The sequence below is a fragment of the Mus caroli genome, unplaced genomic scaffold (assembly GCF_978045245.1).
Source record: "Mus caroli unplaced genomic scaffold, Mus_caroli_1 scaffold_17, whole genome shotgun sequence".
NCBI classification, from domain to species: Eukaryota; Metazoa; Chordata; class Mammalia; order Rodentia; family Muridae; genus Mus; species Mus caroli.
In genome coordinates this window covers 72,787,869-72,932,047 of record NW_028227272.1, presented here as the reverse complement: position 1 = coordinate 72,932,047, position 144,179 = coordinate 72,787,869, and the positions used below count along the sequence as shown (strand labels likewise).

Genomic DNA, 144,179 nt, shown 5'->3' with positions numbered 1-144,179 from the left:
TTAAAAAAAGAAAAAACAAGAAAAATAATTAGAGAAACAATGAAAGTAGTAATGATATCTACCCATAAGGCAGCTATCACTACCATCCTATTCTTTATTTCTTCTTGAGAATTGCATAGCCCAACTCTATAAAATGACAAGACAATGTAACCAGTGTTTTTAAAAAAAGTGTGGAACTACCAAAACAGTTAGAATCAAATAGGATGACATCGCCAGTATCTTCTAAACAGAAATGACAAATAATCACCCCGGGTATGATACAGAGAAAAGATCCTGGAATTCTGTCTCCTGTCATTTCCTGAATCCTTTGCCTGTAGGAAAGTAGTATTCTGTGACAGCTACATATTGGAACATTCTGGACTGCCAAGGCTATGCATGAGTGTAGAGTCACTCCTAAACATGGGGCAAAGTTATCACAAGCCAAATCCATAATGATTCTGCTATTGCATATATGGATCAGCCTATTTTAGCTAGTCAAGATATATTCTGTATGTAAATAATACCTGCCCATTTCTAACATAAACACTAGCTGCAATTTTATCCAAGAGTCTAGATGACTTAGGCACAGGCAGTGTGCTTTAAGAGAATGGGTCATAGGTGAGTGGTATGGTGCACTGAGTCTGACTGTGGTAGGATTTTGGATGTCACAAGGAGAAAGATTCCTTTCTTCTACCATGAAAAGTCAATAAGTTATACCTGAAATTCAAAGAAATGTGATAATAGCACTGTGTTGAGTGCCGAGTCTTCCTTCAGACATGTACATGACAGATACCTCCACCATGACAACAACTATGCAAATCAACCAACTGAGAACCTTTATTTGGTTTTACTTCTGAAATTATGTCATGAAAGTTCAGGACAATGATCGTAGAAGCAATGGTCACATGTGAGTGTATTTGTTACTGGTGGATTGGTTAAGACCTGAAGGGGAAAATATTCCAGCCCTCAAGATTCCTTAGGAAATGGGCACACAGGTGGGTAACAATTGGGGATGCTCAAATTTCTCATTTCCTAGTCCTGGGTATCTACCTTTTTATATATAATCTAAAGTTCTTCAACTATTGTGCTATAATAAAAGTGTGATTTTCAATTCTACCACAAAAAGGCAGATTGATTCTTTCATTTTCAACTAAAAGTTATTATACACATAGTTACTTGACCAGTATTTCCTTCCATGTAATACTGAAGATCTCTGGCTATAGCACAGGTCTTAGAATGGGTCTCTGTGCCTTCTTGAAAGAAAAACCAAACAAAAAAAGAAAGAAGGAGAAAGAAAGAAAAAGGGAAGAAAAGTATATCCTGGGAGCAACATAGAACTACCAAACAATTTGCATCAAATAGGGCGACATCATCAGTGTCTTGTTCGTTACAGTGGGTCAGGTCCATAAAGCAAGCGCATGGTTGAAGTGGTTGAGAATGGCATGAAGGAAAAGCATTACCTTTTAACATTTATTTTTTAGTAGAAGAAATTATCTCTCAAATCCTTTTGCTGACAGTGTCAAGTTTATAGCATCACGCTCTCCACAGCCAGGAGGAAAGTCAAACACATTATACTACCAAGAAGACATTAGCTAATAAAGAAAAATGATTAATCGATATCTGTGAGCAGCACACAGAAGCAAATAGAGAAAGTCTACATTAGCTCCACAGTGCAAACCACTTTTGTAGAGAGAGAGTGAGAGAGAGAGAGAGCACTTCTAAATCCACTCTGTCATTCTTTATTTAGCAAATGTGAGCTTTTCTTCTTCCTCAGCTAACAGCCAAAAATAATTAACACAGAGTTTACATGTACAAGCAAAGTGCTGTGTTGAGAAAAAGCAGAAATTGTACAGACCCTGTGGCCAGGCAGTTTGCTGCCAGAAATAGAACTGTGAACATCAGTCTGATTGGAAATGCTGCTGTGTGGGGTAAAGGTGGCTGAGGTTAGGAAATCAGCTCAACATTCTCCATATTCACACCCCATGAAAGGGTCTCAGAGTGTGGCATCAAGATAGCTGAACACTAAGGAATTCATTAAAGGAAAAGGGAGTTGAAGTCTTTCCCCTGATGGTGCCCTTCCTAACATAATATTGAAGTGCCATATTTTAATGTTGGTATAGCTCTTTGTCTGTCTGAATGTAAAGAATGCACCATGCAATGTAGCTCCGCATCCTTGCTTTAAATGGTAGATGGAAAGGATCTCCCAGAAAGGTTATGTGGTTACTCCTATGTCAGCAACCAGCGAGGAGCACATGAAAGTGACAAAGCCAAGCCTTCTGGTTCCTAATTAATGGTCCTTTCGCCAAACTTGGCTTCCGATAGTCTTGAGAGTCGCAGTAAGATGCTGGAATGATGTCACACATGAGAAGGCAGGTGGTCTCATGGGAACATCAACTTCCCATTTTGGAGAAGACAATTTTTCTTCTTCAAAGAAAGAAAAGTATTCGAAAAGCACAAATCTGTGCACTTCGAACAATTGCTTTGCTTAAGCAGTCAGAAGTAATGTCATAAGTAAAATCAATTAATTTCATGTTCGTTTTTTATCACCCAGAATGTAAATATGTTTATCATTCTTGGAAAAAAAAAACAGGTTTCTTGTCAGCACAGCTGAACTGCAGCTTTTTTTTAAATCAATATTCTCATTATTTATAGCAAACACCCTTTTGAACTGGTGCTGCTATACAGAGAAAAGCAGGTTTGGGAGGATTGGGGCAGTCATGCTGAGAAGCTGGGAGGGAAAAGTGACCTCATGACAGGATTCCCATAAGTGATGGGGACATAGTTTGCTAGGTGGGTAAGGTGTTGTGAAAGGGTATAATTGTTTCTATAATTATGATCTTGGTTTTGGTTTTACAAAATGGACAAGCCTTTTAGCTTCACACAAACGATTAAGTGATAACATGCATCTTTTCCTCTCTGAAATAAATAACATGACACCACATTACCATGGAAAATATTTCTCCATTTGTAGGTGTCCCTTGTCTCAAAACACAATCTGGCTCATCAGTTTGCCTTTCCTTATGTACATCTCAGAAATGGATGCAAGATACTAGATGACCCAGTCAGTCACAAAGGGGCTAGGTTTTGCAGGAACTCGCCTTTAAAGGAGCCTTGACCTTTAGAAACCAAAACCATGATTTGTGTACCACTGGGGCAGTTCAAAATCTCAGAGAAAATGTAATAATAATAATAATAATAAAGAATAGGCAGAGTGTTTCAAAGTCAACAATTACTTAGTTAGACAGCCAAACCAATAGATAAGCACAAGATCCACATTAAACCATTGACTCCTTATGATCCATAACTGGTTACAGGAAATGTCTTCCTAAATTAATATCACACCAATATCAGTCTTTCACAAGACATTTTAAAATGTAAAGTTGCACAGCACTTTATATGCCTTTGCCTTGCTCTTTTAAATTAGACGTTTGCTAGTACTGGGGAGAAAAAGAAGCAAACGATATCTATTTAAGTCAAGAAACTTTAATTTAATTCGGGGAAAATGTCTTCCTAACCTTGATTGTAATGTGCTCACGCGTGGCCATTTTTACCATCCTCTTTCTCATCCATCGCTTCTTCTCTTCTCATCCATCCTTCTTCTCTTCTCATCCATCCTTCTTCTCTTCTCATCCATCCTTCTTCTCTTCTCATCCATCCTTCTTCTCTTCTCATCCATCCTTCTTCTCTTCTCATCCATCCTTCCTTCTTCTCATGATGACAAGGCACCCACAACTGCGTCATAATAATTAGGTTATGAGCTACCGGTGAAGAACCTGAAAATCATTTTTGTAGAACTTGTGGCATAAATAAAACCTGGTTGCTATCAAGGGATGGAAATGTTCATGATTAATATGTAATGGCTTTGGCAGAGTGTGTGTGTCTTTAAATCTCAGCTGATACCTATTGAGGAGAGCTATTTAGAAGGTTGGGTCAAGGGGTTGGAGAGACGTCTCAGGTGGTAAGTGTGCTTGCTGCTTTTACAGAAGACTCCTGTTCAGGTCCCAGCATCCAGGTAGGGTGAGCATCCAGGTAGGGTGAGCACCAGGTAGGGTGAGCATCCAGGTAGGGTGAGCATCCAGGTAGGGTGAGCATCCAGGTAGGGTGAGCATCCAGGTAGGGTGAGCATCCAGGTAGGGTGAGCATCCAGGTAGGGTGGCCTGTAACAATGACCTGTAACTCCAGCTCCAGGCAACCTGACACTCTCTTCTGGCTGCTATGGGCACTGCACTTGGATGCATATAGCCTACCCTACAGTTTTAAAAGTTAGGTAAAATCAAGACCAAACTTAAGTTTAGTTTTGATACAACAAAGCTATAATTAGATTTCTTAAAGGGGACAAACGATGCAATAATTATGAATTAGATGTATCTAGTAATTTAAAGGTATTATAGGAGATGTGTTAGATTGAAAAGAAATATAAATACTTGGATACTTCCTTTATGCGAAGGAGTACCCTGTTGCTCCTTCCTGAATGAGTGTTGGTCCCCTGACTGCCTTGACGGAACAAATATAGCTCAAGTGTCTCTGGGTTAATTTCAGGATGGGTTTCCCCAAGAAGCTATCCACATATGATTCTGTTTCCTAGAACTCTCATTTTAAGCCTAGGGTCTCCTGCCTACCTGGGTAGAGCTTGGTGAACAGGGTCAACTCTCTAGCCATCCATTCCCACCACCAAGATCACACACATGAGGGGAGCCGTGGGGCCATCCTTCAACTAGCTCCTCTTTCAGCTGATTACCACAATGTTGTGTGTAATCTTCCAGCTGGTGAGCTAAGTTGTGAAAGCTGGGGAATGAAGCAGATGTGTCCCTTTGATCTCTGTCTATAGATCTGATGTAAATAATTGGGCATTATCATTAAAATGTCTTTTAATGCTACACATATGAGATGAACATCAAAAGGTGTAATATGTGAGGTTCTTGCATGACTACAATTTAATTCTCGCAATGTCCTAATCATATAGGTAATATGATTTTGTTCATGCTAGACACAAAGCTGAAGAAACTGAGGGTCAACACAACAAAGTGTGTTCCCCTCTGTCCCAGCACTGGTGAAGGGTGAAGCAAAGGTTTAAGTGCAGGGAATCTGATGCCAGGAACCTCAGACTAAGGCCGGACAATTTTCACAATAAATTCTGAAAATTTTAAATAAAATTACGAATCAATAACTGTAGGACCATGAACAATAGCTTGGTTCTTGGGAATCATGCAAAGTGCCTACCGTGCCTTCAGGGTCATGAGGACTTCTAGCCTTAGCTCAACCAGGAACTCCCAGGATCCAGGCTACCATTCATGGACCCGCAAATAACTCTTCATGAAGCGCTTGCAATACTGTAAAATGCAGATTTAAGGAAGTAGAAGATGCATGAGCTCATATATTAGTATAACAGGGCATCCAATAAAACAGGACATTTCCCTAACTGTCAGGAGCCATAATGTCAGAAGCTAATAATGAGCAGGTATCATCCTGAAATGGCTTGCTTTGGATTATTATATAATCTGCAACAGGTGCGACCTTATTAACCAAGGCTGTAAGGGATTTTAGGAAAGATTCCTGCCATTAATATGCTTTTCCTGTTGTTATTAAACACATATAATAATCACTAAGTAATAGCACAACCCTTTGGAGCAGATCTCTGTAGATCCACAAAGATGTACTGTCTTATAGTGATGCTATATAGATAAATAATGACGTAAGTCTTTATGATGATCCTATAAGAATTCCTAAAATTATATCAGTGGTTATTAAGCTCATTTATAGTGAGACTGCTATTGGGTCCTTTTCTGGTAGTCAAAACTGGGATGAGAACTCTGCCAGTCTACCAAGTGTCACCAGTTAATTGCTCTTAGATAATAACCAGGCTTTCTCCTACTTACATTCCAAGAGGTTGTAAAACAATTAACCAAAGGTAATAAAAAGGGAACTAACTGTGGGACTTTAAAGTCATTCTGTTTTCTGGTCAAGTGAGGCTTACTCCAGAGTCCCAGTAGAAACAACAATATGAACTAACCAGTACCCCCGCTCCCCAGAGCTCTTGACTCTAGCTGCATATGTATCAGAAGATGGCCTAGTTGGCCATCAGTGGAAAGAGAGGCCCATTGGTCTTGCAAACTTTATATGCCTCAGTACAGGGGAACGGCAGGGCCAAGAAGTGGGAGTGGGTGGGTAGGGGAGGGGGGGGGTAAGGGCATGGGGGACTTTTGGGATAGCATTGGAAATGTAAATGAAGAAAATACCTAATTTTTAAAAGTGAAAATAATAAAAAGAAAAGAAAATTCTACAAGGGACAGAACAGTGAGCTACGCCCCCAGAAATAAATGCCTGACACCATGAGTCCTCAACTTCATCATTTTGTGGCCATCAGTCATGTAGGCTGTCCAGACTCCACCCACACAGTTACCTAGCAATAGCCAGGTATGCTCCACTCCACAGTTACCCTGCAACAGCAACTTAGCCCAGCCCACTATAAAAGGGGATGTTTAGCTCCTCCTCTCTCTCTTGCCTCTCTTGCTTCTCTTGCTTTCTTTCTAGCCCTCTTGCTCCCTCTTTCCCCCTCCCTTCTGCCCTCTCTCTATGGCTGCCTCTGTCTCTTTACTCGTCTCTATCTGTTTTTATAGAATAAAGCTCTAAAACCATGGACAGTCTCTTCTCATCATGATCTGCCAGGCTAGAACAATGGAGCTGGTTTCCCTCTAATGAGCCTCTCTTCCAACCTCCAGTTGGGAGGCTTTCCTACGCTTTAGCCATGGCTGCCAGCCAACCCAAGCTGCCCACTGAGCTAGCAGCCTGAGCTAACCAGACTCTCTTGTTCCCACAGTAACCTGTTAGAGCCCCACCTTCTCCTTCGGCCACCAGGCCAGAGTCCAACCAAGGGTCTGTTCTCAGCTCTTCTGTGACATACACTGGTCTGGGATGTCCAAGAGCGAGAACCTGTCATCCCTGGCCCTGTGCAGCCCAGAAACCCCAAAACCAGCTCTTCCGTGGTACCCAGTGGTCTGTGGTGCCCGAAAGTCGGAGCCTAGACTGTGACTTCTCCATCCCCCAGAGCAGGGTCCTGCAGCCTGTGAGGCTGACGCCTATCCCACAGCCATTCCGTGGGGTCCCGCAGCAGACTCCCCGAGTTCTGGTGGGATGCCGGTCTCTCCCACCCCTTTATTTCCTCATGATCAGCATCCTGCCACTAACAATTTATTTTAGGTGCTAAGACAGAAGATAAGACAGACAGATATTGACTGGGCTTATCAATACAAAACTTCACTAATAACTTAGTTATGGTTTTAAACCTTCAGTGAACCTGTGGAGCTATGACAGGTGATGAATGCTTAGCCAGATAATTATTCCTAATGGATATGCATGTAAACATTCTCTGTTGTAAACTTCTATTTCAATTTATGATTTGATTTTCTGTGTGAACTTTTGATGAACTTTTTAACGTGTGATCATGTATTCTGAAAGATGTTTAAGGGCTGAGGACAAAGAGGAGTGTCAGAACTGGGGGACTGAGGTGAGAGGAACAGAGGTGAGAACTGAGCTGAGAGAGGAACTGAGCTGAGGAAAAGTTTTTAGAACACATTTTTAGATTAGAAGGAGAATGCAGAGTGGAATAAGGTAGAAACTATAGGTAACATAAAATACTAAGAGCAATGTGCAGAATGCAGAGGGAAAGAGGAAAAAGGAAGATGCTGCAGAGAGCAGAAGGAGCAGGCAGGCTTCTCCTTACCATGGGACAGAACAGGTCCCATGGTAAGGACAAGGCAGGCTTAGTCTTATTAAAAGGAACAAAGATTTTATCTTACAAACATGGGTTTAATTCATTTAGCGTTAAAAGGGTAGATGCCTTCTCTTTCTCTATGTAATAAAGTTTGGAGCTCATTTTTCATCCAGAATGAGTGAGTTCTTTCTGCACCGGTGCTTGGTTTTTTGCTCCATATGCATATGTAAGTATAGATATGTGTAAGTATGTAATTGTCAGAATGTACGCATGTGTGTGTGTGTGTAAGTATGTAGCTGTGAGAATGCACGTAAGCTGGACCCAACTGGGTTTGAATGGAAATGTATAAATGAATAAATGAGCATGTATGAATCTGCATATGAACGTATGTGAGACTGTGCATATTTGCTTATGTAAGAGATTTCCCTTCTGTGAATGTTATTCTCTTCTCCTAGTTCAATAGAAGTTCATTGCTCCAAACTTCTCCCTAGCCTGACAAGCAAGAGGCCTCTGGACAATAGGGAAAAGGCTCTAGCAATTAATCCTTTACTTAATACCCTGCTGTTTTAGGATGAGGTGCTAAGTGTCTGAGACTGAAGTGTCTGGCCTCAGAGGAACACAGAAGGCAGGTCAGCTACAATAGCATAGTAATTTAGACTTAGGTAAATAAACTTTTTATTATACAGCAAAGTCTTACCCTCCACCTATGCTCTTCCCTCCTTTGCTGCCTCAAGAAGAACAGACAAAAAAGAAGAACCCCACACTGGGGCTGCCCCACCCCCAGTACCTAACTGCCCAAAAACTTCAATGGCCTTCATTAAACCTCACCGCTTCCTTTCTAGTGAGCACTTCTTTAGTCCGAGTTTTACTATTACAACAGTAACTCCACTGGAAATTCTTATGTTGTTCACTTTTTATTTAGCTGCTTATTGCCTTGCTCACCATTCTGAAAGTAAACTACATAGAGTTAGTGTGGTATAGTATGGACAGCCTTGTATGCTTACCTTCATTTTATTGTTAAAATATTTTTAGCTCAATGAGCTGACTTTTCTTCTCTTCCTTTGTTGTTTTTTTTTTTTAGCCAGAAAATGCTAAAGGCATTGCAGCTGATATATTTAAATATTGGGGGGAGGGTGGACCACAGAAGGGTCTCCTGGGTCATTTCTTCTCTTTCAAGGAAAGTTATACTATTTTAGATAGGCCAAGTGTCCTTAGTGTAAGCTTAATATGTGGTCTTGACTTTATCAAATTTTAGCCATAATATATGTCTAGAATTTTCAGCTTTTATCTTGAGGATACATGACTTGTATTACGTTATCAAAATCATCAATTAAGATAGTACAGTTTTCCCCTTATTGATTGATTGATTGATTGATTGATTGATTGATTTACAAGATGCTGGGAATTGAATCCAAGGCCTTAACTATGCTAGGCTAGTGTTCTTTCATTGAACTATATTCCTCTCAAAGTTAATTTTATAAATATGGTTTCTTAACCACTTTTTAAATGCTAACCAATAAAAATGTCTTTTCAGATGACTCTACTAGGTAAGTTCTAAAATATTCAGTGATTAAAAAAATTCATAAAATATTTCTTCTCATTTCATAGAGCCCTCTGACAGTTGTTTTATTTTACTTTATATTTTAAATATTTGAACCATATAATTTACCTCACATTACCATAAGGAGATACACTGATATAGAAGCAGCTGAGAATCTCTTCCTCCATTTTCGATATGGCATTAGTATCCGTTGAGAGAAGCAGGTGTAAAATCAAAATGCACAGCAGACACATAATAGGGAAGATGTTGTCTTGTGACTGACTGATCCAGTAGCCCTGTTGATCAGCTGATTGCCAACCACATCTAAGTCCCACTTGCAGCAAATGTAAAGAAACATGACACCAGGTGGGGCTCAGTATATATATATATATATATATATATATATATATATATATATATGCACATCTGTCTGTGTACCCTGGGACTTCAGTGGGAACAGAGTGAACAGGGTGAGGAGTACTGTTGTTTGATCTTTTACAAAGGAAGTTCTTTGAGAGCGTGTATCCTGTGGTGCACCTACATGTTACCTGCAGAACTGTATGCAGCATCCTGCAGGTTCGCTGAATGGAGAGCAAACGAATGCAAGCAAAGATCACTGCACTCCTAATCAAAAGAAGTGTCTTGTACTCATAGTTCCCTGACTTGATCCACTCACACAAACTCTCTGACTTTCAAATCCTTACCTTGAAAATGATAAAAATCAATCCTGTCTGCCTAAAGGGCGAGGGAGAAGAACAAAAGAAGCAATGGCCAGAGGGACATAGTGACTTTGCTGTCCTATTTAGATAGAGCTCCTTCGTTGAGAACCTCAAATAATCCTCGTTCAGTTAATAAATGTATTTTTCATACTGACTGAGTATTATAATGGTTTATAGAATTATAATTTAAATAATATGTAATATATTATATAATATATAATATATAAATATTATGTAAATGTATATTTATATAAATATCTAAATTTATATAAATATAATTTATATAATATACATAATGAATAATAATTATTTAATATAATATATTATAATGGTTTATAGAATTGTAATGGTTATTATCATTCTCATTTTAGGGATTATACTTGCAGACTACCATTTCTTTTCTTATAGCCATCCATGCTGTCTCCTCAGGAGAGAAAGGATTTTAATTCCTTCAAATCTTACTAGTTACCAGCAGCACCTTGGGATGGTAGCAAATGAAGTCACTTAATGAGGTGGAATGAAAGCAGTGAAGAAAAGAATTAATGGAACAGGAAGCTTTGGTGTGGGGGGCGGATAGCTGGACTTTGGAGACAAAACAGCCATCGTTTAAACAGCAGAAACTCCATTTACTAGCTGCCTTATCGGCTGAATATTTCCCTCAAACTCATTTGTTGAATTCTTCACCTATAATACTTCAGAATGTAGCTTTATCTAGAATTAGGGCCTGTAAATAAAACAGTAAAATAAGTGCAGCTGGATGCAGCCGGATGGGGAAGCAAAAATGGGAACACAGGTAAGGTAGGAAGAGCATGGATGGGTCAGAGAAAGCATCCATCTATAAACTGTACTATGATCCCTTATATTTAGCCTGTAGAGCTGTAAGAGTACATTTTTGTTACTTGGGGCAGGGGGACTTATTCTGTATTACCTTATTATAATAGCTCAGGGAACTGCTAATTATATAACTGCAAATTATAAATTATCATCTGAGTTACATTTGATGAGATATATATTTAAATTATGGTAGACACCTTTTCCCCCTCATAGCTGAAGGAAGAAAAGTTTTGTTACAAATCTCTAGGAAGACAAAGTAGTTTCAGATTTGTAGAAATATGATATATCTTACTGTTCTAAAGGAAAGGTAGCCTTTTAGGGCTAGGCTGAAATCACATTGAAACCAGGTTTGAAAACCTGTCTCATTTCTGCGTTTGGTAAGCATATACTTTTGAATACAGAAGAATCTGTGGTTGCAAAGGAACAGTAAAAGTGAACTATAGCAATTTCATAAATGTTCATGTAGTTACAAAATAGAGACCGAAACTGTGTCGCCAGACAGTAGCCTAGAAATACCTAAAAACTTTGACAATAGGCAATATCTCCCTGTGATCTTTGGGCCTAATTTGAACCAATAAGAATTCTTCCTCCCCGGTGAAAGACAAAGAGGACTCTATACAGAAACTAAGCACTGTACTTTATATGGAATGAAGGGAAAGTGAAACTCTATCTTCCATAGAATGAGAGACCTCCCGTTTGTTCAGTTATATAGTACACATCTGAGTGAATATTGAAATGTATATACCCTTCACATACATTCATTAATAGCTATGATATTTGTATGGAGATCTTTTTAAAATGACCTTCATAGTTTTTTTTTAATCTTCCAAGTGTTCTAAATTATCGTATATTGAAACCTGTCCGATTAATAAGACATTAAATTGAAGGGGGAGGTATACATTCTAATCATATTCCTTTGGTCAACCAACAAAGCTGTGAGTTACTAGAAATACATTAATAATTGTTCACCATTGATAATTTGAGAAGGATAGGTAATTTTCAAAAACTCCTTCCTTTCCTTTTGTGTGAGTGATGGACTCTTTCAGAGAGCACAGAGAAAGCCTTGGGGCAGCATATTATTTTTTTCTCACTGGCTAGGCCGATTACTGCCACATGCTATCCTGTTATACGTGTCTCCTTCAAATCTCCTTTTGATGCATGACTGCAGATGAGCCTCTGAGGTCACGTGACTCTCGCCCCAAAGACAATGTGTTCACAGCCATCAGTGCATTCCTTTAAATCTTCTCTTGCTATGTCAAGGAATTGCTATTCAATTCCTTGAAATTTCAACTTGATTGGGCATTATTTTGTCTTATAATCACAAAGCATGTTTTTTTCTCTTTTTTTAACCTCGTAGATTTAGATAATGTGATAAGCAGAGGCAGATGGTGGTATGATAAATGGGCAGTGCGTCTCCTCCTACAAAAGTACTTCTGTAAGTTTTATAATGGCCTATGCTCAACTTTAGGTATGAAGGTATTTTAAGGTTTGAAATCAACATAAAATACCCATAAAATTTACTTTATGTATCTTACAACAAAACAAAACCATGGTTAAGGCTTTAAGTTATCTGCATCATATTCTAAAATAACTACAACAGACAGGGATGTCACAGCATTATTCTTTTTAAAAAAATCCTGATCTTTTAAATCAGATATATATCTTTCCTGGGGAGGGTAGGTTTCCAGCTGTCTTATGAAAGTCTGGAGCAGCAGAAAGAAGCAACCACCATACATACTGGGTTTTTTTTTTTCTTTTACAGACACATGATAAATACTTACAAGTTGCATAAAGTAGGATGAGAAGTAATTACTAATAAAGCAAAGCGCATAATCTGCCTTAACAAATGTCAGGTGGATACGGTTCCTCTGAAGCACCATACTTTACCACATTCATCCTTGCAAGGATTCAGTACCTACAGACTGCTATACGAGGTGAATAATGAGGCACTCAGAACAATGTGCAACCTCAAACTCACCAATTGCTGTGTCTGGATTTTCCACTTGATATTTTAGAAACAATAGGATTAAGTATTGTCAACTAAAACCACGGAAAGCAAAGCCGTGAGTATATTGTCTGCATTCACGTTTAGTCAACACTTCTTTTTCCTAGGTAATCCTACTAATTATTCCATTTATTCAAGAACTCTTTACTTTTTTCATATGTCACATACGTGATTGTTCCTCTACCTTTGATGGATTCTGTTACTAAGACTCTTATTCAGTAAGGAAAGAGACATTTTTAAAAATGATAACAGAAATAAATGTAACAGAAACCAGCCAGTAGGTTACATCGATCTCTACATTTTCTTTTTTTTTTTAATTTTTAATATTTTTATTACATATTTTCCTCAGTTACATTTCCAATGCTATCCCAAAAGTCCCCCATAGCGCCCCCCACTTCCCTACCCACCCATTCCCATTCTTTTGGCCCTGGCATTCCCCTATATTGGGGCATATAAAGTTTGCAAGTCCAATGGGCCTCTCTTTCCAGTGATGGCCGACTAGGCCATCTTTCGATACATATGCAGCTAGAGACAAGAGCTCCGGGGTTCTGGTTAGTACATCATGTTGTTCCAACAATAGGGTTGCAGATCCCTTTAGCTCCTTGGGTACTTTCTCTAGCTTCTCCATTGGGAGCCCTGTGATACATCCAATAGCTGACTGTGAACATCCACTCCTGTGTTTGCTAGGCCCCGGCATCGTCTCACAAGAGACAGCTATATTTGGGTCCTTTCAGCAAAATCTTGCTAGTGTATGCAATGGTGTCAGCGTTTAGAAGCTGCTTATGGGATGGATCCCTGGATACGGCAGTCTCTAAATGGTCCATCCTTTCATCACAGCTACGAACTTTGTCTCTATAACTCCTTCCCTGGGTGTTTTGCCATTCTCATGGCTGGCTTATTGCATGAAGACAGCGACCAAAGCTAGAAGATGACTCTAACTGTGGGCCAAGCACACCATAAGACTTGTTTACAAGAGGTAGGATCAATAGCAATGATGGTAAGTGTGAAGTGGATCCTTAGCCCAATCTCAAAAGGAATTAAGAAAAAATCAAGCAACAGGCTCATGCCATGTGTTAATGAGACAGCAAATATCAAATGCATACAAGTGTTTGATGTATATAGCGTTATTATAAACATGAAACAAGAACACTTTAAAATTATTTGAAACCCTTGCCTATGGCATTAAAAACAGTTTAGGTATAGATCATTCCCCCAAAGTTCCTAGAGCAGGCGCTGGAAATTCAACATGGGTCTGTAGCAAAGCCTTAAACGGTAAAGCTAATCAATCAACAAGAGGGAATTCATCAAGTTTTACAGTCTTTGTGCAGAACAGAAAGCTGTCAACTCAGTGAAGAGACTGCCCACGACATGGAAGAAAATACAGGTATACATTTGACAGAAAATTAGGCCCTAAGTTATCTAAAGAACTCAGAAATTAAAGATCAATAAAACAAGCCAGTTAATAAACATGAGCTATAGGTCTGGAGAACTGGGTCAGCAGGTGAGAGAAAGGGCCACTTTACGAGAGGACCTGAGTTTGAGTCACAGCACCCTCACACCTATCTATAACTACAGCTCCAAGGGATCTAACTTCTTGCATGCGTGTGGTGCATACACATTCATCCAGAAAAACACCCATAGAGCAAAAATAAAATATTTGTAAATTGACATATGGAACAGAACAGAACAAAAAGTTCTCAAGTTATCAAAAAAGAAACACAAATGACCAAGCAATATCTTTCAAAGCATATATCATCTTTCACCATCATGAAAATTCAAATTAAAACTATTTTAAAGTTTCTTCTTATCTCAGTCAGACTAGCTAAGGCCAAGACAATTAATTGGTTATCCAATACCATATGGTCAGTTGTGAAAATGTATACATAAAACTAACATTATTTGACTGAGCAGGTTGTATTTATACATTTAGGGGGAAATATATATGCATACATTTGCAGTGTGTGTGTGTGAGTGTGTGTGTGTGTGTGTGTGTGTGTAATAACAAAGAAAAAAAAGGCCATACATGTGAAAGAGAGATGGTAGGTATATGGGAGCAGTTTGGAAGGGGAAAGGGAATGAAAAAATTATGTAATTGTATTTTAATCAAACTTTTTAAAATTATATGTTAAAGAAAGAAAACAAATGACAAGAAATGCTGGTCTGCATGTAGGGAAAGAGGAAGACTTATTCACTGTTGGTGGGAGTGAAAATGCATACAGCCACTATAGAGATCAGTATGGGGAATCCTCAAAAAAGATTAGTAGAGGGCTATGATATATCTCAGCTATACCCTGCTGGGCATACATGTAAAGAACTGGATGTCCTACTTCAGAGAGACTTGCTCGCCCATTTTCCTTGCTACTGTATTCAGAGTATCTAGGAAGTTAAAACAACCTGGGGAACCATCAACTGATGAACGAGTAATTAAACCATGGTAATAACATAGTGGCGATTTATTCATCTGTATAGATAAGGGAAATTTGCAGGTAACTGGATGAAACTGGCAAAACTGTACTGAGTGAGGTAATGCAGAGCCAGAGAGACAAACGTCACACAGTTTCTCTCCGATGCAGCTTCTAGCTTTGACTCTTCAATGTGTCTGTTTAATTTGAGGCACCTGTAGAAACCAGGAACCTGCAAAGGGCCACTGGAGGAGGGGTTTTAAGGGAAGGTGACAGTAGAACACAGTGGGCATAAACTTGGAAAATGGAGTCATGGGAGGGAAAGTTTTAAGTAGTAGGAGGGAAGGTTTAGAGGAGAAATAACTAACACCAAGGATGTTTGAAGAGCAATACAGAAATTGGCTATTTTATTTTATTTTATTTCTTAATGAAATGTTCTTTAAAAAAAAAAAGATTTATTTTATTTATATGAGTACACTTCAGATACACCAGAAGAGGGCACTGGATTCCATTACAGATGACTGTGAGCCACCATGTGGTTGCTGAGAATTGAACTCAGGACCTCTGGAAGAGCAGTCAGTGCTCTTAACTGCTGAGCCATCTCTCCATCCCAAAATTTGCTATTTCATACGCTAACTAAAAATATATGTGATACTAATTTACTCTTTGAATGGAGGTATCCTGTACAGGGGAGAATGCTCATTCTGTAAGCCAAAAATCACTGAAGATGATTCAACAGTCTTAACCAGCTATGAACCCCAGGAAGTAAGGGTTCCCCCTGGTAAGACAGGCCTATTGGTAGGTACAATGGCAGCCTAAATGTTACTGAAGTAACCCATTACTTTCTGCTCCACAGGACAGAACTCATGCTTGGTACTACAAACATGGCCAAGAAACCACAGCTAGGAAAGCCTTAGGCCTAGGAGGACAATCAACTAGTTCATATTGCTAAATAGACACAGTATCCATCCCTTCTAACAGCGCATCTTTACACCTGTAGATTACTGATGCTCTCATCCTTCATCAAGGAAGATTCTTTCTTCCATGGAGAGCAGTTGATACAGAGATCCTCAACTGGACAAACGACAGAGAATAAATGGTTGGAGTCTGTAACCCTAATTGGAACATCCATATCATTACCATGTGACTGCAAAGCTCAGAGAACATCACAGGAACTGCGGCCGAAGCGCTGTGAGTACCAGAGCCTAGGAGGCCTGATGCCAGGGCAGTGTCTTTTGAAGATCAGCTAGCCAATGCACCCATGAACACACTGTAGCTGCAGTTACCTGCACAAGATTGGGCAGAGTGCATGCACAAGTGGAAAGAGTTCATGAGATTGCACCCCTAACTCAAGGGCTATGGATAATTAATCCTAGCTGAGAGGACTGGAGTCCTTTTCTTCCGGATGGTAACCACTGACTAACTGCCCATGCTCTGGTAAATGACCCAACGAGTGTTCAGGAAACCTTATTTAAGTGAGTCAGATCACACATAGATAAGGGCATGAACGTAGGAAGAGAACTTGAAGATGGAGCTTGAGATGGGGCAAGAGGGGATGAGAGGAACTAGAATTCACTGTATAGATGCATTTAATTGTCTACAAATAAAACAGGAGTGTTTTTAAAGAGGTGGACCTAGTGGGAATGAATAGAATTTAGAGGAGTTATCCTTAGAAGGAACCAATACTCATTTAAAAGACCTGCAATAGTCAGCTGTTATAAAGTACGTCGAGCCACACAATGTGCTTAGTCCTGTCTACAAGAAGTGCAATCCTCTCAAGTTTTGTGTCACGCTGCAATTCAGCCAAGGGACATCCCCTCCCCCTTAGACTATTTTGGTGTGAATCCCCAGCCTTTATGACAGCAACATAGCTTTCCTTGTCCTGTAAGTGAAGGGCAGGTCACTTGGAGTCCTTGAAAATGTTGTAGTTTTCCTTCTATCTTTTTCTTTTTCTTTTTTGTAATAAATGCTTTGCCACATTCTATAAGGATCTTCCAAAATAAGAAACCTGTGAATGCGTTCTGCAGACCCACCCAAAAAATGGCAGAGTAAACAAACCTGAAAGTTTTCAATAAAAACTCACCTTCCAGAAAGCAATTCACAGTGTCTACAGAGGGGGTACATTCATTATGATTCCCACAAACTTGACTGTGGAAATTTTGGTGACCTAACTCCTTACATTACAGTTTGAGATAATCCTGAGAAAAAGAAATGTAGTTTATTACATGACAAATATTTGACCTTTTGTGAGGGAGCCATTTTCTCAACATGACTGCCGGAATGACAAGTGAGGCTGAAGGTCAGAGATGCCAAGGAGTGCTATTTGCATCTTGTAGAAATGAAGGCAGATTGCAGGAGCACTGAGAGGGAAGCTGAAACGTGGATCCTTCATGGACAATATATCGTCACCTCCTCACCAGGGGCTTTTGGTTGTTTTCTCAAGCAAAACGAACGCTGAAGGAGTCATTCACCTCCTGTCAACCTTGTTTCAGAGGCTTTGTTTGTAAGCAACGAAGGAAGCACGGGAGCTTCAGGTGATCCAGACTCCAGTCAGGACAGGGGGGCAGGCTTTTCACCACATCTAGCCAGCAGAACTACAAACACAGCGTTGACCCTGACCAGAGAGGACCTAGAAGTCATTTATAGACCTATAATGGGCTCGTGGAATTACTCATCTATATGCCTGGTACTCACAGATTCATACTTAAAGTTTCTGCAACAATTAATTGGTTCTCATTTGCAATATGCTCCTATGGAAAATCCCGGGGGTAGTTCAATAGTGCAGTATCATCATAATAACTTCTGTCTACTTATTGGGTTCTGTGTTCTGCAAACACATCGTCACCCTTGAGAGCTCTTAAACAGTTAGGTAGGTTTATTCTTTGAAAGTGCTGCACATGTCTAAAAGGTATCTCGGTCTCATCTACTCCTCAGGCCCCACTTTCCAGTGTCCTCTAGTCCCTATATACATTCCTCCAAACGTCATACCCTCCATTCCTTATTTTAACTCATACGTCTAATTACTACTGCCCAGATACATTTGAGAGGAGGTATATGCACTGCGGAATGGGAAATCTATCACCTACCAGAGGCCTCCAACAACCAACCGACTGACAGTTTTCCATTAGGGGTAAACCCTCAGAATCTCCTCCCAAACCCATGTCTGGATTCTGCTTAGCTTGATTTTTAAATGTATTTTGGGAATGCATTTACTACTCTTGAGTTCATATGTGCAACAGCCATGTGAGTCAAAGGGCAGTATTTCACAATATTCTTCCCCATCTAGTGGCTCTTAAATTCTTGCTGTCCTGTCTTCTGTGATGTTCCCTGATCTCTGCAGGGGAGAGTTGACAGAGATGTCCCTTCTACTACTGAACATTCACAGTCACATAATCTCATCATTTTGAACTGCAATTTATTTCTGCATTGATCATTTCCAACAGCAATAAAAAGCCTATCTTACCAAGTTTTGGAGCAACACAAATTTATGGACAGAAATAGGAATATTTAGAAGACAGTTTCACAATATTACCATTTAGAAAAGCACCCATACGTTCATCTTTATGATTTCTCTAATAATGTTGGTTTTTTTTTTTTTTTACTAAGTTTATGGCATTAGGCATGAATTACCTCCCGTAGAGCAGGCCTCAGTCCAATCAAATCTAATTGTTGGTTAACAATCTTGCAAATACAGACCCAGGAATTCATTTATATCATGAAGCATCCAGGACTTGTAAGACCATTGATGTCTTTTCACCCACAGAAGTCTACATAGCACCTTCCAGTACTATGAAAATTAGCCAGCAAGGAGATTTTCCTGTTAAGTTCGAAATGGATCTCTCTGTGTCCTGCAACCAAAGAGTGTGCTCTGTTCATCAGTAGAGTCTTACAATGTGGTTATAGTGGGGAAACTATGGGCAATGGGAATAGCCTGTGTTCCTTTGAGTGTCAGTGCAGCCTCTTTGGCTGAAAATGTGTGGATAGGTAACAAGTGCCTGAAGTTGAGATTTTTATTTAATAACCCATGCCATCTGAATACAGAGATGTTCAATAACACTAGCTACTTCTGTTCAAATTCCATTAAAGTTTTCATTTTTAACTAGCTTACAATGTACTTGGGTTCTGGAAGACTTTTTCATATATCCTTACTTTGCATTAATCTGCACTTTATCCCTTTTCTCTGTCACCCGAATTACTTAATCCTGAATGGACTTATAGCTGTAAGTATTTTCCCATTGCACTTTCATATAGCATGTGTTCTACTATCCCCTTTTGTATTTTAATTTGGGCTGCAAAATATAGGTCCCCAAGTAGTTTCGTCATGTTCACTTCATTTTGTTTCCCTTGACCCTTCATCTCCACATTTCCATAGCTCCACTACCTGCCTGAACCCTCTTGCACCTTGTATTTCTCCTCTCATGTCACTTCACTCCATTTTCCTACGTCCCTCATAAATACATATCCTCAACAATGTCCTGATTCTGTTTTCTGAGCATCTACATGTAATCCATGTAGACAAACAAGAACATTGGAGCTAGAATGCTCACATGAGAGCATGAAACACATCTTTGGCTACCTAAGTTACCTCAGTCAGGATAATTATTTTTCAGTTCCATCCAATTACCTGCAGATTTCGTGGTTTTGTTTTCCTTTACTTCAGTGTGATATTCCTTTGCATATATGTAACACATTTACATTATCCACTCATCAGTTAATAACCATCTAGCTCCTAGATCTTTGTGAAAAGGATGAAAATAATGAACGAGGCTATGCAAGAAGCTCTGCAGGAAGACATAAAAGTGGTACAGTTGTATCACATGCAGATGCATTTCTCATATTTCCTTCTTCTTTTTTGAAACCTATGTATTGACTTCCAAAGCAGCTACACTCATTTACTCACACACCAAGAAGGAAAGAGGATTTAACTCCCCTGAGTTCAGTCCAGTCCAGTCATTTTTGTTCCTAAGGATGGTCATTCTGACTGGGATGAGATGGATTTTAGCGTAGTTTACTCTGCATTTCTTTGATATATAGGGATACGGAGCACATCTTTAAGGGTTAACTAGTCATTTTGTTTCTTCATGTGGGACTTTCCTTTAAGTTCCACAGTTCATTTTTAATTGAGTCATTTTCATGGAATTTGGGTTGTAAATATATGAATCTATGTATGATATATATGACATCTCTGAGCTAGTAGATTTGATCCACTAACTAGTAAAGTAGCAACTTCCTAATCACAGCAGAAGAGGGCTATATCTAAGATACCTAGAGTACTGGTAGCTATCAGCTCTCCCAAGAATGCAAGTATTAGGCAAATCTACACCCCTTCCCCCAACCTCGAAATAGTGCCAAGATTCCTAGTGGTGGTGCAAGAGAATCTTAGCCCTCATGCCACCTTCTACAATAATAAAAAGAAAACCCTAAGAATTTAAATGGAGATGCAGAGGCAATATTCTCTTTGGGTCAATGGCCTCCTCAGAATAATATTTATTTGTAGGTAAAATCAAATGCCCCTCAATCACAATATGTTATATCCATGTGCTTCATCTGAAGCACACAGTAACTTGTTTCTATCCGCTTTGCGCATCACCTGGAGAGCCCTTGCAGCCATGTCTGTGCTTAATTGAACTCGATCCATTTAAAGAAGGATTGCTATGCTCATTTGGCTTCTGCCTTTCATCAATTCAATACAACATCTGCTAGCATGCATATGATATTTCAGGTGCAAAAGGTAGGCATGTTGAGAACCGACAGCAGCTCCCCTCTTCTTCCCAAGGTGTTGGGTCTTGGCCATGGGAGACAGTGGCAATAAGCCAGAAGTAAAAGCCAGAACATCAGAGGGAAGAGAAATCCCTGGATTAGACTAATGTTTGAAAAGTACACATATAACTCATTCAAAGGTACATGCTACCACTAAAGTCATAGATTAGTTACATTTCAATTCTAAAATATCCTTATAGGATCATCACAAGCTAAAACACAGGACAGCAAACAGTTTAACTGTACTTCCAGAAAATATCTGCATTTTATGTTTTGACTCAAATGAAACAGCCCATATTTAAAAGTAATAATTATGCCTCCTGAGGTTAATCGTGTGCTTCTTTTTCATCAAAAAGTCTGTGACACTTAACACTAACAAAAGGTACTGGAAACACAACAGCATAAAGTAGCCCAGTATGCAGCGACCAAGCTACAAGTCACAGTGCCATGTCGTTCCCAAGGCTGCAGTACCTACAGTCCTATAAAAGTGAGTCAGCCCCACATGCCTCTTTCGAAGAGCTAACTCTATAGCTCTGGTTCTTGACATCTATGAAGAAGGGTTTAAGCAGAAACATTTATCTAGTATTTTATGTATCTATAAATGTGTATACATAACTTGTGTTCTCCAGGGCACCATGTGTTACCAGATGTCCTCAGAGGTCAGGGGTCATCTCAACCTCTATAAGTGGAGTAGCTATGAGCTGCCTATGGTGGGGGCTGGGAACCAAACCCAGGCAGGTCCTCTGCAAGAACAGAAAGTTCTCTTAAACCTTAGCCATTTCTCTAGCCCCATGATGATGGTTTCTTATAGCAGGCATTAATCTTGTTATTACAAACACAAATCATACATACATACATACTGTGAATATTAGCTTTTTTAATAAAAGGCACCCACATAATGCCCTACTTTTATCTTTTACTTGACCAATACTAAGGTCCTCCATCAATTTGGTTATCCACATAATGCCCTACTTTTATCTTTTACTTGACCAATACTAAGGTCCTCCATCAATTTTGTTATTAAAATTGCATTGGCACCAGTGGCAACAGCATCTCTGATACCCACAGCCATTTGCTTCACTCTCTGTATTTCTTCCCTTGTCAGTTTTGTGTCTCGCAATCATCCCATGTATTCTCAACATTGCCATTGATCTGTACTGGAATTAAAGTACCAAAATGAAACAAATTGATAGAGTCATAACTAAGCTATTCTTGATCCAATTTGTGCTTGGGACTAGATGTTGAAGAATTTCAATGAAGCAACATGGCTGCTTTGGCAAGGGATCACATCCAAAGACACACAGCTTTAATCGCCCTGGCTGTAATACAGGCAGGAGAATTACATCAGGAGAATAAAAGTTACCTTTGCACTAGCGGCCAAAGGAGTCATGTGCCATCCCAGACCCTGGGTGCCCACATGATTAGCTTAGGCTATGTGTTTCAATGCTCTAGACTGCTTCCCAAATTGATCCTCCATTCTTCATTGCAAAATGGATCTAAAAATTCTTTTATGGCTACTACATGAGGCTGTGAAATCAAATGTCAGTGTGTATATGAAATTGTTTTATAATCTGTAAAGTGGTGTAAAATACTGAATTCGTTCTGTCCTCAAAGGGGCAACTCTTCCCTCGAAGAGCTGAAATGACAGCACGAGGTGATTAGTTTGAAGTGTAAAGATAAAAGCTATAAAATTGTTTGTAGGAACTAAATCAAAATTATGATAACATCAGCAATAAGAATGTTTAATGTGATTCTATTTACACTGCTGCTGAAGTAAGACAGTGCCTGGGTAGCATTTGAATTTTGAACCACTGTCAATATACTGTTGATTTAATGCCTAAAGTTTGTTTGCCTAACAAATATCACAGATGCTAAGCTAATTTTGAGAAACCATAATGCCACCTTCCTGTGACCCCCAATCTCGTCCCGATGCTTTACATTTCGTTTTATATTCATTATGCATTGCCTTCAAGGTTACAAGAAAGGGACTAGAAAGGATGAGTCAATAATGAATATTCCTGCCAGAAAAACAAATACTGAATGTGATGATTGTTCATAAGTATCACACGTAAAAACAAGTGAGGTAATTTTTCTGCCCTACTTGGCATTTTAAAAGTGTTCTGCATTCTTTGGGGTTTCTTTGTTAAAGTACATCAAGAAGATAGAAGAGAATCACAGCCAAATTAAAAAGTTAAGTAAATAAAAAAGGGGGGGGTTGTAAGAATGGGGCAATCTTACCTACAAGGAAAACAAAATAACTAGCATGCTAAAAGGTCAAGGGAAGACAGAAGATTTAGAGTCAGCTTATACCTGAAGCAAAGGACAAAAAAAACCAAACCAAAACAAAACAAAACATGCATTAATGATCTTACTAACAGGATTTATTGTTAGAAAGGCAAATACGCTGGGGCATGTCAATTATCCAATTTTATTTGAGTGTGAAAAAGTCCCATCTTGAAGACCTAACTTGAGAATTATAGCTATGATAATCTTCAATGCCATCTTGCTTGATACACATGCCCAAGTCACCTCTATCCTTTATACCCCCCACTGCTATAAATGACAGAAATAGACACAAATGCCCTGGATGACATCCCTTAACACTCACAGAATGCTAAAGTATAAACAAACAGTGTAAGAGAAAGTTGTACTTCAAAGAACACACAAGTTTTATTTTATTACTAAATTTTTCTAAACCTCAAAGAAAAATAAGCCTGATGGTATTATAAACAGCAACACCCAAAAGCAGGACTGCCAGGAGACAGCTTAATGATATTTCATCAAGAATATCATGACTTCCATGTTTCTACACAGTGGGTAATTTATTTTCATTTTGGACACCTTGCAGGAAGTGTTCATTCCTGCCAAAGAAGATGTAAAGTTCCCCTTCTCTCCCTGGAGCTGAGGAGGCCGCTGCTACCACAGAAAAATGTTGCCAAGTAGAGCACAGATCCAGATGGAAGATTGGAACCTGAGATGAGCGAGCGCCACAGCATCACATGGACACAGAAGGCATTTGGTGAGATTTTGAGGAAAATCAAGACATCACAAGGAAATCGTTTAAGAAAGTTTCAGTATACAGGAGGACTCTGGTGAAAGATGTAAGCATAAAATAAAAAGGAACAGCAAAATAACAATGAGTGGTAGACACTGTGCTGGGGCAAATAAACTACATGACTCATAGGAAGAGACGTTAGTCCAAGGGTGTTTTCTCAGGAGATGGAAGATTATTTCTAGTTCTCAGAGATATGGCAGATATTTCTAGATCATTTTAACACAGGAATACAGGTAGAGTTCACACATGTAATGTAGTACTAGAGATCCTAAATGCATTTAACACAGACATATATGTAGATCAGACGAGGGAAACACAAAACTAAGAGAGTCACCAACAAAATCTACAAGACATTGACTGAATGTCTCCAAGAGTCCGGAACATTTAGCTTACGTTACTGTTATGGGAAAAACTTCACTTAGTGACTAGACTTCAGAGAAGAAGCAAACAAGGTACTATCACTTTCAGATCATGTAACTTTTATGGGTTTTTGAAAAAATAAAATAATTTTCAACCAGTAAATAAGTTACATAAAGTGACTCTCTGAGATAAAATATATAATTGAAAAGGAAAATGCACAGGGGCATATCAATTGTTCATTAACTCTTTGAAAGCAATCAGTACTTTTTGATTACTCAAAAACTATAAGAATGTTGTAAAGATTCAATTTACATGAACAAAAACGGTAGTGTGAAATTAGCAAGAAAAAACAATCAAAACTCTTTAATAAGAGCCTACATTGCATTGCAAATGGATTCACTGTTTTCCCAACTACGAAGACGTAACTCCATTCATACAAAGTCCATTTCCAGCTTTAGATAAATGCAATGGGACTCCAAACAGAAGCTTGACGTGGCTTCATTTTTGTTTTGTAAAATAGACAGGGAGACACAAAAGCTAAGAAAATATTGAAAAAGAATGACAAGAAGCTATATGGCCTGACAGATACTTAAATGGATTTCTGTGTCGTTGTGGAATAACATCTAGAATAAATACAAGAAGAGACAAGTAAGTCAGTGGACCACAATTAAGTTCAGGAATAATACAAGTATTTATCAGGACCTATAAATGATAAATCTGACATTCCAGATTAGTAGGAAATACATATTTTACTCAATACATAGAATTTAAAAATTAGTCATTATATGAAAAGAATAGTTGGATTTCTTTATCAGTCTATACAATACTCAATGGCACAATGCAATAAAAGTTTAGAAATATTAGAAAGAAAAATAAGAGAGAAAATATATAATAGAAGCAATGCAGGTCAGCATAATCACAAAGCACTCTTCAGATGCCAGTTTGCAAAAAACAAAAAACAAACAAAAAACAAACAAACAAACAAAAAACCCTCATATGCTCCTATATTTCTGGTGGAAGCACAAAGTAATATTAAATGTGCATACATTATAATCTAGTATTTTTATTTCTGAGATTCTATGTTATGAATATTTAATAAAACTATAATTTAAGATTATAACCCTAGAAACAAAAATCTGCCAGGAGTAATTTAATTACAGAGATACAGAATGGAACACCATGTAGCCATTTAAAAGAATGAGAAAATTGCCTCCAGATATGTCCTCAATATATTGCTAAAAGCCAAATGCAAGAGCTGGAGAGGTGCTTCATCAGTTAAGAGCATTAGATGCTCTCCTAGAGGACCAGGGTTCAATTCCCAGAACCCTAATAACAACTCACAAAAGTCTGGAGGTTCAGTCCCACCAGATCTGATGCCCTCTTCCGTTCTTTATGGGCACCAGGCATGCACAGAACAGATAGATACACACACAGGCAATCATCCACATATATAGACAAAATAAAATTAAAAACAAAAGAGCTAAGAGAGACCTTGCCATGTTGTCCAGGCTGCTTCTGGGGGGCAATATTAGTTCATACTGCAGGGAGAGCAACAGGACTAGCTGATGTTGCACTCTCCAACCACTGGTGATGCACAGTTGACAGTAGTGTTTGTCTTCAGAGATGAACATCATCTAGGACAAAGCAGCCTGGGTGTGGTTCAGATGATGATGGTGATGGAAGATGGACAGATTTTTACAGTTAGAAGCAGCACTGAGCCAGTAAATCCTTCCCTTTACTAACGGAAAACAAAGGGCTTCTACAGCCTTGACAGACACTACCCTTCCCAGGAGGGCAACTTCTCAGTTTATCAGAAATTCTCTGATCCTACAAAAGAGATGAATGAAAACCAGGCTGGAGAGAAAAAAGCAAAGAGAATAAAAAGCAACAAGAACAGATATCAGTTATTAAGCAACAAGAAAAGATATTTGAAATGAAATGTAATTATACTCAGGATGATTCAGGTTGATGTTTCTTCTAAGTATGGATTGGTTATAGAAAAACACAGGGCCAATTTTATAAAACAAAATAAAATCAAAGCAAATCTTCATTGAACGAAAGTCTCAAAGAATTCAGCAAATATTATTTAAAACAAAAGAAAACCACTGTAACATATGACACCAGAGTGAAAGCAAACATAAGCACACATAAACATATTGAAAGAAGTCATAGAAAGGTTTCCCCAGAATATACCACAAATACATTGACTAAAGAGGGAAAAGAAGCAGAGACAGGAACCATGTCCAAAGGTCACAATCCTTGTACTAGTGTTCTAAGATGACACAGGTACAAAGAATTAAAATGCCCTGAAAATGTTCAGGAGTTCATAATTACAAAGTAATTTTCCCAGTGTGTACAATGAGGAATAGTTTAAAGGAAATTATATTTTGGTGACCTAAATGATACTATAAGTGCTTTAAATTTTCCAAACATGGAATGGAAAAAAAAATCAATGACATATACTTTGTACCTTCTATGTGGCTTCTAGACTGTAGCACAGCACAGTGAACAAGATGACATTTAGCTATATATAAAGTCTTCATATGAATAAAGTAGATTAAATTGGTTACTAAAATGAGAGTTTTTTTTTATTTGAGCGTGAACAGACATCTGTCACTATAAGCAAGAATATTAAGGTTATGAGAGAAGCACAATATTGAAAACAAGAAAAGAAAAAGCAAATAGAACCTCTGTGGAGGAATATACACTCAGTGTCTAGCAAGCATGCTCAGGGGAGGTATACACCATAACACGCTGGAATAAGCTACCACTGAGACCAATGTGTGTGGTAGAATTACCACACACTGAGCATGGCATGGCTGCCTGAAGTTTCGACTGTTTACGTTGTTCCTGGTTTAAGAGACAGTGTCTGCAGTCTTTTTTGCCGCATCCCCAGTCCAGAATAAAGAGTTCTTAGGGCTGAATTGAAAGAGCCCTGGAAAACAATCTGAAGCTTAGATGAGGACAGAGTTTTATTTTCCTCTTCAATAAATACAGCAGAGCATCAATAGATACAAGGCTACATCAAGTGGTAGCATGAGAAACACAGGGTGCTATTTGGATTATTTCCCTGAACTAATTGATTGTTAGATAAGGACATTTTTCCATAAAATTCTAAGTTCAGACTCTCACTTTATTAACTTAAAAATATACCTGCAAGTTCTTTGATATTTCTTCCATCATGCTTCAGGGTAGAAGTCCAAATTCCTCTACCTTGAGAACACAGTAAGTCTTTCAATGAACAAAACTGCATGGGTTTTAGTCTGGGCCAGAAAAAGGAAGAACAAAAAAGAAAGAGAGGGGGAGGGAGGGAGGGAGGGAGGGAGGAAGGAAGGAAGGAAGGAAGGAAGGAAGGAAGGAAGGAAGGAAGGAAGGAAGAAACATGGCCAGCTCTGTGTTGTGACACATGTAGCTTGGAACTCTGAGCTAACATGTAAGAGTTTCAAAGATCCTCTGGCCATCTGAGTTCTTTGCTCTTTAATCTTCCCAGATCAACAACAATGTAGGGATGAGCAGGATATCAAGTGTCTCAAAGCAAAACTACCTTGTCACCATAGACTTACGAGACCCTAGCTCAATATATTCACAGATCCATGAGGGTTATAAGAAAATATGTGTTTAGAGATAGATTGTTATATATCAATAAATAATCAGAATACTGGGATATTAGTTATATTCCACAGAACTATTAGTTATATTGTACAGAACACCTGAAAAAGCAGCCTAAATAAGGAGTTCATGTTGGCCCTCAGTTTGAGGGTGGAGTCTACTGCTGGGGAAGCCCATGGTGGCAAGGGCACCAACTATGGCAGCCAGTTGGTCCCATCCTGTGCACACACTCAAGAAACAGAGAATAACAAACACGAGGTCACTTTTTAGTCAGTTCTGGACATAAACCACACTTCCAGGGTTAATCTTTTTATCTCAACTAAAATTTGCTAAACTATCCTCATAGACATGTCCATATGTTTGTCTTCCAGGAGATTTTGAATCCTACCATGTTGGAATCAGAGAGATGGCTCATCACCTAAGAGTACTTGTTACTGAACCTAAGTCTGAACCCTCAGGCCTGCCATGTAGCTTTCCAACCAAAATAAATGAATACATATTTTCTAACAATCTTGTCAAGATTAACAATCACAACTAGAATTCAGAAGTAATTTACAAATAAAGCAACACAAAAAAATCACCTGGTATACAAAACCATCAGTAGAAATTCATTGTATTTGTTATTGAAGCATCTTAATATTTATCAGATTGGGGGCTGGAGAGATGGCTCAGCGGTTAAGAGCACTGTCTGCTCTTCCAGAAGTCCTGAGTTCAAATCCCAACAACCACATGGTGACTTACAACCATCTGTAATGAGATTTGATGTCCTCTTCTGGTGTGTCTGAAGACAGCTACAGTGTACTCACATAAAAATAAATAAATACATCTTTAAAATATTTTTTGAGATTATAATATAGCCTAAGTTAATTCAGAAACAAATGTCAGTAATTAATAAATGTATAAACATATAATGAAGTGCTTCTTAGAATATGTTCCTGATACTTACATATAATACAATATTTGGAGAAATACAGAGGGTAGAAAGAACTTCAGTCTCTATGCCTTTGGATTGGGCTTGAAAGACCCACAACGTGAGGACTCCCTCACGTTCTGACTCAGGAGAGGCGACACCCCAAAATCACCCACAAGAAACGATCTTGCTGCAACTGCAAGAGGATTTTTATTCGAGAGCGTTCTCGGGCCCATGGTCATACACCACGCAGGGGTAGAGGACTATGGCGCACCGAGTAGCTGAGTAAGGGGATATTTAAAGGAAGAAACCACAATTCATGGAGGTGGGGAGGGCGTTGTTGGAAAATACCAAAAATACCAGTTAAGAGTCACAAGGAAGTATAAAGTCACAAGTGTCAGGTTATCTCTCAAGGCAGTTTCTAAGAGCCCCTAACAATCTAAGAGCCCCTAAAGGTAGCACATTTGCATTGCAGGTTCCAGTAATGGTCAGGGTGCCATTCTTTGAATTGAACCCAGGAAGCGGGTAGGTGGAGGAATGTCGCTATCTGTTTTATGACCAGTACCTGGAGCACTAAGCCACAAAGGCTACACTCCCAAGCCTGGGCCCAAAAGCCTTGAATTTTGTTTTTACTTTGCTATACTTTTTTAATACTTCTTCAGGCTCAGGTCTGGGTTGCCCCCACTAGCTTTATGGCACTGAGCACATCCCTGGTCTGTGCTACTTGTACCATATTCAATAAATACAATGTGAGAATAGTAACCAAATCACCTCCATAATGGCAAATTTCGAAGAACAGATGTAGTAGAAAAAGGAAGTGCCCTAAGACATTACATTACCCATAAATCTATCATGGTAGAGGAAAGCTGGCATAACGTGCAGAAAATCAGAGTAAGCTTTATCATAAGCATACAAATTTAAGCCAAAATTTAGGTTAATTTTTAAGGATAACTAAAATGCATTAGTATGTGCCCATATCATCTCTCACAACATATTAGAAATATTTTAATCTTCCTCTCATATTAATTTCAGTAGTATGCTCCAAATGTCAGAATCTTTGATTTATGATATCAGTTTCTTAAAAATAGACTTTGTTCTTAAAAAGAAGTTTAGATTCACAGAAAAAATATGACAGTGCAAGAGTTCTGATGTGTCTCCTGCTCAGTAACCCAAGTGTTAAAATCACATATGTTACAATCAGGAAACCAACACAGACACATTGTTAATGACCAAAGTCCCTAATTTGCTCCCATTTCCTACTTTTTTGCTAAAAATGTGTTTTTATATTTCAATATAGGCCATTTCCAAGATGCCATATTACATTTAGATGTTGTACCTGTCACCTTTCACCCATGCTCCTTGTGACAAGCTCTTAGACCTGATTTTTATTTGATGACATAGACAGCTTTGTGGAGAGCTGGCCAGGAGTTTTATAAGCTGTTCCTGTAACTAAATCCATGGTGTGCTTTCTTTATGATTGTACTGGACTTGTTGGGTTTGGGGAGTGGAGATATCACAGACAAGATGTGCCATGCTTACTGGAGTATGTCATAATGCATACCACCAATATGATCTATGGCTGTTGATGTGATTTTGATAACTGTTACTACGCTAGCTGTCACAAGGCATGATCTCTATAAAGCATTCTTCTCCTTTCTTGTACTGTATATTTTAGAAAGAAGTTATCATCATGCTTTTGGAAAAAAGTGCAGGTCACACTTTAGTGAGCGTTTATGCTTTCGTTGCTTTGAGGAATTATCTATATAAACTTTTCAAAACTCTATATGGGAGACATATCCCTTCTAATTGAATGATTGATTGACTTTATAATTTATCATGCTAGTGATACTACTAGTACTAGCTAATACTGCCTTATATTATTTCTCAAATGAATCCTGCTATTCCAGTTGCTTCTTGTGTGGTGTCAGCCATAGACATCAATATTGATTTTACCTACTCTCTGACACTGTAGTGTTCTTGAGGCTGATTTTGTATATTTCCTGCCAAAATCTAGAATTAATCATTTCACTAAGGAGTCCTAATTATCTTGAAGTTGTGTTTTCATGAAAACATGTAATACATTTGAGCATCCTGGTTGCACAATTTAACACAGACCAAAACAAACATTTTAAATTTTCTTACGATTTATTGCAGAAGGAACACTGGTGAGGATCCAGCCACTGGAAAGCTAAATCAATTCACATCAAAGAAACTAAATGATGGTACAGAAAGAGTTTATTACAGGGCTTTACTGATACCCCTCATTACAGATTAAACATGTGTGCCCAACAGGCTCAGAAAGGTTGACTCCATCACTGGTCTCTCTTCCGGGAGACTATAGATCCTTTAGGAGTTGAGAACTACCTGATTGAAGTAGTTGTCTTGGGACAGGCCTCTGATAGGTATAAGCCACATTCTGGTATGATCCTCCCTCTATGATCCCTAGGTTACTGTGATATGAATAATTTGGCCATACTCGCCCACCACAATGATATGAACAAGTCTGCCATGTCTTCCCAGCTACTAGGAACTTAAACCATCTGAAAATATGAGAGAAAAATCAATCTTTCATTAGTTTGTTACTGTTAGGTGTCTTAGTCAGAGATGGGCAAACAGACACTGAAAATGAGAAGTTGGATCATGATTGTAAATAAACTTGACCATATGGTACTTGGGCTTGTGGGACAGGTTTTCAGGAGGAATACAGATAAATCTAGTAATGGAATGGGTCAAAACTGTTCAGCAGGCAGCCCACTTGGTGTTTGTTGGCCATGCACACTACTGATTTTACAGGTATGCAGAATTATAGACTTATGATGGCTTCTGTGATCTTTCTTTCTCTCTTTCCTTTTTCTCTCTTTCTTTCTTTTTTCTCTTTCTTTCTTTCTTTCTTTCTTCTCTTTCTTTCTTTCCTTTCTCTCTTTCTTTTCTTATTTTCTCTTCTTCTTCTTCTTCCTCCTCCCCCCCCCTCCTCCTCCTCCTCCTCCTCCTCCTCCTCCTCCTCCTCCTCCTCCTCCTTCTTCTTCTTCTTCTTCTTCTTCTTCTTCTTCTTCTTCTTCTTCTTCTTCTTCTTCTGGAAAGTCAAGCAATCTGTAATAGAAATGGATTCCCCATGAGGAGTCCTTGACAGGGAGGTACATGAAGCTTTGTGAGTGTGTAGATTAAGGTAATTGGAGAGCCCAAGATCTTTTTTGACACCAGGAACATGGACATTTTGAAAAAGAAAGCTGCAGGACCTAAGTGCCCCTATCAAGGGAGAGAGGCTAGATACACTACAGCGGTCAGTAGTGGAAGAGTGCAGCATCTTATTCCCTAATAGAGCCTACAGGACACCTAATTCCTTGGATCCTGACCATGGAGATATAGAATTGAGGGTTTTTCCTGTTGGGTTTGAATATCATTGTATCCAAATATTTCCTTGCTGTCCTTCAGTTCTTCCCATTGAGAATAGGAATCTTTATTATACAATACAATAGGTATTCTTGTATTATACAAGAAGCATGCAATTTTACTTTTGAGTTTATAAGTGCTCACAGGTTAAGAATTTGTCGTGTGTCTCAGAAACAAAATAAAGCCTGAATGCTGGAATTCTGAACTGTATTGAAAAAGGTAAGACTTTGGGGACTCTAAAAGTTGAATAACATGCATTTTGAATTACAAGACAGCCATCAGCATTAAGGGTCCATGTCAGAAGTTCTAGTTTGGATCTGAGACATGCCCTGAAGTCTTATGTTTTGATTCTTATTACTAGAAACTGGCATGTGGTGAGAGCTATAGGAGCTTCAGTGGAGGTTTGCTATGGATTGAATATGAAATATTTTAGCACAGGCTCAGTTATTTAAGCATTTGTTCACCAGCAGGTGATGCACCAGAAGTGTGAAGCATCTTTCTCATATTTGACCAATAACTTGTGGAGGAAAGGCTTTATTTGGCTTACAGGGTCACATCACTGTCTTTCATCAGAGGAAGTCACAAAAGGAACTCAAACAGGGCAGAAGTCTGAAGGCAGGAGCTGAGCCAAGGCCATGGAAAGGTGCTCCTTACTGGCTTGCACGTCATGGCTTCTTCAGTCTGCTTTTTTATGGAATCCAGGACCACCAGCCTAGGGAGAACATCACCTACAATTGGCTGGGCCCTCTTCCATCAATCACCAATTAAGAAAATGCCTTACAGCCAGATCTTATGGAGGCATTTTTATTTTCAATTGAGGTTCCCTCCTTTCAGATAACTTCAGCTTGTGTCAAGTTGACATAAAACTAGCCATTATGGCTTGCCATGCTGGCAGAAATGGGTCCAAACTGAAGGCCTAAAAGGCCTGTACATTCTTGGCCTGCACATCTGCTTGCTAATCTGCTAAGATGGTAAGAAATTGTCTTACAACTTTACTGCCACGTGTTCCTCACATAAGGGCCTGAAACTGTAGCCAAGTGAAAGTTTCCTTCTATAACTTGCATTTGTCAGGAACTTTATAACATAGGTGACAAAAAAAAGAAAAAAAAAAACCAAAAACGGAATATTGTCTTAGCTGTAAACAGGTCACCAGAGTGAGTCTTTGACTACAAACAAGCTTCAAAGTCTAAAACGCTAAATAAAATGTTACTAATTAAATGGGGGAAAAACAGAAATAAAGGAAAGAAAGAAAAAAGAAAATAAGAAGGAAGAAGCAAAAGAAAAGAAAGGAGCTCAAGCCTCTTCCAGTCAGAAAAGCACCAGGGCAGCTGGGGCGCAGGGTCGGCTGACACTCGCCAGCTACCCACAACACCCGCCATAGGATCTTAAGACTTCTGGTGAGTGGAGCACAGCTTCTGCTCCAATCCAATTGCGCGCGGCACCTGAGACTGCATTAGTTAGGGAAGCAGAAACCGGCCTGAGTAGGGCCACAGGCCTCATCCAGCCAGATCAGCGCCGGGGTAGCTGGAGCGCAGGGTTGCCTGACACCCGCCAGCTACCCACGACCCCCGCCGCAGGATTTTGGGACTGCTGGTGAGTGGAACACAGCTTCTGCTCCAGTCCAATCACGCGGGACCTGAGACTGCTCTGGTTGGGGAGAGAGAAATCCGGCCTACATAGGGCCACAAGCCTCTTCCAGTCAGAAAAGCACCGGGGCAGCTGGGGCGCAGGGTCGGCTGACACTCGCCAGCTACCCACAACACCCGCCACAGGATCTTAAGACTTCTGGAGAGTGGAACACAACTTCTGCTCCAATCCAATTGCGCGCGGGACCTGAGACTGCATTAGTTAGGGAAGCAGAAACCAGCCTGAGTAGGACCACAGGCCTCTTCCGGCTGGACCAGCACCGGGGTACCATCAGCTACCCACGACCCCCGCCGCAGGATTTTGAGACTGCTGGTGAGTGGAACACAGCTTCTGCTCCAATCTTTAAACAGTGACAACGATAACAACTAACCCCAGAGATTACCAGATGGCGAAAGGTAAACGTAAGAATCTTACTAACAGAAACCAAGACCACTCACCATCATCAGAACCCAGCACCCCCACTTCGCCCAGTCCAGGGCACCCCAACACACCGGAAAAGCTAGACACGGATCTAAAAGCATATCTCCTGATGATGGTAGAGGACTTCAAGAAGGACTTTAATAACACACTTAAAGAAATACAGGAGAACAATGCTAAACAGGCAGAAGACACTAAAGAGGAAGCACAAAAATCCCTTAAAGAATTGCAGGAGAACACTGCTAAAGAGTTACAAATCCTTAAAGAAAAACAGGATAACTTAATCAAACAGGTAGAAGTCCTTAATGAAAAACAGGAAAACACATCCAAACAGATGATGGAAATGAACAAAACCATACTAGACCTAAAAAGGGAAGTAGACACAATAAAGAAAACCCAAAATGAGGCAACACTGGAGATAGAAACCCTAGGAAAGAAATCTGGAACCATAGATACGAGCATCAGCAACAGAATACAAGAGATGGAAGAGAGAATCTCAGGTGCAGAAGATTCCATAGAGAACATCGGCACAACAATCAAGGAAAATGTAAGATGCAAAAAGATCCTAACTCAAAACATCCAAGAAATACAGGACACAATGAGAAGACCAAACCTACGGATAATAGGAGTGGATGAGAATGAAGATTTTCAACTCAAAGGACCAGCAAACATCTTCAACAAAATTATAGAAGAAAACTTCCCAAATCTAAAGAAAGAGATGCCCATGAACATACAAGAAGCCTACAGAACTCCAAATAGACTGGACCAGAAAAGAAATACCTCCCTGTAAGGAGCCGCCTTCACATTCGCCATTACAAGATGGCGCTGATGGCACTGACACCCGTGTTCTAAGTAGTAAACAAGCAAGCTGCGCATGTGCCGGGGTAGCTTTCCACACCATGTGCTCTGCCTTTCCCGTGACGACAACTCTGGCTGATGGGCTGCAGCCAATCAGGGAGTGACACGTCCGAGGCGGAGGACAGTCCTCCATAAAAGGGAGGGGGCTCCGCCATCTCTCGCTCTCTCTGGCTCTCTCTCTGGCTCTCTTCTCCACTGGCTCCTGATGGGGTAAGCAATAAAGTTTGTGCTGCAGAAGATTCCGGTTGCCCTGAGCGTGTTCTTACCAGGGGACAAAAAAGCGGCGCGCAATAAATGGTGCCAGAACCCGCGAGCTACTACATCACGGAGAAGGAGCGGTTAATGAAGTGTTCCCGGAAACAGACTGTTGAGAAGGATCCGGTGTGGGTTCAGAACTCTACAGCTGGGGAACTGTGGTAATGAAGTGTTCCCGGAAACAGACTGTTGAGAAGGATCCGACGTAGATTCAGAACTCTTCAGCTGGGGAACGGATGCGCGTTCGTTACAGCTTTACAAGGTATGTCTGGTCTTGAACTTTCTCTAGTGTTAAAAGCCCTTTTATTTCTTTTCATATGTCAACAAGCAGTTAAGACAGGGTGGAGAATTCTGGACAAAGTTCAAGACAGTCTATCAGAAGTAAAGCAGGAAAAAAGAGAAAGCATGGCGCGCCAAATAAGTATACAGGCCTTTCCACGGGTCTTGAATCCAAGGAAAAGTTAATGTCAGGGAAGAATACCTGGGGAGAGACTAGAAGGAAAGAGGAGAAAAAACAAAGGAAAAAAGAAAAGTTAATGTCAGGGAAAAATACCTGGGGAGAGATTAGAAGGAAAGAGGAGAAAAGAGATGAGTTTAAAGAGCCAGTTCTTAGTAGCTGTGAATCAGATGAAAAAATTAGCCCTTCTGAGAAAACAGACTTGGAGGAGGGAGCAGCTCGTTATGAGAGAGAAATTCGAGCTTTTAAGTCAAGAAAAAAGCCAAAAGCGGCTGGCAAAGGCCAGCTTGCTGCTTGGCCTCAGGGCAGTCGGCTTCAAGGTCATAGTGCACCTCTGCCCTATGTGGAGCCCCGGCCCTGCGTAGTACATCAGCCCTGCGCAGAGAGGCAGTGCACAGACTCGTTCATTCCAAGAGAGGAACAAAGGAAGATGCAACAGGCATTTCCGGTCTTTGAAGGAGCCAAGGGTGGGTGTGTTCATGCTCAGGTAGAGTACAGGCTTGCCGGCATGGCACTAACTCCTGCCGACTGGCAAATGATTGCAAAAGCCGCTCTCCCCAATATGGGCAAATATACGGAATGGAGAGCTCTATGGCAAGAGGCTGCACAAACGCAGGCCCGAGCAAACGCTGCTGCTTTGACTCCAGAGCAGAGAGATTGGACTTTTGACAGGTTCAAACCTTGGCAGCCACATCTAATGATTGGGCAGTTTTAGTTACCTCCTTTTCAGGACAAATAGATAACCATTATCCAAAACATCCAATTTTACAGTTTGCCCAAAATCAATCTGTTGTGTTTCCACAAATAACAGTAAGAAACCCACTTAAAAATGGGGTTGTGGTATATACTGATGGATCAAAAACTGGCATAGGTGCCTATGTGGCTAGTGGTAAAGTAGTATCCAAACAATATAATGAAAATTCACCTCAAGTGGTAAAATGTTTAGTGGTTTTAGAAGTTTTAAAAACCTTTTTAGAACCCCTTAATTTTTTAGAAGTGGCTGGAGTGATTAAGGCTTCCAGTAAAGTTGCCAATATTTTTCAGCAGATACAATTAGTTTTGTTATCTAGAAGATTTCCTGTTTATATTACTCATGTTAGAGCCCATTCAGGCCTACCTGGCCCCATGGCTCTGGGGAATGATTTGGCAGATAAAGCCACTAAAGTGGTGGCTGCTGCCCTAACATCCCCGATAGAGGCTGCAAGAAATTTTCATAACAATTTTCATGTGACGGCTGAAACATTACGCCGCCGTTTCTCCTTGACGAGAAAAGAAGCCCGTGACATTGTTACTCAATGTCAAAGCTGCTGTGAGTTCTTGCCAGTTCCTCATGTGGGAATTAACCCACGCGGTATTCGACCTCTACAGGTCTGGCAAATGGATGTTACACATGTTTCTTCCTTTGGAAAACTTCAATATCTCCATGTGTCCATTGACACATGCTCTGGCATCATGTTTGCCTCTCCTTTAACCGGAGAAAAGGCCTCACATGTGATTCAACATTGCCTTAAGGCATGGAGTGCTTGGGGAAAACCCAAACTACTTAAGACTGATAATGGACCAGCTTATACATCTCAAAAATTCCAACAGTTCTGCCGTCAGATGGACGTGACCCACCTGACTGGACTTCCATACAACCCCCAAGGACAGGGTATTATTGAGCGGGCGCACCGCACCCTCAAATCTTATCTAATAAAACAGAAAGGGGGAGTCGAGGAGGCTCTACCCCGAGTACCAAGAGTGTCTGTGTCTACAGCACTTTTTACACTCAATTTTTTAAATCTTGATTCTCATGGCCATACCGCGGCTGAACGACATTGTTCAGAGCCAGATAGGCCCAAAGAGATGGTTAAATGGAAAGATGTTTTAAATAACAAATGGAAAGGCCCGGATCCTATTTTGATAAGATCCAGGGGAGCTGTTTGTGTTTTTCCACAGAATGAAGACAACCCATTTTGGATACCAGAAAGACTCACCCAAAAAATCCAGACTGACCAAGGGAATACTGATGTCCCTCATCTTGGTGATGTCCAGTGCGATAACAACAAAGGGAAAGCAGCGTTGGGAGATACAGAATTGGACGGCTAAATTTAAATAGACCCTTCAAAAATTGAGACTTGCCCCATGCACTTGGACCTGTCCCTGACCTAAGGACTATCTTTTCAACATTTTCCTTCTTTAAAGAATGGGTGGGGGTGGAATTATTTGGAGCTGTTCTTTGCTGTGGATTAGTGTTGCTTTTCTGATTGGTCTGTAAGCTTAAGGCCCAAACTAGAGGAGACATGGTGGTTATTTCCCAGGCGCTTGCAGCACTAGAACATGGTGCTTCCCCTGATATATGGTTATCTATGCTTAAGCAATAGGTCGCTGGCCACTCAGCTCTTGCACCCCACGAGGCTAGTCTCATTGCACAGGATAGAGTGAGTGTGCTTCAGCAGCCCGAGAGAGTTGCATGGCTAAGCACTGCAGTAGAAGGGCTCTGTGGCATATATGAGCCTATTCTAGGGAGACATGTCATCTTTCAAGAAGGTTGAGTGTCCAAGTGTCCTTCCCCCAGGAAAAACGACACGGGAGTGGACCAAGACCCCTTTGGGTGATGAGCCTGGGAGGAGGTTTTGTGTAAAGCCCCTATTTTACACACTGGGGATTTGACCTCTATCTCCACTCTCATTAATATGGGTGGCCTATTGCTCTTATATAAAAGAAAAGGGGGAGATGTAAGGGGCCACCTTCACATTCGCCATTACAAGATGGCGCTGATGGCACTGACACCCGTGTTCTAAGTAGTAAACAAGCAAGCTGCGCATGTGCCGGGGTAGCTTTCCACGCCATGTGCTCTGCCTTTCCCGTGACGACAACTCTGGCTAATGGGCTGCAGCCAATCAGGGAGTGACACGTCCGAGGCGGAGGACAGTCCTCCATAAAAGGGAGGGGGCTCCGCCATCTCTCTCTCTCTCTGGCTCTCTCTCTGGCTCTCTTCTCCACTGGCTCCTGATGGGGTAAGCAATAAAGTTTGTGCTGCAGAAGATTCCGGTTGCCCTGAGCGTGTTCTTACCAGGGGAACAAAAGCGCGGGCAATACCTCCCGACACATAATAATCAGAACAACAAATGCTCTAAATAAAGATAGAATACTAAAAGCAGTAAGAGAAAAAGGCCAAGTAACATATAAAGGCAAGCCTATCAGAATTACACCAGATTTTTCACCAGAGACTATGAAAGCCAGAAGATCCTGGACGGATGTTATACAGACACTAAAAGAACACAAATTCCAGCCCAGGCTACTATACCCAGCCAAACTCTCAATTAACATAGATGGAGAAACCAAAGTATTCCACGACAAAACCAAATTCACACATTATCTCTCCACGAATCCAGCCCTTCAAAGGATAATAACAGAAAAAAACCAATACAAGAACAGGAACCACGCCCTAGAAACAACAAGAAGGTAATCCCTCAACAAACCTAAAAGAAGACAGCCACAAGAACAGAATGCCAACTTTAACAACAAAAATAACAGGAAACAACAATTACTTTTCCTTAATATCTCTTAATATCAATGGACTCAACTCCCCGATAAAAAGACATAGACTAACAAACTGGCTACACAAACAAGACCCAACATTTTGCTGCTTACAGGAAACTCATCTCAGAGAAAAGGATAGACACTACCTCAGAATGAAAGGCTGGAAAACAATTTTCCAAGCAAATGGCATGAAGAAACAAGCTGGAGTAGCCATTCTAATATCTGATAAGATTGACTTCCAACCCAAAGTCATTAAAAAAGACAGGGAGGGACACTTCATACTCATCAAAGGTAAAATCCTCCAAGAGGAACTATCAATCCTGAATATCTATGCTCCAAATACAAAGGCATTAAAGAAACTTTAGTAAATCTCAAAGCACACATTGCACCTCATACAATAATAGTGGGAGACTTCAACACACCACTTTCACCAATGGACAGATCATGGAAACAGAAACTAAACAGGGACACAGAGAAACTAAGAGAAATTATGAATCAAATGGATCTGGCAGATATCTACAGAACATTCTATCCTAAAACAAAAGGATATACCTTCTTCTCAGCACCTCATGGTACCTTCTCCAAAATTGACCACATAATTGGTCACAAAACAGGCCTCAACAGATACAAAAATATTGAAATTGTCCCATGCATCCTATCAGATCACCATGGACTAAGGCTGATCTTCAATAACAAAATAAATAATAGAAAGCCAACCTTCACGTGGAAACTGAACAACACTCTTCTCAATGATACCTTGGTCAAGGAAGGAATAAAGAAAGAAATTAAGGACTTTTTAGAGTTCAATGAAAATGAAGCCACAACATACCCAAACTTATGGGACGCAATGAAAGCATTTCTAAGAGGAAAACTCATAGCTCTGAGTGCCTCCAAAAGGAAACTAGAGAGAGCACACATTAGCAGCTTGACAACACAACTAAAAGCACTAGAACAAAAGGAAGCAAATTCACCCAAGAGGAGTAGACGGCAAGAAATAATCAAACTCAGGGGTGAAATCAACCAAGTGGAAACAAGAAAAACTATTCAAAGAATCAACCAATCAAGGAGCTGGTTCTTTGAGAAAATCAACAAGATAGATAAACCCTTAGCCAGACTCACTAGAGGGCACAGGGAAAGCATCCTAATTAACAAAATCAGAAATGAAAAAGGAGACATAACAACAGATCCTGAAGACATCCAAAACACCATCAGATCCTTCTACCAAAGGCTATACTCAACAAAACTGGAGAACCTGGATGAAATGGAGAAGTTCCTAGACAGATACCAGGTACCAAAGTTGAATCAAGATCAGGTTAATGATCTAAACAGCCCTATATCCCCCAAAGAAATAGAAGCAGTCACTAATAGTCTCCCAACTAAAAAAAGCCCAGGACCAGATGGGTTTAGTGCAGAGTTCTATCAGACCTTCAAAGAAGATCTAATCCCAGTTCTTCACAAACTATTCCACAAAATAGAAACAGAAGGTACTCTACCCAACTCATTCTATGAAGCCACAATTACTCTGATACCTAAACCACAAAAAGACCCAACAAAGATAGAAAACTTCAGACCAATATCCCTTATGAATATTGATGCAAAAATCCTCAATAAAGTTCTTGCTAACCGAATCCAAGAACACATCAAAACAATCATCCATCCTGACCAAGTAGGTTTCATCCCAGGGATGCAGGGATGGTTCAATATATGGAAATCCATCAACGTAATCCAGTATATAAACAAACTCAAAGACAAAAACCACATGGTCATCTCTTTAGATGCAGAAAAAGCATTTGACAAGATCCAACACCCATTCATGATAAAAGTCTTGGAAAGATCAGGAATTCAAGGCCCATACCTAAACATGATAAAAGCAATCTACAGCAAACCAGTAGCCAACATCAAAGTCAATGGTCAGAAGCTTGAAGCAATCCCTCTAAAATCAGGGACTAGACAAGGCTGTCCACTTTCTCCATACCTATTCAACATTGTACTTGAAGTCCTAGCCAGAGCAATTCGACAACAAAAGGAGATCAAAGGGATACAAATTGGAAAAGATGAAGTCAAAATATCACTTTTTGCAGATGATATGATAGTATATATAAGTGACCCTAAAAATTCCACCAGAGAACTCCTAAGCCTGATAAACAGCTTCGGTGAAGTAGCTGGATATAAAATTAACTCAAACAAATCAATGGCCTTTCTCCACACAAAGAATAAACAGGCTGAGAAAGAAATTAGGGAAACAACACCCTTCTCAACAGTCACAAATAATATAAAATATCTTGGCGTGACTCTAACTAAGGAAGTGAAAGATCTGTATAATAAAAACTTCAAGTCTCTGAAGAAAGAAATTATAGAAGATCTCAGAAGATGGAAAGATCTCCCATGCTCATGGATTGGCAGGATCAACATTGTAAAAATGGCTATCTTGCCAAAAGCAATCTACAGATTCAATGCAATCCCCATCAAAATTCCAAATCAATTCTTCAACGAATTAGAAAGTGCAATCTGCAAATTCATCTGGAATAACAAAAAACCTAGGATAGCAAAAACTCTTCTCAAGGATAAAAGAACCTCTGGTGGAATCACCATGCCGGACCTAAAGCTCTACTACAGAGCAATTGTGATAAAAACTGCATGGTACTGGTATAGTGACAGACAAATAGACCAATGGAATAGAATTGAAGACCCAGAAATGAACCCACACACCTATGGTCACTTGATCTTCGACAAGGGAGCTAAAATCATCCAGTGGAAGAAAGACAGCATTTTCAACAAATGGTGCTGGCACAACTGGTTGTTAACATGTAGAAGAATGCGAATCTATCCATTCCTATCTCCTTGTACTAAGGTCAAGTCTAAGTGGATCAAGGAACTTCACATAAAACCAGAGACACTGAAACTTATAGAGGAGAAAGTGGGGAAAAGCCTTGAAGATATGGGCACAGGGGAAAAATTCCTGAATAGAACAGTAATGGCTTGTGCTGTAAGATCGAGAATTGACAAGTGGGACCTCATGAAACTACAAAGCTTCTGCAAGGCTAAAGACACCATCAATAAGACAAAAAACCACCAACAGATTGGGAAAGGATCTTCACCTATCCTAAATCAGATAAGGGACTAATATCCAATATATATAAAGAACTCAAGAAGGTGGACTCCAGAAAGTCAAATAACCCCATTAAAAAATGGGGCTCAGAACTGAACAAAGAATTCTCACCTGAGGAATACCGAATGGCAGAGAAGCTCCTGAAAAAATGTTCAACATCCTTAATCATCAGGGAAATGCAAATCAAAACAACCCTGAGATTCCACCTCACACCAGTCAGAATGGCTAAGATCAAAATTTCAGGTGACAGCAGATGCTGGCGAGGATGTGGAGAAAGAGGAACACTCCTCCATTTTTGGTGGGATTGCAAGCTTGTACAACCACTCTGGAAATCAGTCTGGCGGTTCCTCAGAAAATTGGACATAGTACTACCGGAGGATCCAGCAATACCTCTCCTGGGCATATATCCAGAAGATGTCCCAACCGGTAAAAAGGACACATGCTCCACTATGTTCATAGCACCCCTATTTATAATAGCCAGAAGCTGGAAAGAACCCAGATGTCCCTCAACAGAGGAATGGATACAGAAATTATGGTACATTTACACAATGGAGTACTACTCAGCTATTAAAAAGAATGAATTTATGAAATTCCTAGCCAAATGGATGGACCTGGAGGGCATCATCTTGAGTGAAGTAACACAATCACAAAAGAACTCACACAATATGTATTCACTGATAAGTGGATATTAGCCCAAAACTTAGGATACCCAAGATATAAGATACAATTTGCTAAATGCATGAAACTCAAGAAGAATGAAGACCAAAGTGTGGACACTGTGCACCTTCTTAGAATTGGGAACAAAACACCCAGGGAAGGTACAGAGACAAAGTTCGTAGCTGTGATGAAAGGATGGACCATTTAGAGACTGCCGTATCCAGGGATCCATCCCATAAGCAGCTTCTAAACGCTGACACCATTGCATACACTAGCAAGATTTTGCTGAAAGGACCCAAATATAGCTGTCTCTTGTGAGACGATGCCGGGGCCTAGCAAACACAGGAGTGGATGTTCACAGTCAGCTATTGGATGTATCACAGGGCTCCCAATGGAGAAGCTAGAGAAAGTACCCAAGGAGCTAAAGGGATCTGCAACCCTATTGTTGGAACAACATGATGTACTAACCAGAACCCCGGAGCTCTTGTCTCTAGCTGCATATGTATCGAAAGATGGCCTAGTCGGCCATCAATGGAAAGAGAGGCCCATTAGACTTGCAAACTTTATATGCCCCAATATAGGGGAATGCCAGGGCCAAAAGAATGGGAATGGGTGGGTAGGGAAATGGGGGGCGCTATGGGGGACTTTTGGGATAGCATTGGAAATGTAATTGAGGAAAATATGCAATAAAAATATTAAAAATCAAAAAAAAAAAAGAAAGAAAAGAAAGGAGGCTGGACCCTAGCCCTCCTAGGGGCTTCATTGCCAGCCATGACATGAACAACCTGCACCACACACTTCCCCCACCATAAACTGTGTCACGCTACCATATCAAATTGAAGCCCTCCAGAACTATGAGCCAAAGTGAGTCATGACTTCCTGAAATTCTTTGTGAGGACTATTAGAGTCATACTAACACAAGAGTAACTAATAAACCAGGAATCACTAGAGCAGAGGTAAAGGGCAAAAAGACCCCATCTTTGAACCCTAAGCAATGGCTTTGAATTGCAGCAGCAAAGTTAGTACTAATAAAGAATTGATTTACTCCCTAAGAGAAGAAAATTCTGTAACACATAATTCTACCCTCCTATACTGCAGACTACTGGAATTTGAAAAAATGTAAAGAACGAGGAAGCTAAGGTGGAAAAATGTCCCTTAAATACATATGAATACACGCAGGCACGCATGCACACGCGCGTGCACACACACAGAGATAGATAGAGACAGACAGACCGACAGACAGAGGCAGACAGAGACAGAGAGACAGAGATAGACAAAGAGAGAGAGAGAGAGAGAGAGAGAGAGAGAGAGAGAGAGAGAGAGAGAGAGAGAGAGAGAGAGAACAAACAAAAACCAAACCATATCTTTGGGCCACGAAGAAATAAGGAAACAATATGTTTTCAAACAACAGAATAAAAGTAGTCCTACGTGCATCAGTTCTGGAAGGTTGTTGTAATAACACCATAGATTGAGTAGTATAAGCAATATGTGTTTTGTTTTGTTTTTTTTCTCACAGGCAAAAGTCCAAGATCAAGGTGCTAGCAGGTTGTCAGCTTCTGAGGCTTCCTCTTTGGTTTGAGGTAGCCATTCTCATTATGTCTGCCATGGTCTTCCCTCTACATGTAGTTAGTGGGTCTCAATTTCTTCTTATAATATAGACAACAGTCAGATTGGATGGAAGGGCTTAGTGGTCACCCATCAGTCTCATTGTTAGTTTATTTCTTCTTCAAGAAGGTTTTTTTTCCCTAATACAGACACAATCTGATGGATAATTTGAAAAAGTTATAGACTATAAAGCACTAGAGCTTTGGTGTTCTAATTTGCAACCAATATGGTTCAGTCCACTGTGCATTCTAAACTCAGGATTTTACAAAAGAGAAAGTTCAAAGCCTTGGCGATGTAAATGTATCCATCAAGAATTATAAAAACTTGAAATCAGAAGCCAACTTCTTAACCAAGGCTAAGGTTCTTCCACCATCATACAGACTCAAGATGAAGAAGCAGCCATTGTAATATTAAAAGATATAAAGGTGCTATAGCCCAGGGCAAGAAAGTTTCCTTATAGTAATGTGAATATTCTGTTATCTTTTGTAAAAATAAATTGATAAATCAGTGGTCAGATCCAACAAAATTTAGTTTACACAAAATTCAAGCATTATCTCTTTTTGTAATAAAACTTTGTGACAGGACTGTAGAAGTGGTATCTCCGTGTGCTTCATATTTCTGTGATTGAACACCATGACCAAAAGCAGTTTGGGGAAGAAAGGAATTATTTGGCTTATAGTTTTCAATAACCATTTATCACTGAGGAAAGTCAAGGCAAAAATTTGAGGCAAGAACTGCTGCAGAACTGTAGATGAATGAATACTGGTCACAGACTTAATCCTCATGGCTGGCTTAATCTGCTTTCTTATACAACAGAGGACCACATGCCCAGGGATGCAACTAGAAGGCCCAGAGTGATTCGGGCCTTCCCATATCAATCAGTCAAAAAAATGTCCCACAAATTCGTATATTGCCAACCTGACAGAGCCATCTTCTCAATTGAGGCTCCATCTTCTCAAATTGTGTTCTCAGATTAGCCATGTTAAATTGAGTAAACAACAACCACAACAATATCAGCAACAACAAAGCTAAGCACTAGAGAGGACACTGTAGTTAAGAATGCTTATTGTTCCTGCAGAAGACCCAGGTTTAGCATCAGGGAGAAATACGACAAGTTATAAACATCTGTACCTCCAGTTCCAGGGATCCAATACTTTTTTCTGACCTCTGCATGCACACAGTACACATACACATATGTAGGCTAAGAAATAAAACGTAAGTTTTTCAACACTTATGAAATAACCCTAATACATAAATATTCAGAAGATAACATAAAATCTATCATGTCTATAATAGCTCTAAATATAATTCATATTACTTTTAAATTGAAAAGTATACATTCAAATTCCAATACCTTCTATTTAAGACTTATTTCCATGAATGTATGTATTTATTCTCACATTTTAGTATGTAAGCATATGCAGATGTACATTACTATTTGTGTGTTTTAAATTTATGTATCATGCTCTATTTTACCTTGTTTCTATACACTTGTTTCTATACACTTGTGTGTGTGTATAAATAATTTTCTATAAAAATTAAAAGGTTTGTTTCCATGGGTATCAATTTTTTCCTTTTCTGTTATGGATTATATTGAACATATTTCTTTGGTAGTATTTGTAAAAATAATCCTGTGTAATAGCATGGAAATAAAATTATCCTTTGAAGGTTATATGTTTCTTCCTTTTCCTAGACTGCCAAATTATCCTCTCAAGCATATCAGTATATCAACCCACCAGCAATATTTCAAAGTTTCTAGAAAATTATACCTTGCCAAGTCTTGTACCTGACTATTTTCATCCAGCTGATGTATGTGAAACGATATTTCAATTTGGTTTAATTTGCACTTCCCTAATTAGTAGTTAGCTTGAATAGCTAATTTTCAGTCTACTGGGCATTAAGCTCTTCTTATAAGTTCTCACTGGTGTCCTTTGCCTATGCTTTTCTTCTATAGTTTGTGAGTACTTTTTTCTTGTATTAGTATTTTATTCTTTACAGACTACAATCTGTTGATTATAAGGATTATATATTTCAAATGCTATTCATTTAAAGTATGTCACATGACTTCTTTATTTACATGCACGTGGTAAAACAGCTATTGGACTCAAGCAAATTAACATACCCCTTACCACAGAGTTATCTTTTTTTATCAAAAATAAATGAATTAATAAATAAAGAAAAATCATCTAAAATATGAAACTTTTTAGCAAGTACAGCATTGCTGAAGAAAATTCATCACTTGGAGTAGGGTTTGAAAGTTTATACTCACACCCAACTTCCACCTCATTCTCTCTCCTCCTGAATATGGATGTAGATATGACTTTTCAACTTCTACTCTAGGCATCTGCTGTCATGTCTCAACCACCATTATGAAATCGTCCTCTGGAATCATTTGTCCGGAAATAATTATGAAACTGCAGTTTACAATTAATGAACTGATTCTTTAGGCAGAGAAAATTTCAAGACAGCATAGTGTTCAGATTTGTGTCCTGATGACTATTCACTGCTAGTGTCTGGGTTATAATGAAGATGGGGCAATGGTGAACACAGATAAGAAATACAGTTTGCTGAGGACAGGAGCATGAGCAAGTTTAAACTGTAAACAAGATGGATATCAGACACAACAGCTGTAATTGTTTAAGAAATACCACAATTAAAGTGAAACCTCATCTTTGCACTGGGAAAGTAGGAAAGATTCTATGAGCACAAAATTCCACCCGTTGAAGGCACCAGCTTGTACCACATGCAAACTCATTTGAAAGAAGAGAGAACAGATTACACATGCCACTGCAGAGCTCCCATGATTAATCTAGGGAACTGCACCCTCAGGTTCAGCAATGGAGATACACACAAGCCAATTCAGCTGTGTTAGCAGGGGGACAAACTGCATCTTGAGCTAGCAAAATAATATCTCAGGATCATCCAGAGAGTTTGCTGGTTTTCAAAGTGTCAGTGAGGCTCTGCAGGTAGGATCATATTCCTTCCAAGAAAGCCTTCCATTAAATTCTGTAGATGAAGGGGAAGTTGTCATAGAGATCACAGAACATTGGCAATACAAGAAACACCAATATTCACCAAGGAAAGTTGCAGACACGGAGTTGATGTAGCCTAAGAAAGAGACCACACAGCAGAGCTGGAGAGTTTGAAATGGCTACCAAAGATTTTGGAGAAGGAGAATAGTTTATGCCACCAAGATCCCAGAGCTGGACATGGAGCTGCAGGGTGTAATGGTTTTCCTTCCAGCTTTCCTTTCTATGCATTCATTCCTCACTCTGGACAAGGAATGTTTATTCTGCTGTTGGACACTGGAGCTATGTCACTTATGGTTTTGATCTCACTTATCGGTAGCTTTGAGCCTTAGAAGAGATCCTGCATTTCTGGCTTCTGAGCAATGTTCAGTGTGCTAAGACCTAGAGGGGTTTTCAAGATAACCTAAAAGCAATTTGCATCATGTGATGTGAATGACTCTTGAGGGGCTCATGGCAGAATATTCTGAATTAAAGTGTCATGGTGTGTGCTCCACTGAAAAGGGGTCAGTGTCTAACCTTCATAGTCTGTGATTGGATTTACAATCAATGAAAAGACACAGCTCTAGTCACGTCTATGGAGCTGTCTGCAGAAAGGGTAATTAAGAAAAAATGGTATTTTTTCCCTTTGGGGCTCTCTCTCTCTCTCTCTCTCTCTCTCTCTCTCTCTCTCTCTCTCTCTTTCTCTCTTTCTCTCTCCCTTCCTACTCTCCTTCCTTTCTTTCCTTTTTTCTCCTTTTCATTCTGTCATGTGTAAGGTTGTTTGGATTTCTGAGCCTTTTGAAAACATAGGTATTATTCCTCTTAAAACAGTTTTTGTTGCACCAACCTACTTATACCTCAGTGTTTTAAATTTTCTCCTTGAATTCATTCTATGAATCATTTCTCTTCAAGAACACATTATTGACTAATCTTTACAAATTAATGATCTTCCAAGTTTCCTTCTATATTTCTAATTTCATATCATTGTGGTTGGAGAATATACTTAGTACAATTTTATCTTCTTAAATGTATTGAGCTGTTTTATGACCTAACTTATCATTTCTCTCAGAGAGTGTTGGTATGTGTTTGAGAAGCCTGTGTATTCTCCTGAAGCTGGCTGCAATATTTAGTGCCTGGGAGCTATGTCTGAATTGTTCTAAACTATTGGTAAAACCCAACATTTCCTTATTGATTTTCTGTCTGAATGAGCTATCCGCTGTCAGAGTATTAAAATCCACAATACAGACTTTTCCTTATATTTGCTTTGTATATCTATAAGATATGTTAGGGCATATGTCATTTCAATTATAATACTGTTTTGCTAAATCATCAGCAGTAACTTATGTCTCATCAGAATATTGATTTAAATCTATTTTTTCTGGTAAGTAGATCCCTCTCTTTTCAGTGGGTTATTATTTGCATTAAATATTTTTTTAAAATATTTTTATTAGGAATTTTCCTCATTTACATTTACAATGCTATCCCAAAAGTCCCCATAACCTCCCCCCCACTCCCCTACCCACCCACTCCCACTTTTTGGCCCTGGCATTCCCCTATACTGGGGCATATAAAGTTTGCAAATCCAATGGGCATCTCTTTCCAGTGATAACCGACTTGGCCATCTTTTGATACACATGGAGCTAGAGTCAAGAGCTCCGGGGTACTGGTTAGTTCATAATGTTGTTCCACCTATAGGGTTGCAGATCCCTTTAGCTTCTTGGGTACATTCTCTAGCTCCTCCACTGGGGGCCCTGTGATCCATCCAATAGCTGTCTGTGAGCATTCACTTCTGTGTTTGCTAGGCCCCGGCATAGTCTCACAAGAGACAGCTATATCAGGGTCCTTTCAGAAAAATCTTGCTAGTGTATGCAATGGTGTCAGTGTTTGGAAGCTGATTATGGGATGGGTCCCCGGATATGGCAGTCTCTAGATGGTCCATCCTTTCGTCACAGCTCCAAACTTTGTCTCTATAACTCCTTCCATGGGTGTTTCGTTCCCAATTCTAAGAAGGGGCAAAGTGTCCACACTTTGGTCTTCGTTCTTCTTGAGTTTCATGTGTTTAGCAAATTGTATCTTATATCTTGGGTATCCTAAGTTTCTGGGCTAATATCCACTTATCAGTGAGTACATATTGTGTGAGTTCCTTTGTGATTCGATTACCTCACTCAGGACGATGCCCTCCAGGTCCATCCATTTGGCTAGGAATTTCATAAATTCATTCTTTTTAATAGCTGAGTAGTACTCCATTGTGTAAATGTACCATAATTTCTGTATCCATTCCTCTGTTGAGGGACATCTGGGTTCTTTCCAGCTTCTGGCTATTATAAATAGGGTTCCTATGAACATAGTGGAGCATGTGTCCTTCTTACCGGTTGGGACATCTTCTGGATATATGCCCAGGAGAGGTATTGCTGGATCCTCAGGTAGTACTATGTTCAATTTTCTAAGTAACCGCCAGACTGATTTCCAGAGTGGTAGTACAAGCTTGTAATCCCACCAACAATGGAGGAGTGTTCCTCTTTCTCCACATTCTCGCCAGCATCTGCTGTCACCTGAATTTTTGATCTTAGCCATTCTGACTGGTGTGAGGTAGAATCTCAGGGTTGTTTTGATTTGCATTTCCCTAATGATTAAGGATGTTGAACATTTTTTCAGGTACTTCTCTGCCATTCGGTATTCCTCAGGTGAGAATTCTTTGTTCAGCTCTGAGCCCCATTTTTTAATGAGGTTATTTGATTTTCTGGAGTCCACCTTCTTGAGTTCTTTATATATATTGGATATTACTCCCCTATCTGATTTAGGACAGGTAAAGATCCTTTCCCAATCTGTTGGTGGTCTTTTTGTCTTATTGATGGTGTCTTTTGCCTTGCAGAAGCTTTGCAGTTTCATGAGGTCCCACTTGTCAATTCTCGATCTTACAGCACAAGCCATTGCTGTTCTATTCAGGAATTTTTCCCCTGTACACATATCTTCGAGGATGTTCCCTACTTTCTCCTCTATAAGTTTCAGTGTCTCTGGTTTTATGTGAAGTTCTTTAATCCACTTAGGTTTGACCTTAGTACAAGGAGATAGGAATGGATCAACTCTCATTCTTCTACATGATAACCTCCAGTTGTGCCAGCACCATTTGTTGAAAATGCTGTCTTTTTTCCACTGGATGTTTTTAGCTCCCTTGTCAAAGATAAAGTGACCATAGGTGTGTGGGTTCATCTCTGGGCCTTCAATTCTGTTCCATTGGTCTACTTGTTTGACGCTATACCAGTACCATGCAGTTTTTATCACAATTGCTCTGCAGTACAGCTTTAGGTCAACCATGGTGATTCCAACAGAAGTTCTTTAATCCTTGAGCAGAGTTTTTGCTATCCTAGGTTTTCTGTTATTCCAGATGAATCTGCTGATTGCCCTTTCTAATTTGTTGAAGAATTGAGTTGGAATTTTGATGGGGATTGCATTGAATCTGTAGATTGCTTTTGGCAAGATAGCCATTTTTACCTTATTGATCCTGCCAATCCATGAGCATGGGAGATTTTTTCATCTTCTGAGATCTTCTTTAATTTCTTTTTGCAGAGACTTGAAGTTCTTATCATACAGATCTTTCACTTCCTTAGTTAGAGTCACACCAAGGTATTTTATATTATTTGTGACTATTGAGAAGGGTGTTGTTTCCCTAATTTCTTTCTCAGCCTGTTTATCCTTTGTGTACAGAAAGGCCATTGACTTGTTTGAGATAATTTTATATCCAGCTACTTCACTGAAGCTCTTTATCAGGTTTAGGAGTTCTCTGGTGGAACTTTTAGGGTCACTTATATACACTATCATATCATCTGCAAAAAGTGATATTTTGACTTCTTCCTTTCCAATTTGTATCCCCTTGATCTCCTTTTGTTGTCTAATTGCTCTGGCTAGGACTTTAAGTACAATGTAAAATAGCTAGGGAGAGAGTGGACAGCCTTGTTTAGTCCCTGATTTTAGTGGGATTGCTTCAAGCTTCTCACCATTTACTTTGATGTTGGCTACTGGTTTGCTGTAGATTGCTTCTATCATGGTTAGGTATGGTCCTTGAATTCCTGATCTTTCCAAGACTTTTATCATGAATGGGTGTTGGATTTTGTCAAATGCTTTCTCTGCATGTATGAGATGATCATGTAGTTTTTGTGTTTGAGTTTGTTTATGTACTGGATTATGTTGATGGATTTTCATATATTGAACCATCCCTGCATCCCTGGGATGAAACCTACTTGGTCAGGATGGATGATTGTTTTGATGTGTTCTTGGATTTACTTAGCGAGAAATTTATTGAGGATTTTTGCATCGATATTCTTAAGGGAAATTGGTCTGAAGTTCTCTATCTATGTTGGGTCTTTTTGTGGTTTAGGTATCAGAGTAATTGTGGCTTCATAGCTTGAGTTGGGTAGAGTACCTTCTGTTTCTATTTTGTGGAATAGTTTGTGAAGAACTGGGATTAGATCTTCTTTGAAGGTTTAATAGAACTCTGCACTAAACCCATCTGGTCCTGGCCTTTTTTGGTTTGGAGACTATTAATGACTGCTTCATTTCTCTAGGGGATATAGGACTGTTTAGATCATTAACCTGATCTTTATTTAACTTTGGTACCTGGTATCTGTCTTTAAACATGTCCATTTATTCCAGGTTCTCCAGTTTTGTTGAGTATAGCCTTTTGTAGAAGGATCTGATGGTGTTTTGGATTTCTTCAGGATCTGTTGTTATGTCTCCCTTTTCATTTCTGATTTTGTTAATTAGGGTGCTTTCCCTGGGCCCTCTAGTGAGTCTGGCTAAGGGTTTATCTATCTTGTTGATTTTCTCAAAGAACCAGCTCCTTGATTGGTTGATTCTTTGAATAGTTCTTCTTGTTTCCACTTGGTTGATATTTTCCTGCCGTCTACTCTTCTTGGGTGAATTTGCTTCATTTTGTACTAGAGCTTTTAGGTGTGTTGTCAAGCTGCTAAGGTGTGCTTTCTCTAGTTTCTTTTTGGAGGCACTCAGAGCTATGAGTTTTCCTCTTAGAAATGCTTTCATTGTGTCCCGTAAGTTTGCATATGTTGTGGCTTCATTTTCATTAAACTCCAAAAAGTCCTTAATTTCTTTCTTTATTCCTTCCTTGACCAAGGTATCATTGAGAAGAGTGTTCTTCAGTTTCCACGTGTATGTTGGCTTTCTGTTATTTATTTTGTTGTTGAAGATCAGCCTTAGTCCATGGTGATCTTATAGGATGCATGGGACAATTTCAATATTTTTGTATATGTTGAGGTTTGTTTTATGACCAATTATGTGGTCAATTTTGGAGAAGGTACCATGAGGAGCTGAGAAGGTATATCCTTTTGTTTTAGGATAAAATGTTCTGTAGATATCTGTTAGATCCATTTGTTTCATAACTTCTGTTAGTTTCACTGTGTCCCTGTTTAGTTTCTGTTTCCATGATCTGTCCATTGGTGAAAGTGGTGTGTTGAAGTCTCCCACTATCATTGTGTGAGGTGCAATGTGTGCTTTGAGGTTTACTAAAGTTTCTTTAATGAATGTGGCTGCCCTTGTATTTGGAGCATAGATATTCAGAATTGAGAGTTCCTCTTGGAGGATTTTACCATTGATGAGTATGAAGTGCCCTTTCTTGCTTTTTTGATGACTTTGGGTTGGAAGTCGATTTTATTAGATATTTGAATGGCTACTCCAGCTTCTTTCTTCATAGCATTTGCTTGGAAAATTGTTTTCCAGCTTTTCATTCTAAGGTAGTGTCTATCTTTTTCTCTGAGATGAGTTTCCTGTAAGCAGCAAAATGTTGGGTCCTGTTTGTGTAGCCAGTCTTTTAGTCTATGTCTTTTTATTGGGGCGTTGATACCATTAATATTATGAGACATTAAGAAAAAGTAATTGTTGCTTCCTATTATTTTTTTTGCTAAAGTTGGCATTCTGTTCTTGTGGCTCTCTTCTTTTATGTTGGTTGAGGGATTACCTTCTTGCTTTTTCTAGGACGTGGTTTCCGTCCTTGGATGGTTTTATTCAATTCCATCACCTGTTTGATTGTGTTTTCCTGCAATTTTTAAGGGATTTTTGTGCTTCCTCTTTAATATCTTCTACCTGTTTAAGCAGTGTTCTCCTGTATTTCTTTAAGTGAGTTATGAAAGTCCTTCTTGATGTCCTCTACCTTCATGCTTTTAAATATGAGATATGCTTTTAAATCTTGGTCTAGCTTTTCGTGTGTGTTGGGGTGCCCTGGACTGGGTGAAGTGGGTGTGCTGGTTTCTGATTGTTATTATCCTTTGAAGGGCTGGATTCGTGGAAAGATAATGTGTGAATTTGGTTTTGTAGTGGAATACTTTGGTTTCTCCATCTATGGTAATTGAGAGTTTGGCTGGGTAGAGTAGCCTGGGCTGGCATTTGTGTTCTCTTAGTGTCTGTATAACATCTGTCTAGGCTCTTCTGGCTTTCATAGTCTCTGGTGAAAAATCTGGTGTAATTCTGATAGGCTTGCCTTCATATGTTACTTGACCCTTTTTCCTTACTGCTTTTAATATTCTATCTTTATTTAGTGCATTTGTTGTTCTAATTATTATGTGTAGGGAGGAATTTCTTTTCTGGTCCAGTCTATTTGGAGTTCTGTAGGCTTCTTTTATGTTCATGGGCATCATTTTAGGTTTGGGACGTTTTCTTCTATAATTTTGTTGAAGATATTTGAGTTGAAAGTCATTCTCATCTACTCCTATTATCTGTAGGTTTGGTCTTCTCATTGTGTCCTGGATTTCCTGGATGTTTTGAATTAGAATCTTTTTGCATTTTCCATTTTCTTTGATTGTTGTGCCAATGTTCTCTATGGAATCTTCTGCACCTGAGATTCTCTCTTCCATCTCTTGTATTCTGTTGCTGATGCTCATATCTATGGTTCCAGATTTCTTTCCTAGGGTTTCTATCTCTGGCGTTGCCTCACTTTGGGTTTTCTTTATTGTGTCTACTTCCCTTTTTAGGTCTTGGATGGTTTTATTCAATTCCATCACCTGTTTGATTGTGTTTCCCTAGAATTCTTTAAGGGATTTTTGTGCTTCCTCTTTAATGTCTTCTACCTGTTTAGCAGTGTTCTCCTGTATTTCTTTAAGTGAGTTATGAAAGTCCTTCTTGATGTCCTCTACCATCATCATGAGATATGTTTTTAAATCTGGGTCTAGTTTTCGTGTGTGTTGGGGTGCCCTGGACTGGGTGAAGTGGGCATGCTGGGTTCTGATGATGGTGAGTGGTCTTGGTTTCTGTTAGTAAGATTCTTACGGACTTCCGGTCAGAAAAGCACCGGGGCAGCTGGGGCGCAGGGTCGGCTGACACTCGCCAGCTACCCACAACACCCACCACAGGATCTTAAGACTTCTGGAGAGTGGAACACAGCTTCTGCTCCAATCCAATTGCGCGCGGGACCTGAGACTGCATTAGTTAGGGAAGCAGAAACCGGCCTGAGTAGGGCCACCGGCCTCATCCGGCCGGATCAGCGCCAGGGTAGCTGGAGCGCAGGGTTGCCTGACACCCGCCAGCTACCCACGACCCCCAGGATTTTGGGACTGCTGGTGAGTGGAACACAGCTTCTGTTCCAGTCCAATCACGCAGGACCTGAGACTGCTCTGGTTGGGGAGAGAGAAATCCGGCCTACATAGGGCCACAAGCCTCTTCCGGTCAGAAAAGCACCGGGGCAGCTGGGGCGCAGGGTCGGCTGACACTCGCCAGCTACCCACAACACCCGCCACAGGATCTTAAGACTTCTGGTGAGTGGAGCACAGCTTCTGCTCCAATCCAATTGCACGCGGGACCAGAGACTGCATTAGTTAGGGAAGCAGAAAACCGGCCTGAGTAGGACCACAGGCCTCTTCCGGCTGGACCAGCACTGGGGTATCGTCAGCTACCCACGACCCCCGACACAGGATTTTGAGACTGCTGGTGAGTGGAACACAGCTTCTGCTCCAATCTTTAAACAGTGACAACGATAACAACTAACCCCAGAGATTACCAGATGGCGAAAGGTAAACGTAAGAATCTTACTAACAGAAACCAAGACCACTCACCATCATCAGAACCCAGCACCCCCACTTCGCCCAGTCCAGGGCACCCCAACACACCGGAAAAGCTAGACACGGATCTAAAAGCATATCTCCTGATGATGGTAGAGGACTTCAAGAAGGACTTTAATAACACACTTAAAGAAATACAGGAGAACAATGCTAAACAGGCAGAAGACACTAAAGAGGAAGCACAAAAATCCCTTAAAGAATTGCAGGAGAACACTGCTAAAGAGTTACAAATCCTTAAAGAAAAACAGGATAACTTAATCAAACAGGTAGAAGTCCTTAATGAAAAACAGGAAAACACATCCAAACAGATGATGGAAATGAACAAAACCATACTAGACCTAAAAAGGGAAGTAGACACAATAAAGAAAACCCAAAATGAGGCAACACTGGAGATAGAAACCCTAGGAAAGAAATCTGGAACTATAGATACGAGCATCAGCAACAGAATACAAGAGATGGAAGAGAGAATCTCAGGTGCAGAAGATTCCATAGAGAACATCGGCACAACAATCAAGGAAAATGTAAAATGCAAAAAGATCCTAACTCAAAACATCCAAGAAATACAGGACACAATGAGAAGACCAAACCTACGGATAATAGGAGTGGATGAGAATGAAGATTTTCAACTCAAAGGACCAGCAAACATCTTCAACAAAATTATAGAAGAAAACTTCCCAAATCTAAAGAAAGAGATGCCCATGAACATACAAGAAGCCTACAGAACTCCAAATAGACTGGACCAGAAAAGAAATACCTCCCGACACATAATAATCAGAACAACAAATGCTCTAAATAAAGATAGAATACTAAAAGCAGTAAGAGAAAAAGGCCAAGTAACATATAAAGGCAAGCCTATCAGAATTACACCAGATTTTTCACCAGAGACTATGAAAGCCAGAAGATCCTGGACGGATGTTATACAGACACTAAAAGAACACAAATTCCAGCCCAGGCTACTATACCCAGCCAAACTCTCAATTAACATAGATGGAGAAACCAAAGTATTCCACGACAAAACCAAATTCACACATTATCTCTCCACGAATCCAGCCCTTCAAAGGATAATAACAGAAAAAAAACAATACAAGGACAGGAACCACGCCCTAGAAACAACAAGAAGGTAATCCCTCAACAAACCTAAAAGAAGACAGCCACAAGAACAAAATGCCAACTTTAATAACAAAAATAACAGGAAACAACAATTACTTTTCCTTAATATCTCTTAATATCAATGGACTCAACTCCCCGATAAAAAGACATAGACTAACAAACTGGCTACACAAACAAGACCCAATATTTTGCTGCTTACAGGAAACTCATCTCAGAGAAAAAGATAGACACTACCTCAGAATGAAAGGCTGGAAAACAATTTTCCAAGCAAATGGCATGAAGAAACAAGCTGGAGTAGCCATTCTAATATCTGATAAGATTGACTTCCAACCCAAAGTCATTAAAAAAGACAGGGAGGGACACTTCATACTCATCAAAGGTAAAATCCTCCAAGAGGAACTATCAATCCTGAATATCTATGCTCCAAATACAAAGGCAGCCACATTCATTAAAGAAACTTTAGTAAATCTCAAAGCACACATTGCATCTCATACAATAATAGTGGGAGACTTCAACACACCACTTTCACCAATGGACAGATCATGGAAACAGAAACTAAACAGGGACACAGTGAAACTAACAGAAATTATGAATCAAATGGATCTGGCAGATATCTACAGAACATTCTATCCTAAAACAAAAGGATATACCTTCTTCTCAGCACCTCATGGTACCTTCTCCAAAATTGACCACATAATTGGTCAGAAAACAGGCCTCAACAGATACAAAAATATTGAAATTGTCCCATGCATCCTATCAGATCACCATGGACTAAGGCTGATCTTCAATAACAAAATAAATAATAGAAAGCCAACCTTCACGTGGAAACTGAACAACACTCTTCTCAATGATACCTTGGTCAAGGAAGGAATAAAGAAAGAAATTAAGGACTTTTTAGAGTTCAATGAAAATGAAGCCACAACATACCCAAACTTATGGGACGCAATGACAGCATTTCTAAGAGGAAAACTCATAGCTCTGAGTGCCTCCAAAAGGAAACTAGAGAGAGCACACATTAGCAGCTTGACAACACACCTAAAAGCACTAGAACAAAAGGAAGCAAATTCACCCAAGAGGAGTAGACGGCAGGAAATAATCAAACTCAGGGGTGAAATCAACCAAGTGGAAACAAGAAAAACTATTCAAAGAATCAACCAATCAAGGAGCTGGTTCTTTGAGAAAATCAACAAGATAGATAAACCCTTAGCCAGACTCACTAGAGGGCACAGGGAAAGCATCCTAATTAACAAAATCAGAAATGAAAAAGGAGACATAACAACAGATCCTGAAGACATCCAAAACACCATCAGATCCTTCTACCAAAGGCTATACTCAACAAAACTGGAGAACATGGATGAAATGGAGAAGTTCCTAGACAGATACCAGGTACCAAAGTTGAATCAAGATCAGGTTAATGATCTAAACAGCCCTATATCCCCCAAAGAAATAGAAGCAGTCATTAATAGTCTCCCAACTAAAAAAAGCCCAGGACCAGATGGGTTTAGTGCAGAGTTCTATCAGACCTTCAAAGAAGATCTAATCCCAGTTCTTCACAAACTATTCCACAAAATAGAAACAGAAGGTACTCTACCCAACTCATTCTATGAAGCCACAATTACTCTGATACCTAAACCACAAAAAGACCCAACAAAGATAGAAAACTTCAGACCAATATCCCTTATGAATATTGATGCAAAAATCCTCAATAAAGTTCTTGCTAACCGAATCCAAGAACACATCAAAACAATCATCCATCCTGACCAAGTAGGTTTCATCCCAGGGATGCAGGGATGGTTCAATATACGGAAATCCATCAACGTAATCCAGTATATAAACAAACTCAAAGACAAAAACCACATGGTCATCTCGTTAGATGCGGAAAAAGCATTTGACAAGATCCAATACCCATTCATGATAAAAGCCTTGGAAAGATCAGGAATTCAAGGCCCATACCTAAACATGATAAAAGCAATCTACAGCAAACCAGTAGCCAACATCAAAGTAAATGATCAGAAGCTTGAAGCAATCCCTCTAAAATCAGGGACTAGACAAGGCTGTCCACTTTCTCCATACCTATTCAACATTGTACTTGAAGTCCTAGCCAGAGCAATTCGACAACAAAAGGAGATCAAAGGGATACAAATTGGAAAAGATGAAGTCAAAATATCACTTTTTGCAGATGATATGATAGTATATATAAGTGACCCTAAAAATTCCACCAGAGAACTCCTAAGCCTGATAAACAGCTTTGGTGAAGTAGCTGGATATAAAATTAACTCAAACAAATCAATGGCCTTTCTCTACACAAAGAATAAACAGGCTGAGAAAGAAATTAGGGAAACAACACCCTTCTCAATAGTCACAAATAATATAAAATATCTTGGCGTGACTCTAACTAAGGAAGTGAAAGATCTGTATAATAAAAACTTCAAGTCTCTGAAGAAAGAAATTATAGAAGATCTCAGAAGATGGAAAGATCTCCCATGCTCATGGATTGGCAGGATCAACATTGTAAAAATGGCTATCTTGCCAAAAGCAATCTACAGATTCAATGCAATCCCCATCAAAATTCCAAATCAATTCTTCAACGAATTAGAAAGTGCAATCTGCAAATTCATCTGGAATAACAAAAAACCTAGGATAGCAAAAACTCTTCTCAAGGATAAAAGAACCTCTGGTGGAATCACCATGCCGGACCTAAAGCTCTACTACAGAGCAATTGTGATAAAAACTGCATGGTACTGGTATAGTGACAGACAAATAGACCAATGGAATAGAATTGAAGACCCAGAAATGAACCCACACACCTATGGTCACTTGATCTTCGACAAGGGAGCTAAAAACATCCAGTGGAAGAAAGACAGCATTTTCAACAAATGGTGCTGGCACAACTGGTTGTTAACATGTAGAAGAATGCGAATCGATCCATTCCTATCTCCTTGTACTAAGGTCAAGTCTAAGTGGATCAAGGAACTTCACATAAAACCAGAGACACTGAAACTTATAGAGGAGAAAGTGTGGAAAAGCCTTGAAGATATGGGCACAGGTGAAAAATTCCTGAATAGAACAGTAATGGCTTGTGCTGTAAGATCGAGAATTGACAAGTGGGACCTCATGAAACTACAAAGCTTCTGCAAGGCTAAAGACACCATCAATAAGACAAAAAAACCACCAACAGATTGGGAAAGGATCTTCACCTATCCTAAATCAGATAAGGGACTAATATCCAATATATATAAAGAACTCAAGAAGCTGGACTCCAGAAATTCAAATAACCCCATTAGAAAATGGGGCTCAGAACTGAACAAAGAATTCTCACCTGAGGAATACCGAATGGCAGAGAAACACCTGAAAAAATGTTCAACATCCTTAATCATCAGGGAAATGCAAATCAAAACAACCCTGAGATTCCACCTCACACCAGTCAGAATGGCTAAGATCAAAAATTCAGGTGACAGCAGATGCTGGCGAGGATGTGGAGAAAGAGGAACACTCCTCCATTGTTGGTGGGATTGCAAGCTTGTACAAGCACTCTGGAAAGCAGTCTGGCGGTTCCTCAGAAAATTGGACATAGTACTACCGGAGGATCCAGCAATACCTCTCCTGGGCATATATCCAGAAGATGTCCCAACCGGTAAAAAGGACACATGCTCCACTATGTTCATAGCAGCCCTATTTATAATAGCCAGAAGCTGGAAAGAACCCAGATGTCCCTCAACAGAGGAATGGATACAGAAATTATGGTACATTTACACATTGGAGTACTACTCAGCTATTAAAAAGAATGAATTTATGAAATTCCTAGCCAAATGGATGGACCTGGAGGGCATCATCTTGAGTGAAATAACACAATCACAAAAGAACTCACACAATATGTATTCACTGATAAGTGGATATTAGCCCAAAACTTAGGATACCCAAGATATAAGATACAATTTGATAAACGCATGAAACTCAAGAAGAATGAAGACCAAAGTGTGGACACTGTGCACCTTCTTAGAATTGGGAACAAAACACCCAGGGAAGGAGTTACAGAGACAAAGTTCGTAGCTGTGATGAAAGGATGGACCATTTAGAGACTGCCGTCTCCAGGGATCCATCCCATAATCAGCTTCTAAACGCTGACACCATTGCATACACTAGCAAGTTTTTGCTGAAAGGACCCAAATATAGCTGTCTCTTGTGAGACGATGCCGGGGCCTAGCAAACACAGGAGTGGATGTTCACAGTCAGCTATTGGATGTATCACAGGGCTCCCAATGGAGAAGCTAGAGAAAGTACCCAAGGAGCTAAAGGGATCTGCAACCCTATTGTCGGAACAACATGATGTACTAACCAGAACCCCGGAGCTCTTGTCTCTAGCTGCATATGTATCCAAAGATGGCCTAGTCAGCCATCAATGGAAAGAGAGGCCCATTGGACTTGCAAACTTTATATGCCCCAATATAGGGGAATGCCAGGGCCAAAAGAATGGGAATGGGTGGGTAGGGAAGTGGGGGGCGCTATGGGGGACTTTTGGGATAGCATTGGAAATGTAATTGAGGAAAATATGTAATAAAAATAAAAAAAAAAAAGATTCTTACGTTTACCTTTTGCCATCTGGTAATCTCTGGAGTTAGTTGTTATAGTTGTCTCTGTTTAGAGATTGTTCCTCTGGTGATTCTGTTACCCTCTATCAGCAGACCTGGGAGAATATCTCTCTCCTTTGAGTTTCAGTGGTCAGTGCACTCTCTGCAGGCAAGCTCTCCTCTTACTGGGAAGGTGCACAGATATCTGGCATTTGGACCTCCCTCCTGGCGGAAGATGAAGGCCCAAAACAGGACCTTTCCCAGAAGCTGTGTTGCGTTGGCTTGTCACAGAAGCTGTTAGCTTCTGTAGTCCACACTCTCACCTGTGCAGACTACTTTCGGCGGAGTCTTAGAACCAAGATGTCTTCCACTGATGCGGAGGCAAAGCCCGCCCGGGCTGGGCAGACACCTGTCCTCTGGCCAGGAAGGTGGCAGGATGTCTGGAGCCCGAAAAAGGTGCTGCCTCAGAAGCTCTGTGGCTCCCGCCTGTCCCAGAAGCTGTTAGCTTCTGTAGTGCACACTCTCCCCTGTGCAGACTACTTTCATCAGAATCCTGGAACCAAGATGGCTCAGTCTGATGCTGAGGGAAAGCCCTCCTGGTCCGGGCAGACAGCTGTCCTCTAGCCAGGAAGGTGGCTGGATCTAAATATCTCTTTATACTACTCACTTTCAAGCTATGTATCTTTAAATTGATGTAATTTCTTGTAGGCTGCATACAGTGGAATATTTTTAATTTGCACATTCTATGTCTTCTGAGTGGAGAACTCAGCTCATCTGTGCTAATGGTAATGAAGAGTACTTTTGTTGGTAATCCATGCATATTGCATGAGACAAATAAGAAATGCTATCTAAACAGCAACCAGTTGCTCACCGGTGCATCTGATATCTTTTTTCTGTACAAGAGTTTTCAGAGCATTTTTGTTTTTGAGGTCTTGTCTTACTAGGTCCCCAAGCTGACCTCAAATGTATGATGCTCCATTATTGGCCTTCAACAGAATGGTGTGGTTGTAGGCATATGCCACCATAGCTGGCAGAGTTGGTTTAAAATGATGGAAGCACCAGAATTTAATATATTTATTGGTACTGATAGTATTGAATGTGTGGACCTTCTTGGCTATATCATAGGTATTAATTTAGAATACATATTGCCAACATTTGTACAAAGTATTACAATTTACAATCCCATCAGTAGAGTGGTAATACTTCAACCCTAATTTGACAGTTCCTTTAAATTTTATTTACTGTTAGAAAAATATGGGTGTCTCATCATTCTATGTAGCATCTATAACCCCTTAATTATCCTGAGAACATTTACAAATGTTGACCTCTCACTCTTGAAATTTCTACGTGCAATTAGATTGTAAACTTGTATCCTTTAAGACTAATCACAGCATATTTTCTAAAATGTCTATTTTTTCACATTTAGCTTCTTTAACTATGTAAAAAGTATTTTTTATACAGTGAGAGGTAAGGATCTAGATTTACATATTTCCATAGATACTTTTAAATGTCTAAGGCCACTCATTGAATAGTCTGCTCTCACTACACTAATGCAAGAATATAATGTTTTAATGACAGAAGATTTTACTACCAATCTCTCAAAACTAAAACCTTAGAAAACATTTCATCAGGGAAAAGCAAAAAGCCTGAGAAATTACTGTGCTCATTTTGAAATCCATTTGATATATATATATGGTTTCATTTCATGAATTTTCTGAAAGTTATTACATTAGTCTTTTTTATTTATATTTCCATATACTTGTTATTTTCTTATGCTTCTTACATTATTTTTATGGGTAAAACAGAATGTCATTGTAATTAATTCTTTGACATTTTCATACATAAATAGTATGGATTCTGGTCACTTCACTGCCATTACCTCCTCTTATCTTTTGGCCATCCTTGTCCATCTTCCCACTTTCATCACAATCCCAGATTTTCGTGCTCTGGATTTAGTTGTGACTCAGTGTGTCACTAGGCTGAAGCCATGTATCTGAGTCTAGTGCAGTCACGAGGGAAACGCAGCTAAGGTCAATGACCTTGCCTTCCACGGATCCTATCGGTGCCATGTAGCTTATCAGTGAAGGGTGAAGACCATTCCTCCATCCACGCCTGGGTGCTGATGCCCCCATCATTGTTTCAGCCCCACAGGGCTGGTCTCTGTCTGTCTCTGTCTCCCCCATTCTCCTCAATACAGCATACATCAGGCTAAGCATGCAATGAGGTTTGTTTGTTTGTTTGATTTCTTCTTTCTGTCTCTGCCTCTCATAGTGGGTAAGAAATTACAGACATGTGCTACTATGCTCAGCTCTATATGGTTATTGGGATTTGAAATCTGGCTTTATAGTTACATAACAAGTACTTTATCCACTGAGCCATACTGAATATTAGGTAAAGATTCTACTACAGTCCATTGAGTTAAGAGAAGTAATTGTACTGTTCTAATCTACTATAGCTAATACTTTATTTGTCTAATCCACTATTAAATGAAGGCATTTAAATTCTTAATTATGAAAACGAGGTGTGACTTAGTGTTGAAATTTTACAGTACTTCCCTAAGATGGTGAGCTAAACTACAGAAAGACATGAACAGATGTATGTGTGTGTGTGTGTGTGTGTGTGTGTATTTAGGGGGTGTTCCTCAGGATATATCTGAAGCAAAAATGAATATACATTTTCTTTATCTGTTCATTTGTTAATGTTTAATTAATACTAAACATTGTCATAATAAATTTAGGTATGGATGTATACATGGCAACGCAGTTCAATTTTTGTTGTTGTTGTTGTTTTTGGTTTTTTTTTTTGTTTTGTTTTGTTTTTTGGTTTTTCAAGAAAGGGTTTCTCTGTATAACCCTGGCGGTCCTGGAACTCACTTTGTAGACCAGGCTAGCCTCAAACTCAGAAATCTGCCTGCCTCTGCCTCCCAAGTGTTGGGATTAAAGGCGTGCGCCACCACACCGGGCATAGTTCAAATTTAAGTTTTAAAGAACTTGTCTCTTATTCTCTGCACAATTTTGTGTTAATTGCTACCAACTGCAAGGAGGAGCTTCAGTGTTGAGGGTTGAGATACTCTGACCAAAGGGTACAAGCAGTAGTAGGTCATCATACTACAGCCAATTAAATAATAACAGCACTGTGGTGGCTCTTAGGGTCTATAACCTATCTAGCCAAAGGATTTTGGCCATTTTACCAGGATGGGAGTATGAATTCCGTCTCATGGAGAGGGCCTTAGATCCAACCAGAAAGTAGTTGTGGTTCCTTCCGTAATATTTATACCAATATTCTTGGCTACTCTCCAGAACCTGATATTAAGACCTATTGCTGAAAACATCACAGGCTTGCTTCACAGAAGCAAGTTCATTGGATAGTCACACTGCCAGTTGTTCATATTTCCTGAGTTTTACTCAGCCATAAAGAATAAAGTTTTGTCTAAGAATTTCATAAATTCATTGCTTTTAATAGCTGAGTAGTCATTCATTGTGTAAACATACCACATTTTCTGTATCCATTCCTCTGTTGAGGGACATCTGGATTCTTTCCAACTTCTGACGATTATAAATAAGGATGCTATAAACATAGTGGAGCATGTGTCTTTATTACATGTTGGAGCATCTTCTGGGTATATGCCCAGGAGTGGCATTACTATGTCCAATTTTCTGAGAAACTGCCAAAATGATTTCCAGAGTGGTTGTACCAGCTTGCAATCTCACCAGCAAAGGAGGAGTATTCCTCTTTCTCCACATCCTTGCTAGCATCTGAGTGAGGTAACTCAATCACAAAAGAACACACATGATATGGACTCACTGATAAGTGGATATTAGCCCAGAAGCTCGGAATACCCAAGATACAATTCGCAAAACACATGGAACTCAAGAAGAAGGAAGAACAATGTGTGGATACTTTTTTCCTTCTTAGAAGGGGGAACAAAATACCCATGGAAGGAGTATCAGATACAAAGTGTGAAGCGAAGCAGAGACTGAAGAAATTACTATCTAGAGACTGTCCCACCTGGGGATCCATTCTATAGACAGCCACCAAACCTAGACACTATTGTGGATGTCAACAAGAGCTTGCTGACCGGAGCCTAATATAGCTGTCTCCTGAGAGGCTTTGCCAGTGCCTGACAAATACAGAAGTGGATGCTCACAGTCATCTATTGGACAGAGCATAGGGTCCCCAATGAAGGAGCTAGAGAAAGGACCCAAGGAGCTGAGAGGGTTTGTAACCCCATAGGAGGAACAACAATATGAACTGACCAGTACCTCCAGAGCTCTCTGGGAGTAAACCACCAACCAAAGAAAACACATGGGGGAACTCATGGCTCTGGCTGCATATGTAGGAGAAGATGGCCTAATCGGTCATCAATGGGAGGAGAGACCCCTTATCCTGTGAAGGTTCTATGCCCCAGTGTGGGGGAAATGCCAGGGTCAGGAAGCAGGAGTGGATGGGTTGATGAGCAGGGGAAGGGGGGAGAGGATAGGGGGTTTTCAGAAGGGAAACTACGAAAGGAGATGACATTTAAAATGTAAATAAAGAAAATATCAAATAAAAAATAGGAAAAAAAGAGTAAAGTCTTGCCATTTTGAGGGAAATGAATGGAACTAGAGATTAACCTGCTAAATGAAAAAAAAAATCTAGTGAAAAAAAAAGACATGAAAGTAAAAGTGAAATTGCTAGATAATTGAAGAGGGATGAGGGGAAAGTGGAGAAGAGGCTAGGAAAGCAGGGGGTGGGACTGTAAGCGGAGCAAACCATAAGGAACAAGCCAATCAGCAGCACTCCTTCAGTGCCTCTCGCTAAGCTACTGCCTCCAGGTTCCTGTCCTGCTCATGTTCCTGTCCTGACTTCCTTTAGTCAATTCTTACAACATGGAAGTGTAAGTCAAATACCCTTCCCTCCCCAACCTGCTTTTGGTCACTCTGTTTTATCAGAGCGATAGGAACCCTAAATAAAACACCTGACAGAAAGGCAGTTCCACAAAGACAAGCACCACACTTTCATTTGGGAAATCTAAAGGAGAAAGTAGGACAAGTATCTATACATGAAATTGTTAGACATATGAGAAAGGAGATAGAGATAATGAAGATAAGAATACCAAAATTCTGGTGGCATCTGGATCTGGATTTATCTCTCTGGTGAGTATCTTTTACTTTATCATTTGTAGAACAAATGAAACATTCCTTTTCCTGTCAGTTCCATTCTGTAGCTTTTATAAACCATATTAACTTCTTGTAGCTTTAATCTGTTGTGTGTGTGTGTGTGTGTGTGTGTGTGTGTGTGTTACAGAAAGAAACTTACTCTACAGTTCTTTTAAGTTGGTGAATTTTCTGAAAGTTCCCTACTTCCTCCCACATTTAGAAATTGCAGTGGCAGGTTTCCGTGTAACCTGGATTGTGTTTTCTAATTCAGTGTTTTTGCAAGGAATTCTGCCATAGAATTATAGGTATTCCCGCCCTATGACTAATGTTTGTAGTTTGACTGTCATTTCAGAATTAATAATGAAGTGTGTCGATGGCTGTTACTTCGTGCAGAGGTAGGGGTGTTACTTTGTACTGAAGACAATTATCATTGTCGCTTGTTTTATTTTTCACTGGGGTTCCAGGTAGAGGAAATTCCATTCCTTCTGGATCCTGAGAGATGAGCTTTCCCTCTTCTGTATACCCAATTCTCTGAGTCCTAGAACTTGAAGGGTTTCAGTACGTGTCCAAGGCCTGCCGTATCCCTTCCTGAATGAGTCTTAAGTACAAGCTTAATTGCAGAACGGAGACTCCAGAAAACTGCTCAATAGATGGATGTGCTTTAAACTCTGGGGATTGGTTGACTCTGCCTTCCTGTTACTATGGCAGACCTTTTCCTTTTAGGAACTTGTGGGCATTTCAAACTATTATATTTTGTTCAGGAGGAAAATAACTACATGTGCTAGTTTGCTTTCTTTTTTCTATCCTCATGGAATCACCTGATTTGACTTAAGTATACAGAGTTACCACATTAGAATGCACTATAACAATTCAGAAGGACTCCATGTGACAGCAAAACCCAACAACTTGAAGAAATTCTGTATTCACTAGTTTCAAATTATATAAAATTGAAAATGTTTGAAATGTTTTTGTCATAATATTACTCTTCCAATTATAGTGGTAGAAAACTATGTTATTTTTGTTCATTTAATCTATATTAATTTATTGTGTGCGACAAAAACATATAGTCACTTATTATTTCAATGTCAGATTTTCTGTTTATTTTCAAGTACATGACAGAATATGGATTTTATAATTTACTATAACATGCCATCTTTAAAAATATTTTAAATGTTTCTATTGTCAACATCATATGCAGGCTTTTCATTCTAAATCTTCATGAATCTTCTTCTTCACCCTCCCTAATTCATATATGTTTATGATTATTATCATTTCACACACACACACACACACACGTGTGCATGCAGCAGAGAAACAAAGGAAGAGAGACAGAGAGATAGAAACAGAGAGAGAGAGAGAGAGAGAGAGAGAGAGAGAGAAAGAGACAGAGACAGAGACAGAGAGACAGAGAGACAGAGAGACAGAGAGATCTTGCTGAACCCGGGTAGTGCAGATGACATGTAATTTAGGGCTGGCTCCTTGGGTATGAACAACCTGTAAGAAGTCTCACTTCTGAAGAGAACTCCTTCCTCTCCAAGCAGCTACTGATGGCCTATGGGGATGGGGCCTGTGAACCTTTTCTTCCTTGTCCATGCTAGATGTTGGCTGAAGTGGACCTCTGCAATCGTACTGCCAAAATGAGTAGCACAGCATCCCTGTCATGTCTAGAAGACACTATTTTGCAGGAGTCCTCCCAGTTTCTGCCCCTCTTCTGTGATTTATCCCAGGTCCTTGGGACTAAGAGTGATGTTATAGAGGTCCATTTAGACATGGGCACTCCATGGTGACTTATGGTTGGCACTTTGACCAATTTTTGATAATATTCTCAATCTGTTGGAAAAAAAGAAGCTCCTTTGAGGAGGATGGAGAGCTGTACTTACCTATGGGTACAAGGATAATATTTACAATGCACTTGGATACTACACCAATGAAACAGAATGATGGCAGTCAGTTCTCCTCTAATGTCCATGATCTCTCCAGCCAAAAGCTCTTGGCTAGATCTAGAGCACAGGCATGAATTCCTGTGTGTTGAACAGGCCAATCTAATACCTGCTGAATAAGCCCTAAAACACTACTGCTGCCATCTTACCATTGGGTATACCTCTCCAGGCTGGTCGTTAACGCAGTCTGCAGGATGTACTGTTGAGCAGGACTGCAGATGACTTTTGTTCTCCACCATCTTGCACAGCATCTTCAGACATTGCAGCAGATACTATGCAGGTGGATTCCAGGTTATGTACCAGTTGATTCTTTTTTTCAATTCCCATGATTGAAGCATGCATTGTCCTTAGCAATACGGTCTTACCTTCAAGTTCTGGAAGGCAAGCAAGAGCCATGGCAATCACCTGTACTATTTAGTAGAGGGTGGCTTGAACTTCCCAAGCAACAATTTGAAGGGAAGTACCATCACTTAGTACAGGGCATTTTGTTTGATAGTTTAAGGCTTCTGTAGGGAGAATTATCCCTAACAGTGGAGTAACTTAATTAAAAAAAAAAAGCTATAAAATAGTTTGTTTCCTCATGGCATTTTCAAAGTGTTATCCAATCCCCAACATGCACACACACACACCACATACACACACCACACATACACAAATACACACACACCACATATACACACACCCCACACATACACACTTGTCACATACACACACACACCACACATACATACACACACACACCACATACATACACACCACACACACCACATACATACACACCACACACACACACATACACACACACACACACACCACACATTCATACACACACACCACATACATACACACCACACACACACACACATACACATACACATACACACACACATCACACATACATACACAAACACACACCACACAGACACATACATACACATACACACCACATACATACACACACACCATACACACACACACCACATACATACACACACACCATATACACACACACCACATACACACAAACACACATCACTCATACATACACATACACACATCACACAGACACACACATACCACATACATACACATACACACCACATACATACACACACACAATACACACACACACACACCACATACACACACACCACACATACACACACTCCTTCGTTACGCTTTCAGCCTTCCCTTAACCCAATTTTTCTTAAAGAAAAAAAAAATTAACCAACAGTAAGCAATATGACATGCAAGCACACGGAATTTAAATGTTATAATATTTCAAACTATTCACATGATTTTATTCAATATGATCGGGAGAGGTGTAAACTCAAAATTCTTAAGGAGGAGAAATAATTTCTGTGGAATAGTAACTTTTTATGTGATCTTAAGACAAAGAGATTTAAGAGTGCCTCCTAAATTGGCTCTTAAATATTTTAAACGGCTGTGACTCGGCAGTGACTCCTGGGTTTAAGTGGTTTCAAGTGCCACTCACACTGCCTCTATATATATTTGTTTACATAGCCTTAGTCCATACTGTATTTTATAAGAATAGGCAGGTATTTATTTCAAAATTCCTGAATCGTGCATTGCATATAAAACTCTGGCTGTCATATGAAATGATGTAAATATGTACTTGTCTAGGTGGTAGGATTCATGGATCTGTACACAAATGTCAACCCAGTTATCTTACAGTATCTGTCTGACAAATGATTAAATGGAGTTAATTGTATGGCTGACATGCCTCGAGATAGAAAGAGAACAAAGCTAACTGTTCTAGAAGCCCTGTCTCCCGTCTCCCATCTCCCTGACCTCACTAACATTGTACTCAACCTCAAAGTATGTTCAGCTGTGACTTCCTGTAGACATTCTGGTGGACTAAAAAATTTTGCATGAATTTGATCATTCTTAGCATTGCAGCAAGAGCAAGAAGGCTCAAAATTACATTTATTCTCCACAAATAGCTGTTTGAATTAATAAGACAACTGGACAGCTATGGGTCATATATCAGCAGTCGCTAACCTTCAGCTTCCAAGGTATTGCATTGGTTCATGTGAACTGCTTATCACAACCCCACGTTTACTCTCATAAAAGCCCTTTCATGGTGTGTTTCAACAGCCAGGTAATAGTTACAAAAGGCAGACAACAAATTAAATGCAGGAAAATTAGCAATTTTATCTATGGAAGTTCATCAATACTATCAAACATTACTACCAGCAGTTGCAAAATGAAACACATGCTACTTACCTTCTTATATTTTCATATGTTCTTGGAAATCCAATAAGCAATGGGATTATTCCTCCCACATAGAGAAAGTATAAATTCATGAAGTAAGCAGAGACTTGAACCATCCAATGTCTCCAATGACTTCTATCCTGATGGAGTTGATTCTTATCCAATAATTTTCAAAGCATAATTCATATACCTTAAAGCAGCCTGAATATCTGTTCACATAAACAAGAACATATACAAACAAAGCACATGACCAAAGTTAAGAGAACAGAATTATACAAAAGCTCTAGCACAGATACATACACACGAATCACTCTGCTCTCCTCCAAAGAATAAACACAAGTGGATCTCTTGGGAAACCTTGAACAATAACAGCAAAAAAAGGAAAAAAAATCATTAAAATGGAAAAACTCTGGGACAATTACATGCAAGTAGTTGATGCTACTGGCAATTAGAGTGTGGCCCTCTCCTCACAGTCTGCAAAAAAAGACTTGAATATAGCATTACTAGACCTTTCTCCATATATATATACTAAATTTAAACATTTAAAAATCATATAATTATGCATGTTTACAAAAACATCATTGCCAACCATGGTGACACAAGCCTGTACTATTAGAATGTGGGAAACTGAAGGAGAAAATGCTGGGTTGGAGGCCAGCCTGGGCTACATAGTGAGATACTGTCAACACAACATAGAGAAAGTGTGGTGGGGGACGGGGCAGAGAGGAGCTATAGTTGCTTAGCTCTTGTTAACAGCTTTTAGTTCCTAAGCCTTTTAGTAAACAGAGAGAAAGAGTGCCAAGCTGCTTCACTGTTCCTTTACAGGGCAATGCTGCATTTATTTGATGCACACATTTTATTTAATTTAATTGTGTGGCCTTGCAGTCGTCTCACTGCTTAGGGTTTCTCAATAAAGATCTTGATCTACCTTCCATCCTAAAAGTTGATACCTGATAAACAAAGATGCAGGGTGAAGGTTAGATATTAAGAAGCAATTTTAGATGCCACACTTAAAAGAAACAGAGATTTGGTACAAAAGACTTAAGAGGAACAAGGATTCTTCATAAAAAGTAGAACAAATAACTGTGGAAATTGAAAAGGGATCTTAGGTGTGAAATAGGGTCAAGTTAAAAAGCCTTCTTTGCTATGTAACAGAGACACCTGCTGGTCACTAAACATTTCATGGCTCAAAACCCCAAATACATTTGATCCTTTGCTCTAAATGAAACACTCCCACACAAAGTCTTTATGCTCCTGGAAACTCAAACATAAATATGCAAGTAGTTGATGCTTATGGAACAGGCTCCATAAAACAGATAATAATTAAATTAATTTCATGTATGTTCGCTCATATTAAATCTTGAACAGGAAGTGAACCCTGCCAGCTAAACTATGCTTATTCCATTTTCCTGGATGTGCTCTGTATGACACAACTCTAGAAGACACACAAGAGACACGTGAGCACAGCACGCTCTGGTCCTTCAAGAAGAAGCAGGCATTTTTTTGTTTCTGAAGATGCACAGTAGCACTATGGTCAGCAAAAGATGAAACCCTGAACAGAACACACTTCTAAGTCACTTGTTTAGTATTGTGGTATTTGAAAACTAACACAAACTATGATTATCTAAAGGCACTGAAAGTTAATCTTATACTCTTTTAAGGGGATTAAACAAACTGACTTGCTTTTCTCACAATAATAGAAGACTGATGCCATGTCTCCATAGAAACTAGATCGATTCTTGCAAGGTGTCAGCCGTGAGGACTGATCAGATGTTATGATGGTACATGGGGAATCTCCCCTACCAGAATGTTTACTCATTGGTGATGCATCCTGTACCTTAAATAATGCAAACTGAAAGAAACACCATGGTTAAACACAGTTTTGGACAATGAAATATTCTTTATACTTTAGAACTCTGATGTTTCATGTTTTGTAACACAAGATCTGATTACACTTTAGAAGCCAAAATTATAGTTACAATCTAAGACAACACATAGCACTACTAAGTTAGATAATATGCGTACTAGATTCATAATGTAGGCATGAGAAGTTGCTTATTTTAATCAACTAACTCATCAATTAAAAAGAAGTTATTCACACTGTGTGCAATACTGCACTTAGCAGCATTCAGACACAGAACTATAAGAAAGTCTCTTTCCACTGAGCCCAGATTTTAATTGGATATGTCACTTATTTCACATAAATAATAATGTGCAATAAAAGTCAGAATTTAATTATCAGCTAAATTAAGTGATGATTAACCAAAGCCATGAAGAAGTTCAAACATGGGAGCTGTGTTACCCAGGGCAATGGCCCAATGGAAACGAGCACTGAGGGGCTGGTGACAGTGAGCTAGATTTGTGGAGGAGAACATCTAGAGAACTGTATTTCATGTGCTTCCCAGAACCTTAACTTCACTGCGCAACTAAAGAGAAGTTACACAAAAGAGGCCTTCATTGAACAAAAAAATGTAGACAAGGAGCTCATATTCTTTAAGCAGAGGGTGAATTGAGGGTTCTAGCAAGAAATGTTTGGCTGGAAAAGAGTGGGCCAATTGAACAAATTTTTGAAAGCCTGGCAATAAAGTTTAGATTCGATGCATTAAAGTATAAAATGCATTTTGATAAATTCAAAGAGAGTGGCTTAATAAATTCCGTCTTTAAGAGAGATTAGTCTGGCAGCCATTCGCCATAAGTGGTCTAATATGGATTGGTTCCACTTGAGTTACTTTGCTAACAATATTTGGACTCAAAATTCATCTACAAAGAAAGCATTTCATATATCTTTACATATTTTATTTTACAGGGTGGTCAAATTATTTATCTGGTGTCTACACTAATAATACGTGAGGAAGACAATGAAGCAGTAAGTTTAACCGAAAAATCCCAAACTTAGGCTCTTCTGCCCTGATTTTTCCACCTTATGATAAAACAAAAACACAAGAGTAATTAACATTCTGCTTTTACTCATCTACTGCATTTATGAAAAGTAGGGATGTTCTGAACCATATATATGTTACTGTTCTATTTTTTCAAGCACTGAACATATACCATTCACTTCATTCTTATAATACTCCTGCCAGAGAGTCAGTATGATCTCTAGTTCTGTGGCTCCAGATTCTGAACCTCACAAGAAGTGAAAGATGTCATATATTGTATATTGGGATGTGAAGCCAGGTCTTTCTGGTCAAAAAGCTTGTGGTCTCCTGCATGATCTTACTCAGACAATGATTCTTGTCCCTCCTTCATTCTCATAATGCCACATGTCAAATTGAAAAGTTACACTCAGCTACATCAATATTATTGAATGCCAAACTGTGGGTGGACTTCTCCAGCACTGATCATGGAAAGCATTCGTACTGATAGCCAAGTCTGGCTAAGGAATCAAATGGGCACAGTTCCAATTCTCAATTACAAAATTCATTCTATGCATTCTAGACACACAAAGGGGCCCAGAGTTGAATACTAGACAAGAACATTGAAACCATTTGATACACTTTTAGGTTTGCTTCAGTTACTTCTCCACTTCAAAGGTATTACTCATATAACTCTACACTCAGGCTTAATTTTATAGTTCCTCATATAAACCATTGACATCTGTTTTCAAAGTTGACTTTCATTTTGAATGACTTGCACTATTATTGATGAGAATATTCCTATTTGGATATCAAGCAATCTCTGAGAGATAGTTTCTAAATAACTAAGAATGAAGTCAGGGCTTCTAGCTATCCCACTGTACAATCCTATACGACGTCTACAATACTGAGCAATACAGAGAAGCGAAGTGGGTTGACTTTAATGGCAGAACATAAAGCCTCCCCCTACCTACAGACGCTAACCCATAAATAAGAACTGACACTTCACAGACCGTCAGTTAGTTTCATTACTCTACATCCCACTGAGTTTTAAGCAAAAGATATCTGGAGAACTTACACTTGTAAAAAATAGGCCTCAGATATAATAAAGACTCTTATTGAGAAAATAATAACACACATAAAGTCCAGCTACATTGAATGTTAAGCTCTTGAGAGACTGAAGAAACTTTCCAAGGAAGTAAAAAGGCATCTTTGGAAACACAAAGAAGGACACCAAAGGGAATTCACAAAAGCGGAGATGTCCCGAGGCCAAAGTCAACCTCAACACATCAGGTCTCAAATCAGGAGCAACGGCAATGATGGTGGAGATCTCGGAAAGAACTATGTGGTCCCAAGTTTGTTCTCTTAATCCAGCTGGATCATCTCACACATTCTTTATTAATTAAAAAAATACAATAAAATCAGACAACTAACTTCTGAGGAAGAATAAAACAAATATATGTATTTGTCCAGATAAACAGTATAATTTAGTACTCAGCTGCAATAAAAATATCAGATCACTTGCACAGTAAAACAGAATAGAGTGAGAAGCAGACCTATGCACCTTGCAACCCTGTAAATAACAAGGACATTTAACACTATAGGATTTATGTTTAATAAATAGTCCTACACTAATATCTGTACAGAAAAGAAGGAGTAGCATCCTAACACACTATCAGTCCAAAGAGGAGTAGAGACCCAATATGAAACGTGAAAAAGGATAACATGGTATAATATCCTAGTGAATTTGATATAAGTTAGTGGTTAATGATATACAAAAGATAAAAAGTATAAAACTACATTACATAATTAATAAATTCAAATAATCTTAAAAGAGATGAAACTAGTGGAGGTATTTATAACCTATATGATCTACTAAATACTAGCAGTTAAAATATAAAGAAACACCACGACTTGAACAGAAAAGGAAAATAAAGACAAAAATACTGAATTTCCCTAACAATCAGGAAAATTCAAATACATATCACAGAGACACACCATTCTGTTTTCTGGCGAATATGATGATGTTGAAGCTTCTCTCAGATGACTCTAGACTGGGTCAAGTTGACAGTTAAAGCTGTCGATGTCAACTTGACACAAAAACATATCACTTTAAACCACACAATTCCATTCCTTCTCAAGTCTCATGTTAATATAACGGTATGAAATAAAGAACTTTAAAAGTGCCACAGTCTTTTAAAAGTTCCAATAATTAAAAAGTTCAATGTCTTTTTAAAGGTCCAAAGTCTCTTAACCTTGGATTCCTATAAAGTCAAAAGCAAGTTAAATACTTCCTACTTCCATCAAAGAAGATCCGAGGCATAGAAAAAAGTCAGATCAAAGGGGATCCAAAACCTAGCAGTGTAAATCCCAGTCTCATAAGCCCAATGTTCAGCATCTGCAACTCATTCACTGGGCAGTCGTCTGGTCATCTCCTGCACACGCAATTTGTCTTAAGGGCTTAGGCCTATTCCACTCTACACCTAGAAATGTCCCACATTCCTGGCATCTCCAATATCCTGTAGTCTCCACAGCAACTGAGGTGGCATCTTAACTACTGGCCTCTCCACAGGGATTATGACTCTGCCATATGATGCCAGGCCTCAACTATTCTCTATGATTATGTCAAGCTCTCAAAACCAGCATCATCCGTGTGCTATCACATAGTCTTTACCAAGTTCTGTTGTGAGCCTGAAGAGCAACCTAGCAACTCCCCTAAATAAAACAAAACAAAAACAAACCAACCAACCAAACATAAACAAACCAACCACCAGTTGTAAACTCTGGGAAAAATATGACTTTGCCAGTGATGTACAATAAGGTTCGCTTAAGTGATGCTAATATCTTAGTAACTGTAGCTTATTCTTTCGTCCCAGCTGATTGGCCCAGTCAGATTCTTAGCTGAAAGACCACACAAATGACCCCTGCCCCAGTTCTGAGAAAAGGTTTCCTTGCTTCTGAAACCTTACAAACCAAGCTTCAATGGGCCCCAATTTCTCTTGGCATTCTTATCTTCCAAGTTCCTACAGGATGTCTAGTAAGCTTTGAGCTTTCCCACCTCAAAGTTCCATTCTTCACATTCTTCCAACAAAAAAGTTCAAAAGTACTGGGGTAGTTTGAAGGAAAAAATGACACATACACCCTGAGCAGACACACACAGAGGCTCATGAAGTTCAAAGCTCGATCCCTGGTTGGAGGCACTGCTTCGTACCCAAAAGTAAGTGTAGCATGGATAGCAGAAGTACATTATCGGGGCTGATTTTGTTACAACTGAAGGTGTGCTGCCTCTGCTTCCTGCTCTGAAACTTTGCCTGTGGCTTGTTGCTGTGCCCCTCCACCATTCTCTACTCTCCATGGGCAGCATTAAGCCCAAACCAACTTTTCCTCTATAAGCTGACTTTGACATGGGGGTTCATCACAGCAATAGAAAACCAACTAATACAAGAACAAAAAGGTAGGCGGCCAGGTCCACAGCAGCAACGCCCCACTTTTGGTATCAATTTCTGTTCTGGCTGAATCCTGATGGTGAAAACTGACCATGAGTGAAAGCAACTTAGGGAAGACAGGGAGGCTCTGACTTGGACTCAACGTCACAGCCTATTATGGAGGGAAGTCAGGGCAGGAACTTAGGCAAGAACTTAGAAGCAAGAACCATGGAGGAATGCTTGTTGTTGGCTCCCTCACAGACCAATGCTCATCAGCTAGTTTTCATAAACAGCTCAGGAACACTTGCCCATGGAATGGTGCCGACATAAGCAGAATGGGCTAGGCCCTCCTGAATTTAGTCACCATTAAAACAATATCCACAAACATGCCTGGATTAATATTATAACACAGGCAATTCCTCAATGGGCCTCATTCCTTTAAATAAATCTATGCTGTGTCGGGTTGGTAGTATACTATATATATATATATTTATATATATATGCACATATATTCACATATAAATATATATACATATATGTGCAGATATATTCACATATAAATATATATATATATGCACATATATTCACATATATATTCCTGTATGTATAAAGTATTATGTAAGATTAATATAAAACAAAATGGTAGTGGGAGTGCTGGCTCACACTTGTAATCCCAGCCTGGGACATGCAGCCAGAGTGTTCACGGTGAGTTTTCAGCTAGTCCAACAGTAAGCACAATGGTTTTCAGGCCAGCATGAACCATGGAGTCAAGACACTGTCTCTACAACAACAGCAGCAGCAGCAGCAGCAGCAACAACAACAACAACAACAACAACAAATATAGAAAACAATAAACAAAACAAATGTAAGCACTGTGCAAAGGGAGAACAAAACTGAGTCTATAGGGAAAGTCAGTAATCCAGCAAGAAGGCAGTGAGCAGAGCAGAAGGCATACCCACTTCCTGAAGCATCTTTGAAAGAAAATTATCCTCTGAAAACTGCAAAGGGCAGAAGCATGAGCAGACGCAGAAGGAAGCCGCACAGTGATCAGCATAATTTAAGAGCAGAGCGTGCCCTTATACTCTTGGGTTTACAACAGAACAGCTTGACTGTCATATGTGCGAAAGCCACAACTGAGGAAGACTCTGTTTTTGACAACAATGAGTCTCCCAGCCAGCAATGGAATAGTGCCCCTCCTCGCTCTGTTCCGTCAGAGTACACAGCAAGCAAACAGAAAATGTGTGTAAGCTTTCACAGTTGCTTTTCTGTCATTATTTTCTCATGGGAAAGCAGAACCTACTTCTTAGAACTTAGTTAGAGGTGACAGTTATTTTGGTTAATTATATAGCAGAATGAATATATACATATATATATATATATATATGGCCATATATATATATATATATATATATATATATATATATATATATGGCTGTATTGGGCACCTGGTTACCAGGGCTGCCTTCTACTCTGCAATTGGCAACAACTCCTTCATTGACCTCAACTACATGGTCTACATGATCCAGTATGACTCTATCCATGGCAAATTCAATGGCACAGGCAAGATTGAGAATGGGAAGTTTGTCAACACCAGGAAACCCATAACCATTTTCCAGGATCAGGATCCTACTAACATCAAATGTGGTAATGCTGGTGCTGAGTATGTCGTGCAGTGCAGTCTACTGGTGCCTTCACCACCATAGAGAAGGCTGAGGCCCACTTGAAAGGTGAGGCCAAAAGAGTCATCATCTCTGCCCCTTCTGCGGATGCTCCCATGTTTGTGATGGGTGTGAACCAGGAAAAATATGACTACTCACTCAAGATGGTCAGCAATGCCTCCTGTACCACCAACTGCTTAATGGAAGGGCTCATGACCATGGTCAATGCTATCATTGCCACTCAAAAGACTGTGGATGGCCCCTCTGGAAAGCTGGGCCATGATGGACATAGGGCTGTCCAGAACATCATCCCTGCATCCACTAGTGCTGCCAAGACTGTAGGCAAGGTCATCCCAGAGCTGAATGGGAAGCTCCCTGGCATGGCCTCCTGGCCCCCAATGTATTCGCTGTCAATCTGACATGCCAACTGGAGAAACTGCCAAGTATGATGACATAAAGAAGATAGTGAAGGAGGCATCCAAGGGCCCACTAAAGGGCATCGGGGGCTATACTGAGGACCAGGTTGTCTCCTGCTACTTCAACAGCAACAACCACTCCACCATGCTGGGTCTAGCATTGCTCTCAATGACAACTCTGTAAAGATCATTTCCTGGTATGATAATGAATACGCCTGAATTAACAGGGTGGTGGACCTCATGGCCTACATGACCTCCAAGGAAACCCTGGACCACCCACCCTAGCAAGGACACTGAGAGCAAGCGAGAGGCCTTTGGTTGATGAGGAGTCCCTGTTCCAACTCAGCCTCCAACATTGACCATCTCCCTCACAATTTCCATCCCAGACCCCCATAACAACAGAAGGGGCCTAGGCAGCCCTCCCTACTCTTTTGAATACCAACAATAAAGTTCGATGCATTCCCCAAAATAAGAATTTATCACAGTACCCCCAACTGTTAGAGAAACTTAATGAATATAACAAATTATGTAACATTTATTGAAGAAAACTACTTAGAAATTCTTATTAAAACAGAAACATACCAATTTCCTAGATGGACATTCCACTACTGTCTTACTGTGCATTCCCCTCTTATCAAGACATAAACATATAAAGGTTTACATTTTAAAGAATTTATAATAATTTTAGAAGGAAAGGAACTAAGTTGATTTGTAAGTTGTGCAAAAAAAAAATGATGAAAACAGAAAAATAGTAAAAGAAAAACTAAGTAATTTTGTCCATCCAGATATGTGTCTATGATAAAGTCTCAAGGACAAAGCAGTATGTTACTGACCCACAATAATAAAATGAAACAAGTATCAAGAAAAGATCTCTATGCCTACCTGTGTGTTTTTTGTCTGTTAGGTTCCTTTCTGTACTAAGAACTGAACCTAGAGCATCCTACATGTGAGGGAGGCCTCTTACCACAGTGTTACATTTCTCTTTCATTGTTATTTTGTGACAGAATCCTACTAAGTTGGGTAGGATGACCTTGAACTCACTCTGTGTAGCTAACTTGGAATCAAACTCCTAATCTTAGTCCTTTGAAATTACAGGCCTGTACCATGAGGACTGGGGGTGAGGGGTGGATTATATATGGCATATACAGTATAAAAACTGATACTTACAAGTAACATTATACAGCTGAACATATTGAATTTATGTATTTGGGAACATACACACACATAAACACACACACACATGTATGTATGTAACAACGATTAATGAAAAACATCCGTGATTTTGAAAGACAATGAGGAGGGGTTTGTGGGAGAGTTTGGAAGGAAGCAGTGGAAAGGGGAAATGATGTAATTATATTATAGTCTCAAAAGATAATTAAAAATCAATCAGTGAGAGTTTGGTTGTGGATGTTCACACCTGTAATAGTTGCTCTGCTAGGAGGATCAAAGGAGTAACTAGGGGAGTAATACTGCTTTAAAAACAAAACAACAAATAGACAAAAGAAAAGACCAAACAAACAACAAAGCAAAAAGAAAACAACCAAAATGTATTACAAGAATCAAAACCAAAATAAGCTATTAAACTAATAAGAAAGGAAGATTAATCAATAAATACTAATATAGTAAATAATAGTATTTATTAAATTAGTATTAATATTAGTATTTATTAAATATTGAAGAAGAAAGCTAAAAATTAGTCTTGCAATATAATCTATTAAATCTGCAATTTGAACATAATAGATTATAAGCATGTAAAACTGTTGTAAACTACAGGAAAATATGTATTGCATATGCTCTAAGCACATTTTTGCTGACAAAATATATAGGTATGCTACATCTATCTGTGCCAGAGAAAAATCAAGGGAATACAAGAAAAGAGAAGCTGGTTCATTTCAGAGTTTCCGTTGTTGTGATGTCTAAACTTTCTAAAATAGGCTATATAAAGAAAATATTTTCAGATGTCCTAAAATTTAGTAGAAGAAAAAAAATCCACATCAATAAAAGAATAAACCTAGGACATCAGTCTATCTTGTTAGGCCTCTGAGCTCATCATCTTCATGAATAAATCAACACATTGCTAATTCTTGAAATCCTTCAAGTAGACAGCACTGAAATAGGCTTATACTGTCTGGAATGTTGCTGAAAATAAGTTTTAAGAAAAGGACAGCTAATTTTATTACATATATGTACATATATTTATATTAATTGTATGTTATTATTGTAGATTACTTTCATTAAAATGATCCCATTAACAATTACACTTCTCTTTTCTGTTACAATAAAAAATAACTCAAAAAGAATAAAACATTTTAACAAATGTAGTAGGACGAGGTGGTTGTAGCAGTAAATATATTTTGAGTCTGAGTCGCTATTCCAAGAGTTTGGGGCCAGGAGGAAAAATAGCCAGACATACAACAAAAGTACCTACAACTCTATGATTTAAAATAAGAGTAACATCATTGCAGAACTATGATCCAGGAAAACATGTACCAAATTTCTAACCTACAGAATTGTATACTAGGCCTCTATTAGTTTTAAGGCATTTTGTTAACATAGTAACAAACAATGAAAATAACCTGTGTATGGCATGCTATATTCCTTTCGGGGGGTAAGGGTTTTCTTCTCTGAGATAATATTGTTTATGGTCCCATATTAAATGAAAATTGCGAAAGGAAAGGGTATATACTAGCTACCATTTTATTGCTGTGATTAAAATCATTGACTGAAAGGGAGTATCTTAGCTACTTTCCTATTGCTGTGACAAAACACTGTAACTAAGGCAACTTATAAAAGAAAGTGTTTACTTTGGCTTACTGTTTCTGGGGTTTAGAATCCAAGAAGGTCCAGTGCAGGGTAACAGAGGGCTTACATCTTTAACCTAAAACCACCAGAGCAACTCAAGAAAAAGTTTACATTGGCTTACAGGTCCAGAAGGCTAGATATTCGTATTGGCAGGAGAGACATGACAAACAGGCCACCAGTGCAGGAAGCTAAAAGACCATACCAAGTGCAATCAAGCTAAGAACTCTGAAAGCCTGCTTTCCAGCCATGGACTTCCTCCAAAAAGTCTCCACATCCTAAAACTTCCCTAACTTCCCCAATAGCAGCCACAACTAGGTACCAAGTGTCTAACTGCATGAGCCAGTAGGAGACATTTCTCTTTCAAAGGACAACAGAAAGGTGGGCAGAGGGAATTACAGTGAGCAGTGTTTGTATCACTGATCCTCATGATACTAGCCCCATGGCTGGTGAATCTAATGCCTGTCTGCTTCTATACTGTTGGTGGTTGGGCTACTTTTATGTGGACTACTTACACCTGGTTACTTTGTATCTTTCCATCAATTTACACCTTGACTCTCACATTTGGAAAAAAAAAAAAAAAAACAGCTCTAAAATACTGGAAGTTCTCTTCAAGGTAAAAATATATAGGCTTTCTCCAGTCTTGTTCCTTCCCAGTGATCATAGTATTTCTATGTCACACAGCATGTTGAATTAAATTTCTGATTACCTTCTCTCTCTCCTTTATTGATGCCAATGGTTACCACTGTGCTAAGCACACAGTAACTGTTCGATAACATTTATTAAAATTATCATTACCCATCAAAATCATCAATTGGATGTTTGAATTATGCTTTCTTCATTCTTCCTAAGAACTTTGGCGAATAGTAGTCATATATTCACATGCTTTCATTTTTCACATAACAAAGTATTTAAAAACACTAAAGTGTATTATAATGTTAGCCATAATTCAGATATAAAATCATTATATGTGTGATAATATCTATCTGTAGATAGGTAGGTAGACAGATAGACATAGACCAACCTATCATAGATAAAGTACATAGATAGCTAGAAACTTAAAAGATAAAAGATTTTACACAAGTAGAAAGCCAGTAGAGGTTCTTTCCCACAACTAGCAGACCTGTAGTCAACTAGGACTACTTGATTTGCACCTAAGACAGAGAAGCGCATTTAAGTTTCTAGGACCTTAAGTGTTCATGAACTTTCCCAATAGTAAAGTCACGTCTAGAAGGAGTCCTTAAGTCGTATCAAATATTAAACAGTGAGGAAAAAACATCATGTTTTATACACTAAAAAGCACCTGTAGCCTCCCCCTCAATAATTGCAGTTAATCTTTTCGTCTTGCTGGGATTCAGAATCATCATGGAAGTAAACTTCCGGGTATGTATATGAGGGCGTTTCTGACCTGATTAATTGAGGCGAAAAGACTTCGCCTAACTATGAGCACTACTATTCCGACATCCAGCAGGTTCAAGGCTGAATAAGAGAGAGAGAGAGAGAGAGAGAGAGAGAGAGAGAGAGAGAGAGAGAGAGAGAGAGAGAGAGAGAATTAAAGAGAAATGCCTTCGTTTCCTGTCTCTGCTTCCTGACTGGGTGCAATGGGGACAGCTGGCTAAAAGGTCTTGCCTCCGTGACTTCCTTGCTATGACGAACTGTACCATTGAACTTTGAACCAAAATAAATCTTGTCTTCTTCAAATTGCTTTGCTAACGTATCTTACGGCGCCAGGGGAAAAGTGATCGGATAGTCAACACGTGAAAGGACCTGTCCAGGAAGACAATTCTGGCCATTTACGACATAATTAAAACGAAAAGTAGAATGTATCTTTCCATATTTGTTTGTAACAGCATATGTGAATGTTAATATTAGATTTGAAAATATCTTGGATAAACCATGCGGTCCTGTATAAACTTCATTCCTGAAGAGCCCGTGAAATAATTTACTGCCAACAGCACCGGGCTGGCGATGCACTTAAGAACTGCAAGGATGTTTGCAATGCAACGAACAGGTACACCAGAAGAGTCTCTGGTAGGACTGCCCCACTGTGGAATGCTAAGGGGACTTCGGGGGGCTTAGGAGAAGTCTATCTAGAATCTTGATTTCGACCAAAGACTCATAATCCTTAAAAAAAGAGGCTGAACAACAAAACAAAACAAAAAAAGGAAAAACAACAAACGGAAGTTTGAATTCCCCGCCAGCCTGAAAACGCAACCCACCTCGGAATCTTAATTGGTTTTATCCTCTTTATGCCTTCCAAGCTCTGGACAGTCCAGAACTGCAGTTCCCACAATACAACGCGGTGAGGCGGGGCTATAGGGACTTTTTTTTTTTTTTTTTTTTTTTTTTACTGCGAGTAGGCTCGCGGCGTTTCGGGTTTGGTGAATGACAAACTCTGGCCTTTCCCAGACGCTGCTCCTACAACAAAGCCTGGTTTGTTGGGCCTTCGTGCGTGGGGAGGCCGAGTCTTCCCTCACTGGCCTGAGTGAAATCCGCCCCGCGGCCTCATGGTAGATGGAGTCATTGCAGTGGTGGAAATCGTAGTTCCTCCGGCTACCTCGGAGCCGACGGACTACATTTCCCAGGAGGCTGCGCGACAGCCGGAGACTAGGGGGCGGTGCCTCCCGTCGGTACAGTCATCCTTCTGCCTGTTCGGCGGGACTGATGGCCGGAGAGATGACGATCTTAGGTCAGTATCTCAGGGGTCCCTGCAGCTATGGCAGTCGACGGGGCGGTTCGACGAGGTCTGGGTGGGCAAGGGTTGCTTGTCTCACTTTCTGAATCACAGGTCACTCAGCCGAAGGGAACCTGAAAAGGGGGCTAAGGCTGTTTGGAGCTGGTGGGGGCGGGGCGCCTGGAGTCGGGGGGTCTGACTTGCCGAAGGCCTCTTAGGGTCGTATCACCAGGCACAGGTCTGAGGGACGAGGGCCTAGGAATGCTAACGACCTCGGTCTTCAATGGGTAGCCGAAATCGGTTCTCTGTGCGAGAACCCACTGTGAATAAGAAGGGAATCTCGAGATTGAAGACTTGGCTTCACTCGGGATGCGGAATTGGGAGAGATTCGGGTCCCTGTGCATTCTTAGCTGGATTCTCTTTTGAACATACCGGTTGGGAATTAACATTCCCTTGCCAAATGATGAGATGCTTTTGAGATTTGTCTGTAGGTGGGAAGAGACAAGTGGATAGGTTCTTGGACTGCTATGATGCGCCAGGCGTTGATTTGAAGGAGCTAGCAATTACCAACAAACAGCACTACCGACTGACATTCTGGGTTTGAGTGGGAACAGGTGTATCACGCAGACTAGTGAAACCAAATCAGATATTAATTCTAAACTCAGAGTAATGTTCTTATTCGCTTTTGTGTACAATATGCCTGGTGTTTCTATATGACCTTTTCCCTTAAATATTTGCTGAGCCTCGGCTCTTGATGGGCCGTACTATTCAATGGTGACTTGAACTTGCCTTCGGGAAGTTTACATATTGTTGCTATCAGGATTAGCACTTGTATACTTCTTCCCTAACAACTACTTTGAAAAGTATATCCTTAATGAATGCTTAAATATGCAAAATCTCTTGTGGGACTCTGCTATGAGGTAACAGTAGCGCCTAAGCAGTTTTCAGATCAGCATATCCAACTTACATATTTTATCCATTTGAATGGGTAAAGACGATAACCAAACAGGTTAGACTTACATACCAAAGCTTTCTCTGTGAGAATTTCCTAATAGCATTTCATTTTAGTAATAACAGGTAAAAACTGTTTATGAAGCTATCAATCTAAATAGCAATAAGCCAAGAGAACTGGATTGTATTTAGCCTTAGTTTCACATTTGTGATATTTTCATTCAACAACAGCATAATGGTTATTTAAATATCTTTACATTTTATTCCTTTATTATCATGTAACAGATTATACAAAAATAAAGTTGTGAGGGCTTTTTGGTTTTTGAGGGTTTTTTTTTTTTTCTCCTTTGTTTTTAATTGTAGCCCGATGGAATGTTAAAAACTTGATGTCCAAAAGAAATAGCTAATAATCCTATAAAGTGAAATATTTTATGCTTTGTTTTAAAAATGCTATTAAGAAGATGTTGCTATAGGTACAGTATATGGTAGTAGCTTCATAAAAACTTATCTTTTTACCTTTTGCAGGTTCAGCTGTTTTGACTCTCCTCTTGGCAGGCTACTTGGCACAACAGTATTTACCATTGCCTACGCCAAAAGTGATTGGCATTGACCTGGGTACCACCTACTGTTCGGTTGGTGTATTTTTTCCTGGGACAGGAAAAGTGAAGGTGATTCCAGATGAAAACGGGCATATCAGCATCCCCAGCATGGTATCCTTCACGGACGGTGATGTGTATGTGGGCTATGAGAGCCTAGAGCTGGCTGATTCAAATCCTCAAAACACAATCTATGATGCCAAACGGTTCATCGGGAAGATCTTCACCCCGGAGGAGCTGGAGGCTGAAGTTGGCAGATACCCATTTAAGGTAGGAAACTAATCTACACTGTGTCCATTTGATTTAATGGTGCTGTTTGAATCCGTGCTTTGACTTCCCAGTGCCCATCATTCCATCCCCTGCTGGCTTTATGTGTCAGGGAATTGTATTCTCTCAGTGAGAAATCCCACAGCAGCTGCAGGGTGGTGGATCAGTTCAGTGACTTCCTGGTGCTACCAGGTCAGGAAATGGGGCCTTGCTGTGCACTCATTCCGCCATCATCACAGTTCCAGTTAGTTCTCTCAAGACATTTTAGGAAGGATGCTGAAGCCCCGTGGACTGTGAATAGATATTCTCTATGTGTGTACATTTTGTATGCATACAACATTTGTACACTTGCTGTCGTGCTTTCTGACTTATTTGAAGTGTGTCAGTATGTTATACACATGTAGTGCATGTACCTCACTAGCTTTAATGGCTGTGGAACTGCTATTTTATTACATAGTTACTCTATCTCAGCACTCCCTCTTATACTTTGCTAGTGTCACACTAATTTTTGAAGTTCAGTATATATATATATGCATATATGTGTGTGTGTATATATATATGCATGTATGTATATGAGTATATATATATGTATGTGTAGATATATGTATATACACACACACATATGTATGTATATATGTATATACATACATATACATATATGTATATATATGTGAGTATGTGTGTATGTGTGTGTGTATATATATGTATATATATATATATATACATATATATATGTATATGTATATATCTTTGTGTCGGTTAGAAATTGCCTGCCTTATAGAATTTTGAGTTGGATATATATGTGTGGGTTTTTTTTATATAATTATTTTATTTATTTACATTCCAGACCTTACCCCCTTCCTGGTCCCCCCTCCCAACAGTTCCTCAACCCATTCCCTCTTCCCCTTGCTCACCCCACACACCTCCCCCTTCCCTGGGGCCTCAAGTCTCTGGAGGATTAGGTACATCTTTTCCCACCGAGGCCAGACCAGGCAGTCTTCTGCTATGTATGTGCCAGGGGCCTCAGTCCAGCCCAGTATGGTCTTGGTTGGTAGCTCAGTCTCTGGGAACTCCCAGGGATCTGGGTTAGTTGAGACTGCTGGTCTTCCTATGGGGTCGCCCTCCCCTTCAGCTTCTTCAATCCTTCCTCTGATTCCTCCATAGGGGTCTGCTACGTCAGTTGAATGGTTGGGTGTTCGTTGGCTGTAGGTATCTGTGTCTGTCTCAGTCAGCTGCTGGTAGAGCCTCTCAGAGGACAGCCATGGTAGGCTCCTGTCTGAATCAGTAATAGTGTTAGACCTTGGTGCACTCCAGGAGATAGATCCCAAGTTGGGCTGGTCACTGGACAGCCTTTCCTTCAGTTTCTTCTCCATTTTTGCCCCTGCCGTTCTTTTAGATAGGAACAATTCTGGGTGAGAAATTTTGACTGTGGGTTAGTAATCCTGTCCCTCCACTTGAGGCCCTGTCTTTCTTCTGGAGGTAGACTCTTCGAATTCCCTCTCCCCACTGTTGAGCATTTTGGATAAGGTCACCACCATTAAGTCCTGAGAGTCTCTCACCTCCCAGGTCTCGGGGATTTTCTAGAGGGTCCCCCCCACACTCCCAGATGCTTCATATTTCCATTCATTGTCCTGGCCCTTCGGGTTCTCTTCTGCCCCCCACCCCCACCCCCATACCTGGTCCTGTTCCCCTTTTCCCATCCTCTTCCCTCTCCCACCCAGGTCCCTCCTTCCCTCTGCTTCCCGTGAGTATTTTGTTGTCCCTTCTAAGTGGGATTGAAGCATCCTCAGTTGGGCCTTCCTGCTTGGTAAACTTCTTACGGTCTGTGGGTTGTCTCCTAGGTATTCTGTACTTTATGGCCAGTATCCACTTATCAGTGATTACATAACATGCATGTCCTATTGGGTCTGGCTTACTTTGCTCTTTTCTAGTTGCATCCATTTGCCTGCAAAATTCATGATGTCCTCATTTTTAATAGCTGAAGAGTATTCCATTGTGAACATGAACCACATTTTCTGTATCCACTCTGGTTTGTTTCCAGCTTCTTCCTACTGCTAATGAACATAGTGGACCACGTGTCCTTGTGGTATGGTGAGCACATACCCAGGAAAGGCATAGCTGGGCCTCCAAGTAGAACTATTTCCATATTTTCTGAGGAACTGCCAGGTTGATTTCCAGAGTGGTTGGTTGTACCAGCTTGCAATCCAGCATCTCCTGTCACCTGAGTTTTTGATCTCAGCCATTCTGATTGGTGTCAGGTGGAATCTCAACATTTTGATTTACGTTTTTAGGAATTTTACTTATATTCCCAGATTGTAGATCAGAAGGTCCGCATGCTCTTAACCTTTGCTTTTGGAGTGTCCGCCTCTTCAGCAGGCAGTGTGACTTTCTTTACTTACTGAGGTAGGCCGTGCTCCGGAGCAGTCACTGAACTGTAAAGCCTCAGCCTCTTGAGCGGGTCAACCTGTGCACCCAGGTCCATGTTCCACAATCCACAACTGAAAAATGGCATTTTGTATTAAGTGTCTTTCCTTTGCTTTACAGGAGTTATATTTAGTGGTATTTTTTTCTTTCTTCTAAAAATTCTATTGGTTGATTGATTGTTTGATTAATACAGGAACTAAATTTGTAGACTTGTCTGATCTACAACTCACAAAGACCTGATTGCCTCTGCATTTCTTCTTCTTTGTCCTGGTTTGATATCTTTCTCTTTTTTTTAATGACAATAAAATACCTTATCATCTCTGTGACGTCTAAGTTGTTTTTCCTTTCAAAGTATTAGGCATACATGAAATCTCAATGATAGAAGAGGGGTTTTGATTCCTGTAGTAATTAGTATGAACTCTGACCCTTTGCACTGATTTGATTTTTTTTTTTCTCTTTTGGATTTCCATCTTAATACTTTTATGTATTTATTTTTCAGTGTTATTTTTAAACATTTGATTTTTGTGGCTTGTTTCTCCCGTGTGCAACTTCTCTTCTAAGTTATGAAGTGGTCTAATGAGTCTACATGTGTTAGACTCACTAGGTAGTTGTATCATCACGGCTTCCCAAATAAAGTGTTGCCTCCTTTGTGATTGGAGTTTCTGTAGTTTTCTTTCGTGTGATTTTAATTACCAGTTCTCAATGAGCATGAATATGAAATGCAAACACCCATAAATGACCAGTATGTAAATTGTTTTGGGGGATCATGATGAAGTCCTTCACTGGGCTTCCCAGTCTTACCCAGAGTGTGGACCATCCCGTTGGTCACTGTATTCTCTGGGCTGTCCTAGCTCAGCAGCCGTCCTGGGGATCAGGTGTTGAAGGCATTGCGGTACTGTCATTAAGACTATCTTACTAAGTAATGGCCCCGAAATTAGTGATACTGGCTGGCTACTTGTGTGTATTGGGCAGAACTTTTAAAGTGCTTTGTCTGAGTGAAAACATGTCCACTGAGGGCGAACAGCTCCAAGAAAAGGAGTCTCCTGGGTGTTGTAACGCATTCTTCCAATGAGAATGTACAGAGATTATCCTAGGCTTCTGTTACATTCCTGACTTTTGTTTGGCTATTCCTGAAAACTGTAACACAGATTTATTTAGTAAGTTTTTAAATATCACATTCAGTGAACTCTAATCTGGAAAAGGGTGTTGGATATATTATAGTGAGGTTTTTCTTAGTTTTACAGGTTTTTGTTGAATCAATCCAATATGTGCATGTCAAAGTAATTGGACTTTTGTCTATACATACATAACTTTACATTCTTGCTTTTCAAATCTTATTTACAGGTTTTACACAGAAATGGGATGGCTGAGTTTTCTGTGACAAGTAATGAAACCATCATTGTTTCTCCGGAGTTTGTTGGCTCTCGATTGCTGCTGAAGCTAAAGGAGATGGCTGAGGAATACCTCGGCATGCCGGTTGCCAATGCTGTCATTTCTGTGCCTGCAGAATTTGACCTACAACAGAGAAATTCAACAATCCAAGCTGCCAACCTTGCTGGTAATAGCACCTTTGACTGACCTGACATGCCTTTTCTCAGATTGTGTTAGGACTAACATCTTCTGTAAATCAACTGTAGGCATCCAAACTATATGGCAGATGAGTTAGCTGTCTGTTTTAGATAGATTTGCAATGATGATTATGAACTCTGGTACAACATTAAATGTGGAGAAAAAGCAGTATAGGGCTAGGGCTGTAGCTTTCTGATAGATTACTTCTCTAGAGAGGGTCAGGCCCAGCCTAGGTTCAGTCCTCCAGGATACAACCGTCCTCAAAATATGTTTCTAAAATGAAAAGAAAAGAAGAAGCTAAGCAAATCAGGCATATGACAAACTGTGGGAGAGAGCATGAGTACTCCTGTACTTCTGATCAAAGATACGATGTCTTCCTTGTTCAGGTGAAGTGTTTCCAGACTTTGCAAGGTGAAAGTGATGCCACCTGTTCTATAAATCCTGCTTTTGTGCTGCTGTATCCAAATAGATGGAGGTGTAGAGTAAGCGTAATTCGCACATAGCATGTAACATTGTGCCATGGGGACTTCCTGTACTTATCAGTAATCGTAGTTGTATGGCCCTTCTAATGGAGAGCAAGCAGCAGTGTCCTTCCCACCATTGGCTTCAGGAGGATCAATCACCTCGTGTTCAGAGCTACTGGGACATCTTTTTTTTTTAAAGTTGGATATTTTCTTTATTTACATTTCAAATGTTATCCCCTTTCCTGGTCCCCCTGCCCCCCAGGAACCCCCTATCCTTTCCCTCCCCCTCCCTCCACCCTCGCTTCTATGAGAGTGCTTCCCTACCCACCCACTCCTGCTCCCCACCCTTGAATTCCCTACAATGATTGGGGCATCAAGCCTTCACAGGGCCAAGGGCCTCTCCTCCCATTGATGCCCAACAAGGCCATCCGCTGCTATACAGTCTTTACCAGAAAGTAGCATGGGTGGAAGAATGGAGGCCTGGAGGGTAGTCAGAGATAGATGGGGGGGCTTATAGAATGACCAGGAATGCCTTCCCGAAACAGTGACGTAAGTCTCTGACTCTAGGGCCCCACACATGATCAGAACAGAGTTAGAAGTGTGATAACCAGAGGAAGGGCAGTAGCATCTGTGGGAGAATCTTTAGAGTTTGAAATGCCGATGTGGCTCCTGACCTCACACCTTGTACACCACTTTAAGTGTGGAAATTACTGCAAAGCAGGAATCTTATTCAAGGTAATGTGGTCTTTTACATGAGATCAGCTGACCATATTTCCACAACTGTATATTTCCAAGTAGAGTATCAATATTAGAAAAGGCTGGAAGAGGTTTTTCAATTGTTAATAAAATGTCAAGATACTAAACTTAGGCTTTTCTTTTTTATGGTGTATTCTTTAAGAATAATTTTAATTATACCAGTAAAAAGAACTTGCATTTTTCATACTATTGTATTTTTCCCACTGCTTTTGTCATTGCTGGATGAAGGTCATATTACAGCAGAAATAGACATGTTTTTATTACAAGTTGAGTAGAAACTGTTTCCTCCCATGGTCTTTCAGGACTGAAGATCTTGAGGGTGATAAATGAGCCTACAGCAGCAGCGATGGCCTATGGTCTCCACAAGGTTGACGTGTTCTACGTGTTGGTCATAGACTTGGGTGGAGGAACTCTTGATGTGTCCTTACTGAATAAACAAGGAGGGATGTTCCTAACACGAGCGATGTCTGGTAAGAAAAGTGCACATCTAAGGAAGTGCAGGCGTGCTTTCCTCAATCTGCCCAGCATGTAGGATGTCGGTTTGGCTTTCAGAATATTTTGTGATTTTTCTATATAATGTTGCTTATATCTATGTACAGATCAAAGCTAACTATCAAAATAAAATGGCTGGACTTCCTGTAAGTCAGATAAGTAAGTTCCTTTAGAGCTTCCTTGATGATGGTTAAAGGGAAGATAACAGAAAAACATGTCAAAATGAAGACAGTCGGTTATTTCATCTGTTTCATGCGTGAGGACGAGGATGTCCTAAGAAAGGCAACTTGAGTGTCACTGAAGAAATAAGACCGTTTACTTTAAATCTCTTTTCAAGATTTTTGCTTTGTGCTTTTTAGGCCAAAATGTAAGAGTGCTTATTAACCTACATAAGCGTTCTAACATTTATATTTCTCACTCTTTTAACCAAATTCCTTAGAGCCAAAATATATACTCTGAGTTTATATTCCATTATTTTTTCCTATAGAACTATTTCTATTAAGCTTTTAATTATTAACAGTAAGATAAGATTATATTTTTGGTACCTGTTAATCATAAAAATTCCAAAATGAGACAGTGTTTCAATTTCAGGTAGATGCTGCCTTCATTCTTCTGTTTATCAAAAATCACTTGATGTCATTGAAATACTCCTTTCTTGATCATTTAGGATTTCTAACCCTGCTAGGCACTGATTATCAATAGTAGAAGATAGAAATAGAAATAATAATAATAGCTGAGATAAAACCGTTTCTAGAATCTGAAGTAAGTAACTATCTGCCCTTACCATTTAGGTTAAAATGGTTTTAACATAGGTCTTTTTTAGTCAACATACATTAGTAAAACCTTAATATATTACAGGACTTCTTATCCTTAGAATACCTTAACATACAGAGTTTATATTTATGTGCATATAAATATGACATAAGGTTTTTAATTCTGTGTTTAGGAAACAACAAACTTGGAGGACAAGACTTCAATCAGAGGCTGCTTCAGTATTTATATAAAGAGATCTATCAAACATACGGCTTTCTCCCTTCCAGGAAAGAGGAAATCCACAGATTAAGACAGGCGGTGGAAATGGTCAAGCTAAACTTGACGCTTCATCAGTCTGCCCAGGTATCAGTTTTACTCACTGTAGAGGGGAAGGACAGCAAGAAACCTCAAAATGGTGACTCTGAACTGCCAAAAGACCAGCTTACCCCAGGGGATGGTCACCATATGAACAGAGTGTTTAGACCTGGCCTTTCTGAAAGCAAGAGTGGAAAAAGTCAGGTTTTATTTGAGACAGAAGTATCCCGCAAGCTCTTTGATACCCTCAATGAAGATCTCTTTCAGAAAATACTCGTACCCATTCAGCAAGTATTAAAAGAAGGCCTCTTAGACAAGACTGAAATTGACGAGGTGGTTCTAGTTGGGGGTTCTACTCGTATTCCTCGGATCCGCCAAGTTATTCAGGAGTTCTTTGGAAAGGACCCGAATACATCTGTAGACCCTGACCTGGCAGTGGTGACAGGAGTGGCCATCCAAGCTGGGATTGATGGAGGCTCCTGGCCTCTCCAAGTTAGTGCTTTGGAAATTCCCAATAAGCATTTACAGAAAACCAACTTCAACTGAACTCTGAGGGAGTGCTGGTAACTGATCTTGTCTTGGGGTATTAAGGATTTCCATGTGACGCCTCCTCCAGAAAAGAAGTCCATGAAGTCACTCAAAAATTCCCAAAAGGACATTTATACAGGACAACTTGACATAGTGTTTTGTTTTAGAATCGAATATGACCAGATGAGTCTTGTTTGGGTGTGTAAAAAAAAAAAAAAAAAGCTCAGTATTTCTAAAGTAACACAGTTGAGTAAAACTCTCCTGGATTCTGGAAGTAGGTAGCCATCCGCACTTACTAGTCTGGAAACTTGAAATAGTGCCAACTATGAGGCCCAAGTTCTTACTGAATTGTATTAGTAGGGGCTGATAATTTCTTGAAGGACTGTTATGTCAGGTATTTACACTGGCTGGGAGAGAGCAGTATTATTAAACTGCATAGATAGTATTCACCAACTGCCATGTAATTTGTATTTTCAAAAATCCACTATCTTTTTACATATTACATCCTCCTAATCTACAGATTTTAATATATTTGAAAGACCAGTTTTTCTTCCCAAAATAGCTAAAGATTTATTCAGATTTCTTTCTGCCAGATAGTAGACATGCCCTGTTTAAACTGTAGTCTTTTTATCTTGAGGGCGTCATTTTCTGCTTGTATTTTCACACCTCTGCTTTGTAAGAATAAAAAAGACCGTAGAAAGTTACCAGTTGCCTTTTCCAAGCGTTGATGTCACAATAAAGCTGTATTACTCTCTCCATTTGTTTTTGCTATCCAAGACCATTGGATATTTGTAGCAGCTGTTTGGTTTTGGTTATGTTGTTTCCCCTTTTCCCAGGATCAAACCTAGAAATGCAGGACTATAGTCAAACTACTTTAGACATTGAGGCAAGGGGCTCACAAGTTCAAAGCCTGTCTGAGCTACCCAGGAAGTTCTAGACCAATATAGGCAACTTAGTGAGATCCTGTTGCTGTCTCAAAAACCGAGAGGGAGATAGGGAGGGGAAGAAGAAAGCAAGCCAGATGGCCACAAGGGCCAGTGAAGAAAATATTCTTATGTTGACTTTGTGATGCCCATGTTGTTGGAAGATATATGTCATTATATTTGCTTTAATGAAAGTATTCACATACAAGAATTATATCCTGGCTATCTTGTTCATTTAAAGTATATCCTGTTTATCAGTGTTGTAATAACTAAAAAAGAGAACTAAAATTTTGAACAAGATCAAGCGCTTCAGCTTCCCAAAGAGTAATGCAGGAATGTGGTAGATTTTGGGTTGGGGGGGGGTGTTTGTTTGTTTGTTTGTTTGTTTTGCAGCTTTATAATTTTTTTTTTTTTTTTGCTCAGTAGTGAAGTTGCGATTAAATTAACAGTCATTTCCATGTACCAAAGCGCGTGCAATTAGGTAGATAGATAAACATCAAATGCTGTGCTTTTATTTTAGAACTAATGGAGAAATGCCAAAGATGAGCCCTTCACAGCATTGTGAAAATATTCAAGACTGTGAATCTTTGATTTTCAGATTGAAAAACATCTGGGAACATGTTTGAGGCTACATGTACTGCAGTCTCCACATGTACTTGGAATTCTCACGTTAGCCATTTAGGATTATAAACAGCAAACTTGAATTTCTCAGTTGTATGACAACTCAAGACATGAACAAAATCAATTTGCAGAATAGAACAGATAAATAATACTAAAATGGGAAGATAAATATTTTTTTTTGAAAAAACAGGATGATGGTGTTGGAGGTGGGGCTATGTAGTTAGCATCCTCTTCCCTAGTAGTTACAATGTTAAAACCATGAAGGAAATTGTCTTCAATCAATTAGAGTCATGTGACTAATCCTGACACCAGTGTAGTTTATTTAAAAGGTACAAATGAATCCTGAAAGGGGCCATTTGTTAAACTCTGAGATCATTTTTCATAAAATTTGCTTTTTAGTTGTACATTTGGCTAAGGCTTTTTTTTTAGTATGTAACTTTAAAAATACTAAGTAATATGTAATTTATTTTATATCAATGTTTTGGTACTACGTTTTCACTCAAACCACTTATCAGATACCACTGTGTATAATATGAATTCAATATGACAGTTACTGTATAGAACAGATTGTGCCTCTTAAAAATGTGTGTACAGGTAATTCATATTTTGTTGTAAATCTATAGCAATTTGACTTTTAAATTGTGTACTTTATTTTCCACCCATGACTAGCTTGGAGTATATTTTTGATGTATATAAATACAAAAAGAGAGAGAGCCGATGTGATGCTTACAGACGTTTACTAGCAAGTGATAAAATCTCAGAAGTGTCACATCTTACTGCATTTACTGTATCCCATGTCTCCTGGCATTTCTGCTGTTTTCTGCATAGTTCTCATTTAGAAGAGCTAGTTCTTATGCGAACAGTTCCTTTAGAACTTTGATTAACAAGCTATGGCTTGTAACCAGTGGAGTTAAGTGCTGACTTGATCCACAAAGTTAATGAGTCTGTGTACCCTCCCCCCCAACTGTAATCTTTTCAGTTGACAGTTAGTACTTCATAATTTTCTAATAAAGTCTGTGTTAGTCTTTTGGACAAATATTGTTTTCTATCTTAAGAAATTCATTTTATGATGTCTTAAAAATAAGCCCCTGGGGCCTGAGTGGATAGCTCTTGTTTTAGAGTATGTCCTCTTGCAGAAGACCCTGGTTCAATTCCTGGCTCCACATCGTAGCTCACAATCATCTGCAACTGTAGTTAAGAAGAAGAGGAGGAGGAGGAGGAGGCGGAAGAAGAAGAAGAAGAAGAAGAAGAAGAAGAAGAAAGTTGTTGATAGAACTATTTTAAAATAATTCAGTAATACTGAATTACTGGAAGAAAACATACCATTGGGGTTCATACAGTTCATATTTTAAGAGCAATTTAGACATACAATATTGTTTCTACCAAAGAAAGAAACAACGGCTCATTAAAATATAATTATATCCAAAACATGAAAGAGTTACAAGTCAACAATTTTCTCCCAAGTATATTCTGACACTGTGTCACTTAAACTGATCCAGCCTCAAACTTTATGGATTATTATTTTACTTGAAAGTAATAAATATAAAACATTAAACAGAAGATAAAGTGCAGTTAGTTTGGGACCATAATCCCAAGCTGCTCAAGGGCTTACTTTTATGAGTCCCCTTCATCTCATAAGTTGGACAGTTGCTCAGCACATGTGTACATAGGTATTTACAGAATATGAATCTAAAATGCATGGTTATATGCCACAAAGACTGCTAGTAACATATACAAACTTAATTAAAGCCAGGCACTTGGCCTTTCAGTAGCTCGTTTCTAGTAAAATGACACAGACTTAAGGAATTAAGAGTATAGGACAAACAGGATGAAAGTATGCATGGAATGAATGAGAGCACAGAGAAGGTACATTTGTATCCCAGGCAGGTAAGTGGAGGGATTTGTATCATCGAAGTGAATGTAGACATAACCTTGGGTAATATGAAGCAATATGGTTTGAACAGAACTAAGATTAAACAGAGACTAGTGTTATAGTAAAAAAGAAAAAAAATCTACCCCACCTTTGGTCGTTCAGTTCCTAGATAAAAGGCACAAAACCTTTATATTTATAATAAGCCTTAACAGCACTAGAGCTGGGCAGATAACAGTCCGTTAAGCTATTTTGTCAACTTCTCTGTCAATTATAACTTGCCACAATACATAGCAACAGACCAAACCTCAACAACTAGAATGGCTGCTATAAACTAAACACTGACACATACAACAACTCAGAGCCAGAGGCTTGCTTCTTAACATCTCTCACTGCCTTTATTTTAAAATACCACTGTACCACACCTATTTCATTTGGGAAAGGTGACATACAACTAAAAACACTCATTTCTTTGTCCCTGAGTATCTTTATTCTGGTTTCTGTTGTAATTTAAAAGAAATGCACTTTCCGACTAACCAAACCCTGTGACATCTTGAGTTCCATAATTCTTCTGGACTCTAGAGCAAGCATCCTGGAATGTAAAGAGCATCAAATTGAGTAAACCATGACTGATTTTCCGTTTAACTCTTAAAAAGAGAAAGTTAAAACTACCACATGAATACTTTCACTTCTAGATGCAAAAACTACTTAATGCAGAAAACAAAAATTTCTAGCATTCCTTTACCATTAAAATAGACCTCTAATTATTTTGGAAACTGTTTTCTATACCTTTAGGGAGAACATTTAACTTTGCCCATAGGCTAAAATCCTTGCCCAGTGGCAAGTATTCAATGTATTCCATATCTCTAATATCAACCTTCAAGAAATTGTTTCCTTTTTAATCAAGAAAAAAGTGTACCTGCATAAATCAATGAAACAATATAATCTGTGAGCAATTGTCAAGATGTTACAATGAGAAAAATCCTTCATAATTATGTTCAGCACCCAGTTATCAGTCTTAAAATCAATAGAGGCTGTTGATTCATTTAAAATAAGAATATTTTGTTTTTATGAAGCAATGCACAAGCAAAACAGAGCAGCTACCATTATCCAACTCTGATAAAAGAAACAGTAAAAAAAAAAAAATTCCACTGGTCATTTTTTAAATAACAACTTCTAGTTCTGATTCCCAGATGCTGTTATTTAATCTAATGCCATACCTGTTTATTCTAGTGCTGTACCTTTATTCTTTCATTCTCTTCAAGATTCCATGTATGCCATTTCTGTGTATCAGATATTGCCCAGGTTCTGGGAACAGAATAGTAAATAACAGAGACAGAAAAATCATGGTGGAGAATGACTCAGCAGTTAAGATTCTGACTCGGTGACTCACTGACTCAGCTTCCAGATGATTTAGATTCCAGTCTGAGTACCCACACAGTGAGTGTCTCACAACCATCTGGTAACTCTAGTCCCAAGGAATCTGCTACTTTCCAAGGACATTTATATACATGTGGTGCACAGACATACATGCAGACAAACAAACAAAAACCTCCATATATATATATATATATATATATATATATATATATATATATATATGAAGTAAATGGAAATGAAAAGTGTAAGCATCTGTATAGTATATATTGTTATAGTATATATAGTATAAGAAATAGGGGCAGGGTATTAGGCAAAGCCATAATTAGTTCTACTAACTAATGGGCTAAAATCTGCCTCTTTCCATGACTTATATTTGCATAAGCTGTGACTTTAAGATGATTTCCTTTGTTGAGTAAGCTTTCCCTTTCACAAGTTGGAAGCTTAGCTCAATGGGGTAGAGAAGGAGAACTCCTCTCCTTTTATTCCATTTAGCACCAGTCCTTTCTTTTAACTTCTCATCTCCTGGAACGCAGGGCTTGGCTCCAAAACTACATTCTCTGATGCTGCTCTTCCCCTCAAACTGAATATATTGTACTTCTCTTTGTCTGACTTCTTATTCATTGTAGATCCACATAAAAATTATCACTAATAACTAAGTACACAGTCAATACTAGGGTGTCTTGAAATTTCCTCTGCCAATGATACTAATTTAAAGCTCTTCATTTTAGCCTGCAGCATATTTTTTCCCCAACAAGGGCAGAAAGCAGTCACATTCTTTGCTAAAATACAATAATATTGGTCTTTACTATTATTCCTCTCTGACACCTCCTGAGTTTGTCATCCATAGGCCACATTGCAATGCTAGTTCCCAAGTTGATTAAACCCTACTTATGGCATTCAACACTTTCCTAATCTAAATCCAGAAAAGTCCACATTCTGCTAACAAGCAAAATGGCCATGCCTATCAAAGTAATATGTCATTCTCTGGTACCAATTTCTGTCTTTATTAATGTTTTAGTTCTGTGAAGAGACACAATGACCAAGTCAGCTTATAAAAACAAGAAAAGCATTTAATTGGGGCTTACTTACAGTTTCAAAGAATTGGTCTGTGATCATCTTGGTGGGGAGAGTATTGGCAGGCAGGCATGGTGCTGAGAGCTACATCTCATTCACAAGATGTAGGCAGAGAGAACATAAAACTGGGCCAGGCATGTGCTCTTGAATGTACCAACTCTGTTGTAGTGTGTACTTTTAAAAAACATGCTGGTTCCTTTGCCTGGGTCAGCAGCCCAAGCTCCCAGCTTAAGCAACTAAAAATGTAATTAGTCATTAGCAGTGTTTTTCTATGTTTGGTGTTCCAAATCAGATTAAAACAGATAATGGAACTGTAGGCAGCTGGTGCCTAAAAGATGGCACCAGTCTCCGGTACACCGTCACCATAAACAACACCACTGCGCAGGTGCTAGCCCAAATCTGGTGCCAACCCCTCCCGAGCAGGTGCATGCAAATTAAAGTGCCGGCAGACTGACCAATCCCAGGAGGACACATAGCCCTCCCCAGTGCTGGGGTGTATATAAGCAGTCCTCCCTGGGTTTCTGGGGTTCCTGTAGCATGGAGGTGTTCCTGGAATAAAGCTGTTGAAAAGAATCCAACTCTGTTGCGTTTTTCCTTGCCAGACAAGGTGAGTGCAACAATGGAACTGGCTATTACAGGCAAGCATTTGAGATGTTTTGTCAACAATTTAATATTACCCATATTACTGGGATTCTTTATAATTCTCAAGGACAAAGTTTTGTGGAACTTTAAAACAATATCTTCTTAAAAAACAAGAAAGGGGGAATTATATCCCCATATACCACATTATTTAAATCATGCTCTTTTTAAAATTTTTAAAATTTGGATGCCAAGGAACTCTCTGCTGAGTGTTTATATTTAGGGTCCTAAGTATGCCTAGGTGAAATGGAAGGATCCTTTTACTGGCATATGGCATGATCCTGATCAGGTATTTAATATAGGGAAGAGAGCATGTTTATGGGATGCTGCAGGAGTATGCTACCTGCCAGAGTGATTGGTGTGATATCCTAATGCTGGGACAAAGGATGATGCTGACCTGTGAGCTTGCTGTGTGCCCTGATAGTGGTAACAGAAAATCTGTATTGGACACCTGTCCTTGACCCACCTTTGCTTGCCTATATTCCAGATTGGACAAAATGCCTTGCTTCAAGCTTTTAGACCTTGTGGGACAGAGAACATGGAGACTATGGGAGACTTAGAAAAATTAATCAAAATGAGCAGTTATAATGATTCTTCTCTTTTCTTTAATGTGGCCAGTTATTCTGACTCAATCATGGACTGGTCTAGAAATCAATCCAATATTGGAGATTCCAATAATGAAGATGACTCAAAATCCCTATTAGCCAGCTGAGTTAACTTGGAGCATAGTCTCCACTCTTACCTGAGAAGTAAATGGTTTCCATCAATTTTCAAAACCACCTCCCATATACCTGGTGGCCAGACTTTGTGTCTGATCTTTGCTAATTAGCAGCTGAATTGAATACCTGGGACATTCCTGCAGACATCTTTAATCCTGTTGCTTCTAACCTTTGACTTTGTATCTTAAGCAGATTGGTTGCCTTCACACAGGATCTCCTTCAGCAAGCTCAGTTATTCACCATGGCAGTTATTCATTGCTATGAAGAAATGCATTGAGTGTATATTCATGTGTCCTTTGTGGCAGATTTGGTCTAAATGGGGGAAAAGATGTGCTTATGAGGGCCAGTGGTCAGAAAAGAGCACCTGGTATTCTTGAGTTCCTATTGACCTAAGACAGAGATAAGAGCCAAAAGACCATGTTTTGTCCAAACAAACAATAAAAGGCCCTGTTCTTCCAAACAAACACCATTAAGCTGCACTTGTTCTTCATGATGAGTAAGAAGGAACAATATAGACCTGGACATAAGACAGACATAGTCGCTTAGCCACCATATTTCCTAGTTGGGATAATGGAGTACATGCAAATCTTGTGCTTCCATCCAGCTTATGTTTAAAAAATAAAAAAGGGGAAACTGTACCCTTCTCCCAGCCTTGAGTTGGCTAAAACAAACCTCAGAGGGTTTTATAATCAGGCCTCACTGCAATTTCCTACCTGTGTGCAATTTCCTACCTGAGCTTTGAGGAGCTGACCACCTACTTTGAGCTTACTTTGCGACTCAATCCAGCTAAAACAAAGCAACAGAACCCAGAAGAAAGAAAGGATGGGTCTTTGCGGTTTTGCCTATATAAACGCAGTGCTGAAAATTAAACTTGGAGCCTTGATCAGAGAAACTTTGTCTGGGCTTCATTGTTCTCTTATTTGTCTCTGTCCTATTTTATTCCCAGCCTCCCTTTCAGCTGTACCCAGTTCTCCATGGCTGCAAAATAGCTACAAGCTTAGCTCCAAGATTGGATGCCACAGGCCTGAGTTCTGATTTGCCTGTTCCTCTCAGCTTAGCTTCAGCAGCTACCACCACAGGAAAGCCAGGAGCTTCTGTCTGCACTCCATCCTCCTCTCTAGCTTCAATCTTTCTCTGCCTCCCTTAGCTCCATGAAATTAAATCACTAGACAGTTTTATTGTTTTAGAATTTGTCAGATAGCACAATTGCTGGATACTGAATCTCCTGCTCTAATCTTATCAGCTAACCTATATCAGCTGGTCTATATCAGCTGGCTGCTGATTCTAGCTATCCCCTGATCTTACATGGTTGTTTTTGCTTCATGTTCCAAACCCTAGCCTAACCAGCCTCCTCTTTTCCTTTATCTCCTCTCTTCCTCCTTGGACCCAGAAGTACCACCTTTGTAGCAATTGGCTCCCACCTTCTTTATTGACAAAATCAAGAACCAAATAGGGAAACAACACCCCTCCCCCCAATTCACATACTCTATTCCCAGCGACACACCTCCTTCAGCAATGTCACACCTAACCTTCCCTAAACAGTTCCACCTCCTTGGAAATAAACATTCAACTCTATGATCCTATGGAGGCCATTTTTATTCAAACCACTCCACCATATGTTTATAATGGTAGTAGTTGATTTAAGTGCTAGAGGTCATCATTGTGAAAAACTGAAGAGAGTTTCCCCTTATACAGTATGTATGCAAATGGGAAGAGATAGGTTGAGACATGAGCCATATAAATAAATATAGTGTTCAATAATGGTTAATATTCTCAAGATAAGAAACAGAAAGAGTTACTTAAAGGGTTTCCTTTTCAGTAGGTTTGTTAGAAATCAATTGACATAGTAAGGGTATTTACTTTGTGACTATTAGTAGGTAGGCACTCTGTGAAAAGGGAAAAAACTACTTGTGTCAAGTATTCAAGACAAGAGCCTTCTGGCATAACAGCCAAAAGAGTATCAGAAAGTAGAAGAACATGCAAGAATGTGTGGTATCAGAGCAATGAGGTAAAACAATTTGTGGAAGAGACATGGTCAAAAGACAAGTCATGTAAGGTGAAGGCTGAGTGTGGACTACTGGTTAAACAGATTCAGTAGGAATTATAGAGTAGTAATATCAAAGGTCAGAAGACAGTTCAACAATGGCCAAAGGAAAGGAACTAGGAAAAGCAAGAACTGGTTAAAAAGTTTCCATAGGTGATCAAAAAGATAAAGTTCTCAGGTGTCTGAATAAACATTCCTCTTCTACATCAATAATTTTGGCATAATATATACTCCTTCACCAATAAAAGAGTCAAATGCATGCATATATCTATAGATGACAAAACAAAAAAGAAACACACCTCTCCGTATTCAAATCTGAATCTTGACAAATACTACTACCAAAAGTGATAACGCTAATAGACTGAGCTAGCTTGTGGTGGTTTGATTATATGTGGCCCCATAGATTCATGTGTTTGAATATTTGGCCATGGGGAGTGGCCATAGGAGCTGTAGCCTTATTAAAAGAAGTGTGGTCTTGTTAGAGAAAGTGTGTCACTGTAGAGGCACAGGAAGAAATTTGAGAACTTATATGTTCAAGGTACACACCAGTCTGACAAAGTCCCCTTCTGCTGCCTCAAGATCCAGTATAGAACATTCAGCTCCTTCTCCAACACCATGTTTTCCTGGATGCTACCATGCTCCCCACCATGATGAAAACCTACTAAACTCTTGAAACTATAACAAAGCCCCAATTAAAAGTTTCCTTTATAAGAGCTGTCTTGGTCACGGTGTCTCCTTACAGCAGTGAAACCTTAACTAAGGCATAGCTGAATATTAGATACTAAAGAATACAAAGATGATCTGATTAGTCATGAAATTTGTACAAATAAGAAAGGCAAGACCAAAAAGAATCTTCAGGGATATTTAAAATTCAAGTGGAAGAGAGAATACATAGAGGATGTTTTAACATCTTAGCAGGCTGAGAAGAGCAAAGGGTAGGGATGCTTAAATGTAGGAAATTAAACAAATGGTTAACAAAATAAGGCAGACCAAAAACTACAGCTGGGAAAATGAGGAGGTAGTAAGGGGCTAGGCAGGAAAGACAGAGTAGGAGGCAAAAGCTAACATTCTGACAGGAAATAGAATAACATTCCCACCTGCAAAGGAGATAACTTTCCCACACAACATATGGAATGGGCTTGGCAAACAACGTCATTTATCAACCAGGGCTATCTATCAAAATCAAGACCCTTCTTTGGACAATAACTTGTGGTTTTCTGACTATTTTGGATGAGCAATGCCATCTGTTTGAAGTATTTTCAGTCCAGAAGGAGGAAATAAAGTGTGAGAAAGATCAAAAGGAAAGCGAGTATAGGGCCCTGTAAAAAGACAAGCTCAGAGACTGCAGGTGATCCATGGGCTCTGGGGACCCCAAATTTCCTGACAGGGCACTTTCTGCTCTTTGATTTCTCTTATAATAAACACCTGTGTTCATCTTCCCTTCATCTTTACTTTTTTTGTCCCTGGGTGTTCAATTTTATTTTTTACTTTGAGAAGAACCACATGGAAACCTGGCCCACATGGTAGCAACAATCCCCTTATAGAAGTATTAGATTGTTTTCTCAGAAGGAGCTACGTCCTCGGACTCCTGTGCAAAAGAGGAAAAAAATAAAAAATAACTCCATAAGTGGCTTGAGGAGGATGCAAAATTCTAATTCTCTTGTTTTTAATCTACCCTATAGTTATTGGAACTTGGAGACAGAATTAAGCTACAAGCAAAAGATACAGGTAAATTAAATATTTTGCTCTGTTAATAGTCTCCCCCCCATTTGTGGTTAATTAGAACCATCAAAATATGATCATTTAGTCTTCTGCTTCCAATTCACAAAAAATGTTAATGATGTAAACATGAAGCAGAGTATATAAACAATAAATAATTAAAATTGTACTGATTCTCAGTAATTATGAGATGGCTATATTAATTTTCTCAATGTAACACCTGTACAAAGTTATAATTATAATGGTATATTTAATGCTGCATCAGAGCAGGTCAAGTCATAACGCATTGAAATAAAATTTACTGTGTGTCCTAGCTTAATAATTTCTTAGAGATATGTTTTTTTAACAATTATTTTGATTTTCATGCTCAATACCATGTTAGAAATGCATGTCTCATTTAACGAATTGAAGGGGATTGCAACCTCATAGGAAGAACAACAGTATCAATGAACCAGATCCCTCAGAGCTCCCAGAGACTAAACCACCAAACAAAGAGAATACATGGGCTGGTTCATGATTCCCTCTAAATATGTAGCAGAGGACTGACTTATTTGACATCAGTGAGGCAGGAGGCATTTGGTCCTGTGGAGGCTTGATGCTCCAGAGAAGGGGGATGCTAGAAGGGTGAGGTGGGAGTGGGTTGGTGGGCGGGGGGAGCAAAGGAGAAGGGAATGGGATGAAAGGTTTGTGGAGGGGAGACAGGCTAGGTCGATAACATTTTAAATGTAAACAAATAAAATGATTAATAAATAAAATTTTAAAAATTTACTTTCAATGACTTCTACCATGACATATCGAGGTCAGGGCTAGAATGTTCAGCAGGTGATGTTGCATTCTATCAACCTCATCTTCAGATCCTAGCAAAACAGATCTCAGACTCAGGTGTATGAGCAAGTGAATACATAGATAGAAGATGGTATTATTGGCTTTGATGAGTACAAGAAACTCATATTAGATGATGCCAAGAGACTCATTCTAAAACAAAGTCAAGAAAACAACTGGGTTGGATCATGCTAAAAGGAGATGTTACTCTGCTTCAAAGTGTTTCCTACTGGAAATGGTCAAGCATGGGAGAAGGTGAGAAGGCAGTTCAGTGTTTTTAAAGGTGTCTTCTGCTGGGAGCTACATTTATCCATTTGGGGATAATCCATTAAGTGACAATAAATGCTGTGAGATTGTTTTTGTTAAAAAAAAATAAAATAAAAATTTACTTTCAACATGCTAACTCAGGAGGTGTGATGATACTTAACCTCACTGTTATTTAGGAATTCCTGGATGTGACAGATCACTTTTACACCTGTAATCCCACAGTGGGTCACTGAGGCAGAAGGATCTGTGAGATTCAGGCTGATTTGAACTGTATAAGAACACTATATTTTCTCTTCCTGGGCGCTGTTGCTTCTTTATCAGCGAGCTCAGAGCAATCAATCCCAGTTTTTCTGTCCATGTGTCTGTCCTTTCTTCATTCCCTCATTGCCCCTAGTTAGGACACTGGGATCCAGCCATTTAAGAATGCACCCGATAGTAACCTGATTTTTGGCAATATTTTTGGCACAATATTAGCGGCATCTTATATTTTGGTTGTGAGCCTAGTCTTTAATGGCTGAGCCATCTCTCCAGTCCAGCTTGATGCCCCAGAGAAGAGAGATGCTAGAGGGATGAGGTGGGAGTGAGTGGGTGGGTAAAGGAGAACCCTTTTAGGGATAAAGGGGAGGGAGGATGGGATCAGGGCTCTTGTGGAGGGAGTACAGGAAGTGGGAACAACATTTGAAATGTAAACAAATAAAACAATTTTTTAATAAAACAAAAAATAAGCAAAAAACAAAACAAAACAAAACAAAACAAAAAGAACACTATATTTTCAAAAAATGAAACGAAGCCAAGAATTGCTTATGCCTTCACCTGTATTTTCAAATTCACATATTCTTTGAATTGACAAATTTGCTTTTGTTTCTATTTCATGTGCTTTCCTTACCAAAAATTCAAATATGCCCTCCTGCCTTTTCTTACATATTTCAGGTTTGTTAACAAATTGACATATAGAAGCAATATATGCAAAAAATTTAAGTATTCTACTTTGCAGCATTCTAATTCTTGTCTCTTCTAATTTATAGGTCATTAAGATAAACAAAATAGATAGATTTATTACATGTGCTATTCCCATTCCAAGATGTTGACGTTGCACCCAGGAAACAGAAGTTGTAAGTTGCACATTATAATTAACTTAGAAGTTGTATGGATTCAATAATCATGACTAAATTAAGACAATTTTCTCAATGCAAACTCTAATAAAATTATTAATATGAATAATATGTTCAACCTGAATCATGAGGGGACAATTTTTATATTGTCCTCCATTCCCTCCCTCCCTGTATCATCCCCCTCCTTCTTCTGAGTAGTGAGGAACAAACTGAAGGCCTTGCTCTAAGTAAGTTCTCTACCACTGAGCTATATACCTAGCCTGAATTTTTATTTGCTTGAATTTGAGGCTACTCTTTTTGATGGTCCATTTAACTTGAACAGATATGGATTTGAGGCTCTTTAAAGGTTTTATTTAACCTACTCAAGACATAGTTTACTAGAAATATGTTTTACTAGAAACATAGAAATGTCAATGTTTGAATACAGATGTCTGCTCCTGGCCCTACTTGTGCATATGTACTATGTTTGTTCCCTAGAAGCCTAAATTCTTTTTTTTTTTTTTTTTTTTTTTGGTCTTTTGAGACAGGGTTTCTCTGTATAGCTCTGGCTGTCCTGGAACTCACTTTGTAGACCAGGCTGGCCTCAAACTCAGAAATCCGCCTGCCTCTGCCTCCCGAGTGCTGGGATTAAAGGCGTGCGCCACCACACCCGGCTTGAAGCCTAAATTCTTAATTCGAAAACATAACTAGGTTCAGATGAATGGCTGATAGAATTAAGAGGTTTAAGGTGTTTGCTTGTTCACAAAGGAGGCACCAAAACGTTCATATCACTAGTGCTTTTCTTTGTTATGTAGGATAGGACTTAGTTAGAAAAACGTTTCCAAGCCAAAACACAGAGCTAATAGAATTTAAGGTATCTCTTTAGGTGGGGCAAAGTGAATGTGCCAGCCTAGATGGAGAAAGGCCCTATCCTGTAACAGTCTACAAATCTCTGTGGTAAGGGAACAGGGAATTTTTGGATAACCCTGTAAGAACAGGAGGTTTTTGGACCTTTAGGGCTGATCATGGGCATTAGCCTACTCTTTCTGTGTGCTAACTTTAAACTGCTGAGCCAGCTTCATGTTAGTACTAAGGGAGAAAAAGAAATGAGCCTCCAAGGTAATATAGCTTTGTCTCTCATTATTTAGTTAATGCAATCTATATTTCAGACAAGCAATAGAGAAGAGTGTCTAATTAATTGGATTATACATATACCATGTACCACAAAATCATTATTACTTACATTGAAGGCATAGGCCATAGACAAAGCAACTATTGCTGGATCCATGGTATTGCATACCAGAGCAGCAAGCAGTACAGCAATGAAGAGCATTAAGTTGGAGACAAATTCAAGTCCCAAAGACAGCCACCTGTAATAAATGGAATGACTTCCAGAGTTGCAGATACACATAACTTTGGGTGCACTTTGTCCAAGTTCTTCTCTGAGAGACTGAAGCATAAACACTAAGAACTGCTTTCTGCTACCTCTGCAGTTATTTAGACCTCAATCAAGCATTGCATTGTCACACTGATGACAGCTTAAAGGATTCTTCTGCATACAAATGCACTTTACTTTGCAGAGTTTGTCTTTAAAAGGCAATCAGAAATTAAAAAGTGAAGGAAAAGAACACTTGCTAAAATGATAGATGGCACTGAAAAAAAATAGAAAAATCAATTACTGTTCCAATTATACTTACTGTAAAATTAGATGCATTACATATTCATGATAAAATTATTCTCTGTACACTAAAGTGTGCCCAGACACTATAGTATTTCATGCTCTCCTCTTACATGAGATTATCATTTTAAAGTGTTATAGTGTATTGAAACAAATGTATCTAGCAAATAAAAAAATTAAAATAAGAGCCATGCCACTCTTATTTCCAACAATAGCCTATTTGTTCTTTTAAAAATTGTTTTCATACAAAGTAGTGTGCATATCCATATGAATGTAAATAAATACAAGTTAATTTTTATGTACATAACAAAATATTTAGGACTTAAATGTATACTTTTAAGTTGATGAACCCTCTAGGCTCTTTTTAACTTGGAAAAATGATTGAACATATCTAAGAAGAGACTCATCTTGATTATCTGTTCAAAATTAAAGACCACATTCTTATTCACTACCTCTTGTTTTTGATGGATTAAACTTGATATCACAGCCATGGTCTAACATTTCCCATAAGTTCTCAGTAAAGTGAGAAATGATAGGAGAAAGTAATGTTCCCCACAACAGCAGGGCCTGTAGAGAACTTACCACACCACAGAATCTCTAGTCAGAAGACAGGACTGCACAATTGGATAGGTAAGCCAGAAATTGCTTTGCTGGCAAAAAATAAAATAAAATAAAATAAAATAAAATAAAATAAAATAAAATAATTTTAAAAATTCACCCTTTTATAATGAGTGAGAAACTTAAAATTTTTTACAAAATTTTAAGTGGTCTAACATTTTATATGATAAGTATGGCCATATTTGCAGACATGAGCAAAGTTCCCAGAATGAGTTCACTATAGATTTATATGTTCATAGATTTAAGATTTAATGCTGAGTATCCAATAGACAGCATAAAAAGATTGACACATAGAGAGAAGGCCATGTGGACACCATTACAGAACTGTGTCTTCATGTCAAGAAGATGTCAGGGATTGACAACAGTCAACAAAAGGTGGAAAGATACACAAAGCAGACTTTGTCTCAGTGCCTCCAGAATCTATTTACAGTTTGACTTTGGATTTCTGTTCTTCAGAATTGTGAGAGTATGATTTCTGTTGTGCTTTGTCATAAGACTCCTGGTAAACAAATACTCCATTATAACAATTAGAAGTTCAAACTCTGGGGAGAACGGCTAGAACATAATTAAGTGAATTTTCACTCTGACAGTTCTCTGTGATGAAATTATTGAGTAACTCCTCTGAAAGTGATTCTGTGGCACGTGTTGAAAATGTAATGAACAACCGTAGCCATCACATGAGGGATGTTACAAAGAGTATATACAATATTCTGACTTACATATAATACTAGAGATATGTTTTTATCACCAAAAGACATTATTTGTCCTGCTATGATTATAATTACTCTTTTTCTCAGGATGAAGACAACTGAGACTAGTTAGGGCTGTGCCTTAACTATAGGGAAGTGCCTTTAGTTAATGGAACCACTATTCATTAATTTCAGACTATATTAATTAAGTAGAATTGAAATGCGGGGGTTATCAGATTTTGCACATTTTTAAGAAAAATCTCCAGGTCCCAATTTTTATGTAAAGTTCCAAACTATCTTTGGTAAGAGAAACACACAGAATAATCTAAACAAGCTACACAAAGACCGTTAGTAGTTTACAAATTCTAATTCATGCAAAGTACCCTGGAGAATATGGAGAACTTGCAAAATGGAAGGACTTCAAGTAGACTTAATAGGTTGTGTAATTAAGATATGTTGTTTTGGGGGATATATATCTTTAGGGTAACTAAATCAAAGGCAAACAGTTTTCCAAAGATGAACAGTGTACATGTGTAGATATTTCATATAATTTAAATGAAGTGTGGAATTGATGCAGTATTTCCACAAATATCCAAAGGCATCTACTTCAAGAACTTCTGGTATGGGTCAACATTTCTCATACTTTCAGATGAATAACATGGAAGGTTTGTTAAAATACAAACTCTTGGTTCCTACACTGATATGTTGATTCTGCAGACTAGAAGAGATGGCTGAAATCACACTGAATATCACATAAGCCAAGCCTTTGGTTTAACTGAGGAGATAAATGAAGCTCAGAAAGGAATGTGAATGGCTAATTCAGTGATGAAGAATGTGAAGAAAACTCAGGGCTCATGAATTCAGGAGTCATTTGGCTCATTGCTTGTAATGGAGTTTGATCTTTAAACATTTCCCCACTTCTGTTTAGTGTTGTATGCTCATGGTCACTGTCTTAGTCAAGGTTTGTATTCCTGTACAAAACATCATGGCCAAGAAGCAAGTTTGGGAGGAGCAAGTTTGGGGTTTATTCAGCTTACACTTCCACACTGCTGTTTATCACCAAAGGAAGTCAGGACAGGAACTCACACAGGGCAGGAACCTGGAGGCAGGAGCTGATGCAGAGGCCATGGAGGAATGCTGCTTACTAGATTTCTTTCCCTGGCTTGCTCAGCTTGCTTTCTTATAGAACCATGACGAACAGCCCAGAGATGGCACCACCCATGGTAGGCTGGGCCCTCCCCCCACCCCTTGATCACTAATTGAGAAAATTTCTTACAGCTGGATCTCATAGAGGCATTTCCTCAAGGGAGGCTTTCTCTGTGATAACTTCAGCTTGTGTCAAGTTGACACAATTAGACAGTACTGTCACCATATTACCAAGTAAAAATCACTTGCAAAGTATTGTAGAGTATAAGACATTAATCCTTAATGTCATTCTCTTACATTTAAGTATAGTTGAAGAATATGAGACATGATCTCTATAACAAGAAATACACAGATTTTAAAAAGATAGCTTGTGCCTTCTAAGATACTGTCTACTAGCAATGCATATGCTCATAATAGATCACGTAAGGAGTTAGATCTTACAGCATGGTTTTAATAAAGAATGGATTTCACAAATATGGAATATAGCCTAGCATGTGAGGAGTTAAGTAAGATTTAGAGAGAAAACAGCTAATGTAGGAATGATAATCGCATTGTCACAGATATGAGATGATTACCATTCTGTCTTGAGAAGGCTAAATTGCAATGTGAATTTAAAGACTAAAATTTTTGAAAATTATTCGTTTCTAAAAATTGCAGCCTTGTGAGAAGAGAGCCTCAGAATACTTGTATATTTAATTTAAAATTCACACTGAGAAATCTTGTTTTCTACAGTAGCTTTACCATGACAAAATTTGTGAGGTCAAAATCTCTCTCTCTCTCTCTCTCTCTCTCTCTCTCTCTCTCTCTCTCTCTCTCTCTCTCTCTCACACACACACACACACACACACACATACATACACACACACACACACACACACACACACACACACACACACACATATAAATCCTGGTGTAACATGTTTGCTCAGGAGCTTTGCCCTTGTCCATGACTAGTCTCATGAGCACCAGGCTAGCCAGTTTTTACCAACCATTCTAACCCTACCCATGTCCATGGGATGCATTGGGCCCAGGTCTGTGACTCTTCTTGCCCATGGGAACTGTGTCTTCTTCTATATTTCCAATCTCCCCACTGGGTTCTTGGAGAACCTCAGACCCCTACACCTAGAACCTGATTTAAAGGCTTCTAAACTCATATGCTTTTGCAGTCAGATTTGACCCCAATACCTATTAGATAATGACTGTAAATGACTGCCTAACAGAACTTTTGATCCCGTTAATATAAGGGATCTTTCAGTTATTGCCAGAGATCTGGTAAATGGAAGGAAGTACCCTATGTTTAAGCTCTCTCTTATCTTCACTCTAAACCTTCTCTCTGTTCTTCCTGTTCCCCCACTTATCTCCTTCTAGCTATGAAATCGCAGACAAAACCTCCACTATCCTTGATCCAGCTAACAAGCGTCCTCCTTACCATTCCCAACTGATAGCTCCCCCAGCTTCCTCTCCTCCTCTGGCTTCTTCAGCCTCTTCTCCCTCTCCACCTGTAAGTCACTCTAATAGTCCTAATGTGGCACCTACTTTCACCCCACCCACAGCTTTTAGCTTCCTCACTACCTGTTCTTGCTCCACAAAGAAACCCTCTCTTTCTTCCCCCACCCAGCCTAACCCTAACCCAGACTCAATTCTTCCTTTGTGGGAGGTTGCTGGGGAAGATGGTCTGGTCAGGGGGTACAAGCCCCCTTTTTCATTTAGTGAACAAAAAGAAAAAAAGGATCTTATACCTCTAACTCCTCTCACATTATTAAAGAATTTCAGTATATCATTCAATCTTACAGTCTTACTTTCACACACACACACATACACACACATACACACACACACATACACACACACATACACACACATACACACACACACATACACACACATACACACACATACATACACATACACACACACACATACACATACATACACACACATACACACACACACATACACACACACACACACACCTCCATGAGGTCATCCAGGGAACCCATCTCAATGGTCTAGAACACCTTACAAAGGCCCTTTTACAGTATACTGTTAATCTAATTTTGATGACCTATTTCTTTTTTCCAGAGCTCCCCATACGTTAGGGCTGAGATTGAGTGCTTTCAGAAGGGATCCCCTAACTCTACAGGCAGATGTCTTAGCACTGGCCTTTAAGGTGTACCATGGGAGAGATAAAAAACCCTCAAGCAAAAAATATAAGATGTTGGCCAAGGTTGTTCAATCAGCTTCAGAGACTGCCTGGACTCCCCTGTCTCCTAAAGCTCGAGAACCATCAGGTTCATGCCTCAAGAATGGGGAGGAGAGGAACTGGGTTGAGCCTGCCCTATTCCCTGCAATCCACTAGGGTCATGTCCAAAGTGGCATCAAGAGGGACATTGGACTGTTGATTGCCATCATATCTCTAATGACACAGGGACATCACTCCCAGACTGCCCTCCAGTCATTTTCCTAGGCCTGGAATGGATGACTGAAGAAGCCCGAGCTTCCTGACCCAGGCACTGCCATCAAAAAGCCTTTGATACCTTAAAGAAAGCCTTAATTTCTGCACCAGCCTTGGGATTGCCAGATGTAACTAAGCCCTTTCACCTCTTCATGGATGATAAATCTGGGGTGCCTACCACTCAAAGAAATTAGACTCAGTAGCCACTGGCTCCCTTGCTTAAACATTGTAGCTACAATGGCCCTTTTGATCAAGGATGCTGATAAACTATCATTGGACCAGAGCCTGACCATCACCATGCTTCATGCTATCAAAGGGCTACTCAAAGAATTCCCCAAGTGATGGCTTACCAACACCAGAATGACTCGTTATCAGTCTCTCCTCTTAAACCCTCCTAGGATAATCTTTCAGGCCCCAACTGCTCTGAACCCAACTACCCTACTACTGGATCCAGATCTCAAAGGGCTACTACATGAATATCAAACGTCCTGGTCCACATTCATGGACCAGACCCCTTCAAGATACCCCTTTGATAGATGCAGAGACAACATGGTTCAACAATGGTAGGAGCTTCATTCAGAACAGACAGAGGTATGCTGGGGCAGTTGTAGTCTCAAACCCTGAGATCATATGGGCAGACCCACTCTGAGCTGGAATATAAGCACAGAAAGCTGAATTAATAGCTCTAACTAAGGCGTTGGAGTTAGAAAAAGACAAAAGACTTAACATCTACACAGGTAGTCAGTATGCCTTTGCTACTGCTCATATCCATGGGGCTATGTATAGAGACAAAGACCTTCTGATGGCAGAAGAAAGGACTATCAAAAATAAAGAGGAAATCCTCTCCCTATTAAGGTTTCTATGGAGGCCTAAGAATCTGACCATTATTCATTGTCCAGGGCTTCAAAGGAAAAAAAATCTCCATTTCAGAGGGCAACAACAAGGCAGATGAAACAGGCCCCTCATGCCCTTGATTGTCCTAGATCCAGGAGACCTCACTCTCCCTGACCAGCCTAATTATACTACAGAAGATGTGATCTGTGCCCAAAATTTGCCCATATCTCAATGTCATAAAGGATGGTGGAGGACAACTGACTACCAACTAATTGTACCAGGCAATAATTCTATGCTTACGAAAAAGATCCATCATTCTACATACATGGGAGCCAGGAGAATTCAGGACTTAGTTCACCAGTCAAACATCAAAATTTAAAAACAGCCAAAATTATTAATTGACCAATGTGGTTGCCAATGAGAAGAAGCCTGGTACTTAATACCAGGACACCAAGCCAGGAGTCTATTGGAAAACATACTTCACAGAGGTAAAACCAAGAAAATTCAGCTATAAATATTTGCTGGTGTTTATAGATACCTTTTTAGGACTAAGGCTTTCCCAACTAAACATGAGGTTTCTCAGATGGTAACAAAGAAATTACTAAAAGAAATTCATCAAGGTATGGTTTTCCGAGGCTTATGAGGTCAGCTAGTAGACCTGCATTTGTATCCCAGGTGAATCAGAGATTAACTAATATTCTGGGGATTGATTGGAAATTTCACTGTGCTTATAGACCCCAGAGTTCAGGACAGGTAGAGAAGATACATAAAAACCCCAAAACAACCTTAACTAAATTGACCTTGGAGACTGATGATAACTGGGTGATTCTTCTCCCCTCAGCTCTTTATAGGATTTTGAACTCCCCATATCAGGTGGGACTTAAACCTTTTGAGATTATGTTTGGTTCTCCTCCCCAACATTATTCCTAGTTCACAGGCACAAGTTATGGCAAAAACAGACGATCACCAGTTATTAGACAATCCCAAAAGTATCCAGTGGATACACAGACATATTTGGCCTCAACTTCATGCTCTCTATGAAACAGGTTCACCTCTGGAGCCCCACCAATTTCAACCTCTGAGATTGGGTCCTAGTAAAGAGACACTGCCAGGGGTCACTAGACGTCTTGCTAGAAAGGCCCCCTATGTCATCCTTCTGACAATGTCTACCACCCTGAAGGTTGACAGAATTACAGCATGAATTCATCATACTCACACTCAAATTGCATATCCATTTGCAGTTGAGGACCAACTGCCCTAACCAGCTTAAGGCTGGGAAGGAGAGACAGAGCCTGGATACCATTTGATCTCAAGGTTTAGTCATTGCAATGGCAAGCATCAGTTCACAACATATCTATGGGGTACCTGACTCAGAAGCAGTGGCAGAGAGGTCCACACGCAGTGCTCACCACTACAATGGCAAGCATCATCAGTTCACAAAGCAAGCATGTTATTACATTCGGTATAGATGTTTTGCCCCGACAATTAGAAGCTATATTGGGGATCTGTGTCTTTGCAATGTTGCCTTCTACTTCTACCAGATAGCACATAGGTGTTGTAGTGCTGCATATACATGACTGGTTTTCTCCCTGGTGTCACTGTTGCTGTCCATGGTTGTGGAATGGAATTGGTAAGCACTCACAGCTGTCTGTAATGTTGTATGCCCAATGCCGTTGCTTTCCACCATTGTTTTAGGTTTGATAATTTTTTTTTAGTTCTACTACCATACTTCCAGGATAGTGCATTAGGTTGCTGTACAATGGCAACTTAGGGAATTCTGTTATACATAGTCAATTTGTTGTGTTCAGTTCCTGTCTTAAAATTTCATCTAGTTTTGCTTTCAAGGAATTGGGGCATCTGCTCCTATATGGCTTGGGGAAGGGTGGCATCCCTGAACTTAGGAGCAGGCATACTAAGGCAGTGTGTCCAATTCATCCTTTTGCATGACTTTATTGTGGTTGTAATGATTGTGGGAGGTGTGGTTGGCTTTGTATTGTCAAAATCCTCCTCATCTACCTCTTCTTCATAATCATATTCATAAATCTGTTCTTCTAGTACTAAAGTTGTATGATTATACTAATAACCAATTTTTTCCAGGCCATTTTTTGTTACAGGTGCAAAGTACAACTTTAGAAATTTGGAACTGATGGCCATATGACACTCATGAAATCAGTACCAATATGAATAGGACTGCCAAGGTACCTTAACTTGCATGCTGATGTAGAAACCCAGACCAACAAATAGTCTAATTGGTGAATTTTATTCCTGCCAACTTTTTGTTGGTTATATTTGTCCCATGACTTGGTATTTGGTTGCACTAGTCTGTTGCAAAATTCACCAGTGGCACTACAATATAAACAATTATAACTATTGCTAGGTATGTCTAATAGAGGCTTTTGCATAAAGTTCTACTAAGACACACATGTGTCATGTAATATCTTCCAGTCTGGACAGTTCTGGATTGGCTTGTCCTTGTGTAATCCAGACAGTTTTCCCTGTCCTTGGGTCACCACTTCTGCTACCTCAAGCATCTGATCCTTCTTATTCCCATGAATGCATGCGTAACCCCTAACTAGACCTTTGTCCTGGTCCATTGGGTAATCTATACCTTTGTTACGTTGTATTGCCTCTGTATTGGGGATTCCCTATTCAATCTTGGTCTAATGTTCAGTTCATATATACATTTCATTAGTTTTTGTGCCAGGGAGCTACTTTGATCCCTACTTGATAGCTTAGTTTTGAGGATGCTGTTAATCATCCAATGGCACCTATTGCTGTTGGCTGATAAGCCATGTGATTTTCCCATTATATAGTCATAATTTTACAAATATTTTTAATCTTGCTCCCTGTAAAATGCATTACTTGACTAGATTACATAAGATTTGAGGTCCCATAATGGGAAATCCAATCCCATAAATATGAGTATGGTTAAAGCCTGATTTGGGTATGGTCCACTTTTGGCAGATCCTAATTCAGTGCATATATCTACCAAAGTGCACACATATACTCCTTCCCAATGTTTTAATCATCCTATAAACTCTATTGGTAAGGTATAATTGAAATTCAGTCTATGCTCTATGTTTCCAATGTAATTGTGTGTGAGTCTAGTTTTATTCTTGGGCAGTGTTTGAATGAGTTTATTGCATCTTTGATCCCTTTCCATGTCACCTTTAAATTTCTACCTGGAAATGACTGGAATGTGGCATGGGTTCCTGCATGTCCTAGGGTCTCATGTATTTTTAAATATTTCTTCGATGGTAATCTCTGTCTTCAAGTGTCTAGTTGATATCCACTTCCATTCTTCTTTAAGCCTTAAATTGTTGGAGCCTATCTGTTCTGCCTTCCAATTTCATTTTAATCTACTTGCTAGACTGGCTAATTTATACACTGCATCAATATGTCTATATTGGTCACCTTCTTTATTAGTATGGGTATGCACATGATATACATGTACATTAACTTATAACTCCATATCCACAATTCCTTGGGCCATATATCATTGCCATTAATTTTCCAATCATCTGCTTTTCATTTTCCTGACTGTATGACTATTGTATGGGCTATGCACCATGAGTCAGTAAACAAATGTAGTGCTTTTTATTTTTCTTTGAGGCTTTGCTTTATTGATAGCATGGCTGTTACTACTTCTGGGTGTGGTGCAGATTTAGCTGTTCCTTATGTGGTCACCATTCCATTCTAGGGTCTGTAGGCTGACCATATTCTATTTACTGGATGCGGAACCATGCATAAACCAGGAATTAACCAGGGAAGGATGCTACTCTTCTGTCCCCCAATGCCCTAGTGGTACCTGTTTCTGGGGGAGAGGTGGCATTTGGGATGATTGATAATCCCTGAGGAGTCATAGGGCAGTCAGTCTGAATTATTGACTCTGTTGCCTTTGGCACAACCCCTTTGCAGATGGGGTACCAGAGCAAAGGAGCTCCGCTAAGTACCATTTCCGTTGTAGTACTTTCCCTTTCTTGGGTAGACCGACCCATGCTTCCTCTGGTGCCTTGATCCAATCTAGGATCTGGATGACGGTTCTGCAGCATACCGTGGCAAGTTTTTAAGGCCTCGTATGCTGTCCAAATTGTTTTCTCAAATAAAGAGAATTTGTTTACCGACCATGCGAAGTGTTTACAATAGAAGCATATTGGCCATTCTCTACCATTTCTTTTGGCAAAGATATTCCAGTTTCCATACTGTTTTAGATACAGTATGTCTAAATATACTATATCATCTGGTTGAATGTATTGTAGCTTAAAATATTCCTTTATATATTCTAGCACTGTTTTCACAGCTTGATTTTGGGGTTTATCCCAAATGAAATCATTTGCTTTTCTGATAATATTATTCAAAGGTTGCAAAATGATTTGTAAATATGGTATGTGTTGCCTCCAGTATCCAAATAATCATATAACATGCTATATCCATGTTTTATTGGTTGGTGCTTTAAGCTCTTCTAATTTACCTGTGATTTTGTAGGTATTTCTGGTTCTGTATTGAACCACATTACATTCAAGACCTTGACCTTTGTATCTGGTCCTAATACCTTATCCTTATTGATGTCCCAACTATCATCTCTCAATACTTATATGGTTTGGTCTACTGTATTTTGTATATTTTCCTTTTCTTGTCCTATTATCAAAAGGTCATCAACATAAGAATATATAATACAGTTAGGTGCTGACATTACCTTATCCAGTGACCATCTTAGAACATATGGGACAATTATTGGGCCGGTTATGTATCCCTGTAGTACTCTTAAGTTCTTTCTTCCTTGCCAAGTAAATGTGGTATATTCTCTGATTTGTAGGTGCAGTGGTATGCCAAAAAAATATGTCTGACAAATCTATAGTTATCAGCCATTTTGGCTGTGCTAAAAATATCTTCTATATCTGACAATTATCCTGGCAATTTAGGGAACAATTCATTAATTCCCCTATAATCTACTGTCACTCCCTATTTACCACATGGTTTTAAAACTGGCCAAATTGGGCTGTTGAAATAGAAGCTTTGAGTTGGTTCAATTACTTCTTCCTTTAGTAGGGTTTTAATGGTTTCAGATATCTCCCCACTTCCTCCTTTAACAAGTTATTATGGCATAAAAGAGGGTTTAACTGTTGGTAGCCTTATAGGTTCTATTTTTACTCCTGCTAGATTACATTTTACTTTGGCAATCTTCTTAAAATTTAGAAAATCAGGAAAAAAATGTATAATTGTTGGGAAACTCAAAGTGTTTTCTGCTGCTCTGCAACATGCAAAATCCAAGGGAATTATTTGGTTCTATACCATTAATTCTGACTTACATACTGTTATTATTGACTCTCCTGTCCCTTCTTGTATAATTATTTTTCCTTTCTTGTTATAGTGTCTGATAGGTAGTATATATATATGTGTGTATATATATATATATATATATATATATATATTAACATCACTGTGTCAATTAGCCATCTAACATTGTCTTCTCATTGTTATTTCTTTTGGGCAACATAACATATGGTCTTATTTGGTACCTGACTTGATTTTTGTTGAAAGGTATACATGTTTGCCTTCTTACAATGTGGCTGCTGATTGTTTCTTTGTACTGTGGCCACCTCTCTGGTGGCTTTCTGTTCCCTAAAACTGGCTTAGGTTTGTTCCTTCAAAAAAATCCTACTTGGTATACCCCGTCCGTGGGGTACTGTTTACAAACAGCACTGCAAGTTTTCTGCCACAGGGTCTAATATTTGTAAATGGTCCAAAAACTATGGTTGTTCTCCTTAATTCAGATGGCTTTAATTTTATATTTAATGTTACTACTTTTTTTGGTCTAACTCCCTGTATCCATTAAAGAAATCAATTACCTCAGAAATAGTTGTGTGATTTTGAAGGGGTCCTGCCAAATTAATTCTTTTGTGTCGTGATTCCCCCTTAATTAAAATTGTTTTGAATTGTGGTATAAATGGAGCAGCCTATGGTGTAGCTACTTCATTATATATAAACCATACTTCTAGTTTTCTCACTAGCTGAATGGCCTCTTCTTGGAAAGTGTTCCATTTTGCTGCTGCTTCAAATTGTGTAAGGTCTAATGATAGAAATGCATATACATCCAGGCTGTGGTTATCCAGCCCAGGAGAGGGTGTACATCGTCTCAAGCAGTGTCTAGAACTTCCTCTAAAGCTTCATACATTGCTGGTTTTCTCTACTATATTCTTAATTTTCCTCATCTCTAGTTCTGACAGCATTATGTGTCTGCTCTTTTTTTCCTCGGAGCTTTATCTTATAGGATCCATCCTTCATTTCATCATGGGCATATTTTTGGCTCAATTGACTTATTTCTTGAGGAATGTATGGTCTAGTTTCTATTTGCTTCTCATCTCTGTCACCAAATAATATGAATCATCTAGGCATATTAACCTTCCAAGATGTCACTGTGAGGGATATGGCTGTCTTGCCTAGGTACGGGGTTAGGGTAACATATTTAATGGGATTGTTTGCCACCCTCTCCATTTCTTAGTTATATTAGCTGTCTTTATCTATGTTCACTCTGGTTTTCATAAGTATTGCTGGGACATCTTTACTAGCTATGTGCTCTAGCAGTGGTTCTACTACTTGTGGATTTGTTAGATGTACCTCAACCTTCACTTCCTTAAACCCAACTTTCTTTTGGTTGTTCCAAACTATTTTCTCTCTGTGGGATCTGTGACATCTGAACTCCCTTTCCATGGTTTTGAAGCCACTAACTATTTTCTTCATTCTGATGTTAATATATATGCTAGGGAGTATAGAGATTTAATAGTTTTCTTTTTTATATACTACCCAAAGGGAATTTGGGGTTGCTTTCTTACTACTTTTTCCAATAATTTATCTGCCTTTCTCATGCGGCATTTGACTAGGTGTTCTCTGATGGGTTTTCCTGTACCTTCCCCTCTTCCTGCTACATAGGCAGCAGTTGGCATCCAGGTGCTGGTAATATTCTTTCCCTGCGCCTTTCACTCTCTCTACCTTGAATGCAGCAGTTGGCATCAGAGTATTGCTGATCAGCTAATGATGAGGTCTTTCAACCTGCACCCTGACTCTTCCTACCACCTCAGCAGCAGTTGGCTTCAACAGTGGTAGGCTTTGGGGTGGTGATCCCTTCTTTCACTTTCTTCCTTACAGCTCTGGCTAGTTCTGCACCTGGGCTGTAATTAATTTTGTACAACCAGAGGTCATTGCCAATTTGGTGAAATTTAGAATAATTAGGACTACTATGGTCCTTAGAGGGTCCAGTTTCCTTCTCAGGATTTAACCTTATGGTAAAATGATGCCAACTATGCCAACTGTCATGATTCATGGCCACCTTAAGGCTGGGAAGGAGAGACAGAGTCCAGATAATGTTTGATCTCAAGGTTTATTCACTACAATGGCAAGTATCAGTTTACAACACGTGCATAGGGTGCCTGACTCAGAAGCAAGTGGCAGAGAGACTCACAAGCAAGGCTGGCTCATCAACACAATGACTAATATCAGTTTACAACACATGCATGGGGTACTTGAGCAAGTAGCATAAAGGCTCAGAGGCAATGCTTGCATTCAAACTGTCCCTTACTCAGTGTGTCCCAGGTGGTGGCTCTTTCCTCTGGATCCTCATCTCCATGCAGCCAGGGTGGCAGCCAGTTTTCCTCTGGTCAGAGAGCCAGATAGTATGACAATCTTCACGGTGGAAGTATCAAGGTTTCTTCCTGCCTGTTGTGAGCTTCTGTTTTTATTAGCTACAAGGGGCAGTCACTCCCTAGCATTACATTATTACATAGCACTTCATTTTTATCTGCTCTCCACTGAGCTGACATGAGCTGGAGAGCTGCTGTGAGCTGGCTGCTCATGCAACTCTTATCTACTACACACAGCTGACATGAGCTAGCTGCTCCTTTCTGTGACATCCAACTCAGCCCAGTTCTAATTTTCTTTATTAACATGCTGTCTACATAAGAAAATTAAGTTGTCTCACTGAGCTAGGTTTTATATTTTTTTTAACCTAAGATTATGCCTCTGATGCCATTATTGGTATAATATTAGACAAGTAAAATGGTTAGATGATAGGAACAAAAAAAGTATTGTATTGATCCACACTTTAAAGATATATCGTTTTCAAATTTGTTTGTAGGGAAAAGTCTGACTTAAGAGATCCATGAACTAATATGAAATTCAATGTAATCCACCATAGAAAGAAACTCAAAAAAAAAAACCTACATGATAATCTCAGTAGATGCTGAAGAAGCCTTTAACAAAATATCATACCTCTTCATGATAAAAGTCTTGGAGAGATCAGGCATACAGTTCTCCTTATCCAAACACAACACATAAAGGCACTATGCAGCAAGCCAATAGCCAATGTCAAATTAAATGGACAGAAACAAAACAATTCCACTAAAATCGAGACTGTTCACTCTTTCCATATTTATTCAGTACTTGGAGTTTTAGCAAGAGTTATAATAGAACTTAAGATATCAAGAGGATACAAATTGTAAAGGAAAAAAAATCAATATATTGGTATTTGCAGATGATATGATAGTATAAATAAGTAACCCCCAGAATTCTACCAAAGAATCAGAGAACTCCTATAACTGATACCTATTGAACTATACAATTTTAAGTGCTTTATAATAAATACAATGAAGAAATCTCTACAGGCAAGAAGATGCATGGACAAATACTTTACCCTTTCTTCATTCACCATACACATATGTGATTGCTGAAGATTCATTACAGACCAGGTTTGTTCAAAATCCAGGTAGTTCCATAAGTCATTCTATTTTATGTTCCTTATTATTCTAAATCAGTGATTGTCAAACTGAATTAATATGGAATTAGAAATTCAGATACTAAGGATTATGAACTTAGGACTTCTTTAACCATTTCAGTGTACTCTTAATTATATCTTTGGGGATTTTACATTCTTATACATTAATTAAAGATTACCTGAAAATTATCTAAAACCTTGCAAATATTATCTATACTAATATACTCCCCTATATTTCTATGAACTACAAATATTATCATCTTTAGATATGTTATTTTGTGGGATAAGTGGACTGTGCTAACAGCCAAAAGAACTGGTAAGGTTGAATGAGACCAAACCTGGTGAATCTCAGAATTGAGAACAGTAGGAGTGGGGCCAACTCCCTGCCTAACTCTACTCCCTCTGGAACATGTAACCACAGCACCCCACTGAGAGAACCATGGCAATCAGTCATGTAGCATAAAAACCCGGAGTTCTCTATGTTAATGTAGCATCTAGATAGGCCCCAAACATTCAGCCAATGAGCTTCTCTTCCTGGGCGTTCCTTCTTGCAAAAGGTATTTAATACCTGGTACACCCTGAGTAAGGCATAAGCATTCACATCCATCATCAAGCAAAGCAGTCTGAATAAACAAGGAAAATCTCATCTCATCAAGGAACCCTTGGGGAGGCCCCCATAGTAGACAGCCCCGCCTAAATCTCCTGGAGAAGGCCTTCTTTCTTCCAGCCCCTCCATACTCTTTTACTCAGGATCCAACTGGGTTCTATCCCATACACAGCCTCTGTCTTCCCCTTCATGCCGAGTGGGTGTGGATGCCCTGAGGCATAGTGGACCCAGGACCCCATTACTGGCTCACAGCACTATGCCACCCAGTGGCGCCTGGGTATACAGGACACTGGGAACTACAGCAATCATCCCGGACTCCACTGTTTCCCACCCCGAAACAATAGGGACTGAGGATCACCATTGTGGACTGTGTTCTGCCTCCCCTGAGCAGCGTGCAGGTGGCACTCCAGGGACCCCACTGGATAGGCAGGATGCAACCCAGCACTATCTAACAATGTAAGTCTGTCCATATCTTGGTATTCAGATGGATGACTGGTCTACAGATTTGGGCTCAAAATGCCAAGGTTGGAAGCGCAACGCTGATAACAACGATGATTGCAGAGACATAGCCAAGAAAGACAGACAAGGAAGACTTGTACTACAAGCCCTACCTCCACTCTCCACCCACCTACCAAATAGTAACAGCCTAAACAGGAAGCCATGGAAGAGAACTCTTTAAAAAGCTGTGATAGGATGCTGAAGTGTTGCTTTCCACAATGTATGGCTTCCAGAAGCTATGAGAGAGGTGAACGACTCAGCTCTATTTAAGGGGCAGACCACTGAGAGCTTGCCCACACTCCAGTGAGTAGAGAGATACATAACACAAATTGGATTATATTTTTCTAATTTTGCTGGGGAAGGGGACGTCACAAAGAGAGGAGTAGATAGGAAAGGATTAGGAAGAGATTGTGATAGGGGGATATGATGTGAAATCCCCAAAGACTCAATAAAATATTATGTTAAATAAAAGTAAAAAAAAAAAACCGATATCATTTTGAGGTTGTTAATTTTCACAACCAAAATTACCACTGAATTTTGTGCCTTTTTGTATGGGTGTGTAGAGGAATTAATTTCTCCTGCTTGTAAAACAACTGTTGCTTTCAAAGAGAGAATGTAACAATATCTAGGGTGATGATGGACTTTATCCATTCTAGGACAAGTTTAGAGTTGTATTTGTTGGGGTCAAGTAAGGCATTGCTATATATTTATTGGATGTTGTTGGAGGAATTACGGTAAAAACTGCACTGAAATTATTTAAGATTGTTTTCCATTTAAGTATTAGATTTTAATTTGAAAATATTAAAAAAATATGTTAGCTTGATATCAGTAAATTATCACACTCTTTTCATGACATCAAGGAGCGAGGATAATGGATGGACAGGATCTCCAGGTTTTAGACATGCCTCTCTATTTACCAATGGAGAAGGCAGGTCACAGAGCTTAGATCATACCTAGTCTCAGACCCAAAAGAAAAGTACAAAGCAAGGGTTTCTTTATTTCCAGAGCAGCATGCTTTATACAGCACAAGGATGTTTTATAAAAGGTACTCTTTGAAATGATGCTATCTAAAAGATGGAAGCAACATGATAGCTATCAGAGTTTGGGGAGTGTGGGGCACACAGATGACTTAGAAAGCTCCATCGGTGGAAACTGTTACCATTAAATAGATGGCAAGCATTCTTGTGTAACAAGCTCAACAGGATAGCAAATGACTCATGAACTGTGGAGAAAAGTGAGAGGCTGGTGTCCTCTCAGTCCTGACAATATGTATTAGAGGTTGTCATGTTTTTTACTTGTATTTGCTACATATGAGGTTACATTGTGTTTCTCTTGGGTTCATGTCATGCATGATAAGTAAAAATAACCCTGGTCTTCTAGAGGCAAAAATGGTAAAAATGTAAACTCAAATATCAGACTCTGAAACGCACACTTATGAACCAAAGTGATGCCTGTGATGCCCTTGATGTAGACACTTCTATGGCATCAGAGCACAGCCCGCTCCAGTCATGAACACAAGAATTTATAGAATGTGAGAGACTTTCTACATCATATTAATGACAGGACATGCCACAGGACACTGAAGTTATTACTAGTGTTGCTAGCTCAATAGTTCCAAAGTCTCTGGATGTTAAACAATTGAGGTGTTTGCAGTCTTCACCCACCCACATTGTGGTTGGTGAGCCAAATTGTTTTAAGAAATAAATAACATAGGACACATCAAAGCTAAAGAATTTAAGTGTTGGTGCCAGGGCTGCAGAAGTATCTATTTTCTTTCCACTATGCCTATCAATATTTAAATGATAGATCAATTATTTCTACAACATTGGTTTCTAGTATAAGAAAATTTCCTTTCCTAAACTACCAAGGGGACACATTTATTCCTAGTCACTTCAATGGCCAGGACATCTCTTCTGAGTATTTTAAGCCATCATATATTGCATTGTTTGTCCACTCTTCTTTCTTCTTCCCATCTGAAACATGAAATGCACTCTTGGGAACCTAATTCTTTCTATTGTAAACTAGAATTATTGCTGGAACAGACATTTGCATTCTTGAGTTACAGGAAATGTTTTAGAATATTATGCACTTAATAATTTTCTCTTCCATTTTTGAAATATTTTTCGTATGCTGGTTAAATTTCCTGGGATATTTCTTTAATTTTGTCTTATCTATCATTTTTCCTTTCTACTTTTCTTACTGTGCCTCTGGTTTGATTTCTTAGAATATAGCTTTTTATACTTGTAAATCTTTTTTTTTTCAATTCTCAAATGCACTTAAGAGCTACTCATAAAGTAGAGTCTTATTCAGCCATTATTAAAGAGGTTTCCACCAAGCATCAGATGAGAGCAGATACAGAGACCCACAGCCAGACTCTTATGGAAAGAGACAGTCTGAAGAGAGTCCACCAAATTCCTCACTTCGGTGCTCAGGGAATTCTGAGGAAGAGGAGGTGGAAAGAATGTGAGAATCAGAAGACATGGTGGACACCAGGAGAATACAGCCCTCTCAATCAACTAACCAAGGTACATGTGAACTGCCAGAGACTGAAGCAGTAAGTGTAGGGCCTAAGTGAGTCTGCACCTCTGTGTATATTATAGTCATTAGCTTAGTATGTTTTAATTTGGCTCCTGACTATGAGAACAAGTGGGTCTCTGACTCTTTTGTTTGCCCTTGGGACTCTTTACCCTCCCTGTGTTGGGTTGCTGCACCCAATTTTGATACTAATGTTTGTGCTTCATCTTTTATTTTATTTTGTCATGTTTGATTGCCATCTCTTAGAAGCCTGTTCTTTTCTGTAAGAGACAGAATGGGAGTAGATCTGGAGGAAAGTGGAGGTGGAGAAGAACTGGGAAAAGAAATTGTAATGAGAACATGTTGAATGAGAAACTAATCTATTCTCAATAAAAATAAAAGAACTGTCTTTTTCTTTATTTAATTTATTTCCACACACTATTCACTTGGTTTCTGGACACAATATTCACAATCTATGAAGAAATTAATTAGAAAGTTTAAGTTATTCTTCCAATTCCAAACATTATTGTTTTACTTCTAGGCTTAAATACTTAACTTCGTCTTGAGTTAGATTAAAATATATGACCACTCATTATGGCCAGCTTAAACACATCAGGGAAAACCAGTTGATTCATATGGGCATTTCATGTGACTTTCTTATGCTATTGCTGTAGGCTTAGTTTTTTTTAAAAACCCACTTTTAATGAGGGTTCTCAAATGCTTGAAGCACCTCCATTCTAGCCCACCATTCAAAAGCAGGGGCAGAAATGATGAGAAACAGGACCAGGGGATGTGTACCTGTTTAGAAGTAGTTCTTTGGGGCAATTCCAATCTCTGTCAATATACCAGCAGTCCAGTCCAGTAATGTCAGGATACCAATCACGAATCAGCAGTGGTAGCAAGATCTAGAAGAAACCTCCAGGCCTCCAGTGGTCCTGATCACATGCCAGGGGATGCCAGGAGGAGTTCTCTGCCATGCCTCTCTCAATGAAACAAAGAACAGGGAAGACATGAGAACAATGAAGCATCATAAAGCTAGCTATGCCAATGCACCATCCCTGTCCATTCAGTCTTATTTATATTCTCCCTAAATATTACCTGTCCTCTCACGGGTTTTGCCTCAGTAAAACACCACATGATTTTGTATCACGTGAGTATGTATCACCTGACATGTCCAGAAACTTCCACTTCAACTGCACACATTAATTTCTCTTAACATTTCTCTTTCCTTAATGGAAGATCTTGTACCAAGTCCCACTTGACTTAGAACATGAAACAATGGAAGTCTTGCTTAAATCATACATGTAGAATGCCACTTTTCAGTAGGTCTTCTGCATTTTTCACATTTTATAAATCCAGGCTTATTCTTTAACTACCTTTACTTCTAGTTTTCACTGGGCACCTACTATGACCATGGTATGATGCTCTGGTGGGGGTAGGCATTGTAGAACGGATGAAAATCTCACAGAAATACAACGCTCTAGTGAATTCTCTTGATAACTTCCACGTGCTTCCTCTCTGGTCTCTGACCATGAGCTTCCCACTTTTCCATTGCTCGACTAAGCATCTCCCTTTTCTGTGGCAGCTTCTTCAGGATTTATGACTGGCGACAGATCTTCCTAACCTTGATTCTCTAGCCACATAACCGTTGACATAGACTCTTATCACTCTGAAACCCGCTCGAGCATCCCCTTTTATATTTATTCACTGTCATCTCAGTAGACTTTTGTGTGGTAAGTAAAGTAAATGATCCACTCAGTCATTTTAAACTGGGAGCAAAGCACACTCCTTAAACATCGAGCTTGGAAAATGCAGCATCCATATTTTACATGTTCGAGAAAGGGGGAAACTCCTAAAGGTAAGATATAAAGCTCAATAGATGAGTGTGTGTAGGCTGTCCCTGAAAATCAAAAGCAAAGAGCTGAGACCTAGCGGAAAAAAATGTTCGGGGCTATTTCTTTCTTCCAAAATGAGCTGAGATCTTTATTGTTGTTATAAAATATAAATGTAAAGGTTTCTGCTTCAGTAGTTCAATTTTGTTGAATGTTAGGCTTCTAGGATATTCATAGTAAACCTCTACTATGAATACATGAAAGTTGCACTTGGGCTTTAAATATTTGTGTGTGTGTGTGTGTGTGTGTGTGTGTGCCTTTCTGAGTTTATGGGCATTGCATACATGCAGAATCTCAAAGAGACCTGTAGAAGAAATAGTTCCCCAGAATTGATATTAAATGTGAGCCTCTTCTTGTGAGTTCTGGGAACTGAACTGGGTCCCTTGCAAGACAAATAAGTTTTCCTTACTGCTGAACCACCTCTCTTGCCCCATTTTTCTGCTTAAGTTCTTTTTTTTTTTTTTTTAAATGAATTGAGCTAAGATGACACTAGTGAGCCTTTCATTGGATCAAGTTTCATAAGATGTAGCTATACTGGGCATTCTTGAATGAACAGTAAGAAATTCAATGTTTTCATTTAAAGAACACCTTCCTATTATAAAAAATGTAATTTTCAATTGGTGTTTAGAAAACAATCCTTACTTGGCACATAGAAGACATTCGTAATGTAAAAGTTAAAGATGACAAAATAGAAAATGTGTATGTGTCAATGACTGTAAACAATGCTTAGCAGCGAGCCAGCCAATCAGGAGGAAATCCTTATATTCCATTGGGTAAAGATTTGCCTTTATTGCAAATTCTTCTTATGCTAACTACTGCTTCAATGAAAATACGAGTTTATATTTTGACAATAATATTTTGAGCAACAAGTTTCCATGTCTCTGTCATATAAGTCATGTGTAGAGTGCACTCCTAATACTCTTCAAAGGACAGTGAATGTGCCCTGATGTTCTGAAATGATTTACTGGACTCATGCGAATATAGAAGACAGACACAGGCAGATAGACTGAGTATATAGAGCATAGTTCCCATGCTGATAAAAATGTAGACATTTGTCTGTTTATTCCACGTGGGCTGATATCCTTGAAGTCAATAAGTTTGACTCACTGAGTTAAAATCAAATACGTGCTGTAGCCCAACTTTCTCATTACAGATAATCCTCATATCACATGTTAATCAGCAGCACTGAATGACAACAGAAAGACACATTTGTCCCACAGTGTGTTATTTTTTCACCTTCGTGTTAAATCACTCATCAGTGGTTCCACATTTACACATTACGAACAGAATGGGAGAGGAGCAGAGAAAAGCAAGACTCATAATGAGTTTCATTTCCTTTGATTTTATTTTTCAGTCACCAAAAATAAAATGGTAGGTGAAGGGGTTTAAAGTATACCATTCTGGCATACTATTTTAAGCTAAAGGTACTTGAAACTACAGGGTACACGAAGGACATTCTTCCTGTTCATGTCTTTTCACAGAAGTAGATGAATTCCCGCATGATAAATGCTCTCTCCCTGCTGGAAGCACAGTTTAATTTTCATGCCCAAGGTCAGGCGGTCCAAGAAAATTTGATGCAGGCCTCACAACTCTGATCTTAAAGGCATCCCTCATGATTGACTTGCCTTGTCACAACTCGTTATCATTTCTCCAATTAGTACATAAACAAATCACCCCTTGGTTTTCTAGAACAGAGCAAGCACTCAAAGTGTTGATTGTTTAATAGCTGTCTACTGCCTTGACCAGGAAGGTTCTCTGTCTAGCTTTTATAAAGCCAGTCCACCCTGCTTCTACAAAAGAATTTAGGATAACTTCATTCCCCTTAATTATCTTCAATACCTTCTGGTATCTTTAAAATGGTCTAAGTCTAAGTGAACCTCAAACCAACAAGACGTTAGAATGTGAAGGGAATATTAAAGTGACCTAGTATAAATTAATTACAGATAATGTAAACTACTTTGAAAACGTTTGAACATGATTTTCAAAACATTGCCTGCTATGAAAAAATAAAGGAAAATATATGAACAATATATACATGTGCTCAAAACAGAGCACACTATGTCTTTCCCACTGGTGCTGGTGCCTGTCTACTTTTGTCACCTCTGTTCCACCCATTTGTTTACATGAACACATCCAAGTTATTCCCCCCTCCATTCATGTGTACATGTGTTGCTGTGCACATGTGTTCACATACAAGATCATATGGAGGATATTCCTCATTTTAACCACAGAAATATACCCTTGACAGAATGTTAATGGCCATATCATAATGCAAAATGCATTTAGACCGACTTCCAAAGTCCCCATCATCCTTAACAGTCTCAATAGTGTCCAAAACTCTAAAGTCTCTTCTGAGACTCAAGGCATCTTTTAACTATGAACTCTGTTTAATTTTTAAAATTATATACTTCCAGCACACAGTGGTACAGACTATACATTTCCATTCCAAATGGAGGGAATGGGGGTATAGTAAGGAAACTCTAGACTGAAGAAAAACAAAAACCTTCCAAGGATAACATCAAATATGTACTTTCATGTTAAAGGGATTATGTAATGGCACATCTCCCTACCTGTACCCTCTCTCTCTCCTTCTCCCTCTCCCCACCCCTTCAGGCTTCCTCCACTACCTGTATACTGATTTCCTTGACATAGGTTTCCCAGTTCTATTGTAGCCCAGGCTTTGCTTTCACAGCCTCAAACAATGGCTTCTCACGGCATTCCAACCTTAGTTCACTGCATCTGACCTTATTTGCTTTCATATATTGAGTGGTAAGATTCACTCACTCAATCAGTGCTTCTAGTTTCTCCAAAATTTTCTCATCTTTTATGAAGAGTTTCACTATGTCCTTTGATTCACCCATAGCATATTTCTAAACAGTCCACAAGACCTTGTTAGTGGCATCATCGAATGACTCAGAACTCCATTGTTGTAGATACATATGGAAGGAGCACAGGAGATAAAGAAGAAATGGAGAAAAGACATGAAATCAGAGAAAGGCAGAAGGGGTGAGGGAGAAGACAAAGGGGTATCAAGAAAAGAAAGAGAACATAGATTCACAATAAACATTTCAGAAACCATGTGTTATAACAACCTGTGAATATTGTCTTCTTTAAGTGTATGTGGTAAACACAAATACTGTTCTACAACTTGGATTCAATACAATTTTTGAGACTTTTAACTCAATATTTTCAATTTCATGTGTAATGAGCACTAATATTTTTCCTGAATAAAGTTAGATTTTAGACAACTAACCCAAGGACTAAACCACCAACCATGGGTGTGTTCATGACTCCTGCTACATATGTAGCAGAGGACTGCCTTATCTGGCATCAATGGGAGGGAAGTCTTGTGGAGGCTTGTCCCAGAATAGGGGAATGCTAGAGGTGTGACTGGGTGGATGAGTGGAGGAGCACCCTCATAGAGGCAAAGAGGCTATGGGATGGAATGGGGGAGGAAGTTGCAGAGGGGAGACCAGGAAGGAGGTCATTTGAAATGTAAGTAAATAAAATAACTAATAAAAAAGAAAAAAAAAGTTAGATTTTAGAATATAACATTTTATTTTATAGTATGGAAATATTTTATTATTTTACCATCACATTTTTAGCAAAGTCTTTGTATCCATTCTGGTTGTTTTCTGTATCAATATGACTATTTTTTTGGTTTGAGTTTGAAAAAAATATCTTCATATCTGAACTTAAATCATTAGGTGAATTTAATTTTTTAAGTCTTAAAGGAAGGAGATTTGTCCCTTTGGTAAATATCTCTTTATAGAAGCATGAGCAGGACATATTCTATGTCTAAGTCACTTACAAAACATACTATCAAGATATTCTTTAGAAGACCAATTTGCTCAGCAAATCACACACACACACACACAAATGCTTTCTTTACTATAATAGAACATCATTTGTTTCCTCTCTCCCTTCTGGCACCAACAGCAAGAATCTGTGTGTAGAAGGCTGTGGTATATCCTGTGTACAGGTCAGCTCCAGCATTGGAGAAAGAGACACTATTTTACAGGCTCTTTTCTTTTATGGAATAGCTCTTTATGTATGATTTGGGTTAATTACTGTCATCATCCTTCAAACCCTTGGCATGGCTTCTGTTTGGATAAGCAAATTTTGCATTGGTGTGAAGCCAAAAAATTAATTCTTAATGTAGCTGGACATAAAAATGCAATGGAACCCAACTGTTAAAAGGGAATTAAGTCTTCCTAATTAGATTTAACTAACAAAACCCAATATTTTATTGGACACTTTTATAGACAGTATTGCTTTTCCAAATTAAATCCTGTGGGTTTTTTGGGTTTGTTTTTTTGTTTTGTTTGTTTGTTTTGTTTGTTTGTTTTTTGTTTCCATAAGACAATTTTGCTGAACTCTGAAACTTTGCTGTAAATAGAAGGTTTATTTTTTGAGTCTCTTAAAAAAGACTATTTTATGCTGGTAAAACATTTTAAAAATGAATCTTCTCCTATTTACTCAAAACCTCTGGAAAGCTTGCATAGAATCCATTTATGTATTTTTGTAGGAGGTGAGTGAGGTTCTAAAACCACTCTCCCTGCAAAAATCATCTATTGCAAATACTCAATTAGAGATGATGAAGGATGAGTGATTAGCAAAGCCTGGAGTCTAAATATTTTGATGACATTCTATTTTATTTTACTCAAACACATTACAGTAAATTTAAGGAAATCAATGCATACCTTGTACATGCCAAAAAGAGTTAACACATTTTAACTTTTATTAGAAAACAGGCCCAGAATCATGCTGTGGGGTGACAGTTCTGTTTTGGGCATGCAAGTTGTTGGTATTCTTTAGACTTTGCAAAGAAGGGACTGAGAATGGCAAAGTCATCTTATGCCAGAGATCAGAGGAGAGATCAAAACTAGGAACATACATTTGGAGGAGTTCCATGTAGAAGATATATTTAAACCACTGGGCTGGATGAGGAGGCTTAGACATCATGAGAGGTGCAGCAGCCCATAACAAAGAACCTTCCAAAGTCCCCACGAACAGCAAGAACTCAGTAGCTTATTGAGTTAGAGACAACTGGTATAGCTTTACACCCTGACATATCTATAATCTCCTTGGCACACCTGACCTTTTCAAAAAGTAATACTTTGACTGGCTATTACTACATGTAAGCTTAATCTATATCGCTCTATGCTTTTGGGTGTTGAAGTTCTTGTTTCCCTGTAACCTTTATCGACTCCTCTTTTCACCATTTATTACTAATGACTGTACCTTGGACTTGTAACCTTTTATTTTTGGATCCCCCTTCTTGCTAGAATTTTCTTTTGTCATTCAAATTTCTGTTGGAGCAACTGTAGAGATAAATTAGGAAAAATAACTTAATAGCATGATTTATCCAGTTTTTTCATTTTATTTGCAATTAAGGATATAAAATAAAATTCCAAATATAATATATGATATACAATATATAATTATATAATATATAAATAATATGTAACATATGAAACAATATATAAAATGTATATCTATATTTTATATAAATTTTATTTATATAACACATAACATATAACTTATAATTCATAGAATATGCAATACATAAATTTATTTTATATAATACATAATATATAATATAAAATATTATATATATATTCAAATCAGGGACAGTGTTGTACTATTTCCTCTTCCTACCTACCTTATAGATTTTGCTTTCTCAACCTCCTTTCACCTTTCTTCCTAAGGAGAGAAAAAAATTAGGGCTAAGATGAAACACTATATTTATATTTCTATGTAACTTATACTTACATTGTAATTGTTTTAGAGCATTGAGGAATTCTGAGCTCCCAAGCTCTTTTTAAACTCATATCTGCATAGCAAATAGATTCTAGGAAATGGGGACTGTTTTGCATAAATCTAATTATATTAGCTTTATGCTACTGGAATTGGCTAAAGGGAGCTGACAATCTAATGAAGATATGTTTTCCAAACTAAGTCATATCCATCTTACTTAAAAAATTAAATGTCTTCATTTAACTTACACTTTAGAATTGGAAACCAGTGAGTACATTTTTATGTCCATTTTAATATCTGTATCCTTTTTATAAGATGGATTGTAAAAGCAAAAACAAAGTAAATTAAATAGTATATGATTCCTGTTGGCCTGGCAGTATTTTAATACCCACCTACCATTTTATCCCAAGATTTGGTCTTTCTGTTTAGTTCTAGAGATGATTAAACTGACTTATTTTAATCCATAAGCTAGAGAGGAAGATGGAAGGAGAGTTCATCTGTATGAGCAAGTATTTCATAAACTGTAAGTTTGATAGGAGAGTGAGTTTATGAGCTGCATCCCAGGGCATCCTGGGAGGCCATTTGTTTTCCTCATTTCCATTTCTCCCAAAATGTAATATACTAATACAGCTAGAATCTAATAATGAAAAACTGCATAGAGTATAAATTCTGATTAGGATATTACAGTGATATTCTTTCTTAGAAAGACCACATACTGATCAATAAAAAAAAATAGGACTGTAGCCTTAAAAACAACAATGTAAAACCGTCAAAATGACTCAGTAGTGAGACATGCTTTGGTGATGCCTGATGTCCTCAATTTGATTCTGTGAAATTATCATGGAAAGACAAAACCAGTTTCCAATAGTTGTTCTCTCACTACCATATGTATATGATGGAACGTGTATTCCTTCATCCAAACATACATATGTGCCAAGTTTCACATGTATGTGAAGTTACTATTATGAAGATCATAAAAAGCAGAATGACACTCCCTCTAAACCAGTCTAGCATCATGTAGTTAACTATATTCATAAATTAACTCCTTATTTACAAACCTATCCTATTAGAAAGTTACCAGTCTTCCTTACTCTACAGCTAAAAGATGGAGACACTGAATGTTTAGTGTCACATACACAAGGGTCCACACCTACAACAAGCTGGGCTATACATTCAAGTATTTGTTAGTAAATTTGTTTGTAAGACAAATGCTCCAAAGCTAGGTATATTCTTCATCCCTAAGTTACAAAGCACAAATTCCTAAACATTCAGCTTTCAGGCATATTATGTAAAAGGATTTGTATTTAGAGATTTTTGATGGCTCATGTATGAATTTTAGGCATGACTGTTTTTAATTCTAGAAACAATCACACAGCCCACCCTCTACAAGAAAGAATGCAATTTAGTGCCATTAATTTGGTAAAATACTGGTGTGTGGGGGGGAGCACTGCTTAGAAAATGACATTTCGTTTTGGAGATGTTTCAGGCTTCCTTCCCAAGGCTCTAATAATATTTAAATTTAAATATTTGTGATGTATGGTGTACTTCCACATGCATTGTACAAACAGTGGAGCAAAATGAGCTCAAAAGGCAAAGAGAATAGACAAACATATTCACAGTTTGCAGAAGGGAAATTACCACCCAAAGAGGATAAATGACTTGCCTAAAATCCAGAGTCATCATGGAGAGACATGGAGTGTGGGTAGGGGAAAGAATTCTTAAATAAGTTGGGAAAGAATTCCTGGACCTCCATGTTTGATCACAAAATGCAAGATGGGAAGGACAGTACTGTTGGCACAATCCCTTCATTACATGGCTAGAAAGATGGCCAGGAGAGACAGAGTGGATGTTTTTCTAAGGCATGGAATATGAGCATGACTAAGGTTTTAGGTCATTGCTGCAGGGATATCACACTGAATGTAAATGGGATTTTTAACTACAATTTAATGGTGTACTTTAGATCAATGAAATTTATGTTTGGCTTCTATTCTAAGGTAGCTAAAGAAATCTTATATATATAAGTATCCCTTTGTAGGTATCTACTCTTTACCCACCAGCCATCTATCTTCTACCTCATCCTGTGACAAAATATTTTATGACTCATTTTTATAAACCTTTATGTTCTAAGAGCCCCAAACTCAAATTCTCAGAAATACTTGCCTTGAGAAATGTGTTCTATTTCTAGAACAAAGATTATCTCTCCTTTTTGCCTTCCAGATTTGTAATTTGACAAAAAGTTATGTAATATTCTTACAAATTTACCAAATTTTATTGTACATGGTGGCATCGATGTATCAGCATATTTTCAAGAATAATGTCTTACTTTAGGTCTGTTACAGTAGGAGACTCTGGATGGCAAAGCTCTCCAAATGCAAGAGAAGTATGGTACTTATTTTGAAAGAAGAAACCAAACAGTAGCAAATGCAACTACGTCAGCATGATATTTTGTGCACAATTCACTGTAAATTAAACATAAAGCATTAAATCTACATTCTTTATGTTATTAGAGCTGCCTTTCCTATGTCATACTATCGTTGATTGACATAGCCTTTAAAATAAATGGAGGAATTGAGTTCATTGATTCCTTAGGCAAATGCATAGAGCTAGAAAATATTATCCTGAGTGAGGTAACCCAATTGCAAAAGAAAACACATGCTATGCACTCACTGATAAGTGCATATTAGCCCAAAAGCTCCAAATAATCAAGATACAATTCATAGACCACATGAAGCTCAAGAAGGAGGAAGACCAAAGTGTGGGTACTTCGGTCCTTCTTAGAAGGAGAACAAAATACTCACAGAAGCAAGTATGGAGATAAAGTGTAGAGCAGAGACTAAAGGAAAGGCCATCCAGAGACTGTCCCACCTGGGGATTCATCCCATATACAGGCATCAAACTCAGACACTATTGTGAGTGCCAAGAAGTGCTTGCTGAAAGGAGCCTGATATGACTGTCTCCTGAGAGAATCTGCCAGAGTCTGACAAACACGGAGTCGGATGCTCCCAACCATCCATTGGACTGAGCACGTGGTACCCAATAGAGAAGTTAGAGAAAGGACTGAAGGAGTTGAAGGGGTTTGCAGCCCCATAGGAAGAACAACAATAACAACCAACCAGACCTCCCAGAACTCCCAGGGACTAAACCATCAACAAAGGAATACACATGGCTCCAGCTGCATAGATTGCAGAGGAAGGCCTTGTCATGCATCAATGGGAGGAGAGGTCCTGGACCTATGAAGGCTCTAGATGCCCCAGTGTAGGGGAATTGGGGGGGGGTGGGAGTGGGTGGGTGGGTGGAGGAACACCCTTATAGAAGCAGGGGGAGGGAGGATGGGATAGGGGGTTTCTGGGAGGGGGAAACTGAAAAAGGGGATAACGTTTGAAATGTAAATAAAGAAAATATCCAACAAAAAAGAAAATATATAAATGGAAGAAGGAATGAAGAAAAAATGCTTAGCAAAAAGTAAGGTTATTCGTGGCCCTTAGGCAGGCAGATTATATATTAGCTTTATTTTCTGTTTCCTTGCCTTTTTCTTGTTCACTGAAGACCTGAAGCAAATTAGTGAGGACTTTGACTTTGGACATACATTCACGGTATGTTCCCATTTGTAGCATGCAGCCAATTTACCTGACAATCAGTGGCCACAGCTGGAGGCTGCGATACACTAAACCAAGTCTACAAAACAGGTGATCCATTCCATAGGTTACAAACACTGGATAGTTTAACCCAGCATCTATTTCTCAATGAAGGATTATCTCCATCAAGACCAGAAAAAAATTGCAAATACTTCAGCTTAGGTGCTTCTTAATCATTCAAAATCAATCAAGATTCAAAATAAAAAATTCAAACATTTTTACATCTGGCCTACTTCTGAGGTGCCTAGTATCATGATGAATGGAATATTTAAGCCAACTCATAACTCGTTGTCTTTTTAAATCTTCAATTATTATTTTAACAATTTGTTGTGAATTTTTGTCTTACAGGTTTCCTGCTAAATAAGCTCACCCTATTTTAGTTCTTTTTGAACTCTGGCTGGCTGATTTAACTGGGCTGCTCTGACTCAAACTCCTCTTCTAGCTGACTGATCAATTTGGCTTCTCTCAGCTTCTGATTGGCTTCAAACTAATTTCTGAGATTTGTTCTAATCTTCTGGCTCTTTCTTCTTCTCTGGCTTCAACTCCCTCTGCTGACCTGCGAGGAGCCGCATGAACTCACAAAGACACTGAACTCCACTCCACTGCACTCAGTGCAATGACCGAATGAACTCAACTCAACAGACTGAACAGAACGGACTGACTCTCTCTCCCTGCACTGCCCTGAAATAACATCTCTCTCCTGTGCTGTTCTCATGAGAGCTGGGCATATCCTAGCTCTGAGTCCTTCTGTCAAATATTTCTCGGATTCTGCCCATCACTTTGATGTCACTTTCAAACATGGCCGCTTCCTTACCTAAGTTGTTTGGGATTAAAGGTGTGCATTCAAAGCATATCTATATTCCAGCCCAAGTAGCTATGTTGCTGGATTAAAATTCCTCTACAATTATTTTATACATATTCATAAAATTTAATTAAATCTATGTATCTGGGTATTGTTTCAATAAGTAAAGACAGTTGTATATTATTTCTTTGGATATATCCATTTTATACCATGTAGTCATTCTCTATCTTAACAAATCTGTAAACAGACACCTTAAAGGAAAGCATCTGGTTTTGTTGATAGACTTAGGCAAACTTCTCACATTATGAATTTGAAATCCCTTTGCATGTGAAACAAGGATATTACTAGTCTCAGAAGCTTGCTATAGGAGCTAAAGACAAAAGGGAAAGAATACAACACGCAAACATAGGCAAATGAATCCCCATGTTTGGTTCCCTTTACCAAACAATAGAAAAACCATTATTTCAATGTTAATATATTAAATTTTAAGATGGATATAAGAAATAAGAGGGTTTTTCATTTTTGGCAGGTAAAACTTAACCAGGATATTACTTTTCACAACATAAATAAAACCAATTATAAAGAATTCGCTATGGTACCTACATTCAATATACAATGAAATGGCAGTCACATATGCTTGACGCAAGCATGAAACTAAAAGAAAATGTTTGCGTATACTCACTAAAGTTTCTTCTAAAAGATGCAAGCGTCTACTTTATCCAGGTGAAATTTGTTTCATTTGATTAAACAAAGAATTGAGAGAACCGGAAGTTTTGGATCAGTGCTAAGTGGAGCAGCCTACCGCTGCCCTTCTGGAAAGCACGAGTTTCTCAAGAGGCACAGAACTCAATCAGTTTTTTAAAATTTTGCTTTCTAACATGAACAGCCACAACAGACAAGGAGTCGTCAGGAGATGGAAGACAGCTACTCGGTGTACAACCCTGGATGGACTCACAAGATGCTTCTGGCCCTCACTTATATTTACAATGTGGAAAAGGAACCGGGAAAACCTAGAGGAAAAGTGTTTATCTGAAAGCACTGCAGGTCCAGATATCAACATAAGACGAATACTCAAAATGTTCTTGAGAGTCCTATGCCTAATCCCATCTGACTTTTCTAGTTGTAGTAAGTTCAAGCTAACGCTATACTTCCTTTCCCTTAACTACTTATTTTATAAAAGAATTTGCTAACAAATGAGCTAAGTACTTCCAAAGGTCTATCTTTGACATTTATGCCTGAAGAATACTGAACAAAAGCCTTAGATGCCAACTTTACACATGCAGACCCCAGCAATCATTTTTAAATTGACACATAGGAAATTGAGAATAATAGCTAAATTACCAAGGCAGTAATCAACATGTCCTATTTTCTCATGTAGAAAGATTAGGACAAGTCTTGTTGGCAAAAGTGCAACTCTAAGAGGCTAAATTAATGAATATATATCATTATGTGAGAATTAAAGTTGACGTGTATAGCTGTATATGGGGAATTATTCAGCTGATTCATTTTGTGTTCAGTGTTTACAGATCTTGTTTTGAAGCCCTCAGTGCACAAAAGGACTTAGTCAATCACCCATAAATGTATTTTGCATCCTCCTATTCAACAAGTATCTCAAGATGACAAAATTTTGGGTGACATGCTAACCGTTGAGAGTCCTACATAAATAAAATAGAGGTCATGATTTATTTAGCATTGGAAACATATATTTAAAAATTTGTAAAAATCAATGTCCCATATGTAAGTGATTTGCATTCATTTCTATGTTGATGTTTGGTCTGTTGCAATGTATTGTAATGTTTTGCTAAATTCTATACCTAGGCGTATGTGTAACTCCTCATGTTTAGAAGCTTTTGTTGTGCAATCCTTGTTCTATATCCCATTGTTCTTTGATTTAAAACTGTTGGTTAAATAAAATTGGCTATAGCCAATTACTGGAGGGATTAGAAGTAGAGAGGTAGGGAGTGATCTTATTGGAGGAGGAGAGACCAAAAGGAAAAGAGAAAGAAGGAGGAGGGGAAGGAGGAGAAGGAGGAGGCCGTCATGAGGCGAGATGAACCATGAGCACATGGCCAGGAGAAACAACAAGTACCTGGGGTACACCCCTGTGCAAGTAGCCAGGTTTGAAGATAGAAGAGATTAGGGGTGACCTCTAGTAAGTGTCAAAGCCAAATAAAACAACCATAGTCTGAATCTCATTTATGTGTAAGCTAGTTAGGAAGAAGCTTACATTGTTCATACATTTCTATGTTGTTGTTTTAATAGTTTCAACTCACAAATGGAGTTATTGAATAAAAAGTATTTGGTATAAATTTAACACTGGACAAGGTCAGCCTTGTCTCCAGTGAATTCATCTTCTATCAAGTTAAGCCTCTGGCAGTGTCCTCACTTGTTCTCTTGTCTGCAAACCTTGGATAGTCACGTCTCCATTCTCATCCTTCATACTCCTGAGCATAAACCTAGAACACCTATATTCCTCCACTCACTTGTCCAGGAACGCCTGGCTCTCTCAATGCTGCCCTCTAGTGACTGTGATTTGCCAACTATCCTTATCTGCTCTTTTGTACCCTGAGTGAGGCTGTTCTGCCTGGGAGCCTGGTTCATCCCAGAGACAGTCACCTAAAAAGTACATTTAGAAAGGTTCTTTCTCCCACCATTTCAGGTAAAGTGATGTATTCTCTTCCTCCTGCCTTGCTATGTTTTAATTATCTACATCCCACTGTTAAAATAAAAGTCTATGAATGGGACGTCATTCTCTCTCATTAGTCTATGGGCTCCCATCATATTGATCCACTCTTCCCTACATCCAGTGTGTAATATTAAATGATTAGAACAGATAATTGATTAAATTCATTGGCAAAAATCCAGTATATTGAAAACTCTTTGAATAGAGGTTGACATTCCTCTCACCACTATGTACTCCCCGAGCAGAATGAGGACATATAATATTAATTAATACATGCTTGCAGTTAATTAAAGACTATCAAAAGAAAAGATCAATAAAAGCAGGGGAGACCTCTGCTTTCAGTGTCTGGTTATGTCCTTGTGCTGGCTAATCTTGGTTATCAACTTGATTGTATCTGGTTCAGCTAAGTAAGCAGCCACTGACAGGGTCTGTGGGTTATATTTCTTGGAAGGACCAATAGATGGTGGGAAGGGCAGCAACTTCCTGTCCTGGCCCAGGCACAAAGTGATAGAAGGAAGCATTGTATTACTCTTTACCACCCCACCCCTCCACCACTTGGTCTGCCCTCCTGCCTCCCTGCCTCCCTGCTTCCCTCCCTCCCTCCCTCCCTCCCTCCCTGCCTGCCTGCCTGCCTGCCTGCCTGCCTGCTGGTTAGTCTCTGAAACTATATTGCTGCTACTGCTGCTACCATCCTCTTCTGACTGTCAGAGTCTAATGTTTTCAGGTTTTCATCATGGACTGGAGACCTGTAGCTCCCCAGAAATTCTCTAGAGCTTTAGTGCCAGATAGACATTGTTGAGGCATTCGGTCTAGTGGACTGAGCAACCATTGGATGCTCAATTCTCCAGGGTACAGACTGCTCCTGCCCAGCTAATACAATATAAACCAACGGAATACATCTCTTTTAAAATGCAAGTATGTAAATTTATTCTATTGGTCTGTTATGCTCATCATATGTATAAAGAGATTTGTTTTAAAATGAGCAATTCACTGTTTGCAGAAGGAATATGTCTTAGGGTTTTACTGCTGTGAACATTCACCCTGAACAAGTCAACTCTTATAAAGACAACATTTAATTGGGGGTGGCTAACAGATTCAGAGGTTCAGTACATTATAATCATGGCAGAAAGCATGGCGGCATCCAGGCAGGCATTGTGCTGATGGAGCTGAGAGATCTATATCTTCATTTGAAGTCCTTTAGGAGAAGACTGGCTTTCTGACAGCTAAGAATAGTGTCTTAAAGTCCACTACCACAATGACTCACTTTCTCCCACAAGGACATACCCACTCCAACAAGGCCATACCTCCTAATAGTGCCACTTCATTTCTGGATGTAGTACATACCAGATGTAGTTAAGTTGACAACCTGGAATGGAGGAGTGTTCCTCTTTCTCCACATCCTCGACACCACCTGCTGTCACCTAAGTTTTTGATCTTAGCCATTCTGACTGGAATGAGGTGGAATCTCAGGGTTGTTTTGATTTGCATTTCCCTGATGATTAAGGATATTGAACATTTTTTTAGGTGCTTCTCAGCCATTTGGTATTCCTCAGTTGAGAATTCTTTGTTTAGCTCATTACACCATTTTTAAATAGGATTATTTGGTTTTATGGATTTCAACTTCTTGAGGTTTTTATATATATTGGATATTAGCCCCCTATCAGATTTAGGACTGGTAAAGATCTTTTCCCAATCTGCTGGTTGCCTTTTGGTCTTATTGACAGTGTCCTTTGCCTTACAGAAGCTTTGCAATTTTATGAGGTCCCATTTGCCTATTCTTGATCTTACAGCACAAAGCCATTGGTGTTCTGTTGAGGAATCTTTCCTCTGTGCCCATATCTTCAAGGCTCTTCCCCACTTTCTCCTCTATATGTTTCAGTGTCTCTGGTTTTATATGGAGTTCTTCGATCCACTTAGACTTGAGCTTTGTACAAGGAGAAAAGAATGGATCAATTCACATTCTTCTACATGCTTACCGCCAGTTGACCCAGCATCATTTGTTGAAGATGCTGTCTTCTTTCCACTGGATGGTTTTAGTTCCTTTTTCAAAGATCAAGTGATCATAGGTGTGTGGGTTCATTTCTGAGTCTTCAATTCTATTCCATTGATCTACCTGTCTGTCGCTGTACCAGTACCATGCAGTTTTTATCACAATTGCTCTGTAGTACAGCTTAAGGTCAGGCATGGTGATTCCTCCAGAGGTGCTTTTATTGTTGAGAATAGTTTTTGCTATCCTAGGTTTCTTGTTATTCTAGATGAATTTGCAAATTACCCTTTCTAACTCTGTGAAGAATTTAGTTGGAATTTTGATGGAGATTACATTGAATCTGTAGATTGCTTTTGGCAAGATAGCCATTTTTAATATATTAATCCTGCCAATCCATGAGCATGGGAGAGCTGGTACAACCACTCTGGAAATCAGTCTGGCAGTTCCTCAGAAAATTGGACATAGTTCTTCTAGAAGATCCAGCAATACCACTCCTGGGCATGTACCCAGAAGATGCTCCAACATGTAATAAGAACACATGCTCCACCATGTTCACAGCAGCCTTATTTATAATAGCCAAAAGCTGGAAAGAACCCAGATGTCCCTCAACAGAGGAATGGATAAAAACAATGTGGTACAT

General features: G+C 39.1%; 1 protein-coding gene, 1 long non-coding RNA gene and 1 pseudogene across 2 annotated transcripts; 2 read left to right on the top strand and 1 right to left on the bottom strand.

The window, feature by feature from the left end:
* Nucleotides 1-67,778: 67,778 nt before the first annotated feature.
* LOC147000670 (uncharacterized) lies at nucleotides 67,779-84,348 on the bottom strand. Its single transcript, XR_015045759.1, has 4 exons — nucleotides 84,236-84,348; nucleotides 70,876-71,072; nucleotides 68,778-69,002; nucleotides 67,779-68,518 (listed from the first exon to the last, which is right to left on the bottom strand). It is a non-coding gene; the product is annotated as an uncharacterized LOC147000670 (long non-coding RNA).
* A 289-nt stretch (nucleotides 84,349-84,637) lies between these two features.
* Nucleotides 84,638-96,385, top strand: Hspa13 (heat shock protein family A (Hsp70) member 13). Its single transcript, XM_021185425.2, has 5 exons — nucleotides 84,638-84,705; nucleotides 86,167-86,507; nucleotides 90,273-90,486; nucleotides 92,020-92,187; nucleotides 93,156-96,385. Exons 1-5 carry the CDS (start codon nucleotides 84,681-84,683, stop codon nucleotides 93,821-93,823), a joined length of 1,416 nt encoding a protein of 471 aa, XP_021041084.1. The 5' UTR covers nucleotides 84,638-84,680; the 3' UTR covers nucleotides 93,824-96,385.
* Nucleotides 96,386-105,580: 9,195 nt separating this feature from the next.
* Nucleotides 105,581-105,897, top strand: LOC110311335 (small nuclear ribonucleoprotein E pseudogene; annotated as a pseudogene).
* Nucleotides 105,898-144,179: the final 38,282 nt, after the last annotated feature.

What these genes read in the sequence shown, in the direction of transcription:
- Hspa13 (XM_021185425.2), top strand. Translation starts at nt 84,681, where the DNA reads ATGGCCGGAGAGATGACGATCTTAG. An exon ending in CGGAGAGATGACGATCTTAG is followed by an intron (nt 84,706 to 86,166) that starts GTCAGTATCTCA and finishes TACCTTTTGCAG; the next exon opens with GTTCAGCTGTTTTGACTCTC. An exon ending in CCAAGCTGCCAACCTTGCTG is followed by an intron (nt 90,487 to 92,019) that starts GTAATAGCACCT and finishes ATGGTCTTTCAG; the next exon opens with GACTGAAGATCTTGAGGGTG.